General features: G+C 56.0%; 6 protein-coding genes across 19 annotated transcripts; 2 read left to right on the forward strand and 4 right to left on the reverse strand.

Annotated features, from left to right (window-relative positions):
• Positions 1-1,903: 1,903 nt before the first annotated feature.
• Positions 1,904-26,880, reverse strand: PTK7 (protein tyrosine kinase 7 (inactive)). Its single transcript, XM_052680245.1, has 20 exons — positions 26,792-26,880; positions 12,737-13,030; positions 11,973-12,075; positions 11,328-11,518; positions 11,055-11,202; positions 9,898-10,028; positions 9,423-9,689; positions 9,098-9,231; positions 8,667-8,802; positions 8,435-8,554; positions 8,030-8,179; positions 7,618-7,768; positions 7,202-7,329; positions 6,865-7,068; positions 4,033-4,188; positions 3,632-3,864; positions 3,270-3,350; positions 3,038-3,189; positions 2,779-2,957; positions 1,904-2,627 (listed from the first exon to the last, which is right to left on the reverse strand). The coding sequence occupies exons 1-20, from the start codon at positions 26,820-26,822 to the stop codon at positions 2,467-2,469; spliced, it is 3,150 nt and encodes a 1,049-aa protein (XP_052536205.1). The 5' UTR covers positions 26,823-26,880; the 3' UTR covers positions 1,904-2,466.
• Positions 26,881-27,193: 313 nt separating this feature from the next.
• Positions 27,194-30,853, reverse strand: LOC128089793 (heme-binding protein 1-like). The gene is made up of 5 exons (XM_052701542.1): positions 30,665-30,853; positions 30,478-30,563; positions 28,165-28,306; positions 27,882-28,065; positions 27,194-27,803 (listed from the first exon to the last, which is right to left on the reverse strand). The coding sequence occupies exons 1-5, from the start codon at positions 30,822-30,824 to the stop codon at positions 27,629-27,631; spliced, it is 747 nt and encodes a 248-aa protein (XP_052557502.1). The 5' UTR covers positions 30,825-30,853; the 3' UTR covers positions 27,194-27,628.
• A 100-nt stretch (positions 30,854-30,953) lies between these two features.
• KLC4 (kinesin light chain 4) lies at positions 30,954-53,253 on the reverse strand. Of its 8 annotated transcripts, none has more exons than XM_052701309.1 (15): positions 43,895-44,161; positions 43,489-43,719; positions 43,100-43,178; positions 42,788-43,013; positions 42,402-42,489; positions 41,952-42,053; positions 41,456-41,629; positions 41,202-41,301; positions 40,661-40,713; positions 38,829-38,896; positions 38,639-38,747; positions 37,827-37,949; positions 31,689-31,813; positions 31,544-31,601; positions 30,954-31,473 (listed from the first exon to the last, which is right to left on the reverse strand). In XM_052701309.1, exons 1-15 carry the CDS (start codon positions 44,141-44,143, stop codon positions 31,384-31,386), a joined length of 1,875 nt encoding a protein of 624 aa, XP_052557269.1. In that variant the 5' UTR covers positions 44,144-44,161; the 3' UTR covers positions 30,954-31,383. The 8 variants fall into 8 exon arrangements, with proteins under 8 accessions (XP_052557269.1, XP_052557260.1, XP_052557227.1 ...); XM_052701300.1 differs by having other exon boundaries at positions 37,800-37,949; XM_052701267.1 differs by lacking the exons at positions 30,954-31,473; positions 31,544-31,601; positions 31,689-31,813 and adding exons at positions 52,035-52,193; positions 53,132-53,253 and having other exon boundaries at positions 33,938-37,949.
• Positions 53,254-53,286: 33 nt separating this feature from the next.
• Positions 53,287-55,116, forward strand: MRPL2 (mitochondrial ribosomal protein L2). Its single transcript, XM_052701514.1, has 6 exons — positions 53,287-53,557; positions 53,634-53,757; positions 54,239-54,354; positions 54,432-54,542; positions 54,722-54,795; positions 54,873-55,116. Exons 1-6 carry the CDS (start codon positions 53,302-53,304, stop codon positions 55,080-55,082), a joined length of 891 nt encoding a protein of 296 aa, XP_052557474.1. The 5' UTR covers positions 53,287-53,301; the 3' UTR covers positions 55,083-55,116.
• Positions 55,117-56,745: 1,629 nt separating this feature from the next.
• Positions 56,746-66,213, forward strand: LOC128089569 (cullin-9-like). 6 transcript variants are annotated; one of them, XR_008210617.1, is made up of 29 exons: positions 56,746-57,366; positions 57,669-57,823; positions 58,062-58,550; positions 58,683-58,818; positions 59,125-59,315; positions 59,485-59,824; positions 59,965-60,145; positions 60,283-60,490; positions 60,571-60,749; positions 60,827-61,044; positions 61,124-61,358; positions 61,438-61,543; positions 61,620-61,847; positions 61,929-62,019; positions 62,099-62,270; positions 62,393-62,498; positions 62,621-62,716; positions 62,796-62,971; positions 63,217-63,350; positions 63,419-63,577; positions 63,658-63,767; positions 63,844-64,026; positions 64,211-64,359; positions 64,502-64,724; positions 64,807-64,972; positions 65,060-65,205; positions 65,325-65,442; positions 65,633-65,758; positions 65,840-65,951. XR_008210617.1 is itself a non-coding variant. In XM_052701124.1 (29 exons), exons 1-29 carry the CDS (start codon positions 56,778-56,780, stop codon positions 66,119-66,121), a joined length of 5,769 nt encoding a protein of 1,922 aa, XP_052557084.1. In that variant the 5' UTR covers positions 56,746-56,777; the 3' UTR covers positions 66,122-66,213. The 6 variants fall into 6 exon arrangements, 5 of the variants coding, with proteins under 5 accessions (XP_052557084.1, XP_052557082.1, XP_052557110.1 ...); XM_052701124.1 differs by having other exon boundaries at positions 65,556-65,758; positions 65,840-66,213; XM_052701122.1 differs by having other exon boundaries at positions 58,062-58,818; positions 65,556-65,758; positions 65,840-66,213.
• A 148-nt stretch (positions 66,214-66,361) lies between these two features.
• Positions 66,362-109,552, reverse strand: LOC128089588 (phosphofurin acidic cluster sorting protein 1-like). Of its 2 annotated transcripts, none has more exons than XM_052701187.1 (24): positions 109,362-109,552; positions 81,714-81,801; positions 78,459-78,548; positions 78,019-78,144; positions 77,663-77,825; positions 77,421-77,512; positions 76,092-76,172; positions 75,276-75,335; positions 74,506-74,657; positions 71,619-71,712; positions 71,232-71,303; positions 70,936-71,066; positions 70,675-70,807; positions 70,444-70,548; positions 69,780-69,886; positions 69,357-69,511; positions 69,155-69,265; positions 68,979-69,081; positions 68,280-68,322; positions 68,127-68,169; positions 67,901-68,042; positions 67,544-67,767; positions 67,261-67,374; positions 66,362-67,168 (listed from the first exon to the last, which is right to left on the reverse strand). In XM_052701187.1, exons 1-24 carry the CDS (start codon positions 109,550-109,552, stop codon positions 67,053-67,055), a joined length of 2,736 nt encoding a protein of 911 aa, XP_052557147.1. In that variant the 3' UTR covers positions 66,362-67,052. The 2 variants fall into 2 exon arrangements, with proteins under 2 accessions (XP_052557147.1, XP_052557156.1); XM_052701196.1 differs by having other exon boundaries at positions 70,675-70,771; positions 109,362-109,475.
• Between the last annotated feature and the right edge of the window lie 3,449 nt (positions 109,553-113,001).

Here is a 113,001-nt window from a genome sequence, read left to right on the forward strand (position 1 = left end):
TCTAAGGGATGTGCTCAGAGACATCTATGCTGAGGCTGGGTTGGGGTGGCAGTAACAGCCCCCTCCTAGGCCTCTCTAAATGGGAATGACAGGGAGACACAAATCAAGGCAAAGCCCTCAACAGCAGTCCCACAGTACCTGACAAGAGCAGGGTAAGCTAGGTGCTGGGCACAGTCCTCCTACAGCTGCTTGCATACCCACCAGGAGATAGGCTCAGAGCCAGGCTGGATAAGAGAGCTACAACACGTGCTAGCAGCCAGGCTAAATCAGCAGCACCTACACAGCAGACCAAAGGAAGCCTAGCAGCCTTGGTTTAAGCTTAAGTGCAGCTCCTGAGCCACTCCCCTGAGTGGGAGGTCCCAGGTGAGGCTGCTTTGAGCAATTTGGCCCCATTGGCTCCCCACAGGGCCTTAATGCACCCACCCAAGCACCACGGGGCAGTAGAAGAAAGCCGAGTGAGCGGTGGGGTGAGCCTGTGCCCCATGGCACTGCTCGTGGACCTCTGGGCGTGCAGGGGCTGAGGGCAGCTGGGGAACATTACAGCAACAACAGCTCTCAAGGGCATGTGGAGACGCAGGGCCCTGGAGATCCTTATGCTGCAGGCATTTGGCAGCTGGGACAAGGAGTGCCTGCTGCTTGCACTTCGTTCTGTGCCATACATGCTTGGGGTTGGGGTTGCTAGGTGGCCCCTTGCTGTAATGCAGCCAGCCATGCTTCTCTCCAGCCCTAGGTATAGCAGGCTGTCTTCCTTTCCCAAGGCTCTATGTTCCTTGCACTTGGGTTTGGGCAATGGGACCCCATCCCTGTCAGCTGTCCAAGTCCTCTCCTCCAGCAGGGGCTGGAGTGGGATGCTCCAACAGCCCGCTCCCCTGTGCTGCATTTAGCTAGGGCCCTATTTGTTCAGCCCGCTGTTTCCAATTAGTTTGGCCAACATCTGCCTTGTCCCCGAGGATACAGAGCTTTTTCATGACATCACTCCCAAAAATACACAGCCCCAGCCCCCAGTCTTTCTGCACCCTCTGGGTCTGGAGTTTGTCCTAGCTCTGGTGCCTTCCCATACGCACGTGGTGGGCAGGCACTGGAGCCCTCGCCATCTATCGGGGTGAGGCTGAGCACCCTATCCTGACACTGCTTCCCATAGCTCCAACTGCTCGTGTCTTAAACAAGGGCAGCAAGGCAGGATGCACACCAAAGGGGTGCTTACTGGATCTGACATACAGGCTCTGCTACGATCCACTGGAGAGGACTCCAAGGGGAAACTGAGGGCACATCCTGAGCCCTCCAGCCACAGCGGCTCCTGCTGTTGCGCTCAGTGCCAGCAGCTGCATTCAGGCCATTTGGAGGAGCTGTGGAGGCAAGGGGTCAGGATGCTGACTGCCAGATTCCCTCAGCTGGCTGCAGCCACATCTCAGCTCCCCATGGGCTTTGGTGTGCAGTGGGATGCGATAGGTCAGCTTGATGGTTGGACATGATGATTGTGAAGGTCTTTGACAACCTACACGACTCTAGCAAATTTCCAGAAGTGAACTCTTCTCATGCTCTGCATGAGCCTTCCCCCAGCCAACAGGGGATCCCACACACTGGACCATCGCTCCATTGATGGTCAAAGCATAGCCAACTTCAAGCAGGTTGCTCAGGGCCCATCCAGTCCAGGGCTGAGCATCTCTGGTGTTGGAGAGCTCACAGCTTCTCTGTGACTGTCCCAAACCCTCACTGCCACGGCACAGGGGACACATTTGTCATGCTGCAGGGACTGCCCCAGCACAGGGCTTCTCCTTGCCAAGAGATGCACAAGATGTAATGGCAGGAATCTCCTGCAGACCTGGGTTCCTGACCCCAGGAAGAAAAATCAAGCAGGCAGTGACAGCAGTGCCACCAAAGCCACCGAAAAAAGAGAGGAAGAAAAAAAAAAAAAAAAAAAAAAGCCTTCTTTATTGAGAGCAGCACATATAAACCCAACAAAACCCAACCATTCTTGGCTGCGGTACCCTCCGCTCAAGCAAACAAACTAACCCACTCTAGGCTGCGTTCCAGTAACAGAAATACTATGGTGGGGAGGAGGCAGCGTGCCGGGGAGGGGGGAGGAGGAGGAGAGCGCTGCCCCCAGGAGTCGTACAAAAAAAGGCACGGGGAAGGGATGTGGGGAAAGGTGGTGGAGCGTCTCCTTCATATGCCAGGCACTTCGGGTTCCTGATGGCGGGCCCATGCCCGCAGGCATGCCTAGCACAGACGGACGGACAGATATGCACGTGGCGAGCGGGGAGGGCGAGCCCGGTGCCAGCAGCCCACGGGCTTTTTGGACCCATGGAGGAGAGGGGTGTGTGAGGGGAGTACACTGGCTTGTGCTTTGAGTCCAGCAGCCGCTGGTGCCGTGTGTTGGGGTCAGGCTCAGCGAAGGCTGCGGGAGCGCTGAGGGCAGCCGCAGAGCCCCCGCCTGCCCCGCCGCATCCTTCCCCAGCAAGGTGCTCAGGCTTTGCTGTCAGCCGGGCTGTCCCCGAGGGCGGCTGCGAGCTCGCTGAAGGAGGGTCGGTCCTTGGGGCTGGGCGCCCAGCAGCGCTGCATCAGCTTGGCGAGGCGTGAAGGGCAGCCGTCGGGCTGCGGGAGCTTCGTCTTTCCTGACTGCAGACCTGGCAAAGAAGCAAAATCCAAGGGGATGTTTCCCCTCTACGGGGAGCGAGGAGCATCCACCACGCGGACCCTCAGCCCCGTGCCCATCACACGGCCTGGCTGGCCCCAAGAAAAGGACGGAGGCCAGAACACACGAGGCACACCGCATACCTGCTAGGACCTCATCATCCGCCAGCGGGGCGTACGGCATCTCCCCCTGCGTGAACACCTCCCACATGAGCACCCCGAAGGACCACACGTCTGACTTGGTGGAGAACTCGTCCTCCAGCACGGCTTCGGGCGGCATCCAGCGCAGCGGGATCCAGGCCTGGCGGAAGTGGTAGTACTCGCTGCCGGCAGGAGAGTCGCAGGTGGTGAGTGAGATGGGCACCACGCCGTACCCCCGCCCCCCGCCGGGATCCCGGCTGACCTGTTGTACACATCCTTGCTGAGACTCAGGGCTGAGACCTTGACCTGCCTCTGGGCGCTCACCAGGCAGTTCCTGGCCGCCAAGTCCCGGTGCACGAACCTGCCGTTGGAGAGGTGCTCCATCCCCAGGGCCACCTGCGTGCACAGAGACACCTGGCCCCAGCGAGACGTTGGCACAGGCAGCCCTCCCCAGCAGCCCCAGCGCTGTGGTGCTTTCAGAGCCACACGCTCACCTTGTGCTTGGTGCTGAGGGGCTGCGGCTTCAGGGACTCATCCTTGCTCTTGGAGATTCTCAGGAACTGCTTCAGGTCCCCCTAGGAGACAGACGGAAGCTCAGAGGCAATGCTCTACCAACGCTCATTGGTCCCCATAGTGTCTAGACATGGTGAGCTCACAGGGAGCCTTGTTTCATGGGCCATGGCCCTCCTGGTCCCTGTAGGGCAAGCTAGTATCTCCCTAAGGGCTAAGGTCATGGCAAGCAGGCCCGTGCTTCCAGAAGGTCATCCATGCTCCAAAGGGTCTTCTATCCCACCAGCCCTAGTCTCCCCTGACAACGATCCACATCAGGCTCAGGAGCTGCTGGCAGGACCCTTACCAAGTCCACATACTCCAGGACCATGTAGTGCGGCTCAGCCTCACGGCACAGCCCCAGCAGTCGCACCACGTTGGCATGGTTCAGCTTGCCAAACATCTCTGCCTCGCGCCTGAAGTCCAGCTGCAGCTGCTCATCCCTTGTCTGCAGGCTCTTCACCAGCACCAGCGTTTCGCCCTCGCCATCCTCTGCACCTTTTGCCTTGGCCAGGAAGACTTCACCAAATTCCCCCCTACCTGGAAGTGCAGAGCAGCACAGAGGGATACAGCATGCATTAGGACAGGTAGCCTGGCAGCAGCAGGACCTTCTGTGCCCCAGTGCACTGAGTTTCCTGGCTGGCACACACACTGGAGGTTAGATCAGGAGTTTCTTGTTGAGAAGCAGGACAGGGTGGCCCAGCATACCCAAGGTAGTGATTGTCTGCAGGTTGGAACGAGGGAAGTGCATCTTGTCAGCGGCACTGTGCCGCTTGCTGGCCCCAGAGCTGCTGCCCAGGTTGGTCAAGGCCACCTCCTCCTGGATCTCCGCTGTCGTCTGCCCATTCTGCAGCAAAGTACCACCTGCAAGGGATGTACACATGGCTTCAGCATCCTGCCAGGCTGGCAACATCACACTGGGCACCAGCCCCTTCTGGACACCTCAAGCACCCTAGCCTGCTGCCTAGCCCCACAGAGTGCCCTCCCAGCAGCTGCTCCCTGTGGACTCACGTCTGGTCCCACCTCTGCCAGTCCTGAAATCAGATGCTGAGCAATGGCTTTGGTCCCAGAGCCAACTAGCCCCATCTGGCCTTGTCTGTCCCACACCACGCTGACATCCCCCAGGGGTGGCTACATCACAACTGCCTGTGGATAGAAGTCTGCACAACCGGAGCACATCAGACATGAGGTGGAGTGGGCCCTGCCCACGCTAACATCCAAGAAACCCTTGGGTCCATCTGACCTGACCCTCTGCTCCTGTGATGCTTCCCTCCTTGTATCCTGCAACCCGCCACGCCAGGGCAGCTTGGACTTTCTTTTACCACCTGGATTAAAGCAGCACTAAAGAGTGCTGTCCTTACAATTAATACCAGCAGACTTTATGATTAGGAAGCCCACTAGAAACTTCCCTGGCACAAAGAGAAGCGAGTGAGCAGCAGAAATCTTTACTGCCATAAGAAAGCAGAGAGATCTGTGTTTGTAGCAAAGAGAATGTGGTGTAGAAAGCAAACAGTGCCTTTTTGTGCACGTACTGCTTGGATCAGACGAAGCACTAGGAAGCAAAACTTTTATGAGCTGAATGTAAAGTGCAGAGCACAGCACTGAGCTAAGGTGACACACGTGCAGCATCACTGTGCATTGCTGAGAGCACTCCATCTCAGCTTGCCTAGTGGCAAGCAACAAGAAAACAGCTGGTCGTACCTGGCTTTGCCATGGGCAGGCTGGTGCCATGAAGACTGAGATGTGCTAACTTCAGAGCTGTGGCTACTGACACACTGTCCTCGCCCACAGGCTGGAGCAGTGCTTGCAGAAGGCCACAGCAAAAAAACACCATCTGCCCAATAAATCAAAGCTCCGTACTACTTGCGCTCACCCTGCTTCTATGCTAATTGCCAGCAGCACAGCACTTACAGGCTGTTTGAGCCTCTGCTGTCTGCGGCAGTGACTGATGGTGTCTCAAGACTAGAAGCCCGAAGCCAAGAGGATGATACAAGACCACTGCAACCGTGCCAAGAAAATACCAAAGGCTGCAGAGCAAGGACTCTGCTGCTGAGAGACAGCGCCAGTGGGTGGCAGTGCTTTTGAGCAGACATCCCCATCTTTCACAGAGCTCTGACAAGACAGGTGATAACAAAGGGACCACGAGGGATGAAGTTTCATTTGGGCATCCAGAAGTATTAAAGGGGAAGCAAGCATAAAGCCCTGCTTTGCCCACCTGCCTGCACCATGTGAGCACCTCCTGGAGAAATCAGCGTGTGCCAATGTGGAAATTCAATACTCCCATCAGATTCCAGGGCGGTTAACCTCCCAGATACCCTCCATATTCACCCTAAAAAGCAGCACAGTCAGATGGAGGGACACTGAGGAGGAGCAGAGGATGCACATGCCACATCCATGAGGGATGTGACCTCAAAAGATGACCGACTTGTTAGGAATACATCGATTTACAGAAAATCCATGGAAAGCAAATCTGTGGCCACCTCAAATCCCCAGGAAGGTTCAATCTGTCTGGCACTGGCAAAGCCAGCTGGTATCCAGACAGGGAACTCCTATCAGCAGGTGCAGCTGAGATACTTCAGGTCACCTCGCTAACCGGGGACCACAGCACAAGTGATGTTGGGGGTCATTCCATCGGAAGGAAAACACAAACCACTTCTCCAAGGGAGGCTATGGAAGTGACAGAGAGGAGTGCAGACATCTGTGCAGCTGAGCAAGAGCTACAACTACTGAGGACACAACTCTCTGAGAGTTAACCTAGTTCCACATGAAGGGAATAAGAAAAGGCAAAGGCATAGAAAGAAAAATATAATAAAGACAGATTTAAAAAAAAAGAGAAAAAAACAAAACAAAATAGGAAACAAGAGAAAGGATTCAAACAAATCCTTTCCAAGGAAGAGGATGGTGGCCAGAGTCTGCTGGCACATGGGCTGTCTGCAAGTTGTCCATGTGAAGAGCTCACAGAGAGGACAGCACTAGAGCACAGAACTGCAGAGGAGCATCCTGGCTCTCAGAAGGTTCCACAGCCAGACTTCTCTTCTGGAGGTTTGGTTCCAACTTCAAAGAATCCATACCAGAGGGAAAACAGCTGACAAACGCCTCTGTGATATTTTGCCAGGACCTCACAGCAACTGCCAGAAATCAGGCCGAGGCGGCATGCTGGAGAACTGGTGCAGGAAGAGGTCCAGGGAACTACACAGGAAGCAAACTTGACCACTCCCCATCACTCAGAAGTCCTCCCTGGGATCACTGACATAAGAACAAACATGATGCCCAAGGAAGAACTAAAGCAGCTTTTGGAAGTGAAAATGATGCTGCAGAGGTATCTTGGGTTCAGGTTTACAAAGACCACCTTTTCCTGGCCTATTTCTCACCTGGCAGAAGCTTCCTGCCACCAGCCACAGCCAAAACCAACAGCCTGAGACCCTAAGGGTGAGCAGCAGCCCCTTGTGCCCCAGGAGCTCCCTGCTCACCCTCATCCGCTCCACCTCAGTGCTATGGGGCTGCCAGGGAAGCCCCCACCATCGAGAGTGATGGCCTCACCGTTCAGACACTCCATCTCGGGCTCCTCGCCCTCCGGGTGCTTCTTCAGCCTCTTGGCTTTCCTCCGCTTCTTGCAGTAGAACATCAGCCCCAGCACAATAATAATGTAGGCGACAGCTGCTCCCACCGACAGCCCGATGGTCTGGATCATTTTGTAGGGCGTGTGGCTGCCGAGTCCCTCATCTTCTTCTGCTGCCGGCTTGTCTGTGGGACAGAGAGCACCAAAGCCATCAGGGCACAAAGGCATTTCCCAAACCCTCCTGGAGAATGTGCTGAGGGAAGCAGTGGGGCCCAGGATGGCAGGAGGCCACGTCCCAGCACTGGGCACCTCCCTCACCTACAACATAGAGGAAGGCCTCGCGGTGCTTGATGTTGCAGCTGTTGCCGGCAATACAGGTGTATTTTCCAGAGTCCTCGGTGGTGACATCGTAAATGACCAGGGAGCCATTGGGCATGATCTGAATCCTGCCAACCACACAGAGCCCTTTGCACACATGAGAGGGCACAGGCAGGCTTGGGGCACCTGCAGCCTCGTATCCCTAGGACAGCACTGCCTCATATCCCTGCTGTAACAGTTCTGCATCCCGTGCCATGCAGTGCCCAAGAACAATCAACGAGCTGAAGCTAAGAGAGCCCAGGCCCCCGGATATGGAGACAACTGACTGTGTGCCCTTCTAGCTAGGGACAAGGGCTGAATCCTGTCCCAGTTGGGACAGCTGAATCCTTGGACAGGATGGAATGGAGGCTGTGTACCTGGGCAGAAGCTTGCTGGGATCCAAAATCTTGTCTTTCCCTTTCCACTGGATATGTGGCACGGGGTCCCCCTCTGCCTGGCACTGGAACATGGCTGTGTGCCCCTGGTACACAGTTGTAGGCTCTGGTTCCAGCTTGAAGGTGACATAAACTGGAGGCAGAGAGGCCGACATGGAGGCTGTCAGCTCCTGGGAGGGACACTGAGCACATGCAAGAGGGCAGGGCCAGCACAGCAGCATGGCACGTGCCCTCTAGGGTTGCACTCAACACATTGGCAAACCAGATACTCAAGCAGCATGGGGCAGAGCTTGGGGTCAGGCCAGACATCTCCTCCCTTGGAAGGACATGCCACCTACCCAAGTGCCACCCAGGAGCCCCAACAGAACAGGAACGCTTGCTGAAGAACCCTCACCTGCCACCACCAGCTGCACAGTGGCACGGATCTCACCCTGTGGGTTGTTGGAGGCAATGCACGTGTAGTTTCCTGAGTCGCTCCTGCTCACCTTGTGGAAGGACAAGATGCCAGCTCTGTGGCTGACATGGGATGGCAGGCTACTCCCATCTGCAGGACGGCAAGAAGAGGGATGTAGCAGCCACAGGTGATACACTGTGCCACACAGCAGCTTCCCCCCATCTGAAGTGGGCCAACACAAGTTCAGAAGCCATATGGACATGGTCCTGGGCGAGCAGTTCTAGGTGGCAGTGCTTGAGCAGTTGGAGCAAACAGCCTCCAGAGGTGCCTTCCCATCTCAACCATTCTGAGATGCTCTTGGTATCCATATAAAAGACAGACAGATCCCATCCAAGTCCCCTTCACCTGTTTTAGTCCACTGGATGGTGGGTTTTTCCCGGCCAGTGGCTGAGCAGGACACCGTAACCTCCTTGTTGAACTCCATGCACTGCAGCGGCTGGGGTGGAGGGGTGAACTTTAACTTCTCTGCAAGAGACAGAGGTGCCGTTAGGTGCCCTGGCCACGGGAGGCACCAAAGGCTCTCCTGCAGACAAGAGAGCTCCCTGCATGGAATGGACACCAAGTGCTTGCAGCATACCTAGCACGTGCACCCGTGCGTATCCCTCGATGCTGCCCGCCGGCGTGCTGCTCACACACTTGTACATAGTCCCATCATACACCTCCACGTTGTTGATGCGCAGCGTCCCGTTCTCTGAGATTTCAAAGCGTGAGTCCTGCCCAGAGATGGGGTAGGGAAGCAGAAACGACAGCCATCAGCGCTGGGCTCAGACCCTGTCTGTGGCACTCTGTCAATCCAGGGCTTGGCCACACCAAGTCCTAGACAGGGGCAGTCCTGCGCAGACCCATTTCTCCAACCACCATCCCTTGAGCACAAGGCTGGCTAGGGACAGCCCTCTGAGCCCCCAGCTGCCAGGGGGATGGAGGTAGAGTCCAGAGCAGCACTAGGCATTCTGGACCTGAGCACAGTGAAAAGAAAAGCAGCCATGGGGGCTTGCCCTGTCACCTCACCTCAGAGATGGAGACGCCATTGCGGTACCAGGTGACTGTAGGTTTCAGGGAAGCCTTGCTGAGGCAATGCAGGTATCCTGGTTTGCTCTCCTCCAGCTGGCTGTCCTTGGGCATCTCCACCCACTTGGGTACCGCTAAGCATGGAAGCGAGGGGTCACACAGGTCTACTCACCACCCCTCCATCCAGCCAGTACCAGCTTGGCCAGGATAAGCAGTTTGCAACCAGTCATGAAACATGCAGGAATGCCACATCCCACCCCAGCTCTCTCCGACCACCCCTTCAGCCCCTCCCAATGCTCCCAGCCCTCCTCAGAAAGCTGCCTACTAGCCACGGTGATGCTCAGCTCCTGTTTCTTCTCCCCAGCCTTGTTGGCAGCATGGCACGTATAGGTCCCTGCATCTGCCTCGGTGATGCTGGTGAACACGAGCTGCTCTGCCTCTTGGTACACCCTGCCAGCAGTGGGGACCCGCTCCTGGTTTCTCTCCCACCAGACCTGGGGCGTGGGTACACCCCGTGGGGCAGCACACGACACACGGTGCCCCTGGTTCGCCGTCAACACCTTCGGGGAGAAGGGTGCCATCTCTTCGATCTCTGAGAGGAACAACAGACAGCAGGGCTCAAACAGGGCAGTGTGGCCATCCTGCCAGCATCGCTGTCCCCACAGGAGCCACCAGCCAAGGGAAAATGTGCACAAGCTATATGTACCAGCTTACTGGCCTGTTACTATGTGATCCCACAGCTCAAGAGGGTCAGCGCAGCTATGAGAGACCCACTGCCCACCCTGTCACCAGGACCTCACCTGCCAGCCGCAGAGTCGCCTTCAGCACGAGAGCTTTGCCCTTCTGCCCATGGCCAATGCACTTGTAGACACCGGTGCTGCGGGCCTTCACCTGGGTGATCAGCAGGGAGCCATTGGCAAACACAGTTGTCCTGGGCATGAGGGGAGAAGCAGACCTCAGGAGGCGTTTCTGCAGGACGTGGGGCAGAGCCAAAGCCCCGTGATGTCCCACAGCAACCCACAGAACAAATGGGGAGGTCTTTGTGCCAAACCAAGGGCAGGGGAAGCAGAATGAAGGAGGAAGTGAGATGCATGCTTCATCAAGGAGATGTGCTAAGAGAAGTCTTTTCTTGGAGCAGAGCTGGCTTCCAGAAAGATGCACCCCAAAATGAGCCAGCTCCAAAAGATGGCTCAGCCAGGAAAGGGAAAAAGGGGCACAAGGTGGCGCCCAGGAGCTGCCAGGCCATGGGGCATGTGGCCCCAGGTGGCACCGCTTGCCTGGCACAGTCCCTCTGAGACATCTCTGGCCCAACATCCCCATTACAGGCAACCTGGCTGGGCTGGGAGATGCATGGGGATCACCATGCATGGGCAACCTCTGCAAGGACATCCTAGGCTGCAGGGATCACAGCACACATGGGTGTTTGGGGCCCACAAGCGTTTCTGGCTTTGGGAGTCACCACATGCAGGCAGCTGGAGCTGCAAGACAGCCATCAGCCCAGTGAACTGCCACGTGCATGCTGGAGGCTGGGAGGCATCCCTGAGCCTGGGGAACACCACTTGTGGGTATCTGGTACTGGAATGTGTCCCTGGCTCTGCGAACTGTCTTGAGTGGGTGTCTGGGGCGCTGGCTCCATGAATCACCACACACAAACATTTGTGGCTGGGAGACATCCCCAGTGCTGGGGATCGTCACACACAGGCATCTCAGACTCACAGCCTCACAGATTTCTTCAGGAACAAAGCATTTTGTAAGTCTTTCGCTGATGAAGGCTCCACATAAGGAACAAAGCTATGTCAAACCCAAGTCATCCAAGCTGAGAAACCAACTCTCCAGTGGCCAGCCTCATGTTGAACACTTGCCCTTGGGCATAGCCAGCATTTGGCCTCTCTCCTTTACTTCTGGTGCCCCCTCCCCACTCTTCCCAGCCCTGCCCACATCACTGGGTCCCTGTTACTTGGATCTGTTGGTGATGGGGCTGTCTTCAAAGAGCCACTCCTGCGTGGGAGGGGGCACGGCTGCAAACTGGCAATCAAACATGGCCTCCTCGTTCTTGGTCACGATGAGGTCCTGCGGGACGATCACCGCCTGGGGGAAGCTCTCATCTGCAGCAACAGAGACCACCAGAGGGTAAGAAAAGCAGAGCAGCCCACAACTTAACACTGTGCTTCAGGAAACCCAAAACAGAGCCCCCGGCCCAGGCAGTGGGGACACTGGGGACACGACTCACCGATGATATTCAGTGTGAAGTTGTCCTGGCTGCACACGGAGCCAACGGCGCTGCGGGCACAGCAGTAGTAGAGACCGTTGTCGTCGGGGCTGGCGCTGCGCAGGGTGAGGGTCCGCTCCTTGCTGCTGACAGAATAGGTGCCGCGGCCGTCGGGGAGCGGAGCGCCGTCCCGAAACCACTGCCATGTGGGGCTGCGAGACAGGGGCGAGAGGGTGAGTGGGCGCCGAGCGGCTGCTGGGCTCCCTGGCGAGTGGGTGTGCGGAGGGGACAGCCCAGAGATGGCCCTTTCCCTGGCTCTCCGCTCCCACCGCTGGCCCCGACACACACACGAAGCTATGAGACATGCAGCCAAGTGGACGGGACATGATCGGAAAGCGACGGAGAGTGACCGCAGCACACCAAGCAGCGCAGCGACCAGGCTGTGACAGCCCGTCCTTACTGTGCTCCTCGCTACGCGGCTCCGAGGAAGCCGTTTGCCTTCTCCCCCGGTGCTCGGCCGCAGGCTCAATCCTGCTTTTCGCCTTCCCTAGACTCTACTGCGTCCTCGCAGGAGAGAGGAGGAGAGAGAGACAGAGAGAGGGGAAGAGCGCGCGGCGAAGGCGCGGGGGGGACCTCCGGCCGGGCTCCTTGGGAGGCAACCCTTACCGCGGGTGGCCGTCGATGTGACACCGCAGCACCACCGTGGAGGAGGGCTGGATCTCAGCTGCGCTGGCCGGCTGCTTCAGCACCACGCCGCCCGTCTCGATCCCTGCGCGATCAAAGCAAGCCTCAAGCGGCTGGTTCTTGAGCCCAGCTGGGTGCCAACGCAGGAAAAACCAGGCAGCTTGGTGCAAAGGGACACCACCCCGCAAATGCCTCTCTCTGCCCTGTGTAGCTGTTCCTTAAGGGATGAGATGGGCTCTGAAAGGAACTGCAGCGCTCAGGACACGCTTGGTGCTGTAACATCCCCATTTCATCTATACAAATGGGGAAGGCAGCATCTCTGAGAGACTTGGCGACATCAGAAGATGTAAAGGCCTAGAAGGCACGACGGATGTGTGGGCTGGAGAGGGATCATTTAGGTTGGGAAAGACCCTTAAGATCATCAAGTCCAACCGCCAACCTAACAGTTCCAACGTATGTCTCTAAGTACTCCAGACACACACTTCTTAAACACCTCCAGGGATGGGGGCTCCACCACCTCCCTAGCAGGCTGTTCCAACACCCAGCCACCCTTTTCCTGAAGAAATTCTTCCTGATATCCAATCTAAACCTCCCCTGGTACAACTGAAGACCATTTTCTGGCACCCCAGTTACCTGGCCTATGCTGTGCTTCCTCAGTCCTTGTCCAACTATCACCCCACACACCAGCAGGCACTGCCAGTCCCACACCCTCCCAAGAGAGCACCGTGCCCTTGCCCCAAACTCACACTTGATGTTGAAGGACGCGTTGGCTGTGCGAGCCTCCTCCCCGGTCTGCACGTTCCTCGCCACGCACTGGAAGCTCCCAGCATCCCGATGCCGGTCGACAGCAGCAAACTGGAGGTTGCTGCCTTCCTTGAAGCGCTGCTCCGTGTCCTGGATGGGGAGCCCATTCTGCAGCCACTCAAATTCCACGTAGGCCGGCTCCTCCACCTCGCAGCGGAGGATGGCACTGCGGCCATGCAGGGCGTCCTGTGAGTACGGCTCCTTGGCAAAACGGATGGCTGCCTGAGCCCCCACCGCTGCAGGACAGAGAAAGGAGGGCACACTTAGAGCACGTGGATGCGCAGAGAGCAGTGGGGAAGCACTGCCACTCACACTGGTCTCTAGTTTCTAGCTGAAAGTGCAGCATGAGGAGAAACATCTTCCAAAGCACAATCCCTGTAGAGCTCATCAGTCGTGGCTACTCCCGCACCTACATTCAGAGAGGTTTGGTGCTCTAAGGCTCTCACCTCCCAGCAACTGTGGAGAGGGCTGCTTTGAGCCAAGCACAGGTCCATGGGGTGCCAGCTGTGGCTGCTGTACGTCCAGCCTGCACACGGAGGCATCTCACAGCATCCAGACTAGGGATTCTGCTGCCAAAAAGCTGGATAGCTTCTTTTGGCAGCTCAGGTATTTGTTTGCACCCCTCCTGATCTGCTTCTCTGGGACATGCCCTAAGCCTTAACCATGCAGCAAGATCATCCCAGAGCAGAACACATGAGCTATTTCCAGGCTTTCCTCAAACCCTCTCTCCTTGGGACCACGACTCTATCTCACATACTCAGATATTACCTAGCAAAAAACTGCTCTGGAACAAGGATCACCCCTGGGAATGAACACAGCTGCTGGAGCACAGCGCAGAGCATCTACACTTGCCAGCCGAAATCTAAACTAGAAATTGCAGTGGCTGACCACAGGGCCCGATAGCGGCCACGGGGTGGCTCTGGATGGTTGGAAGCATCTCTTTGCAGGGAGGAAGCAGGCCACTAGCCCCAAGCCCCACCCAGCTGTGAAGCCTGAGCTCATTGAGCAAAAGACACGAGCGAGCAAACCCATGCTGCAGCTTCCTGCGGCGCTGGAAAACCCAAGCATCCTCCCTCCAAACAACAAGCCTCAGTGCCTGGGGGACCTGCAGACAGCGCTCAGTGTGGCTGCTGGGGACAGCACCAGCGTTCCGCTGTCCGGCTGCCGCCTGGCCGCAGCCAGCCATGCAGGCGCTCTGCTCTGGTTACCAGCTGGCCGCAGAGAGGCGAGCAGACAAAGGGCAATTCAGCGCACGCCGATAGCTGCAGGGCTGTGCTCCCAGCACTGTGCTCTGTGAAGAAGGAAGCCAAGCCAGACAGATGTCGAACATCTTTGAAGTGCTCTCTCATGAAGGAGAGGAAGAAAGTGGCCGGAGCGATGCGCTCCCAGCTCTGCACGAGGACAGCTCTGCAGAGGGACAGGGAACGTGGACAAAGCTCGGTATGAGTCCCACAGGGGAAGCACAGATTTGATAAGATGTTAGGAGGCACTGGGATCCAGCTCCCTGGTGAAAAAGGAGGAAGCATTTGTGTCTTCCAACCTCAGAAACAGACGCAACCAGCTCAGGTCAGGTGAGATCCATGCCATGAACAACCTCATCGAGTGCGCCTGCCAAAGCAAGCTGGGATAAGTAAGCATCAAAGCGCAGTAAGAGCCAGAGACCTGTGCTGTGTTCTGACAGTGGCATCCGAAGTGCCATGGAAACACTGGCTGCATAAGCTGGACCCCAACGAGTGAGATTTGGGCTGTAAGGAAACATGGGATGTGGTTTAGCAGCCATCATGGTTATGGGCAACAGTTGGACTAGCTGACCGTGGACGCCTTTTCCAATCTTAATGATTGTATGGGTAGCAGCTGGATATGGAACAGCCATTTGGAAGTAGAAGACAGCAGAAACCCAGAATTGGACGCTCTCAATTCACAGAAGCAGAGCCCAGTGTTTGGAGCGGGGAAGCAGAGCCCTCAGCATCGCTGTGGCACAGCAATGGTCACACAGGCCTGAGCTGCTGGAGTCCTCCAGAGTGGCCCGAGTTGGCAGATGAGAGCTCCTGCAGCACCTGGGTGGGGGCAGAACTGGCTCTGCTCTGTCTGATCAGACGTCTCCACCACGGTGTGCGACTTCACAAGCTAATCCAGGCTGGGCAGCATCGCCACCTGAAAAAATACTCATGCAACACCACTTCTACTATGTGCACAGGAAGCCAGCTCAGTAAACCCAAGCCAGAGCAGAGCCCTTCCCTCGTAGTGTGGCTGGGCCCAGCCAAGCAGCTCTTCTAAATGCGCGTGCTGGCAAGCACCAGTGAGCTGCATGTGCACGTGACACAAACCATCCCCGGCTGGGGGAAGAAACCCTCAACACATGTTTCTGGCCTAAAATCATTTTAGCTGTGGCTGCACAGAGCTCTTCAGGAAAGCTTCAGCCCAGTTGGATAAATGTGGTTTTAAACTCAGCACGCTTGCAAACACCCAGCGCAGTTTCACCCAAGGTGTATTAAATGGAACCATGGAAGCTTCCAGGTGAGGCAGCTGACGGAGGTTGAGTGAATGGTTGCAGGAAAGCAGCACTGGTACCTGTGGGTCCCCTGGTGGCATTGCCAGACCCCAAAAAAGGGGAGGGACAGGCACCAGTGGGAAGAGGAGAGTAGGCTCCGCCACATGCCAGCTCCGAGTGCATCCTCACAGCAAGGATCCAGATCCAGGAACACAGCGCCCTTCATGCACTGAGATACTGCCCTGCTCAAAATTAGCTTCATCGCTTTAAGGTTGCAAATGGCAAATTCCCAGGAAAACACCCTCACACAAACACTTGCATTTCTGGCTTGAATTGCCACCAAGAGGATCTCAATGCACCTTTTGGGCTTGGGATGTCCCCAAGACTTGGCCCCTACACCTTCCTCCCAAACTCCTCCAAGCCCATCTGGCTGCTGCAGCTCTGCACGAACCCAGGCGGCCAGGCAGCACAATCCCTGCTCCGCCTGGCGGGCTGCATCTTGAAGCAATCCGAAAAGATCATTGTCTCCCTGACTAACGACATCGCTGGGGAATGCAGCCTCACCACAAAGCTCTCAGCTGCTGCACAGCCCTGATCCCTGCCGTGCCTGCAGCTCACCTACAGCCACGCTGGGAAGCAGAGCTGGGAGCGGGCAGCAGTGCTGCATGTCGCTTTGGGACATCCATGCCTCTCCCCACCAGGGGCCACCCATATCGTGGCATCAGTGAGCTGGGCAAGCTCTGGGCTGAGGACACAAGGCAATAAAGAAAGGACTCATATCATTCTTTTAGACCCCCAAAAGCCTAGGTTAGCTGGCTCTTGAGACACCACGGCTGACGTAAGGATGTGAGTAATCCCAAAGCTGCTGGCCACCAAACATGCTAAAGGCATGAGAATAGGAATTAGGAGAAGGTTTTAAGGTTTCCTGGTTTGGAAAGGTCTGTGGGGATTCTGCAGCTTGCAGCTAGGCCACAGCAGTGCTATCCTGCAGCCTTGCCTCCCAGAGCGATTCCGCAAAGTTCATCCTGCCTTTGCCCTGCCACATGTGCAAGCCAGCTCCTTGAACGCTGGGTATGTGGATGAGAGGAACTACGATGCATCTGCAGCACTCAGGGCAGCAAAACACAGAGCATACACACTGCACGCATCCTCCCCAGAAGGGAACTATCTTCTCCCATCAGCAGGAAGCTCCACATCTGCTCAGCTGAAGAGGACAAAAAAAGAAAACCAACACCAAAGGTACCAGGATGCAATGCAAAGAGCTGGGTGCAAAACCAGCCAGCTCCTCCAGGGAGTTGTGGCACAGGGCACGGCTGCCTGGCAGAGAGGACCTCAAACACTGCAGAAGGACCTGGGCACCCTGCAGTGACCACTTTTCTGCAGAGGGGAGGTACTTCTGGGCACGTCTTTTTTGTAGTGCGGCACTCAGACCGCTGGCAGTGCTGGCGGTGAGGCTGTGCAGCACACAGCAGAGGGGACCGCCACTCCCCTCACCTGCTGGCAGAGTGGGGCCTGGTGCCTCCAGCTGCCCCCTCTGGCTCCAGGGCACACAGGTGGCACAGCCATCAAGGCAGCACCCCCCAGAGGCAGCCTTCATAGGAAAAGAGCATCCAACCTCAGCAGAAAGCACCAAGCGGCTCGCTCTCGAGTCCCATGCCCCAGGGAGCTCAATGTGGGACGGGCATGGGCAGCCCCAATCTCAGGATCAAATCATCTCCATCGAGACATGGAAAACCACCCTTTTCTCTCTCTCCCCCCCATGGAGGTCCATCACTCCAAACAGCCAGCAGCCATTCTTTCCTGCCAGCAGCGCCTTGCCACCAGGCAAGAACGGCACGCCAGCATCTGCTCTTTGTCCTGGCAAGGCTCTCAGTGTGTGCAGGGCCCCGTACAGACCTCCCATTCACGGCTCGAGCAAGCCATGTGTTTCCTGGCACAGTTCATTACAAACACGCTCCTGTAAATGCAGATTTTTGGCACGGAACGACACACGGGTCAGCTTTTCATCCCCTCCTGGTCTCAACCACGGAGCCAGCACACTCACTTGCACGAGCAAGGCAAGAAAAAAGTCATTACAGCTGAGTAACACAAGCAACTCCACTGCCTGGTGGGTTGGTCCCTACAGCCACGTAAAGCAGCCGCTCAGAGCGCGCCTGCTCCGTGCACAGTCTATTCCACTGCTTAGCAGATACTGCAGAAACAGCAGCCAAGCCAAACACCCAGAGAGATTTGCATCTCCAAATGATTTCCAGCCAGCACGTTCCTCTCTGCAAGAGGCTCCAGTTGAGAAAGCCTCTCAAATGGGTCGAGTTGCAATAAACCCCTCTCCCCCGCCAGGCCAGATGGAAATGGTTTGATGCAGGCAAGGAGCTCCGAGCATGGCGAGTCTGGTCTGAGCAAGCTCGACATCTGGAATGCCTTTGGGCACCCATCATGTTAGCCTTTTAAAACCACAATGTGTCCCACTCTAGTTAAAGTAAAAAGAAAAACTTGCCTCGTGCCTGGGAAAAAGATTATCCCTATGTGAGTCACCAGCACAGCTGGACGGGTCCAACCCCATGTTTCCAAGAGATGCTGTGCTAGAGTGGCTCTGGCTTCCAGCACCAGGAGCTCCAAGGGCAGGCCAAGATAACGAGGGACGCAGGAAAACACTCTCTCTTTGTCCCTTTGGCCATGCCACACACCTGGGAACCAAAAGGGACCAGAAATTGTTTCCAAGAGTCCTGTCGCAAAGCACCCAAGATATGCAGCCTTCCAAGTGGGATTTACTGATCCAGAGATAAAGCAACCCAAGTTCAAAGTACACACAGAGGCATCCCAATCCTGTAACAGCTGGAAGCATCTGCTCATCTCACAGTACATCCCACAGTTTGGCTTGGGTCCCAGATGAAAACTGCAGAGCTGGATCACTCCTTCCTCACCTCCATCCCTGTGTGACAATGCAAGACTGCATTTGCACCAGACCCGGGCCACCACAGAACATCACGGCCCACAGCAGGAGCCCTGCAATGCACAGCAGATGCAGGCCCTTGTTTGGGAGCATCTTGGCTCCCTGCAGAACATCGAGCCTCAGCTGCTCTGTGGTGGGGACCACAGCACCTCTCCCCATCAACCTCCGCACACAGGGCAACCACCGAGAATTCCACTCAACCCTTCAAATCAAGCTTGAGAATTAAGAAAAAAAAGAAGCAGAAAAAAAACCTATAAACATGTAGTGCAATTCCCATTAGCCTCCCCAGCACTGTTCAGACAGACTGGGAGCTGCGGGGATTCTCTTCCCCATGGCTAGCAACTCTCCCTGCCTTTCCAGGGCCCGTCCTCAGGAATGGCACAGCCAAATTTCTGAGCAGTTATTGCACGAAAGCAGAACAAAGCCACCGGGGGGTCGAGGGCTGTAAATCAGTCATGGAGTGAACATGGAGGCAGTGCTCACAGCACTGTGCTGGGGGCAGCTGGCCGTGGGAAGGGGAACAGTCCACCCCACGCAGTTCAGAAGCAGGAACAGGAGCTGCTCAAACATCCACTGTGGGAGAACATCCCAGTACCAACCCAGAGAAAGGCTCTGCACGAGGACCAGCTTACCTGCGTGGCCTCCAGGCAGCAGGATAAAAGCAGAGCCACCCAAAACAACACGGCTGAGGACAGGGTGGTGGTGGGGAGCGAGGTCCAGAACAGCACCAGGATCACCGCTCTGAACCCATGGAGTGATGAGGCCTTTCTGGAAGGTTCCTCCTCACTCTCAGAAAGAGCAGGGCTGCTCCCAGTCTGGTCGGACAGCCCGCATGCTAGACATGTGGTCTCCAAGGCCATGGGATTCGTTAGCAGTCTTGGTTTGATGGCGGATGCCCAGCACCTTGCTCCTGCAGTGGGGATGCTAGACCGAGCCAGGGAATCCCAGCAGCTACGGCGGCTCCCACAGCTGGCTTGGGCTGCTGAACCAGCGCAGTTGGCCTCGGTCAGAACAACTCCCCAGCCGTCTGGAAGGCAGGCTGACACTGCTCTGCACCATGCCCTGCACGCAGGGCTGTGCCCATCCTCCTGGCAGCTGTCACAAGAGGATGCCTAGGCATCCCTGGTGGGAGCAGCTCCAGGGAAAGGATGCAGTGCACAGGGCTGTGTGGTGGCCCACAGCCACTCAAGCCAAGCTAGCCTCGCACCACGAGGCACAGATCTCCGAGCCCACTGCCCCTGCAGTGCAGAGGATCACCGCAGAGAAGTACATCAGGTGCTGCCCGACCTTCAAGCTGAAGCCAGAGCCAATACCACCAAGCCCTTGAGACAGAGCAGCAAGCAAGATGAGAAGGCCGCAAGCCTGGCGGTTGGAGCTGGAAATCCTGCTGGCTCAATTAAACCCTCCTTAACGGCCCATCAGCCAAAGGCTCCCGCGCAGACCTCGTGTCGGCTGGGCTGCCAAGCCCCAGTGAGGAGCACGCATGCTTTGAGGGTGACTCAGCACCAGCGCTGAGCTCACTGCACCCACTGGTGCTGCCAACTGACTCTCCCAGGCGCTCTCGGAGCCCTCCAGCAATTCCCTGGCCTCCTCAGGAACGCTGATTTATGGCTGACGCGTGCTACCAGCAGCACGCAGCAGGTTGGAGACACATCTGGTCTGGGTGGGTTGAACAGAAGCCAGCAGAATGCCCAGGTGGCCAAGAAGCCTGCATCAGAAATAGCATGGCTAATAAGACTAGAAGGTGAGCGTCCCTCTGCATTGGCTGCACCTCAAGTGCTGTGCTCAGTGCTGGGCCGTCACTGCAAGAAAGACATCGAGGGCTGCAGCGTGTCCAGAGAAGGGCAGCAGAGCTGTGAGGGGTCTGGAGCACAAGTGTGATGGGGAACGGCTGAGGGAACCGGGGATGGTCAGTCTGGAAAAGGACAACAGGAGTCACTGCTCTACAAATGCCTGAAAGGAGGCTGCAGCAAGGAGAATGTCAGACTCCTGCCCCAAGTGTTGAGAAGAAATGGTCTCAAATTGTGCCAGGGGAGGCTTAAGTTGGGCATCATTAAGAATTTCTTCATGGAAAGGGTGGTCAAGCACTGGAACAGGCTTCCCAGGGAAGCAGCAAGTCCCCCTCCCTAGAGTTGTTTAAGACATGTGCGGACGTGGCACTAAGGGACATGGTTAAGCAATGGGATGCAGTAGGTCTGATGGACAGCTGGACTTGGTCATCTTGAAGGTCTTACCCAAGCCAGATGATTCTGTGATTCCACGATCCTATGAAGGCAAGGCTTTCTGGCTGACACAGCAAGGCTGTTTTGTTTCTCTCCCATTAAAGGAAACACAGCAGACAGATGTCAAGTAAAGTCAGGATGAGCCATGTGCTCCCTGCACTGTGGCCTTGAAGTACAACAAAATGCTTCCCCAAAATTAAGTGAGGACCCTCGAGAATGCAAAAGTCATTACCATGCAAAACCCTTTTGGTTGTGCAGGAGAGCTCAGGTGACAATGAAGGGCCAGGAAAGTCCTGCCAGCACCAGAGATGGTTCAGGGCACAAGGAGAGACCCTGCAGCAACCAAATTGCATTGCGTCATCTTCATTTGCTCAGCACAGAGCAGAGGAGTGGAGGCCTGATGGCAGCTGCAGCTCCCCCAGGGAGCAGAGAGCAGCGCTGAGCTCTGCTGTCTGTACAGCGACAGGGCTGAGGGAACGGCATGGAGCTGCGTCAGGGCAGGGCAGGTGGGGGTGAGGGAAAAGCTGTGCCCCAGAGGGCGGTGGGCACGGCACAGGCTGCCCAGGGCAGTGGGCACGGCCACGATGCCGGAGCTCAGGGAGCGCTGGGACACCACTGACCCTGGGGCTGGGGTGCTGTGTGGGGCCGGGGGTTGGGCTCGGTGATCCTTGGGGGTCCCTTCCAGCTCGGGATGTTCTGTGATTTTATGAAAGCTCTTTGTCAGATCTCGGTATTTGCTGTTGATTGTCATGACTGCTGATTTATTCATTCACTGCTGGTGGCCTCTGCCTGAAGCTCTCCTGTTCCTGTTAAGTCACACACCTCATCTAATCTCTCATACGAAAGTTTGCAAAATGAGTTGGGTCCATTCCAACTCCAGATACTCCACAATTCTATGACCACTCAAGAACTTGTCTCATGATAATCAGGACCAGAACCATCTAGGCCTGAAAAGATCTTCAAGATTTCCAAGCCCAACCACGACACATGACCTGCCAGGTCACACTAGCATCATGGTAGCTCTCACTGCTGTATCTTCACACCCTCTCACTCTGGCTCCTGTATCCCAAATCCAGCCAAGAAGGACTTTACAACAGTGCTGTGTGTGGAGGGAGCCCCTGGCCAGGGCTTCATGCTTTCCTCCCTTCCTCATCTTTTCCAGCAGATGATGGGAAACACCAGACTAAGCTCTACAGAGCTGCCTGGTGCTCCCCTTCAGCAAACAGGAGCCCCAGCCAGCCCAGAGAACAGAAGCTCAAGCTGCAGAGATGAGAGAGGGATGTGGGGGGAGGAGGAGGAGGAGGCCAGGACAAGGGAAACATCACAAGGAGGGGAAGCGCACAGCCAGGAAGGCTGGCTATTCCATCACCATGCAGGCGCAGAACAGCAGCTGCTGCTGTTGGCCATGGTGCCAGGCTGGCAGCTCACTGTCCAAACCTACACCCTTGCCAATGAGACCTCCCAGGCCTGCCTGCTGGAGAACGACTACATTTGGCACCAAAGCTACTCGGGTGAGCTGCTGTACTTCAGTGCACGATGCCACCTATCACACCACAGGGAGGAAAACTGCCCAGACTTGCACTGGCCCTCGGATGCACTCTGTGAGGACGCCTTGCTGAACTTGCTTTCTGGAGCAGGACAGGCAGAGGGGTTCCTTACCTGGCAGACCCCAAGGTAGACATGGCTCAACTTAGGCTGCATAAGCACCCCAGGAGCAAAAGAGCAAGGGGACAGCAGCTGAGGGGCTCACCAGGAGGAGGTGCAGACAAGAACTTGCACTGATACCAGCACAAGGAAACACCTTGGCACCCCCCTCCATTCTGCCACCCCTGTAGGTGAACGGCATATACTGAGGCTCTGAGCCCACCCAGAGCCATCCCTCCAGCCTCAAAAGGAGAGTGTGGAGGGATGGAGTCAAAACCAGGCTGGAGCCCAGGCTGTACCATGGGTCCACCTTGAGGTGAGCCAGCCTCTGAAGCATCCTGCTTCTCCACTTGGTTTCATGCAGGTTTGACCTGTTTGCTCCTCTTCCCTTCAAAGGCGAGAAAAGCTCCTGGGAAAGGCACTCCCGACGACACACCAGCTCTTCCCAGCAGCCAAAACATGCCCCGTGCTCCCAGCAGCACAGGAGACAAACGGAGCTGCCAAAAGGCCACCGGGGAGAGACCTGAAAGGGGCTCGCTCCACCGGCTGCGGCGGTGCCTCTCCTGTTCCTACAGGCTCACAAGCACTGTAGGGACACTAATCAACACAGACTGCCACGCACTGCCTGCTCATTCCCATTCTTTGTCACTCTGCCTGCCTCCTGGGCATGAAGCATCACCCACACCTCCCCATACCTGCCTCTCACCACACCCCGCAGGACTGCAGGCTTCATCTCGCTCCTTCTCTTTCCCCATTGGCAGAGGGAACAGAAAGGAACAGATCCGTGTTTATTTTCATCAGGGCCAATTATGAACCTATATTAAAAGCCACAGAAATAGGTAAGTAGACAGAGAAGCTAGTATTTCCTGTGCTCATATAATATTAATTAAAAGGCAGTTTCTCTATGAAATACTGCTACATTACCTCTGCTAAAAATGGAGAAAAGTCACCGTGTGGGAAGAAGATGTAAGCAGAGCACTTTCTGGAGTGCTCACAAATCAATAACTATGCAGAATGTTTGCTGCAGATACACCCAATGCAAAGTGCCGAATTACAGAAAGGCCCAGAACTTCTATCCTAAAGGTCTCTGTGATTTCCAGCAATCACCTAGCAATCTCAACAGCCCAGCTCTGATATCTCATTCCCCACCAGTGGTGGCTTGGCTCCCAGAAAACACAAGAGATGCTATGAGTGGATGTGGACACCACGGCTCAGAGCCGGGCAACAGCAGAGCCCTCAGTAGTTAACCCAGTGGAGAGGTTACATCTGTCATCTCCACAGCTAGCCTTTCACTTGGAACTTGGCTAAACATCCGCTTGAACCTGGCCGGAGGACACAGAGCCCTCTAAATGCCTGGAAGACACCCAGCCAACGTGGGGCGTCAGGACAAGGCTCATCCTGGGCACTGGCATTTCTCGGAGCACTCACCACCTCAGGATGCTCCCAGGCTTTCAGTGCTCACGACAGGCAGCAAGGCGGGAGAAGAACCAAGGAAAACAATGCGCAACACGCAGGAAGCTCTGTTTTCTTTGGTCTGCAATGATCTGCACGAATCTTCAGCTGCTGGAGACGACTATCCACACTGGCCGCTCTCCAGGGCAGCTGCAGCCTCTCCTCAGCAGCACGAACTTCTCTCTGCTCCCAGGGATGGTGTGGGAGAGCTGCACGCGCAGCCCTGCACGGAGCCCTACCAGCCAGCTGGTTGTCCTTCTTGTTCCTGCTGGGAAAGGCAAGGAACACCACCTCTCCTCCCACTGACACGGGCACTGCTGGTGGCTGCCACAGAGCAGGCAACGGACCTCCCTGGGGCTGCAGGGACACACACCAAAGCACGCCGCACGGAGAGCAACAAAGGCACTTGCACGCCACAGCATGTCCTGCCTTTAACCATTTGGAAAGTCGCTGTATGTTTTGGAATCAAAGGCTTTCTTTGTGCTCTTGAAGAAGCCAACAAGCCATCCTAATGAGGAAAGTGTTTATCTGAGGTCTTAAGCAACACTGTGCCTATTTCGTGCCAGCACGGTGTTTGACAGAGAGGACAGCCCAGCCTGAGCTGCCCACTGGCACACTGGCCTTGCCCTCTGCAGCCAGGAGGAGGCTTGGGCTCTCCAAGGCGCCGATCACACCTTAGGTGCTGGGTACAGAGCTGGAGGGACTGCCGTGACACTGGCACCATACAGGCTGGCCTGAACTGCACCCAGCAGCATTCCTGGCCTCTAGGATGGAAGATGAAAGGAGGTCGCTTAAATCCCAACTGTACGACACTGTGGTGTCATAGAATCATTACAGTTGAAAAAGATCTCTAAGGTCATCTATTCTGATTGCCAACACATCACCACCGTGCCCACTAAACCACGTCCCTCGTCTTGAAGGAGCTCCCAGTCCCATCACCAGCCCCAGGAGTGCTGCTGCTTTTCCCAGCCCACACCATCTTGCTCACCAGAGCTGGAGGGTTCACACAGCCAAAAGCTGCTGTGCCACCTGGTCTCCCAGACAGGAGTCTGCCCATACCAGTTTCCCTGCAGGACACAAAGGCTGCCATAACCTGTCCTGGCCTCACGAAAGTCTCCACCACCTGACATCATGGGTTCAATGAAAGCACTCAGAGGCCCAGCAGAGCACACCCCAGCCCACAAGCACCCAAAACTCAGCAGAAGCCTGCTCTGTTCAACCAGGGCTTTGCTTGACACGAAGGGAGGCCAGTGGTAGTCCACCACCTCGGCTCTTGAAAGCTGCAAGCTGCTCTGAGTTCCCATTCCCTCTCTGCTGCTGGGACAGCACGCATCGGTCACCTCTCATAGGACAGGAGAGCTGTCTCTTCCACGTGTAGGCAAGGATTGTGTCTCCAAGAAATGGCAAGGCTTACACTGAGACTAGAAGCACTGCACGGCTCAGCCTTTTAAGCTCAGGAAAAACATTTTTGTATCAAATAATAAAATAAAAAATTAAAAAAATGCTGGCACTCGGAGTGAGGAACAGAGCCGGAGCAGAAGTGAATGAAAAGCACATGCGCTGCAGACCTGGCTGCCAACGCAAATTGATGCTTTGAAACAAAGAGCACTTGTGTTTGGCTTGTGGATCTTCCACGGCTCCTCGGCAGGGGATGCACAGATGGGAAGGAAGCACAGGTAGAGACACGGCGATGGCACTTGCTGCCGAACGCTTCCCCAAACAAAGGCACGGCCCAAAATGGAGTCCCTGCTGTGACCCGTGGGGCAGCAATGGCTCATCCCCATCCCGTGCTGAAGGGGAGCGTGGGACAAACCTCTGGACAGCACAATCCGAATCACAAAATCACTAAGGTTAGAAAAGACCACTAAGATCATCGCGTCCACCCACGGGCAGCGCCCCGACCCACACACACCGCACTGCTGCGGGCTCACCGGGGACACCTCCAGACGTCGACAGCAGCCCCACGGAGCGCCTGCCGCCCCGCAGCAGCCTCACCTGCCACCCACCGGCTCTCCCACGGAGCCCCGATCCTCGCAGCCCGGCTGCAGGACCGCTCCCCGGGCACGCCGGGGCACGAGGCGCGCCGCGCTGCAGCCCCACGGCACCAGATAACATCTGCTTCCTGAGCGGGAGCACGGAATTACCGAGCGGCAATCGGACGGCCCCCAAACATCCCGCGGGCACGGAACGGGACGTGGCAGCGGACCACCCCGGTGCCCCCAAACCAACTCACTGCCGACCGCTTTCGCAGCCCCCGATCGCAACTCCCCGCAGACGGGAGATGCTCCCCGTTCCCCGAGGTCCCGACCCGAGGAGGGGAGCGTTTCCCTGCGCTCACAAAGGGCACGTTTGTACCCGCGCCCGCTGCTAAATGCGCGGTTGTTCCGAGCCGCCGGACCTGGAGGGCTGTGGAAACACCCGCTGCTCCGCGGAATAGTTCGCATTCCAGCTCTGAGGGCTGCGCTTGGAAACGCTCAGAGAGGAAGGAGTGTTTATTCACCGAGAGAGGTGTGGGTCCGGCTATTGACTTAGGCCCACGTGTAATTGCCGGAGGACGGCTTTGATCTCCGCGGCTTGACCAGCAGATGAATGGCAAGGAAGGAAAGAAAAATACCAGTGTCAGGTTCCCCCGGCAGATACCCGCAGCCGGGCCTCACCGCCCTCGCGTCTTTGTGAAGCGCCCGGCCGCCCGCTGCCTCTCCCCTCTCCCTTCCTCCGCTCGGTGGCCGCGGGGGACCGAGATCCGGGCCGTGCGCCCAGCGCCAAGGGGACAGACGGGGACACGCGGGGACCGGCACAGCGCGGCAGCCGCAGCATCCCCACGGCGGCGGGAGCGCCGGGAGGCAGATGGCAGCCCGGGCTCAGCGAGCAGAGCCGCTCAAGCGCCTTAACGCCGGATCTCATCCGCTCGCTCCTCTTCTCGGAGGTTCTCTCCTTTAGGAGCTGGAGGCCCCGGCAGAAGGACATCTCCCGTTCGGGATTTTCTGCCTCTCCAGAAGCGTCGACTCAGCGAATAGCTGCTCCGACCGCAGAGCCGTGCGGAGCCGCGCACACCCTGCGGGCCGCGGTGCCACTCGCTGCGGGCAGAGCGCGGCCCGGCAACAAGCGAGGCGCCCCCGGACGCGGCGCTGCCCACCGCCCACCCCCCAGCGCGGGGCTCCCAGGGCGGGGCGCGCAGCCCCCGCAGCGCCGCGCGGAGCCGAATCCCGGGCTGTCGGAGCGCCGCGCCCGTACTCACCGAGCAGCAGCAGCGCCCGCACCGCCGCCATCCTCGCCCCGCGCCGCTCACAGCGCACCCCGCGCCCGGGCCATGCCGCCACCGCCGCCCCGCCCGCCGCCGCCGCCGGGAGGGGCTTCCGGGGGAGGGCCGGCAGGCGGAAACCGGGCGGGGCCGGGGAGGGTGGGGAGCGCCGCCCTCCGTTGGGTTTGCAGGAGCGGCTGCCCCCGGCCCGCGTGTGCCCCGTGCCCGCGAGACCGCCGAGTCCCGGCCGCCGCCGCGGAGAAACCGCCGCTTCCCGTTGCCCGAATCCGCTGCGGTTGCGGCCGGGGTCGGAGCAGCCGCAGGTGGAACTGGAAGCGGGTCCCGGCGAGACTCTCCCGCGGCTCCCCCGCTCCCCGCAGCAAGGGACCCACGGCCGCAGCGGTGCGAGCGGGTTTATTGAATTGGCACCACCGGCCTCCCCCGGGGAAGCGCGCTGCTCCAGGTGCCCTCGGCACCGTGGCACCCGTCCCTCCCGGCTGCCGGGCGACCGTGCCCGCAACCGGCCCTCTCCCCTCCGATCCCCGTCCCCGCGGCAGAACTCCGGCGGCTCCGTGCAGCAATCGCGGAGGCCCACGCGGAGCCCCACGCCTCGCGGGCGGCCATTTGGCACCCGGACACTACACGGCCGGCACGAGCCCGCAGCCCGCGCCCGGGGCCGGAGGAGCGCAGCCGGGCGAGCCCTCAGTCACCGCCTGGTGCGGCGTGCCGGCTGGGTGCCCCAGCTGGGTGTGTGGGTGAGCGGTGGGTGAGGGCGCGTGGCCGTCTCCTCCAGGTCAGAGCTCGCCAAGCGTAGCGCAGCACAGCAGCGGGGCCTCACTCTGCCCGGCGGATGAACCAGATCTCGTTGCGGCGCTGAGGGATGCTGGGGTTTTCATAGACGGCCACGATGTAGGTTTCCTGCAGCACAGCATCCGTGGAACCCAGGAGCTCCCAGAAGAGAGAGATCTCCCGCAGAATGGTCTCCTCGGTGGTCACCCCATAGAACACCCTGTGGCAAGGGGAGCAACGTCAGTGGCGGGGCGGCTCGCTGCCGGCACAGCCCCTGCCCACGGCGCCCCACGGTCACCTGGTTATCACCCGGAGCGGTGCCCTCTCGGTGATGTGGATTTCGGGGTCCATGGGGGCAGGAGGGTTTTGCTGGAACTCTCCAGGGATGTAGTAGGCAGTGAGCACCTCGCGCTCCAGCTCGGTCCCCTCCTTGGTCAGGTGGATTTCATTGAGCACCGGGACGGTCATGCCCAGATAGCAACCTGCCAGGAGGTGGTGGGCATGGTGAGGCAGCTGGGCTGGCAGCCCGGCCCCCCGCCCCGCTCCCCCCCACTGGCCCCTTCGGTCCTGCCTGCACACACCTACAGAGTTCTCCTTGCAGATGTAGCGCATGAGCTTCATGAAGCTCAGGGAGATGCTCTGCTCATACAGGGGCTCACCCTTGGTGACACAGGCCCACTTCCCAGCTGGGTACTGCCGCTCCTCGTAGGCCGCTTCCTCGCACTGAAACAGGCCACAGGACAAGGGCACATCAGCGGGAAGCGGGGAGACGGGCCCTGCTGGCACGGGAGGCCAGAGAATGCGAGGGGAGCTGGTGTCACACACACGTCTCAGGCAGCGACACGTAATGCCAGCGGGCAGAAGTCAGCAAAAGGGGCAGCACAGACATGGGACAGGGAGGGGGGAGGCTTGGAGGCTCCTGGCATGCACACGGAATGCAGCGCATCCTCAGCAGGGAGCGCAGGACTCTGCTCCACGCCGTCACTGTCCTGCCTATGCACAAGGATGTTCCTGATTCCAGGCACCCAAAGGCCTCCAGGAGGGCTGAGTGGATCCCGGGGCGCAGCACTGGAGCGCTGTGTGCGTGTGGGATGATAAGCAGCACGGGAGGAAGGAGGGGCTGAGATGGTTGGAACAAAGTCCCTCTTGGATCCTTCTCCCATACCAAGGAGAGACATGAAGACAAAGAGACATGAGCGCAGCTGGTGCAAAGGGAACAGACAGTGCTGCGGAATGGGTCACAAGCTCATGACAGATGCTCGCTTTTCTGGAGAAGCCCGACAAGAGACAAGGGAGACACCCTCCAGATGGAGCCATGCCTGCCAACATCCCACCAAGCAAAGCAGAGCAGCAGCATTTGCCAGATAGGGGAAGCCCATGAAATACTGTCTAATTCTCATTGTGACAACATCTGAGAATCCAGCAGGGCACAGTGCCGGGTCCTCCTGCAGTCTCTGGCCCTTACACTGACCCACCACCGCTCCAGAAGACGAGACCTGGGCAAGAGAAAGAGTGACGATGCCTCACTTGTACCTGGTGGCAACAGCTCCCTGCCATGTGGGGTGGGGATTCTGATGCTCAGTGCCGAGGTCAGCAAGGCTCTGCAGGTGGTGCAGTTATTTGAGTGCTTCCAAGAGGATGGCATGAAGCTCAAGAGGAGCCACCAAGCTCTACCACCCGCCCAAGCCTGGGGAACGTGTCCACAAGGGCCCATGGTGGAGTGCCCCTGCACTTGTGCCAGGAGGTGGCTCTCATCTCGCACAGCCCCAGAGCTGAACTCCAAGAATCCTCTTCAAACAGTGGAGGTGCCATTGGCAACAGAAGGTCTTCAGGCACCGTGGAGTGCTGGGCTGCAATCCTGCCCACAATGGGGGAGGTACAGAAGAGCCCAGATTAAGCCCTGAGACCCAGAAGAGCAGGAAAGAGGGAGCGTGGAGCAGCCCAGCTCAGAGCTGCACAACCCACATGCTGAGACGTGTTCCGCAGGCAGCACTGCTGGACCTCAGCCCAGAAGAAACTGGTTAAGCTCTCCTCATCTAGAGGACAACTGACAGATATCTTCTTGGTAGCGAGCCCAACCAAGCTTGAAGAGACACAAGAACCAGTCTGACGAGCGCTTCTTTGCAGTTATTTCTCAAAGCACCTTTTTGTGTAAAAGATTAGCGGAGGTGTGCAATTTAGCAAGAGCGGGAGATCTTCAGGCAGAAGCCACCAGGTTTGGAACAGCAGTTTTGACACACAGGACACGCTCAGTCTGACAAACAGAACTGTAGAATCAGGGAACATCCCGAGCTGGAAGGGACCCTCGAGGATCACTGAGCCCAACCCCCGGCCCCACACAGCACCCCAGCCCCAGGGTCAGTGGTGTCCCAGCGCTCCCTGAGCTCCGGCATCGCGGCCGTGCCCACTGCCCTGGGCAGCCTGTGCCGTGCCCACCGCCCTCTGGGGCACAGCCTTTCCCTCACCCCCACCTGCCCTGCCCTGACGCAGCTCCATGCCGTTCCCTCAGCCCTGTTGCTGTACAGACAGCAGAGCTCAGCGCTGCCCTCTGCTCCCTGGGAGAGCTGCAGCTGCCATCAGGCCTCCCCTCCGCTCCTCTGCTCTGAGCAAACCCAGGGCCCTCAGTGCCCCTCAAGCAGAGCCTTCCCCAGCCCTGCAGCCCTCCTGCGGACACTCTCGAGTAGTTTCACGTCTTTCTTACAGTGGCAACCAGAGCGCACGCAGCGCTGGAGCCGGAGCCGCAGGGCGCACTGCGGGCCCAGCCCTCCCTTCTCCCGCAGGCAGCGCAGCCTACACAGTGCAGGCCGGCCCCGGTGCGGCGGCCCGGCCCGGCAGCTCCATGGCCGGGAGCGGGACGGCGCGAGCTCAGCGGGAGCGGAGAAGCGGGGCCTCACCTTGCCGTGCTGCGACAGGGCGACGTGGGGCACGGCCTCCCGCGTCTGTCTGTGCCGGTTCATCTGGACGATGGGGCCCGCCATGTCTGCAAGGCAAAGCGCGGCGCGGGGGCGGCGGGCCGGGCGTGGAGGCGCGGAGGCACCCCCGGGCCGGGCCGCCCCCCAGCCGGGCTCCCCCGGCGCTCACCTCGGGGCAGGTTCACCCGGTGCGTGCTGGCCACGGCCTCCCAGTGCGCGAACAGCCGGCCCCGCTCCTCCTCGTCCTCCTCGTCCTCCCCCCCTTCCTCCTCGCCCTCCTCCTCCTCGTCGCCCAGCCTGTCCAGGTCTTCCAGCGTGATGCGCGCCATCGCCCTCCGCCCCGCTCCGGAAGGGAACGGCCCTCCGGGGCGTCACCGCGCTGTCATCGCCGCCGTCGTCATCGCTCCCCGCCCCCGAGCCCCGCGCGCGGCCCCCCCCGCCCCAAGGAGCGCCCGGCGTCACGGGGAGGGTCGTGGCTTTATTTCATAAAATAACATACAGCAGCCGAGGGGAGCCGGGATCGCGGCGGGGCTGTGCCCCCTCCCCGCCTCGCCGCGCCCCCGGGTGGGCGATGCCGGGCGGTGCTGCGGTCCGGGCGCCCCCGAGTGCGGCGGTCCGGGCGGCGGGGGTGCGCGGCGGTGCTCCGGGTGCGGCGCCGTGAGCCGGTGATGGCCCGCACCCCCCTACCCGCCCGGCCCCCGCTCGCTCGGGACAGGAGCACGCGTGCGGGCTGCGCTTCCCAAACTAGCTAGGGGCTCCCCCGGCCCGGGGTGGGGCGGCAAAGGGCGGCCCGAGAGCCCGCGGTGAGGAGAACGGAGCGGTGGAGGTGGGGAGGGGGCCGGGCGCTGCCCCACGCAGCGCAAAGCTGCGGCAAGCTGCCGCGGGCGCTCAGTTGGAAGCGAGCAGGGAGCTGTGCGAGGAGAGATCCATGCTGCTGGCGCTGAGGCCTCTGCTCTCTGCGCGGAGCCCTTGGGTACCCTGAAAAACACGGCGTGTGTCAGCACGGGCCCCCAGCGCCAGGCCCCCCAGCTCCTGCTCCGCCGCTCACCTCGAACGAAGCATCGCTAGACTTGTGCAGGTAGTTTAGCGAGGCGGCTCGCTTCATGCTACGAGAAAGCAGAGAAGAGGGGTCGTCTGACGCCCGATCCCGCAGCGGCACCGCGGCCCGGCAGGACCCGGGCCGTAGCCCCTACCTGGTGTTCCTGGGCTCCAGGGGCCCGTTGCCCTGCAGCTTCTTGACCAACATCTCGCTGCTCCGCCGGATCACATCCCGGATTTTCCCCAGGGAGCTGCTGCGCTGGAGGGTACCGCTGCCGTCCTGGAGACGGAGACACAAGCCGGGGGGCGAGGACTGAGCAGCACAAAGAAAGCTCGAGTGTGCTGTGAACCAGGCCGCACCAGGCAGCCCTGGCCCTGTTCCGTCTCCTACGGCTCAGCTGGCAGCTATGAGGAGGTCCGAGCAGGTGCTGGTGGGAATCCCCACGCTGAGGGATACTTTCGGTTGGGCCAGGATGTGCTGCTGGGTCGCTTGCCTCAAAGACTCTCTTCCTAGTATGGAGACCAGCCCAAATCCCCTCCTCGCTCCACCAGTGCCATTCTCTCTCTCTCCATGCAGTGTTCATCCTGCTCCAGCTTGCTGGTTTCACAGCTACACTCGTGTCAGGCAGCACCACTCTGCGCACCACACTCACTCAGCCCACCTTGAAAGCCCCCCCAAGACTCTCGCCATTGTCTCTGTAGTTGCTGAGCAGTGCAGGCAGCTCCACTCCACGGGGGATGCGCTCCTCTGTCTGCTGTTGGGGCCCCTTATGGGGCACTCAGCCCATGCCAGGCTCCAGCCCATCTAAATTTGCTCCACACATACAGAGCACATGCTGCCAGTGTGAGGCCACCTTGTACCACCATCACCAAGCTCTCCTGCATAGCCAGGAACCTCCTTAAGGAGGGTTGCAACATCACTGCTGATGAGGGACTGCTTTTGCTCTTATGATCTGCTAACAGCAGTCTTCCTGGGTGCCAGTCCTGTTGGCCTCAAGGGCTGCCTCTCCCCGACACAAGGAGGCAGTAAGAAAATGGAGGTAAAGCACCACCAAAGCCCTCTGCTCTTTATGAGCAAGCGTGCTACCCTTAGATAGTCTCCATGAGCAGAACGCCCCCCGGCCTCGGCCAGCAGCAGCCAGAGCCCCAGGATTGTTTGTGCAGCTCTGCAGGCTCTGCCTTAAGGCTCCTCCTGCTCTTTCCCAGGTTTCCAGGAACCACCCTGGCACCAGGGAAACACTTCCCTGCTCTGGTTACCCAATGCTGATCCAGACCTAGACCCCCCCTACCAGGTGAACAGGATGTTTCCTAACAGCAAACCTTTCTCCTGATTCTGGTCCCATCTGTTCCTGGATAAACCAAATAAGCCTCTTTGTGGTAATGAGCAAAGGGCTTCCAAACTAGGATCTGTGTGCTGTTGCAGCAAGGCACCCACGCACCAGGAATGCAGAAAGCACCATCAGCATTAGCGAGGCAAGCATTCAGCTCCTCCAGCAGGCATCCTAGGTGGGTTTTAGAAGAGCCGGTCATCAGCATGGCACTACCAAAGTAGGGGACGGGGAAGAAGCAAAAGAGCCCTGCCACCACTAGCCCCTGTGCTACCACCCTCCTGGCAGGGTACTGTCATGTCAAGCTCTGTTCTTTTTGCCAGGACACAGCAGCCAGAGGTAGAAAAGGGAGCACTGCTGGGGCACTGGAGCAGGACCATGGTACAGAGGCAGCAAGAAGCTGCCCAGGACCCAAGTAAGCTCTACAGTCAGGGGTGGTGAACAGAGCCACACTTGCCCAGCTACAGTGATGCAGGCTAACTGCAGCTCAATGCCAGAACCAAATTCTGCTGCATGCTGGATTAAAAATAGCCTTCTTTCTCTCCCCACTCCCTCTTCTGCAGGTTATTTTTAACCCAGAACATGGAAGGCACTTGGTTTACCGCAGAGCACCCACCTCACTGCACCCACGAGGACGAGAGCACTCAAAGCACAAGCAGCAGCTTCAGCACTGAATCACTCTCCCCTGCACACTCACGCAGTCTGCTTCACGGAGGCAAAGGACTCAGGCAGGATTTAAGAGCATGCAAAGCTCAGCACCAGAGGACACAGTGGGGTATTTTTCTGGCTAATGAAAACAGCAGTTGAGAAAGAACCAACCTCAGATGCTCCACGTCAGCCCTACAGTGTGACTGCAGAGCTATGGTTGGAAGCAACCCCAGTTTGAAGCAGGGAGCCGAGTCCTGCTCCGATGCTCAGCCCAGAAGAGATGCGCCCACACCATCCACGCAGCAGCACATGCCCCTGCATACACACAGACTGAGCACCCACACCTGATCCAGCAGCATTTTGCCCCCACCGCCCCAGGGCTGACCAATGCTGGCCTACAAAGCATGGAAAGAAGCACAGGGCAGCGGTTCAGGTCTGTCTCCCTTTAATCACAGGTACAGTTGTTACAGCACCAGGTCCATGGCAGGCAAAGCAGAGGCAGATGGTGCTGAGGCCTGAACTCTGGGGACTCACCACGCTCCAACACCATGGAGCAGCAGCAGGAGAGAGGGGCAGGGAAGGCACGGCCCTAGAGCCCTAAGCCCCTAGATCTCCTTTCAGCAAGCACCAGTTCCCAGGAGAGCAGTATGCAAGTGCCCCGAGGCCTCTGCATCACCACAGGAAAGCCAGGCCCAGACAGACACAAGCACATTTATTATTACAGCCTACCAGATGACTAGCATGAGAGAAACTACCTACTTAAATAAATAAGGGAGGGGAGGGAATCCTGCGCTGGCCTGTGGGCTCTGTCCTGCTGCCTGCAGCCTCCCCAGGCTCACCTCTTATAGGAGGTAGGATGAAGGTCTGCATCTGAGGCCATGAGGCTCAAGGCCTTAGGAAACATCCCCTTCTTCAGCAGCGACTGACAGCACTCTGGTGGAGTCCCATCACAGGCACTGAGCCACCCTCACGAAGCCCAGGCCAACACTGCCTCCCTGGGAGCAACAGAGTGACAATCCTGCCCTCTACATGAGGAAGGACAGCAAGTCACAACCCCAAGGGCCACACCTCGTAAGCCACGTCCTGTGTTCAACAACTCCTCCCTGAGCAATGTGGCCTGTTCTTCCCTGGAAAGCCTTACCTCCTGCACAAATCCCCCTTCAGCCAGCTCATCTCCCACTCGTGCTTGGAACACCCCAAGCCCCAGCTCTTCCTTTCCTCACACCCTTCTCTGCACCTCCTTTTTCTCTCACCTGCTCTACTTCAAACCAGCCTGTTCTCCATCTCAGCCACTTCTAACTGATCACAGAAGAGTTCTGCTCTCCTCCCACATTTCTTCCCTCTGCCTCCAAGAAACAGCATATAGCTTCACCCTCACCTCTTCTTCTCTCAGGGCACACAACCAACGACCCTGGAGCAACAGGCAGCCGATAACACCACCAAGCAAGAAACTCAGCTACAGTATCAGGTCAGGAGTTGGCAACAGTGCACACTTGCCCTTGCACGTCCCTGTCTGATGCACAGCCCTTGACTGTCACTCCCAATCCCAGCTCAGATGCACAAGTAGCTATGGGCCACCCTCCGTCCCCATGCCCTGCAGAGATCCACGTGCTGGCCCTAAGCTGCAGAGCTCAGCAGGAGGAGGAGAGCAAGAGGGAGGCTGCCCTGTGCTGCAGGTAGAGCCCAACTCATTGGTGGTCAGCGCAGGTTCACTACAGGGCACTAACATCAGCTATGCCTACAGGGAAGAAAATAACTGGGCACACAACAGTCCTGCCAAGGCTGGGCCTCTGTGTCCCTAAACAGCCCTCCCATCTTCACACCTCCATCCTGGCCTCTGCAGAGATGGAGGGAACAAGCTATGAGGGTTCAGGATGCCTAATGATGGTGGAGTCAATACACCTGAAGACAATCCCCTGCAGGCTTGGTCCCCAGAGCTGTGCAAGGGCAGGCTGGGAGGTGAGGGCACACAAGGGGATGATGGCCCACCACCCTGACCAGGGGGGAGCAGGCAGCTCCATGCAGATTCCTCCTGCTCTTGCTGGCCATGGGACTGGAACGAGGCCCCAGGCACTCCTCTGCAGGTGCTGTGGTGCCCTCACGCGCCGGGAGGGTTGGGGGACTGGCGTGGAGTCCTTGCCGAGGAAGGAGGGATGGTGTGGAGGATAAAGTTGGAAGATACAACACAAACATCCAGGTGATTGATTGCGGTGGAGGGGAAAGAGGGAGTCTCGGGAGGCATTTAAGCCTAGTGCACAGAAAGGAGAAAGACAAAGTTTACAAGCCCATGAGGTTGCAGGTAGTCCAGGGAGCTGGTGGGTCAGGTCCCAGGCTGCATGCAGTGACCATGGGCCACTTTTAGGTGGGGAGGGAGGGTGGTGAAGCTAAATTAGCAAGCTCATATTTTAACTGGGCCACAAATAGCTCGGTCAGGCCCTGGGGTGTTTCTAGAGCTACCCTGGGCAGCAGGGTACAGTCACTGGTGTTCCTGGGGCATCCAGAGCTATTTCTGCAGCAGCAGATAGCTAAAGGGATGGCAACAGAGGTGGGCCTGGGCACTACAACCCAAGATCTCCACAGCGGTGCAAGGAACAACTGACTGTGACAGAAGAGGGAGCTGCCCCAGCCTTCTCCAGGGGGGAGCTGCAGGGTGCTGGCTGGGCAGAGGGAGCTGGCTGTGTGTGCAGCCAGCTAGGAAGAGCACCAAGCACCACATGACAGCAGCCATATCCCCAGGGTGCTGAGTTAGCCCCCCCAAGCCCCTTCCATACAGCTGACTGTGGGCAGCCCTGACAAGCCCCTTGGGAAAGAACCGTAGGTGCAGGAGATATCCCCATCTGCTGGGTCAAGGCTGCAGGAGAGGGTGACACTGTCTGCTTGCCTTCGGCTGATAGCTCAGAGGCCAGCAGCAAGGCCTATGCTGCATTGCAGAAAGCAATCAGCCAATGCCAACCACAGCCAGGAGGTGCTGCAGTCACCAACCAGGTCAGGGACTGGGTGATCCTAATCCAATGATGCAGCCCTCCTCCCTCCACTCTCCCCCCTCCACTAACAGGGAACATGAGGGCCAGGACTAAGACCCTCTTCACCCTTGAAGATGAATAGCTGAGACAAAGAACAGCCTTGCATCTGGAGGAGCTGCTGGGCCCCTTCAAAGCTCAGCTCCCCAGGCCCTCTCCAGCCACCTTCGGGGTACAATCCACAATCAAGAGAGCCAGGCTTTAGGTTTGGATGTTGAGGGGCTGTCATGGCAACAGGGAAGAGGAAGGAAGAAGGGGAACAGCTCATGCGGGTGAGGATGGCCACGTGGGGAAGGGTTAGTGACAGCAGATGTGAGGGGGAGTAGAGGATTCATGCTCAGTGCATCGCTTATGCCAGGCTGCAGCCAGCCCTAGGCGCCAGCTACACTACACTCTCAGCCAGAGTCTGCAGGAAGAATGGTAAGCATTAACAGCTCCAGCAGCCCTCAAGCCAAGCATCCACCAGCACCATGCTCACTTGTTGCCTCTTCTCCATCCTCCTCCTTGAAGAAACCACCTGTCCCAGACCTGGACCGCTACCTTCCTCCAAACTCAGTACTAGTGACCACAGTGCCCTTCAGTCTCAGGGCAAGAACAGTAGGCTTGGGTCACCCTGAATGAGCCTCAGCTAACAGCAGCCTCTTTTGACACCGCTGGTCAGCCCAGCCAGGCATCCCAAGAAAACCTGCCTTTTCCAACCCCTGTTTGACCACAGCCCACAGGAGGGGCACAAGACCACAAGAGGACAGTAAAGGTGTTGGCTGTGGACTATTTCCTTACATTGCAGACACAGTCACAGCCCCACCAAACACACGCACACACACACACACACCTCCCCAGACCCAGCATCACTTGTGGTGCGCTGCAGGACAGAAAGGCAAGTTGCTCACAGAGGCTGTGTGGGCCTGAGATGGGGCTGACACTCAGCCACAGCCTCAAGAGGAGAGCAGCAGGGAGAGGTGTTAATAAGGTTGCCAAGGCTAAGATTAAGGGCAGGCCAGGACCAGCTCATGCTGTGCACTGCCAGGAACTGGAAGCCCCCTAGAAGTGAGAACTCTTCAGAGTGCCTGGCCTGTACACGACAAGCCAGGACCAGACGCGCACCTTTGTGGGCTGGCTCATGCCAAGAAAGAGGAGAAGGAAGTATGCAGGGAACAAATGGAGGTAGACAAGGATGCCACGACAGGCCACGCGGGGAGAGCCCTGAGCCAGGCTGTCCCTTCCCTCCAGCAGCCAGCTGAGGCCATTCTTGATGGTGTCTTGTACTTACCCCGCTCCATTCCACGCCCATACTCACTTCCTCGCTACCGTCTGTGGCATTCTCGTACTTGACGCTGCCACCCAGGCTCCGACGTCTCTCTGTGCCATCACCCTCCTTCAGGATCTCCACCACCTTCGTCTGGTTGATTGGGTCAATGCCCTGCAAATAGAAAGGAATAAGGAAGCACCAGACTTTGCTCTTCAATGCTGTTATCTGCCTGGTCCTTCTCCCTCTCTCTGTCATCGTCCCATCGCAGCCAGAATTCTCCCAAACAAGAAGGACGGAGCCAAACAGCATCCTGAATTCAGTAGCTCTTGTTCAGGGAATGCCTTATAAGCTATATGTCACCCTGAGTGACAAGAGCCTGCTGCCTCAAAAAGCTGACGGCCTTTTTTTTCCCCCCTTCATGTTCTGATATGTGAAGCTTTTTGCTGTCCCTCACTCTTCGTGCTGGGTACTTACACCACAGGTTTCCCAGTGCAGGAGCTGTAATTCCTGGACAAATTAGTAGGAAGAACACACCTCACCAAGTGCAGACTCCTCTCAGCTGACAAAGCTTCATAGCCCTAACACAGCTCTATTTCTACACACATACATACACCCCAACAGATGCTCCATCTATACATACATACACCAGTGCAACCCCACACATGCAAACACAAGCGCATCCCCTGCACAAATGGAACCTCAACCACCGAGCCGCTCCAGCGTTACGGGAATACAAGTCACAGACAGGAGGCTGCAAGGCATAGCACAACCCTCATCACTCGCAGGGCAACGCCACAGCCTGCTAGCCCCGAGTCCCACAGCATCCTCCCACCCACCAGGGAAGGTCCCCGTGGGCTTACCTGCCTCCGAGAGCGAACTGCACACTCCTCCAAGGTCTCCGCCGCCTCAAGCTTGCCCTGGCGCCGGTACAGCGCACCCAGGTTCCTCAGAGTGGTGTTCACAGTCGGGCTATGGGAACAAGCAGCAGGTGAGTGGGAGCCCTGGGGACGCCTCACCCACTGCCTAGAGCTGCTCACAAACCTCTCTTACCTGCTAACCTTGCAGGCCTTGTACCAGCCACCATACTCGGCGTAGGGAGCACTGTCTCTGTGCTTGCTCTGTTGGGTGAAAAGACCGCTGTTAGCCACCCCCTGGCCTGTGCTCTCACACTGGCACCAGGGTCAAGTCCAAGGCTGTACCCTCACACCAGCCCAGCCTCTGAAAACACAACACACGAGTGTTGCAATGAAGTCCCAGCAGGTTCCTGGAGAGAAAGGTCAAAACCTTTTTGCTGCAAATTATTTGAGACAAGACAACGTGGTGCCCTACCTCCAGCAAAGAGCGTGTTCCCATCTCCTTGCCCCTTCTGTGGCACCAAAGGTAGCAAGGACAACAAAGCTCAAAAGCAGTGGCTGGAAGTACATGGCACTCCCAACACTGGCATGCAAAATGTTAAAATGCTTTACCAAAACCTACAAATTCCATAGCTTCTGCACCATAAAACTGGTCCTGCCTCTGCCAGGAACAGCAGCTCCACAGCTGTGCATTCCCTCTGACAATCGTCCCAGCCTGGAAGAAACTGCCCTTGCAGGGATCACTTTCCTTACAAAGCCCCACTGCACTTCCTGGATCATAATCCCACACACAGGTGCTTTCCCAAGCCAGAGTCACACTTGGGTTTCTTTGCATCAGAGCCTGGGTGAGTGCAGGGTTAGAAGCACTCAGGACTCAAAACCAAGGTGACCAAAACAAAAGGGAAGGCTGCTGAGTGCCTCAGTGGAAAAGGAGCCTAGACTCAAGGGCTGCAGTCACCAACACCCAGCTAGAAAGACTACATCAGATATGTTATGCCACTGAACCTGGGCAGCTGCCTACAGACAGCCATCTCAAGGGCAGGAAAAGCTGCTCAATTCTTGCCCAGGCTGCAAAATTAACTAAATTTCCAGCTGTAGATCTGTCCTACAGGGCTGGACTTCCAGGCCTGCTCTACAGGCCTGGGAGAGAAAGGGACAGTACAGTTTCAATGGGCCTGGTTTGGACAGCAAATTTAGACAAAGATTATTTCCCAAAGGCATTCTGTTCTCTCACCCCTGCTGCAAAGCTTATGTTAACTGGAGCATAGCTCCACACTGCAACAGTCTGCTCATGATGTTGCACTTCTCTAAAGACACCATCAGAAAGAAGTGTCTCAACTCCAGAGTAAGAAGGTGAGCCTGGGCCCCACTCCACCCAATTTCTCTTGCAATGTGGTGCTACAGCCAGTACATTTTTTTGTAGTAGCAGCCATTCACTCTGCTGTTTTGTCCTCCTGGCAAAAAAGCAAACTGAACTCTGCTGCATTTATCAGCTGCAACAGAAAGCCTCTCTGCCAAATCCAAGGCCCTTATTCAGAGGCCAGTTAAGACATCGAACAGCTAGAAACCTGTTTGGAGTTCTTTTCCATAAGGTTCAGACCTGCCTGCTAAGCAAGGTGACAACAGTAGTGTCTTCTTAACCCACTTCCAGGCAGCCTCAAGATGTGCTCTGGGTACTGGCAGCACCAAAACCCTGCAGCACACTGCCATCAACCATCTTCCATCATCTGCTTGCCTTAGAGGTTTCACTAAAACAGAGAGCATGCAGCCATTGTGGAGGTGCTGAATAACTCCCCCCTCCAAGTAAAATATCAGGTCCTCTGATGAGCCTTCATTCCTCAGTGCCCCAAGGAACGACCATACCTCCCCCATTCCACACACCACTCCTTTATCAGTGGCCACAACAGCTCTTCAGACTGCAGAAAGGAAAGTCTGGTTGTGATACGAGGGCATCAAAACCCCAGGATCTCCTTCCCCTATCAGGGCTCTTGCTGCTGTCAACAGGCTGCACCGCGAGCGCAGACTCACCTTGCTCATCTCCTCTCTCTCCTCTGCATGCATCCAGATTGGCTTGTGTTCTTCTGTGTGGGGAAAAAATGAAAGACAGCTCCACTCACCAATTTATCTGTTACTCTGCCACTTCCACTACTGCTCTGCTCTCTGCACAGCCCAGCACCATCTCCAAAGCCAGCAGCTCATCACAGAGCTTCCAGGCACTGGCTACAGCCGCAAGAAAGGCAACTGACACTGCAAGCGCAAAGCATAGGAAAGAGGGAACAAATTCTTCCCCTGCCTGTGTCAGAACTACAGGAGAAACTTCAACTCATGCCTGAGAAGCCCTATGCTCTTCTTCCCTGTTAAGCCACAACTGCTTGCCAACCTAGCAGACTGAAAGCTAGAGCTCACTAAGACTCCTTCTGAAAGAAGTGAAGCAGCATGACAAACTAGAATGGCGGTGTCTTGAGGCCTGCCCAAAAAACAAGGGCCCTGCAAGGTATCCCATCTCTCTACCACACGGGTGGGGAAAGAGCAAACTATTCACTCTTGCCCCAGTACAGTGTGTACAAACCATCCACAGAGCCGAACTCCTTCACGTGAGCACGGGTAAGGATCTCCTTGTACAGCACCTCTGCATTACTGTATTTGCCTTGCTTCAAGTAACAGGAGGCCTGCAACCAAGAAAACAGCTCCAATCCCACTGGGCAACACAAATTAACCCTCCCCACTCCTCCCAGCTATCTCCCTGTTTCCTCCAGACACCAAGCAGTGTGTCTACTACAACACCACCACCCATTCCCAGATGGCCTCTTCCCAGGGTCTCACCAGGTTGTTCTTGGTCTTGGCTACATTGGGATCATCAGGACCCAGGCAGCTCTCATAGATCTCCAGGGCCCTGCAGTAATAGTACTCCACCTCCTCATATTTGCCTTGGTTCTGGCACAGCAGGGCCAGATTGTTCAGTTGCTTGGCCACATCAGGATGGTCTTTGCCTAGGACCTGGATACACAGAAGTCACAAGACGACAATACTTAAATTGTAATGAACATTTGGGGGACATTTAAGCAGCTCCAGCCCAACCCAGAGGGCAGCCACTCGTCAGCCAAGAGCAAAGGACTACAGAGGTTAAGTGGAAAAATTCTAGCTCCCACCTCCCATCAGGCCTTTCTAAACACTGCAAACACTGGAGGGACAAGAAAAGCGGTGGCACAATCAGCAGCTGAAGAGACTAGGTGGGTTTTGGATCTTTCAGGTGCAGTAAGGCAGGGAGAGAAAACCAGAAGGTTGAGCTGGAAGGAAGGAGAGCATATGAGACCAGTACCTTCTCACGGATCTCCAGGGCTCGCTTACAAAGTGGCTCTGCTTCTTTGTACTTCCCTCTCTTGCCATAGAGAACAGCCAGATTGTTCAAAGTTGCAGCCACCTGCATAGATATAAGTTTCTCTGTGAAACAAAGCCAAATTCAGTGGGACCAACCTGGGGAGCAAGCAGCAGTAACTGCCCCATTCTTTCACCCCTGCCAGTACAGATGCTTCTGGAAATAGAGGTCCAGAGGCAGAAAGTTATCTTGCCTACACAGCACAGTCCAGAAGATGCCATCTCCTGATTGGCCATACTGAACAAGACAGCAGGAAGATACGACACAATGCCCCCAGCCCAGCACCAAAGGGCCAGGTTGCAGACAAGTCTCAAGGGAAAGGAGCACTGCATTAGCCCCAGTGGCATGCAGAGTGGTCAAAAGAAGTGACTAAAAGAGAAGGCAGGTACTCACTGCAGGGTGGTCTTTACCCAGGGTCTTCTCACGGATGGAGAGAGCATCATTCAAGAGATGTGCTGCCTCCTTGTATTTATTCTGATCCCTGCAGTGCAAAGCCAGTTAGTTACCTGTGGTTTGGACACCACAGCCTGTGGCAAGCAGAACCATGAGCAACACTCCTCCCTCCACAAAGATCAGCCTCCAGCAGCCCTCTCCTTTCCCCCTTCCTCAGTTTACTTATCGGGGAGCTTGGTGGTCCAAATACTTCATCTGTGCCAAAACCTTTTTTTGAAAGGCAGAGCACTGGAAGCTGGGAGAAATCCTTATCACCAGAACGTGTTAACCTGGTAAACTGCAGAGGAAGAGCCCTCCTGGCTCAGTCCTGCCCTCCCCACCCTCACCTGTACACCAGCGCCAGGATGTTGAGCATGGTGGCCACATCAGGGTGATCATGGCCTGATGTCTTCTCCAGGTCCTCCAGTGCCTGCTTGCAGAGTGGCACCGCCACCTCATAGCGTCCTTGTGAAGCATACTGGATGACAAGGTTGTGGAGGGTGCGCAAGCGTGCAGGAATCTCATAGCCTCCTTGCTGGGCAGCTGCTACTGCACTGCTATGCTGGTGGGGCACTGCAGGCACAGAATACACCAGGGCACATTTGGCACAGCAGGTTTGAACAGATACAGGCAATAACTAAGCATGAGCAAGCACTCACATCCAGGACCATGTTCCTCTTCCTCGTTTGGAAACAGATCATCCAGGGAGTCCTTGGTAGAGTCACCTTCTTTCTCCTCCTGAGAGAACAGGAATCGGAGAACAGCAGTTTGGGCTGACTCAGCTGCCACCAATACCCTTAACTTCTTGGTCATCCCTACTGCCTTTCTTCCACCCAACAAAACCAAGTTTCCCCCCATCATATCATAGCACTCTCTTCCACGTTTTACCAAAGACCCTGCCCCAGGCAGGCTTCCTCTAATTACAAGCACTGCTGTGCACTGCAGCTGGGAAGGGGTAACATCCAGAACAAGGCTGTTGCATTCATGCAATCCTACCGGCCCAACCCCCCAACAGAAAAGGCTGCTGCTTGACAGGGCAAGGGCATACCGAAGGAGAGACATCCTCATCATACTTCTTCAGCTGGTTCATGAACTCCAGGTGTTTCTTCTCCTCCTCCAGCTGAGCCACGGTTTGTTCACTGCGCTGCAGCTTCTGCTGGGTGTTGGCAAGCTCGTCACGCAGCCACTGGTTCTCCTGGCACAGCCTCCGTACCTGAGCACGCAACTTCTGCTTCTCTGACTCCACCGCATTCAGATGGTTGGACAGTGCCATCATCACCTTGTCAAGAGTCCCAGCCACAGTCAGTATTGACGATAACCTTTTATCTCCCTCACACACGACTGGAGACCACCCTCAGCCCAGTGCTACCCCTGCAGCTCATTGGTAACAGCCACACGCTTGCCTCCCCCTGTCAGCCCCAGGTACCACATGGGATGGCGCCTGCCATTCTCACCTGAGCTTCTCCAAGCCCCAGTTCAATCATCTCCACCGACTTGCGGAGCAGGTTGGATTTCTCATGCACAAGGTTGGCTTCTTCATCCTTCTTCAGACACTTGATGGTCTCCAGCAAGCTGTGCAGGATGGAGTTGTGTTCATTCTTGAGAGCCTCCAGCCCCTGCATCACCAGCTTGGTGTTAGAAATTATCTCCTCTTGGCTCAGTTTGTCCAGTTTCTCCTCCCTTGGGTACACCATGGTGGACATAGTCCTGGTCCTGCAGCCCTACAGAGAGAGAGAGAGCACCCAAACTTGACTTCACTGTTGTTTCAAAGAGCTATAACCAGACACAAGCATCACAGCCTCCTTCAGGAGGCAACTGGCTGCCCACATTAAGCCTTTTCACTTTGCCCTCCCTTCTTTCTCCCTTCAGCAGCACACAGGGTATGCATCTCCCTTTCTGTGACACTGAGCGCTGACAGCCAGCGCAGGTGACACATGCGGACAGGAGACAAAAAGGCTCAATTCAGAGCTGATCTCCAACACCTCCACACTCCCAACAGAAAGGAAAACTGATCTGGTTTCCATTTAGGAGCAGAGATTTGTAGTTGGCAGCTGGGATTGTGCACCTCCTACCACAAACCACTGATGCAAGGAGGCTGTCAGAGCTCAACACCTCTTCTGATTGTGGAAGAAAGGGAATAGAAAGCAGAGGGATGCCAGCTCAAGGCATTCTGCCTCCTCAAAGGCCAATCTCCCAGAAGATCATCTCTCAAGCAGGGAGGCACCGGTAGCTTTACCAAGCCAACAAAAATTCCCTGACAAAAAGCATACGCCCTGAAAATCTCAGGTCAGGCACAGAATGACCCCAGCAGCAGTAAGGGATGTAACACCACCAGCATTAACTGGATCCCATCTTTGTGGGAAAGCTTACATGCAGGAATTGCTAGATTTCCACTACTGTCATCCTTGTGTGGGTGTCAGCTCCAAACAGTAATGGCTCTTCCAGCCTTCTTTGCCCTGCTGCCAGCTCAAGGACAACTCAGGTTGGTACAACTGTCTACTCCTTCCCTTTTTCCTATTCTTCCCAGATGCACAGCAGAAAAACATCAAGCTACTTGCACAAGGGCATCAAGTGATTCTGTCTTCCTGCACTATTTAAGCTCTAGGGTGCCTAGGATTACGGAGCGTGCAGAAATGCCTCCCCAGGCAGAGCAAGAGGAAGAGCAGCACTTTCCTTGGCAGGGCTTCTCCCCGGCTCCACGCTCTGCCCAGGAGGATCCCCCAGCTCAGCTACCAGTGTCTTTGTGCTGAGCAACAGCGGGGTCGAGTCTTCTCCTCATCACTCCTCCAGGAGTTCCTCAAGTTGTATTACAAACTGAACTCTCCTCTCCGGCTCCTATTCCAGTCATGCACATCCCTGCAGAAGTGCAAACTCTCAACACCCAGCAGAGACCTTAGCAAACCTCAGCAGGGCAGAAACACTGCTGTTCTTGAAGACCATTCTTACCTTAAGTAAGAACTGAGTTCCTCCCCACCAAGTCCCATAGTCACAACACTGACTTGACTTTTGCTTCAACATCCAGCACCAACCCTGCACTGTATCTCACTGCATCCTTCCCCTCTGAGCCCCTGCCACGCTCCACATGTGGTTACCCTGTGCATTCTCCATCTTACACTGAGCAGTCTCACCTGGAACACAACATTTAGTCTTCTCAAAAGCAGACTGGGAAATGGTAAGAATGGCATGAAGTATCTCTCTAAGATACTGGGGAACAGACTGTTGCCAATAAGTCTGTTGCGAGCTGACCACCACCTAAATCCTGATTTCCAAATTGCTCAGCCGCCCATTCCTGGATAATCCCATCTGGCCCAAAGTTCAACTAGCAATGTCCTTTCCCACTTTTTCATAAGACATCTGGTGGATTGATTGAGTGATTCATCTGTCCCTGTTTACTGGATTAGCCATGAAATGCTGACAGTTTCCAGGAAGCACTGCTGCATCCTTTTAGGGAGGGTCAGAGCTCTTGCAGCCATCTTTGTGGAGTACAATACCTCAAGCACTGGGAAGAGGTACATGTTATGGACCAGGACAGAAAGCCACCAGAGCTTGCAAGCTCTGAGACAAGACCCAGATCCATGGGAAATCAGCCTCATTAATCCCACTGTGTGCACAACTACTAATCAGGTGAGAAACTGCTGACCTGTGTGTTAAAACACCAGTCTCTATTCCAGCAACATCCTGTTTGTTCAGCTCTTCCAGAAGAAAAAGACTAGAGCATTCCAAAGTCCCCAGGACCAACAGAATCCTACCGCAGAACTGCAGATCCTCAAGGCATACCACTGTCACTTCCTCTTCAGTCACTGACTGTGAACACCTCTGCAGTCCCTGACTTTCTCCTTGAAGCTGATGTTCCAGAAGCACAGCCCTGCTAGGTACAACACACTTAGCACCCAGCTCCAGCCTCCTGTTGCAGGTTGGAGAGCAGGCTGTCTGGGAGGTGCAAGACCTGACAACTGCACAGGGGTTGCATGCTACCAAACACCAACAAGGGACAGCTGCAAGGAAACCCCTTAAATACTTTTTGTGGAGCGAAGAAAACCCACAAACACTGCTGGAAGATGACTTCTTATCCCTCTGAAGCGTGCATTCTTCCCTACAGAGCCTTATTTCTCACTCTCCAGAGGGCTGGCGGGTCCACAGTGTATGCACAGCCCTCGGAGAGGAAACACACTCTATGGCAACCAACGCCAAGGTCAGGCAGGCTGAGGCTGCTGCATAAGCACTCTTCCTACTCCCACACATTCAGTGAAGAGCATGCAGTGTCCTTTCTGCGGGATGAAAACGCACTCAGAGGCTCCTGCAGAGAGGAGCGGATACACCAGCATTTGCCTTTGGAAGGAGGAGCTGCAGACTAGGAGAAAGCAAGCTTTTCCAGCAAGATCCTGGGGAGCCACGGCACCCAGCTCCTGGTTCCTCCTGCTGCCTTCCCCACAGCTCGGGGTGCAGCAGCTCAGGCCTCCACCAGCACGTTTCCGCTCTACTTGGCACGTCTTCCCTACTTAAGGAGAGCTGCTAGGACTGGCCTCCCCTCCCTGCCACTGCTCTCATTTGGAGGGGTGCCGCAGGAAGGCAGGGAAGGAACATGCGTGCACTGAGCTTTGTGGCAGCCGCAGCAACCAGCTGGGAATCCACCAGCTGTCACATCCTCCTAGGCACAAACCTTCTTCCTGCGTGCAAGTGCAACACCGGGGAAGCACTAAGCATCAGCAGTTTCACCAGCCCACTGCCTCCAAAAAGCACTCCCACACGCAAGAGCTTCAAGAGGAAAGAGCTGAAAACTTCCCTGCCTGTATCTCAAACCCACAACTGCTGCCACAGAGACAAGGATGCCAGACTAAACGGGTCCAAGTGAATCTGAAAGATTACATCACGATGCCTAATGCTCGGAGGCTACAGAGAGCAACGAAATTGGGACCAGAGAAATCAGGGCTCAAGTACAACAGAAACAGACTTCAGGTGGGCATTACCTCTGTGCACGCCTCAACAAATTCCTTTCACCTCGCTGACTCTCTGCATGTTCCTAGACCAAGAATACGTAAGAGGCAGGGTACTGTCACAGCTTGCACAAGCGATGCTGTCAGGACAATAATTGCAGCTTCCTTCAAGCTGCAGATGGCCTGCCAGGGCTTTCTGGAGAGAAGTGAGCGCAGATTTTAGCAGCAAACTCTTCTGAAAGAGACAGTGATCTACAAATATGGTAATTGCAGGAAAATGACTGGGTTCTGCAAAACAGCTTCCTGTGGAAAAGAATAAGACTGATTCATGGCAGAAGCGAACAAGTTTGGGAGATAAATATCCATGGTAGCATTTTAGAAATTGAAACAGATGACTGAAAGCTTATTTTCACAATACTTATCCCGGTCTTGCGCTGTGGGATGTGCTTTTGCTACCTAGCACAGCAGGTAGGGCTGATCTGCTTGACAGGTGGCCCAAAAGGTTCTGTTGTTTTCTTTTTTTTCTTTCCTGCTTTTGGTGCCCTGCCAGCTCATTGCTGTTCAACAACAAAGAGCTTTTAGGACAGGGGGATGCCCACGAAGCGACAACAGATTCTCCACTCCTAAGGGATACCACATGAAAACGTGGAGCTAATACCCTGCACACCAAAAAACTAAAATACAAGCAGTAAAAAGCAAGCAGAGCAACAAGGCTTAACTATCACAGAGGTGGTGGTGTCACAAGCTTGTTCCATATTTTGATACCATAGCGTCAGAAAACAAACAGACCATAAGAGATGGCGACCAGCTGCACAGAGCCACCGAGGCTTCCCTGCACAACAGGGCATGCTGACACTGCCAGGAAACTCGCACCCTTCCACAGCACTGCAGAGCCACTGTGCTCAGGGTCACCACCCCAGGGCCCCCACAGCAGAGCCTGCAGAAGGGACAAGCTGCTGCCAGGCTGCACGTACAGCAATCAGCGCTTCCAGGCTGCTCTGCTGCACAGCACATAAGAGGCACAGCATCCGAGGACTTCACAGCTACAAGCAGCTGCACACACACGTGTTAAGGCTTTAGGAACAAAGACAAGGGGAGGATGTTTTGCAAGCGGAGAGACAGATGGGTGTGCAATCAGCTTCAGGGTAGCATTAAGAGCTCCTACAAGCTGTGAATAACAGCCAGAAATTAGAGGACAAATAGCCAGAAACTAGGCAGCAAAAGTCTCATGCCTGCTGAAGTTCACGTGAGGCAGAACAGGAACAGTGCCCTGTGATGCTTGCCACCAGTGCCAGGCACATCTCTCACTCCCTTAGAGCCACTAAGAACACACTAACATGAGTAAGGGGTCAGCACCCTGGGAGCAACAACCCGGGGTATATCTGAGCTGCGACCCCAGAGCCGAGAGATGCTACCTCAGCTCTGATAGGCATGAGGCTCCGCCACCACTTACCTCTGGCTGACAAGTTTCTCCACCCCAAGACCTAAAAAGGAGCACCTAAGAGCCCCACCTTCTGTCCCAAGTTGTCCCCCAACCCCAGTGTGGACACTTCCTGCACTGCAGACAGCCTCAGAAGTTAAAATGACACACAGATGATCTCACGTACACTGAACAGAATGCTGTGTTGCAATTTCCTCCCTAATTAAAGAGCCTGTGATGGGTGTTTCAAAGGGATGTTTTGATATCACTGATCCATCCCCCCCACTCTGATCAGGAACCTGATGGATGTGTACAGTCAAGAATTGTTTATCTCCCAAGATGGAGATCCTACACTCTCTTCAGACTCCTGACATACAGCTTGACTATCCAGGGAAGAACAAAAAGATGACAATTCTAATCTGAAATTCTATCTGATAAACTCCTCATTGCATTTCCCTTGGCTAAGCTCCACTCCAGGACAAAGGGACCAGGCACCCTGGCACTAGACACTGACCGGGTGCCCAAGGAAAGGGAATGTAGCACACGTACCCTTTCACCAGGTCATAAGAGGACAGGGCTTCTCTGTAACACAGAAAGAGAAGCAATGCAATCCCCATCCAACAGCAGAGCTGGGAACTGAGAAAGAGCTCTCACCTATATTCTCCCGCAGCCCAAACATGGGACTCTCCTCAGCATCCACACACCTTCCTGCAGGGTTTTAAAGCCAGTCTTCGAGCACAGAAATGCTTCATCCAACCAGTTTCCCCAGGCTTTACAGTCATTTGTAACTCAGCACAAGTTGACTGTGCTGCTGGAAAGGACCCAGCCCTTCCTACGCCCTGGACAGGGACCAGGGCCAGAACTGCTTCTTTCAGCAGCAGCTGACACATGCCAGCTCCAGCAGGGTGTGAAGCACCAGGAGCTCTTCTAGATGCCAGAAGGCCTCCGTTGGGAAAGCCTGTACTAACCAGCAGGCTGCAAGAGTCCCATGGGCATTAACTAGGACTCAGGAAGCAGGCTTGCAGCTCATGTGGAAGGGCTCTCCCACAAAAATAGAACGGAGTCTCCCTTCATGCTCTTCCCCTCAGCATAAAGCATTCCTCTCTGCCCCAGAAGCTTTAGCTCCTCACCACCCTCTGATCTCTAACAGAAAATTCAATTAGCATAACCCTTCTGAAACCTGTGGCAAGGTGGTGGTAAGCTGGCTTTCTGGGCACTTGGCCACAGTGATCCAAGCTCAGAAAGGACCTGGAAGCTTCTCTTCCCCTCCTGTTTTCCTGTGCACACCTAAAAACAGTACATCAAAAGCTACCGAGGTTTGTTGTGGTTGGCAGCAGATGACCAGGGTAAGCAATTCTGTGTTACTAAAGCAAGTATTCCAAAACCATATCTGCTCTGAGGGAGATGGAGAAGCTGATCTGGTTGGCTTTGTTTCAGAGCATTCCTTTCAAGATCAGAAGGGCTTACTACTTCTGCTCTTCAGCAATCACAGAATACAGACATTGGAGACAACAAAGGTACAATAAAAAGAAATAAATAGACCGGTACACTAGCAGAAAGCCAGTCTGTGCCTTCCAGCAGCTCATGCTGGGCTATTCTCCCAGCTGTCCAGGAAAACACACCTTTCACTGGGCCACTAGAACCAGAGGAATTGCAGTCTTTAACACATCTACCAGCAAAATTGTGCCAGCATCTCCAGACCAGCTGCTAAGACTTTGTTTTTAAACTCTTGCTCATGTCTGCAGTGGCTCACCAAATCCACTCTGCATCTGCTGTGCAAGAGACTACAGTGGAACACCATTAAAACCTGTTTCCGGGCTAGAGGAGACGAGAGCTAAGCAGCTGGAACAAAGCCAGGACACGCATCTCTCCCTAGCTTCAAAATCTGATTGGGAGTCTTGCTGTACAGAATACAGAGCGAGAGCCATTACCTTGCCCTGACAGCATGAAGTGGTATTAAAGCAGGCAGAATAATTCCCAGGAGTCGATGCCTCCACAGGCATCTGTCTAATCGGAGAGCCACGCGCTGGATGTGCCTCAGGAGCACAGGGACAGCCCAGCAGGGCTGCTGTGGACCCTGACAGGCACCACAGCACCCACACCCTCTCCACTGCATACCTGGGACAGCTGCAGAGACCAGCTGACTATAGGCTATTCCCAGAAACAAATGGGTCTCAAACCGTAACAAGGCTGCCAAATCCACAGAACCAAAGTGTTACCTGCATAATAAACAAAGGATCCTGCTTACCTCTGGCTCCCCGGACCAGTTGGAGCTACGTGGCTCTTTCCTAGCAAATCAAGCCTTTATCCAACAATTCTGCCAACATCTTGAAACATGTCCCTCGTGCCCCCAAGATCCATTTAAGTCTCTGGTGTTAATGCTGTTGTTCCTACCTGGGCATTCCTCTGAAACAGCTGAGGAGAACACACGCTTCCTTCTCCTTCTGCCAACTGCAGCAAAGCTCAGCCATGTTTATTTACTCTGCATCTGGGCGGGCTGGATCTTTGACCCACACGCACTGAACACCACCCTTCTTTTCGCAGAGTGGTTTTTTCCACCTCTCCACGCCGGACAAGGAGGCACCGGGAACAGAGCCCAAGGGCACCAGAGGAGACCCTAGCACGGAGCAGCTCAGGCAAAGCCGCAGGAGAGCACCAGCTGCCAGCCAGGCAGGGCTCAGGGAAGCCTCCGCTGCTGCTGCCTCTCATCATTGTGCAAATTTCTCCCGGCTGCCTGACCAGAGCACTCTGCCGCAACACCATCCCCCAGCCCTCTCCGGTCACCTCCTAGCTGCATCTTTTCCCTCCCAGATATTTACCAGGAACTGCCCCCCTGCCCAAGATGCAGTTCTGTTTGGGAACAGCTTTGTACGCCCTTTATTTGCGGGAGGGAGGCTCGTGTGGGAACAAGGCTCTGAAAGTTTGCGAGCCGTTGCTGTATGCTAGGGAGCTGCCTCCGTCATCATTCCTCCGGCTTTGTCTGGCAGCAGGAGGCACGCCCGCTGCATATCCTTGGGACAAGCAAACCAGGGAAATCCCTTCATCCCTCTCAAGCGCTACCACAGAGCAATTCTGCGCCTACCTGCCTAACCATAAGCTTCCCAGGAGAAAAGTTTCCGTCAGCTCTCCTCGAAATCGCAGCTCAAAGCGGTCCTTTGTTACAGGACGGCTGGGCACCCTGCCCTTCACAGTCACCAGATGGGAATCTTCCGCCCACCCCGCACCGCAGAGCAGCAGTACCTGGATGCCTGCAGCGGCTTGTCCAGTGCCGGCACTCCCGGATGCCCCGGAGCCGCGGAGAAGCACGGGCGGCGGCGATGCGCAGCTCCAGCGATGAGTGCCGCGCTGCCCCCCGTTCTAGCAGAAACGCGGGCACCAGGCGCTCAGCAGCCAACCACACTGCGGCAGGGGGAGGGGAGGAGATGCAGTCAGGCTCCAGAGGCATTACGTTGGGCGCTCTGCTGGGAGCGCAGAAACAGCCACACACACCGAGCCCCGCGCTCCCACCTCTAGGGATCCACGGGAGCCAGCCGCCAAACTGCTCCCGAGTGCCGACCGAGTTACAAGAGGCCGAATTTCGCACGCGCACCCCCAGGGCTTCCAGCTACACCTTCTACTTCCAGCTGGAGCTCCCGCATCCCTGCCTGGCATCAGCCTCACCTGTCTCACTACCGCTGCTCCCGTCCCAGCTTCTAAAGCCAAGCCGGCGGAGCCGCAGGGAACTCCCCGACCGCGCTACTGCCGTGCCCGCAGAACAGGGCGGACACGGGACGGGACCGCCGGGAGCCCGGGGTGTCAGCACCGCGCCGCGCGGGCAGGAGCTGCCGGGAAGCGCTCGTTCTCCGGCTTCTTCACAGGGACGACGAACGGCACAGCACGGAGCGCGGCCGCGGAGCGCACAGCCTGCACGCGCCCCGGAGCCCCGTCGTTGTCCGCTCCCCGGCTCCCGAGGGCGAGCCGCGCACTCACACTAACGAGGCAGCGGGGCCGCAGCCGCGCTATTATTTAACCTCCGCCGAAAGCCATTCCCGGCGCTGAGGACGCGGCCTAATTATAGAGCGGCCGGCCGGCCGCAGGCCTCCCGCAGGCCCGCCCGGCCGAGGGCGCAGCTTGGCGACGAAGTCCGCTCTCGCGGTGCCGGCCTCACCCCGTCGCGGCCAGCGGCCACCGCCCGCCGGGCCCGGCCCGCGGCTCCCGCACCGCCGCCCTCGGCTCGTCCCGGCCCTCCCGGCCCGGCCGCCGGCACCCGCCCGGCCCGCCCCACGCCGAGCCCACCCCGGGCCGCGTCCCAACCCGCGGCAGAGCACCGAGCCCCGCGCCGCGGCCCCGCGACCTACCTGCTCGACGCGGGGCGCTGCGGGTGCGGGGCGGGGAGGTGGAGCCCGACAGCAGGGCCGCCCAGCCGCTCTCCGCCCCCCGCCGGGCGCAGCCCCTTTAAGCACGACATGGCCGCCACCGGCCGGCCCGCTCCCGCCCTCTGCCGCATGCGCGGTGCGGGGCGCGCAAGATGGCGGCGGCGGCGGCGGCGGCGGCGGCGCTGTGCCGGGCCTTCGGGGCGCTCGCGGTGTCGGCACCTCGCGCGGCCGTCGCCCGGGCCCTTCTGCCGCCGCCGCCGTTTCCTCCCGGCGGGGCTCTGGCGGCCGCCCGGCGCGGGCTGTGCGGCTCCACGCCGCTCTGCACCACGGACCCCATGTGGAAGTGCCGCGTCAAGTACACGGTGCGGCCCGTGGGCATGAAGAAGACGGGCGGCCGCGATCACACAGGTGGGAGGGCTAGGCCAGGGGACGGCGGGAGGGACGGCCGAGGGGGCGCGGCTGGAACCGCTCTCCCGGCCCGCAGGGCGCATCCGAGTGCGGGGCATCGGCGGGGGACACAAACGGCGGTACCGCATGATCGACTTCCAGCGGTTGCGGTACGACGAGGGCACTGAGAAGGTCATCGCCGTCCGATACGACCCTTGCAGGCGAGTGCTGGGTCGGGCGTGCTTCGTCTGCAGCACACGGACTGCGGGGAGCTGAGGGAACAGGGGCTGTTCGGTCTGGAGAAGAGGAGGCTCAGGGCAGACCTCGTGGCTCTCTGCAGCGACCCGAAAGGAGGCTGTGTGAGGCGGGATCGGCCTCTGCTGGCAGGGAACGGCCATAGGACGAGAGGGGATGGCCTCACGTTGTGCCAGGGGAGGTTCGGGTTGGCTGCTAGGAACAATTCCTTCTCCAGAAGTGATTCTGCACTGACACAGCTGCCCAGGGAGCGCTGGGGTCACCGGGAGGAGTCCCAGAGCCGTGGGATGTGGCACTGAGGGACGTGGGCAGTGGCACGGTGGGGTTGAACTGGGTGACCTTAGTGGGCTTTTCTGGAACTAATGATTCTGTGGTTATGGGCTGACAGATAGACTTTGTGTCCTCTGTTTTTTTCCAACCTTAATGAGCCTGTGATTCCACGTGCAGGTCAGCTGACATTGCCCTGGTAGCTGGTGGCAATCAGAAGCGCTGGATCATCGCCACAGAGAACATGCAGCCCGGGGACCTGATCAAGAACTCCTCCCACATTGGAAGGATGGCAGGTGTGTCCCCAAGCCCAAGCCAGCCCTGTCTGCAGCCTGTGAGTTGCCTCGCTCCAGCTCACAGCTTTGCCTTGCAGTGTTGGCCAAGGAAGGGGATGCCTACCCGCTGGGAGCCCTGCCTGTGGGCACGCTCATCTGCAACTTGGAGAGCCACCCTGGGAAGGGAGCGCAGTACATCCGGGCTGCCGGTGCGTCACACAGGGGGTTGCTGTCTTCTCCCTGCATTTGGGTGCAACACAGCCCTCTAAAGGGGTGGAACAGTGCTTCCTGATGATGCCCCCGAGGCTTCTTCCTCAGAAAGAGGTGGCAGTGGCTTTAGGGCTTTGTCCCACTGCTCAGCACAGCTGCCTCCTCTCACCTGCTGCAGGGACCTGCGGAGTGTTGCTGAGGAAGGTAAACGGGACGGCCATCGTGCAGCTGCCCTCCAAGAGACACATGCAGGTGGGGGAGCCGTGCCGTCCCCATCCTGACAACCCGGGTGCCAGCAAGGAGGCTCACAGCTCTTTTCCATCCTCCAGGTGCTGGAGACCTGCGTGGCCACAGTGGGCCGCGTGTCCAACGTCGACCACAACAAGCGGGTGATCGGAAAGGCCGGCCGCAACCGCTGGCTGGGCAAGCGCCCGCACACAGGCTTATGGCATCGCAAGGGCGGCTGGGCTGGCCGTAAGATCAAGCCGCTGCCACCCATGAAGAGCTACGTCAACTTGCCCCGCATCACAACACAGTAGTGAGGCCAGGGCCAATAAAACGTCCTGCACACCAGCGCTGTTGTGTTACCGCTGCCCTTCCTGAGTGGGAGAGATGGGTGCTGGGCCACAGACTGCTGTAGCTGTCTGGAGCCTTGGTGGGCTTGGGGCCCCACAAAATCAGGTAGTCAGATGCTCTCCTGCCTGGACACTTACAATCATAGAATCTTATGAGTTGAAAGGGACACTTAAAGGCCATCTATTCCAACTCCCCTGCAATCTACAGCTCAACCAGGTGCTCAGAGCCCCATCCAATCCAACCTTGAGTATTTCCAAGACTGGAACTTCCACCACAGCTCTGGGCAACCTGGGCCATTCACCACCCCTATAAAAAAATCTTTTTTCCTTGCATCCAGTCTAAACCTCTTTTTTTAGTTTGAAACCATATTTCCTTTGTCCTATCACATTGTCCTAAAGCTAAAGAGTCTTTCCCCTCCTTTCTTACACCCCCTAGTCAGGTATTGAAAAGCTGCTTTCAGGTCTTACAGAGCCTTCCCTTTTCCAGGCTGCACAGCCCAGCTCTCAGCCTGTCCTCACAGGGAGGTGTTCCATCCCTGGATCATTTTTGCAGCTCTGCTCTGCACACTCTCCAGCAGCTCCATGTCTCTCCTGTACTGAGCACTCCCCATCTGGTCGCAGTGCTCCAGGTGAGGTCTCACAGCACAGAGCAGAGGGGCAGATCCCCTCCCTCACCCTGCTGGCCACACTTCTTTTGATGCAGCCCAGGATGTGGTTGGCTCTCTGGGCTGTGAAGGCACAGTGCTGGCTCATGTCCAGCTGCCATCCACCAATACACCCAGGTCCTTTTTGGTAGGGCTATGCTCCATTCTTATATCCTCATTTTGTACTGATAGTCAGGGTTGCCACAGCCCAAGAACAAGACCTTGCACTTGGCTTTGTTGAACCTCGTGGCGTTCTCCTGGGCCCCACTGCTCAGCCTGTCTAGGTCCCTGTGATGGCATCCCATCCCTTGGGTGTGTTCACCACACCACACAGCTCAGTGTCACCTGCAAACTGCCGAGGGCACTCTTGATCCCACTGACTCCATGTCACTGATGTTAAAAGTCACAGATATTGACCCCCGAGGGACCCTGATTGGCACTGATCTTCATCTGGACACTGAGCCGCTGACGACCAGTTCCTCATCCATTGAATGGTTATCTTTCCAACTTGGAGAGAAGGATGTTATGGAGGACAGCATCAGTGGCCTTACTGACATGCAGCTGGATGACATCAGTGGCTCTCCTAATGCAGGCCTCTGATGCAGAAGACGTCTAGGTCGGCAAGGTAGGACCTGCCCTAGGCGAATCCTTCCCGTAGGACAGATTGGTTGGAAGGTGCTCCAAGGCACCTCCTCGGTCCTACCGCCAGGCACGGTCCGGCAGCCCCGCCTCCAGCCAGCCGTCACAGAACAGGACCGATGCGGCAGCCGAGCCAACGAGGCGCTTCCGAGGACTCTCGGCCCCGCTCGGCTCCCGTCGGCACCGCCCGCCGCGCACGCCCCAGCCCCCCCCGCCCATCCGGAAGCGGCGCCTAGCCGGACTGGGACGGCGGCCGCGGACCATCCGGTGGCGGCGGGGCGATCGCGCCGCAGGGCGCCCCCTGGCGGGCGGGCGGGCGGACACGCCGCGCCGCTCCCCGCGTCCCTCGGCGCTCCCCGCAGCGCCGTCCGGCAGCATGGTGAACGAGAGGCGCGAGGGCGGGCTGCTGGTGCAGCTGGGCCCCCAGCTGCAGGCCTACCCGCAGGAGCTGCTGCGGCAGCGGCGCGGCCCCGACGGCGCCCCGGAGTACCTGGTGCGGTGGCGCGTGGTCGGCGCGGAGGAGCGGGCGGCGGGCGGCGGCGGCGGCTCCTCTGCGGGGCTCCGCTCGGAGAGCGTGGCCATGTGGCTGTCGGCGGAGGAGGTCCGCGCCGGCTGCCCGGCGCTGCTGGGCGAGGGGCAGCGGGCGGGGCCGCGGGCGGAGGAGGAGAGGGCGCCCGGCCCGCCGCCCGCGGCGCCGGACGAGGCGTCGCTGCTGGAGATGAAGGCCGACGTCGGGAGCCTGGTGCGGCGAGCCGGCCGGCAGCTGGCCGGCGGCGGGGCCCCCGCGTCCTCCGTCCTCCACACCGTCCGCGTGCTGAGCGCGTACGCCGGCATCGGCGCGCTGGCGGGCGCCTTCGAGGAGACGGGAGCCCTCGAGCTGCTGACGGAGATGCTGTGCCACGAGGAGAAGGCGATCTGCCGCGGCGCCGGCGAGATGCTGAGGGCGCTGGCTTCGCACGACGCAGGTGGGGCTGCCGCCGAGGGCGCCGCTCCTTCGGTAGGGCGGGGGCTCGGGGAGCGGGGCCTGGCGGGGCCGTTGGCTCTGCCATCGTCGGCGTGGAGCCTCTCCTGGGGCCCCACTGAGCGGAGGCTGATCCTGCCCGAGGCTCTCGTCAGAGAGGAGCTGCTGTGGTTTGGAGGTGCCCGATGTGTTGGGTTATCCTGAGCAACAAAGCCGATCCTTGCCTGCTGCAGTCAGGCTGATTGGTGCAGCGCGGTGTGAGGGTTCTCAGTTAGGGAGCCTAAATGTTTTCTGCTGTTGTTGCAGGGAGCTGGGCTCATGTACTTCTGTCTCTGAGCCAGCAGGATGGCATCGAGCAGCACATGGATTTTGACAGCCGTTACACCTTGCTGGAGCTGTTTGCTGAGACAACATCCTCTGAAGAGCACTGCGTGTCCTTTGAGGGCATTCATCTTCCTCAGGTAGTGACAGTGGGCAGCAGGCCAGGACTTGGCATTGTAAGGGCTGGCGCAGGGTCTGGGCCTGGCTCGAGGACGAGGTGCAGTGAGGAAGCAGGAGGAGAGCCTGTCTGTGGGCAGGGTGGGCTGAGGGGAGCTGTGTTGCTGCCCGCTGGTGCGCAGGCATTGCAGAGCTGTGAATGAGCTGGTGAGGGAGTGAGGAGCTTGGCCAGCTGCGGTCTGACAGCCCTGCCTGTTGCAGATCCCCGGGAAGCAGCTGTTCGCCCTGGTGAAGCGCTACCTGTGCGTCACTTCTCTCCTGGACAAGCTCAACAGCGGCGAGGAGCAGAGCGAGGAGCGGCAGAAGAGCAGCCGTGTGAAGCAGGAGTTTGAGTTCAGCATGGCTATGGCAAACCTCATCTTGGAGCTGGTGCACGTGATGGGCTGGGACCACAGCCACAAGCCGGAGCCACCATCCCAGCAGGAGACGAAGCCTCGCGCCTCCCGCTCCATCTTCCAGCACCAGCCCACATCCTCCAGTGCTGCTCTAGCAGCCCCTGCTCCTGCACCAAATGAGCCCAGCACCTTCAAGACACGCTCGGCCTTCCCAAGCCGCAGCAGCTATGTGGAGTATGTGCAGGCAAACCTGACGCACGGCATGCGGGTGCGCATGCTGGAGGACTACGAACAGGTCAGCGCAGGTGATGAGGGTGAATTTCGTCAGAGTAATGATGGCACGCCGCCTGTGCAGGTATCTGCTGCTGGGAGGATGGGGCTGTTGGGGGACATTGTGTGGTGTGGAAAATACCTTAGCCTTGTGTGGGAGCAGCGGGGCTTGCCATGCATTTCCTCAGTCGTGTGTGGTTTTGGCTCTCCTCTGCAGGTGTACTGGTATGCCTCGGGCTGCACGTACTGGGTTCACTGGCACATGGTGGAGATCATTGGCTCTTCTGGGCAGGAGGAGCATGAGGGCCGAGAGAAGGTGTCCACTCTGAGATACAGCCACAAGCTGGTAGCAGGTAAGCATCAGGCCAGGTGGACATGCAGCTTATTCTCAGATCCAGGTCTAGAGGGAATAATTTGGCACAACAGGTGCCTAGTTGTGGCCCCAAGAGGCTTCAGAGAAGACTGCAGTCCCCACCTGCCCCACTCCAGGGCTCTGCTTCCAGCTCTGCTCCCTGCCTCTTGCTGCCCTCTTATCACCTCCCTGTCCCTCACTGGGACGGATCGGGGAGGTCCTCACTGTGGGAGTGAGGGCTGTGCAGCAAAGGATGGCTCTGCGGAGGGAAGCTGACGCTGCCTTTCCTCTCCCTGCTGTCCTGCAGCTGCACAGCCGCTTTTCTCCAAGCCCCCGGGGGGGCTGTACTCGCTGCCTTACCTGGGGGAGCGGCCGAGCAGAGCCGCAGCGACCCTGAGCCGCGCTGAGTGGTGGGAGCTGCTCTTCTTTGTGAAGAAGCTGGAAGCGCAGGAGCAGGAGGAGATCGTCCGACTCATCCAGCGGGAGCGCGCTGAGCAGGTGTGGGCCGGAGCGGCACGGGGAAGCCCGAGGGAGCGGGCGTGAGGTTATGGGAGGGGTCTGGGGCTCTGTGTCGGTGCAGCGCCTCTGTCTGGTTGGACCCGGGCCGTCCCAGGGGCGCGGGGTCCGTCGTGTGTCCGTGCGGGTTGACGTATCTCCGTCCACGCAGCCGTCGGAGCCGGGCGAGGACGCCCTGCTGCAGCTGCCGGTCCCTGCGGAGCTGGCCCAGAAGGTGCTGCAGGACCTGGAGAAGCGGCTTCGGGGCAGCGCTCAGAGCGAGCTGCGCGGCTCCCGTGTGTACGCCGAGCACGTGGGGAGTGCGGCCGAGCAGCGCGGCGGGGGCGGTGCCACGGCGTGCTCAGAAGGCGATGAGCCCGGAGCTGTGCCGGCCGAGGCGGCGAAGGAAGAGCTTTCCGCAGCCGCGGCCCTCAGGTCGGATTCCCAGCTGTTCCGTGAGCTCCTGGAGAGGGAAGGGCTGCGCTTCTCGCGGGCGGCGGAGCGGAGCGAAGGTGAGGGCCCGACCGAGGGAGGCTGCGGGCGCGGGAGGCGGCCCGGGGGAGGAGGCCGGCGGGTGCCGGGGCTGCGGGCCCATCTCTGGGGGCTGCCGCGGGTGCTGCTGGCGATGTCGCGGCCTCCCTCCGTCCTGCAGCGTGGGGCGGCTGCGAGGGCGGCTGCCTGGCCGAGGTGCGGCGCGTGGCGAACGCGATCCTGCGTGGTGACTGCGAGGCGGAGCTGCGCGCGGCCGGGCTGCGGCACGTGGTGAAGGTGCTGGAGGAGGAGCGGGAGCAGGAGCGGCACTGCAGCGAGGCCCAGGGCGGGCCGGGGACCAGGTGCGGGGCGGAGAGGGGCGGCTCTCGCGTCTCTGTGCCCCAGGTGGGCTCGCGTGGGGCGATCCGAGCGAGTGGGGCGGCGTGGGCAGGAGAAGGCGGCTCTGGGGGTCCCTGCTGAGGTGCCCTCGGCCGCGCAGGGAGCAGCTGGTGAAGGCGGTGGTGGAGCTGCTGGGCGCTGAGGAGGCCGAGTCGTGCGCGGCGGCGCTGGTGCTGCGGCTGGTGGCGCTGCTGATGGAGAGGTGTGAGTGGTGCGTGCCCTTCGCCACAGAGGGAGGTGTGCGGGCGGTGCTGGCCTGCATGCGGCAGCACGCGGCCTCGGCCCTGGTGCAGCAGGCCGGCCTGGCGGTGAGTGCGTGCGGGAGCTCAGGGGTTGGCGGGGCCCGCTTTGGTGCCCGCCGCCTGCTGAGCCGCTGCGGGCCATGCAGGCCCTGAAGGTGCTGGTGGGAGCCGGAGGTGCCGGCGGGAAGCCGTCGATGCTGAGCCATGCCGACGCGCAGATGATGCGGGAGATCTTTGCCAGCATCGGCTCTGCCTGCGGCGAGGGCTCACCCGGCCTGCTGGCTGCCATCCCCGCTGCCATCCGTGCCATGCAGGGCGTGCCAGGGTAGGGACGGGGCTGGGCGAGTCCTGGGGAGCTCCGCAGCTGGGGAGGAAGGCGCCCACACGGCCGCATCCCCGCAGGGGCTCCTCGGGCGTGCGGAACGGGCTGCTGGTGGTGAGGATGCTGGTGGACGGGCACCGAGGCCTGGCGGAACAGCTGGTGGGCTGTGACCTCCCCGTGGTGCTGCAGAGCTGCTGGCGGGCCGGGCGGGACGCCGGCTGCCCCATCGCCATGCTGGCCCTGGGCGTCATCAACCGCCTGGCGGAGCACCGGCTGCCCCGCAGCCCCGAGATGCCAGGTACTGCGCGGGCGGCCCTCCGTGCCACGGCCCCGCAGGCGGGGGCTGAGGATCCCATCCTGTGCTGCCTGTCCCACAGGCACCGAGGCCCTGCTGCTGGAGGCGAGGGAGGCACGGGTGCCCGCAGGCGGCCTGTGGGACGGCGCGCTGCCCGAGGACGTGGTGGTGGCCCTGGAACGGCAGCTCTGCGGCGTGGCCGCCATGCCTGCGGGTGAGGCATCCCGGCAGCTGCAGGAGCGCCGGTGCTTCCGTCCGCTGCTGCGCAGCCTCGAGCTGCCGGGGGTGGAGAAGGCCGTGGGGCTGCGGATCCTCAGGTGGGGCTCGGTCAGAGTGTGGGAGCCCAGGGCAGGGCCGCCTCGTGCCCCAGCCTGAGCGTCGCCGTGTGTCGTGCAGAATCCTGAGCGTGTTCCTGGACGGTTACCGGGAGGACGTGCTGCCCTGGCATGAGTGCGTGGAGCCGTGCCTGTCCTTCCTGAGCGCCCACAGCGGCGACCGTGAGGTGAGAGGGCCGCGGTGCTCCCGGGGGCAGGGAGGGCTGTGCTGTGTGCCGCCGGCTCAGGGCCGTGTCCCCGCAGGTGGTGCAGGAGGCGGTGGGCTTCCTGCACCGCCTGGCTACCGCCAGCAAAGACTGCGCCGTGGGGATGTGCCGTGCGGGCGCCCGTGAGGCTGTGGCCAAAGCCCTGGACAAGCACGGCCCAGCCCTGCCGCTGGCACCGGCCCTGCTAGAGCTGGTGAGCGACTGCGAGAGGCACGCCGCGCTCTACAAGAAGCTGACGGGCAGCATCTTGGCCGGCTGCATCCAGGTGGGCTGGGTGTCCAAGCTACCCGGCTTGGGGTGAAGGATGCGGCCCCCACTGACGGCATGGCCCCGTCCCCATCCGCAGGTGGTGCTGGGGCAGATTGAGGAGCACCGCCGCATCCAGCAGCCCATCAGCGTCCCCTTCTTTGACATCTTTCTGCGCAACCTGTGCCGAGGTGAGCGCGAGTGGGAGCCGGGCCCCGTGCCGGTGTGCGTCCCAGCAACAGCTGGAGGCTGCGTGTGCTCTCCCTGCAGGCTCCAGCGTGGAGGTGAAGGAGGACAAGTGCTGGGAGAAGGTGCAGGTCTCCTCCAACCCGCACCGAGCCAGCAAGCTGACGGACAGGAACCCCAAGACCTACTGGGAGTCGAACGGCAGCACCGGCTCCCACTACATCACCATCCACATGCAGTGCGGGGTGGTGGTCAGGTAGGGCTGTGCGGGGAGGAGATGGCTGCGGGGCTCCACGCGTGCTGTCCCTGAGGCCCCCCGCTCGGGCTGCTGGACGTGGGTGGGGGCTGCGGGGCAGCTCTGTGTTTGCCTCACCGCAGGGAGATGAGCATGCTGGTGGCCAGCGAGGACTCGAGCTACATGCCGGCCCGCGTGGTGGTGCTGGGAGGGGACAGCCCCGCCGACGTCCGTACGGAGCTGAACGCAGTGAGTTGCACCGGTGCTGCTGGGCCGTGAGGTGATCCCGGCCGTGGCTGCACAAGGGCTGACCGGGAGTGCGAGGCTGGCTGCTCTCACTGCCCGCGCTGAGAGCTGCCGTGTGCCCGCAGGTGACCGTCCTGCCCTCGGCCAGCAGGGTGGTGCTGCTGGAGAACATGACGCGTTTCTGGCCCGTCATCCAGATCCGGGTGAAGCGGTGCCAGCAGGTGGGAGCTGCGGCCAGCCTGGGGCATGGCAGTGGGTGTCAGGGGTGCACCGGGAGCTCAGGGTTGTGCTCGTCCGTAGGGCGGCATCGACACGCGCGTGCGTGGCATCGAGGTGCTGGGGCCCAAGCCCACCCTGTGGCCCATCTTCAAGGAGCAGCTGTGCCGGCGCACGTTCCTCTTCTGCAGTGCTCGGGCGCACGCCTGGTGCCAGGAGATCCACCAGGATCGGGGACAGCTGCTGCAGCTCTTTGGCAAGTGAGTGGTGCGTGGGCTGTGCTGTCTGTCCCTGGGGTCCCGAGGCGGCAGGGGTGGTGCAGGCAGCCCGCGGGGGCACCGTGGGGCTGAGTCCTGCCCTGGGAGGAGTGGGGCTGCGGCAGTCTCCCGCCTGCTGAGGGGCGGGGCTGGGCGCGATCCCCGTCGCCCCCTGGCCTGGCGAGGCGGTTCCGTGTGCGGTCGGTGGGCGTTCGGTGCCGTCCCGTGCTGCCCCCTGTCCGTTTCAGGCTGAACCGGGCATTACAGCACGAGCAAGACTTCGCCGACCGCTTCCTTCCCGATAACGAGGCGGCCCGAGCCCTGGGCAGGGCGTGCTGGGAGGCCCTGGTGACCCCCGTGGTGCAGAGCATCACCAGCCCAGGTACCGCCGTCCTCCCGGGCCCTCCCCGCGGTGCCCGAGGCTCCCCCTGAGTCTCTGCGTCCCGGCAGACCCGAGCGGCGTCAGCCCCCTGGCCTGGCTGCTGGGCGAGTACCTGGGGAGCGCAGAGCAGTCCCGCGGTGGCGCCTTCGGTTCCTGTGTGCGGCGCCTGACCCAGCTCCTGGTGCACGTGGACCTGGGCGCGGAGCCGGCGGAGGCGGCAGCGGCCGGTGAGCGCAGGGCCGCCTTCGTGCGGGGCCGGGCAAGGGGCAGCGGCGTGCGGGGCTGAGCCTCGGCCGTGCCTCGGCAGGCGGGAAGGAGGGCAGGAACAAGGAGGCGCCAGCCCGGGTGGCGGTGGCAGAGAAGTCTGGCTGCCTGCGGGACGCGGTGCGGTGCTGGCATGGCGTGGTGCAGCGGCAGGTAGGGCGCGGGGCGGTGGGTGCCGGCTGGGCCCGTGTCGGTCCCGCTGCAGCTCACCCCTCGGCCGTGCCCGCAGGTGCAGCGGTTCCTGGAGATGTCGGGGCAGGCACCGGACGTCGTGGAGCGGTACTGCGCGCTGTACCGGCGCCTGCGCGGTGCCACGGAGGAGCTCTTCGGGCAGCGGGCCGCCTTCGTGGCAGCCCTGGGCCAGGGCTTCGCCGGGGCTCTGCAGCGGCTCTCCTTCCTGACCGCCCTGCACGTGAGTCCAGGGCCCAGCGTGGCCCTTGCCAGCCTGTGCCCAGCTGCAGGCACGCAGCCCGGGTGTGCTCGCTGCCTGGGCCGGGTCACCGTGTCCCCTTCCGAGTGCCCCGGGGCTCCCTGTGGTCCCTGGGTCCCCGCTGCAGCCGCCCCGTGCCCACGTGTCCATTCCCGTTCCTGCACAGGTGAGCGAGCGGTTCGCCCGCTACCTGGACAGGAAGGTGCAGGAGCTGCACGGGGCCGCGGGCAGCACGGGGCAGCTGCAGCAGATCCTGGAGCCCTTTGTCATCTTTGGCGGCCTGGAGTTTGCCCACACCTTCGAGCACTTCTACCAGTGAGTGCACTGCCCCTGCTGTGCCTTGGGGAGGGGAGGGCAGTGGGGCCCCAGGGCTCCGTGGCCCTGCAGGGGCCTGTCCCGGCTGTGGTGGGGCCAGCAGCCGCATGGCTGAGGCGGCCTTTACCCATGGCTGTGGCAGGCTGTACCTGGGGGACCGGCTGCTGGCGCAGGGGCCCTCCTGGCTGGAAGGGGCCATGGTGGAGCAGATGGGGCCGTGCTTCCCCCGCCGCTTCCCCCAGGAGATGCTGAGCAACCTGGCAGAGTCGGAGGAGCTGCGGCGGCTCTTCCGCCTCTTCCGGCTGCAGGAGCGAGACCGGCGGCTGCTGGAGTGCGGTCTGGGTGCTGAGAGCCCCGAGGCTGAGGTGAGGGGCAGAGGGCTGGGGCCGGGGGCTGCCCCATTCTGGTGGGGTCCCGGGCCCATCCTGAGCCGCCCTCCGTCCCCAGGCTCCAGAGGAGGCCTCTGCAGTAGATACACCAGAGGTGGAGGTGTTGGTGCTGTCCCCACGCTGCTGGCCCGTGTCCCCGCCGTGCTACATGGAGGAGCCCCGGAGGTTCTTCCCGGCGGCGCTGAGCTCCCCGCTGGATGAGTTCACGGCCTTCTGGCAGCACAGTGAGTGCGGTGGATGTGGGGTCGGGGCTCTCAGCCAGCAGTGCGGGGGCACCGGGAGCGCCTGCGAGGCTGACGCTGCCCTGGCAGGCCAGAGCCGGCTGGGCTGGGGGTGTGCGAGGCCCCGGTGGCTGCAGTGGACGTGGCTGGGCCACGCTGAGCTGCGCTTCGGAGACTGCGTCCTCCACGTGTCCACGCTGCAGATGTACATCCTGCTGCGCTTCAACAGCACTGAGGTAGGAGCCGGGGCCGTGGGGCCGGAGGGACGTGGCTGGTGCTGCCTTCTGGGGGGGCTTCCAGCAGTGTTTGTGGCAGGGATGTTCCTGCCTGGCCATTGCTCTCCGTTCCTCTGCAGGAGGTGGCGGTGGAGGCTCTGCTGCAGGCGACGGGGCTCCCTGCCGAGCTGGTGCACCAGGCCCTGGCCCCGCTGACCCACGGTGATGGCATCCTGGTGCAGAGCTGCACGCAGGGGGGTGAGTGTGGGGCTGGGTATCCCTGGGGCAGTGCTGGCCTGGCCCCACTGGTTGCCTCCCGGGGCTCCTTCAGGGACCAGCTCGGGGCCTGGCTGACCGTGGGCCGGGTGCAGCTCCAGGTGCCCTGCGGCTGAACCGGGCGGCCCTGGCCCATGCCTCTGGCCGCCAGCTGAGGCTGCTGCCCCGGCAGAGGTACCTGCGGGCAGAGAGGGCTGAGAGCAGTGCCTTGGAGAGGAAAAGGAATGTCCTCTGCTGCCTCATCACCCGCATCCTCAAGGCGGAAAAGCAGCTGCACATCGATAACCTGGTGTTTAAGGTACAGAGGCTGAAGGTGTGGGGGGCAGAGAGGGGCTGCCGGGTGATGAGTGAAGAGTGATGCGTTCTTGTGCTGCTGCAGGTGATCGATGCCTGTGAGAAGGGTGAGCTGGGGCCAGGCCTGCAATTCCTGAGCTTCTGCTGTCACAGTGTGGACGTGCTGTCCTGTGTCCTGCACCTGCTGAACCAGGGCCACCTCCGGCGCCAGGACGAGAGGCCTCATGTCCTGGAGTACGTCTCTGCTGAGCCCCCACCAGCCCTATCCCAGGCCCAGGCCCAGGTTGCCTTCCAGACTGTAGAGATCAAGACAGCAGCAAACCCAGCCTCTGCTGAAAGGAGACAGACATTCTCCACCTTTCGGTAGAGAAGGACTGAGCTGGCAGGGCATGAGCTGAGCCCAGTCCATCACTTCTGGTGGACTTGGGGCTTTAGTGGGAATAAACAAGCTTGGCTGCACATCTGCTAACGTGTCGAGAGCTGCAGCTGACCCTGGGCTTGCGAGGAGAGATGTTACCCTCAGCCCTACCTACTGGAGGAGCAGTAGGAGCCAACCTGTCTTTGCGTTGTTGCCCTCGGGCACAGAGGGAACTACACAGCCCTGCCATAATGGTACCAGCATTAATTTATTAAAATTAATCCTGAAAAGTAACCGTACAATAAATTTAAAAAAAATAGAATCTTGTAAAAAAAAAAGAAAAAAAGAAAAGAAAAAAAAAAAAAACAACAAAAATCCAGGTGCCCCCATGCTCTACCTCCAGCTGGCAGCACTGTGGGGCAGGGCTGACCAGGACATGGACGTGACAGTGGCAGCAGCACTGGGGCTGCACAGGGACAGGGGAACTGCTGAGGCTCAGCCCCATGGGGCGGGCCCGGCAGCCTGGTCTGGTGAAGGGCAGGTGTGGGGGCCCTGCTCAGCACTGGCCCCCACCCTGCACAGCTCCGCTCTGGCTCCAGCGCTGGGATACTGCCTAGGCCCAGCCCAGCTGGGGCCCTGGCAGCTGCAGAGCTGGGGGAGAGGGGACCCAAAGCTCAGTCAGGCTCGTGACCGGTGCCAGCCCTTGTCCCAGGCTGCTGTGGGGGGCAGGGGAGGCAGATGGCGTGGTGCCCTGGCTGGTAGCGGAGGATGCACGGACCCAGTCTCAGCGGCCTCACCTTCATGGATCTTGGCTCACAGGGAGTGGTGTGGGTGTGGTGTTCCCTCTTCAGGGCCATGGAACAGGGGCATGGGAGCACCTCTGTCTCTGTGCCTCCTCCCATAAACCCTCCACAGCTCTGCTTCAGAACTGCACCGCATCTCACACGCTCTTTGAGTAGCCGAAGATGCCCACGGGGAGGTACTTGACGTGTGTTGGCCACTGTGCTGCCAGCTGGAAAAACTTCACATCGTTCCATTCCACCCCATCTATGGAGACTGACAGGAAATAGCACAGTAAGGCACAGCCCTACCCTGGGCAGCCAGGGCTGCCTGGCTGGGTGTCCTTAGAGGCTAATGTCTGTCCTCACCTCGCAGCATGGTGTTCTGGTGCTTGGCTGTGCAGATGAGGCGTGTGATCCCTTCGATGACTTGGCTTTTGGGTTCTAGGTCCTTCTCTTTTGGTTTCTTGCTCAGGAACATCACTGAGGGCCAGAGACACAACGCCAGTGTTAGCAGGTACCCACTGGGCAGTGGGTGGCAGCCCTCACCCCAGGGAAGGCTGCCTTCTCTCAGCCTGCCCTCCCACTGCCTTTGGTGCAACTGGCTGTGGCCCCGCACAGCAGAGCACCCCAGGATGGGTTTGGGAGTTACCTTTCTTGTTCTTCTCCTTGGTAACCACAGTCATGGCCATAGTGCTGGGCGGCACCAGCTCCCCGACGCCGGGGATGCGGCTGACCTGGAGCGAGCGGAAGTTGCTCTTGAGTGTGTTCTTGATGCCCGTCTCCCGCTTCTCGCCCTCCTTCTTCCTATCCAGCCCTTGTGTTGTCCAGTAGTCCACCTGCAGGCCCATCACCTCCACGCCAGGGCTCAGAGACCTGGAAAAGATGGGCAGCACCCCATGGCCCAGCTGCAGCCTGCCCTGGGAGCACGCTGGCCCCATAACCCAAGGATGCAGCAGCCTGGCCAGAGAGCACCTCCAAGTCTCCTGCGCCAGCCCCAGCTCCTTACCCAGCACCTGAGAGGCCGCTGCTGACAGATGGGGAGGGTGGTGGGGTGCTCACAGTCTCCTTGCCATAGGGGGATGCACTGCCAGCAGCTGGCACTGAGCTCAGCAGCGAAGGGGTGCAGGCTGTGGCATCATCTGAGTCCACTGCAGAGGAAACGAGGGGTTCAGGGGGACACTGACGGGACCTCACCATGGTGAGGCACAAACGGGGGGCTCACAGGAACTCACCAGAGGCACTGAAGGACTGCTCCACCAGGCCCACCTTCACAACCTACAAGGAGAGACAAGTCAGATGGTCCCCAGTGCTGGTACCAGCAGGGCTGCACGCTGCCCCTTCTCCCCCTGGAGCCCAGCTGCCTGCTGGCTCCTCAACACACTTACCCCTACAAAGGGTATGAACTTCTGGCAGGAATCCTCATCAGGGCTGCACAAGGAAGAGAGGCTGGTGAGGGGCTGGGCACGCCTGCCATGCTGGCCAACCTAGTAGTCCTGGGACCCCCACGCCGGCAGGGGCCAATGCTGGCTCCTGGCCACCAGGACCCTCTTTCTCTGCCCTCCCTCCCATGGGACTCCCTGTCCCCGACATGGCAGCACAGGGCACACTACACAAGGAGGCAAGGAGTTGGCTCCTCCGGTGCTGGGAGAGGCTGGCATGCGGGAGGGCAGCCCTGCCCCGTTTTGGGGCCATGGCTCCTCTGCACAGCACAGGGGGTGGACGCACATAGGAGGGGGGAGGGAGGGCCAGGCAGCGGCACAGCAAGCACAAGCCAATACCTGATATAAAAATCAAAATAGAGACTTCTCTTCCTTGGGTGCCAGAAACCAAGAGAAGGGAGAGGTGAGAGTGCAGCCGGAACACGAGCGTCAACCCCCGGGCAGCACAGCGCTGGCTGGCGGCCCTCAGCCCAGCCCAGCCCAGGTGGTCAGACCCCATTGCTGGAGTTGCCACAGCCCCCAGTTGCTACAGAGGGGTTAGGGGGCAGCAGGTGGCCTTGCTCAGCTCATCCCCCATCTCCCTCAGCCCTGTCCCAGGCACAACCCACACTGGGGCTGCACAAGGCACCCCCAGGCCACGCTCACCTCTTCTGCTTGTAGGTCAGCATGGCCTCGGAGATGGGCAGCTGGTGAGACAGGCTGGCTCCAGCAATGAACTGGGCAACGCGGCCCGCAATGTCCACAGTGTCTGCAGGCAGAGGGAGCAGTGAGGGCCCTGGGGACAGCTGGGCACCGCCAGCCCCAGCAGCCCCACTCCTTACCTGCAGTGGGGGGCTCAGCCCTGCTGAACAGCTCCCGCCACGCTGTGTCCAGGAACAGAGTGCTGTACTTGTTATCCACCGAAGCCAGGTACTTGGCGAGAGGGTGAGAGCCTGTGTGGGGAGAAGAGCATTGTTGGCTCTGGGCAGGGGAGCACAGCATGGTGGAGGGCATCCCGGTGGCCAGTCGAGTGGCAGCTCTCACCCAGTGGCACCAGCAGGAAACGAAGGTAGTTGAGCCAGTCAGGCGTCTTGCTGGCCAGCTGTTCCACGAAGAACCGAAGGACAACACTCAGGTAGCTCTGGTCCCCTGCCACAACTACCTTCACTGGGGGGGGCATGTGGGAGTTACAGTTACAGCTGCCGAAGGGAGAAGAAAAGAGACTGTGACGGACTCCCGTTAGAATCAGCATGCAGCAGCATGAGGGCAGGGAACGTGCCTTGCACCAGAACCCTGCTGCTGCCTATTCCCAGCTCACGTGGGCTGGAATCTCCTGCTCTCTCCCAGGCCTACACCGGCTCCTATAGCTGCACCCACAGCTCCAGTATCCCACTGAGCCCCAAGGGAATCCAGCGCCCTTCCTGGCAGCCAGAGGGAGCTGCCAGACCAAGCCCAAGCTATACTCACTATCGCTGGATACGGGAGACGGTGGTGTTGAAGGCCGCCTGGATGTCTGCCACTGAGCAGGTGGAAACGACCAGCTGCTTGTGCGCCTGGAGCTGCTCGCTCACATACTGCCAAGGGAGAGGACTTTGGATAAGCACCTGCCCGGGCCCCACTCCCCTTTAGGATGGAGCACAGCACATCCTGGGCTGAGCACTCAAGCATCCCCACATCAGGACAAGAGGCAGAGCGTGGACATGCAGCATGCCTGACCCAAGGAGTTTTTCTTCTGCCACAAAGACTGCCTTGGAAACCGTGCTGCTTCCTCTCCCCAGAGCCCAGTGCCAGCAGGGGGAGTGCAGCACCTCACCTGGGGTATCCAACAAAGCCCTGAGCACTGCGGTATGAGCACAAACCAACTGCACAAGGCACGCAGTCTGTCCCTTCTGGGACTTCTCTGGGTGTCATGCTTTGAGGATCCAGCAACATCAGCATATAGCAGATGATGGAGGAAATGGACAGACTTAAGTATGTAGCTCAGTGCTGCAAATGCACTGTGTTCCCCAGGGATGGGCCACGCTCTGGGGAGAGGAGGGCACACCTGGCCAAGGTCCCTGGACACCCTGCCACAGCTGAGACAAGCCTGTGGGACCCACACACATCCAGCTCTCCCTCTGCCTCTACTCACCTGCCCCTGCCATTCAGCGACATTCACCAGCACAATGCTCTCTGGAAGCTGCTCATCTGAGACCAGGATCTGGTTCAGCTGATCATAAACAGATTTTCGGGGCACCTAGGACAACATCCCCACCAAGGTTAAGCCCAGCAGGGTGTCCCAGCTGTGGGCAGCTGTGACAAAAGGCCCATCGGGGTTCTCAGCAGTCAGGTCACCATCAGGTGAGATGGCACCGGGCCTCACCTGGGTGCTGTGCCACGAGTCCGGGGAGCTCTCGCTGTCCAGGCTGCTGGTGCGGCCACTCTGTCCCTTGGAGCTCTGCCGGTCCTTCACTGAGGTGCTGCGGGGACGCCACAACTGCTTGCTCTCTGCCTTGCTGTGAGCAAGAAGCAGAAGACATGACACCGGGAAGGGGAGATGTCCCATCTCCACCACTGCCCTGCTCACTGTGGGGAGTCGGTGTGAGCTTTCTCAGCAATGGCCCCGGGCCCAGAGCCACCTTACCTGGGTGACACAGCACTGGGGAGCTCAGATTTGGTTCCAGGGCCGAGCTGGGCCAGCCTGTCCACGCTGCTCTCCCTGGTGGCAGCCTCAGGGGGGGCCAGCCGGGGACACGGCTCCTCTGCAGCCAGCTCCTGAGGGCCACACATGGTCATGTTGCACACACCATGCTCCACATGCCCACAGGGACCCCAATCCAGGATAGATCCCACATGAGAGCAAAGGCTGCAGGGCCTCAGGGCTGCATCTCCTGCAGCCCTATCTCCCGCTCTCGCTCCAGCCCCACATGCTGAACTCACCACCACAGGGACCTCAGCTCCTGGCTCTTCCTGTGCTCGTGGCGCTCCTGGCTTCCGTTTTTCTGCTTCGCCCTGGGGGACAGGGAGCAGGATCAGAGCGGGATGGAGCGCCCTGTGTGGGGAATGACTCATGCCTGCTGTGGGACCTCGCGGAACACATGCCCCCATGCTCTGAGACAGCCCCAGAGGACGTCCCCCTGCCTTGCCTGGAAGGCCATCACTACCTGTCTGCCTGCACTGGGAGAAAGAAGAGGAAAGAAGGGAAGGAGCAGCCCCAGGCAGGCGCTGCTGGGAGGAGCGGTCTCAGAGGGAGCTGCAGGTACTGCGGGGATGCTGGGCTGGCCGGGGAGGGAAGGGGCAGGTGGTGGTGGTGGTGGTGTAACTCACAGGGCTGCCCGACTCTTGGTCCTGCCCTTTCTGGCTGTGCAGACTGCCGATCTCAGTCTGGGAACCAGAATGAGAGACTCCCTCAAAGAAACGCCTGCAGAGAAACAGACAGACGGACGGACGGACAGACAGATGGGAGAGAAAAAGGCAGGAATAAGAGAGGAACAAAGTCACCGCGATCCCAGCACGCCCCCGCCAGCCTATCCCAAGCACAGAGCACTGCAAAGGGGTCCCTAGTGGGACACAGGGCAGACACCCATGTGCTCAGCAGCCTGACCAAACGATGCTCGCTTCCAGTTTCCTGGAGGCTCTGCTGGCTGCAACATTGTGGGCACAGCTGTCAGGACTTGGCCAGAGTTGCCATTGCTATCTGTTGTTCTCAACTGGATGTACCTGCAACTTTCTGCGGGTTACATGCAGAATGCTCAGGCTTCTGAACATCTTGGCTGCTTCCCTTCAACACATCTCCTTATTTGTGCAGCATGCCATGCTTCCAGGAACAACAGTGTTTGCTGGGTTCTTTGCTTTCACTGCTCCTACAGTGGCATTTCAATGCAGTAAGCAATGGTCCCCACAACAGAGCAGCTCCTCAGCAGCAGTGTCTGTACACTGTCCTGGAGAAGTCCTGGCTGATTTCCCCTCACTAGCTCCATGACCAGCTCCTTCACAATGCAGTCATTTACAAGAGCAACAGATTTAGAGTCAGCTTTGTGCCCTGATGACCTCTTCTCCCCAGCTCACACAAAGATAACTGATGCCTCCTATTATTAGCACGTTTCTGCTCTCTCCACCCCTCCAATGTCCACTACAGGATCTCAGGCACTGTTGCCACACTGTGCAGCCATTACTTTACCCTTGCCTTTTCTCAGCCAATGATTTGATCCATACTGACTGCATTAAAAACACAAGCCACAAGAATTACAGGGAGTTTTCTCTCACACTCCTTTGTACTGTTCCAGTAATCCTACCAGGACACGGCACATCCTGATGTCACTGCCACCTCAACAAACAGGTGTTTTCATGCCTTGCTTTTTGTTAGGTTGGATGCCTCTGCATTGCACTGCACTGCATACTTTTGGTCTAGCTTTCAGCACCCCCTTAAAAAGGGGCTGTTTCCCCCTTGCCCCAATCAAGCTGTGCCCGTCTGTCCTTCCTCTGGCTTGCAATCCAGCAGCTTTCATCACTACAGGATGTATCACACTCAGCACGGAGCTCTCCTGCAATCCTCAGCTTTCCTTGCTCTGCAATGTAGAGGCTCTCCTGCTGGTATGATCGAGACAGATCCTCAGCAGGTTCAGCTTTATGTAAGCTTTCTGCACGGCCTTTCTGTTCCCAAGGAACTACCTCCTCACCCCATCCACATTCTCAGAACCCAAGGAGACATTTGCTCCTTTGCTTTTGGTCTTCAGACAAAGGTGGGAATGCTCTGCGGGGCATCAGAAACACACAGCCTATACATGGCTCTCATTTCTACTCAAAAAAAGTACAGAGCCTTTAACAGGAATTCAAAGAGATCCACACTCAGCACTACCAGAAACTGAGACAACAGAAAGCAAACCAAGCTAGGGACACTGAATGGGCTGAAAAGCAGCCCATGGCATAGCAGGGCTCCCTACCAGAAAGAGCAAACGCCCAAGGAAGGCCGTAAGGTGCAAGCACAAACCAGCACTTGTCCCGGATGCTTTCCTAGAAAGCAGATGTCTGCAAGTAGGGATTTGCAGGGTCAGAGCCAGGTCTTACATTTAAACACTCTTAACAGACTTTCCTCACAGTTTACATAGTTTAAATAGTTACGTGTGCTAAGTGCTATCTGACCAAAAGGAGAGCTTCCTTTTTCTTTCACAGCACCTTTGTTTCTTTAAAGCTTTGGGAGAGAGCCCACATGAAATTCCTTTTAGAGATCCAAGCAGACCGCCTATGCAGGTCCCTCCTGCCCACACATCTGCCATCTTCTTACAACAGCTTGTAGATTTGAGAGATATGACCACTGTTCCTCTTCCTTCCCCAGAGCCTCGAAGTGCTTCCTGAATCCAGCAGTTTTCTCTTCACACATCTTGCCTACGCAGACCAAGCCTGCTACCCTGCTGAGTACCTTCAGCAGGGATTCAAACTACTCCAAACAAGATTTAAACACTTAACTATAGAAACAACAAGGACAAGTAATCTTGGCTTGGCTAGAAGAGACCTGGGGCACTGTGAAGCAGCCAAGCAGAAGGAAGGCAACTTTGTCACTAAAGGACAGCACAGAAACAGAACAGCCAGGAGCAGAGAGGCCAGGTGAATGCAGAACACGTGGGAGAAAAGCCTGGTTCCATTGCATGGTCCACTGGAGACCTCGGTGCCAAAGTCAGCAGTGTTTGGGAGGGCAAGGCCAGCCACAAGGTACACAAGGAGACCAAGTCGGATGAGGAACATCACTGATGGTTGCTAGCCACACACCTCTGGCTGGAACACTGCATGCAGACCCCACAGAGACACAGGAACCAGCCCTAGCAGTCATGAGACAATGCACTCAAAAGACAGGCATGCTTTGGTATGAGAAATTGAGACGGTCAGGACTGTTAGCAGAAAGATATCAGAGCTGGGAACAGCAGGGGCTTAGATCAAGGAGAAACTCTTCCAGCAGATCAGGAACAGTGTCAGGTGCTGGACTGGGAGGAAATTAAATGAAACTAAATATGAACGAACACAATTTCAATAGGCAGTTTTCAGGTGGTTTTTAAACAGGATATGAAAGGGATGAGCTCAGATGTGTCAAGAGAAGGTGGCAGTGGGAACAGAGAGGGGACAATGCCTGCATTAGTCCAAGCAACAGAAAAGCATCAGAAAGCATTCCTCCAGGCTCCATGGACTGTGTTGTTGGCCTGTGGCTTTCTGTGATCCTTACCTCAAGGTGGGCTTGGGTGTACTGTGCACACTCTCGTTGTCCTCAATTTCTGGGCCACTGTCACTGTTGTTGCACTCTTCCAGGCTGTCATAGAGCAAGCCCAGGTCTTCCTCCACCTCCTGGGTCTGGTCTACAGGGTCAGAATCCAGGACCTGTGGGACCAAGCCCAGAGGGCAATGAAGAGATACAGATTTACCTCCATTCCAGACAAGGCATGTGCAGGCTCCCTCCTAGAGCAGAGCGCTGCAGCTCTGACCTCAGGGAGCCAAATCTAGCCTGCAGAAGGAGCAAGTGACATTGTCACTGGCCACAGGAGATTGCCACCAGCATGACATCTGAAGGAATCTCAGGCAGCCACAGCCCCTGGAGTTCAGACACCTTGGCAGAGCTCCACTAGCAGTGCCATGAGCTCACAGCAGGCTCACAGCCTAGGCCAGCTACCCAAATGCTGATACTAGGCTGCTCTTAGTGATGAGCAGGTTGAACGCAGTCCCTGCAATGCCATTTCCTGGTACACAGCCAGTGTATGACAGCACCCTTCCAAGCATGGCTACTCTCCCCAGCAAGCACTTTTGGAAGGTGTCTTGGATTTGATCAGGCTCAGAGCTGCCTTCTTGCAGAAGAAAGCTTTGTCCAAGCCCCAGTCTGTGCCATATCTCACAACACCTTTGGGAATACTCCAGAGTGGCTGCAGCTCATGCCTCACACTTCCAATATCTACACATCTGCAAAGAGATGCTGCCAGGTGGGTCAGCCTTTCTGCTTCTTACCTCCTCTGTCACTTTAAACCTCTTCAGCAAAGCCACAAACTTCTGCTTGAAGTTTGGTTGCTAAAACAAAACAAAGGAGAGAAATAAAGATCAGCAAAACTATCAAAACAAGTTTCACGATGTTTAATGCACAGCCCCCAGTCTTTAATAGGCCACTGGTACTTTTCTAGGTCTATAGGCCCATGCTCAGCTGCAATCTCCCTTCTTAAGCTTGCTGTTGGATTTGGACTAACTCTGGACTGCACAGGAAGTTGCTGTATATGAGCACAACGGAGGGTGCTCGTACAGATTCTGACTTTCTTTGCTACAGGCTGAAATAGCACTTCCTCTCCATTTAAATCCCCTTCTCCCAGGACACCTCTTTGAGGAATGCTGCTTTCAGTCAAGAGAATAAGGGGAACAAACTCAGTGAGAAGGCACCCAGGGATCTGCAGGGCTTATGCAGACAGGGACAAGGAAATGCCTGGAAATCATGGGGCTGCCAGGGCAGCAGAAGGGCTGCTAATGGCCTTCCTCATAGCAGTCTTCCTTCTCCTCAATTAGTGAGAGAAGAGATCATGTCACAGAAGCCACAGAATACTATCTACATAAAGCCAAGCTAAGCATAGTACAGGCCACAAGCTGTGGTATGGCTATGAGCAACAAGCTACCTCAGCAATAGCAGGATGGTTTCCTGTTCTGCTCAGAACCAAGGGCTCTGCCACCTGCTCTGTACCAGTACCTCCTGCTCCCCTAAACCCAATCCCGTTCCCTTCAGGGAGGGGAGAAATTCAGTCTTTTCCATTGCTTTGAACACATTGGAAACATGGATGTTACTCTGGTCATTGATGTGGTTCGGATCATTTTCCTCCTAGCCTTCTTGGTTTTCCTCAAGTCATCCTCTTCATCAAACAGATCCTGCAGGCAAGAGACCACAGAACATCAGAGCAACCTAGATGCTCCATGGAGCAGCATCTCCTGGAATCTTCCTGCCCACACTTACCTCCTAATTTGAAAAGCTTTGGTCCACTCTGCTCCCAGAGCCTTGCTTCTCACTTTTCCTGCCCTTCTCCACACACCTTACTTCTCCTCCTTTAGCTTTCTCCCCAAACAGACCTTCTTCCCTATAGCCTCTCCTTCTCCAGGAAGGAAATGCGGCAGCAAGGTCCAGAGGAGGGACAGCAGCCTTCTGCAACAGCCACGGCTGCAATCCAAAACTCTTCTCTCTGCACTCACCAACCTCTCCATGGCCCATGTGTGCCTCTCTTGGCCTCCCCTCTCCAGGGTTAGCTCAGAGAGTACAACACCCTCCCCGTGCACCTGGGAGAAGGGCTACAAGCCCTGCTTATAGTGACTTGCCCTCAGCCTCTGTGGCAGAGCAGGAGGGAGAGCAGGGAGAAACAGCTTGTACATAAAGCATGCTGACCCTAGTGCTCTTCTTTGCCCAGTAACAGCAGAGATTAGACCTTTGGGGTTAGAAAAGAAACCAAGTACATAAGCCAGGGATTCCTGCAGCCAATGAGAAACCTGGATCATACAGAAATGTTCTTCCAGGAATGAGCCTCGAGGACACACACAGCTTCCAAGAGCACGGAGCTGTGATTTATTAGTCTGGTATGGTGGGACAGGTAATGTGATCAAAGCTGAATGGATCTGGGATTGCCCCTGCTCCTGATGAGCACGGTACTACCAGCTTTTTTGTCCTTGGGGGTATGCCCCACAACAGGAGAACAGCAACCAGCGGTGGCACAACTCACTACAGGGCTGGGATGGCTCTGCCACCTGACTATTTTCAGACCCACACTTCTACTTCTGAAAACCTCTTATCATCTCTCAGAGAGAGGGCAGCTCAGGGCAGTTTTTGGTCTTTTAACACAGGCAGATGGCAGAGAATCCGTGGTGCAAGGTGGAGAGTGTTCAGCAGGGGGATTTCTGCTGCAGACTAGACAGCTCCAAGGACACGTGGGTGAGACCTGTGGCTCACCCAAATACACTGCAGCTCTCCAAAGTTCCCTGCCCCATTTTGGGCTTGGCTGCAGCCCACAGTCCTTCCTGCTGCCAGGTATTGTGGCTCTCTACCCTCTGAAACCATGACAAATGTTTGCTAGGGAGATGTGAGACCTTGCCCGAGAGATGGGATCAAAATGTAAACCAGACCTCCCCTACCTGGCCCTGCACAGCATCATCGCTGGCCTCCTGCTCTGAGGAGAAGCTGTCATCCTCTTCTTCAGAGTAGTTATCAATGTCTGGCGAGCGATCTGAAAGCAGATACTGCAGATGCCTCAGCTGAACACGACAATGTCAAGGCCAAATGACCAATATTGCTGGCAGGTGCTTGGGGATGCAGACCATCATCCATACCCTACCCAAAATGTTTGCATTTTGGTCTGTGATGAGCACTAACACACCTGAAGCTTTGATTTTAGGACCAGAGGGGACACTCCCATCCTCATGGTCAATGGGTTGACTGGACAAAGAGTAGATGCTGATTTCAGCCACTCGGATGTTCACATCCTTCATGTTGCTGTGGAGGCTCAGGAGTTGCCCTCCATCCGTTGGGTGCTGCATCACCTAGGCAGACAGACAGACAGACAAGCCCCCTGGCAGGTGATACAGGTGACGGCAGCCCGCTCCTCTGCATCATGGGGAGCCAAAAAAAGCCAGAGCACTCAGCACTGAATGCCTGCCAGCTAGCGGAGCTCCCTTTCCTGCATTGGTACAGGGAGGTCATGCCAAGCTCCCCCCTGATCCCAGCACCCCATACCTCAGCCATGTTAATGATGCCCACAGCAAGGGTCTTGTAGCCCAGGATTGTGCGGTTCTTGTACCTCTTCCTCCTCTGCAGCATGATCTGCAGTTTATTGCCATCTCTCTTGAGAAAGTGTGGGTACTGGGGAAGGGAAGCATAGGGAGACGGCAGCATGATAGCAGGGCTCAGCACAGCACACAGGTAGGTAGAGAACTCTTCCCCAGTGTTGATATACAGCAGGATCTGGCCTGCTCAAAGACCATTACATTACCCTCCAAATCCCCACTGCCCAGCAAAACAATCCCCAAAGCACTGGAGCAGCTGGCCAGCAGCATCAACCTGTACTGTTATGATCCAAGCCCTCTTCAGAGGCTGCCCCCTTCACAGCCAGCCCCTAAAGCTGAACTTGCAAAGGAACGCTGTGTGAGGGAAGCACCAGGAGAGTGACAAGGTACCTGCAATGAGAAGGTCAGCTCCAGCTCGGTCTCCATCAGGCCTCCAGGTGGGAGAACATATTCATTCGATCTCAGGACTCGCTTTGAACCCTATGAGAAGACCAATAAGTACACACAGCTAAGGTGGAGCATGTAGGCCACTGCACCACGTACATAGGCTCTGCTCTGTCCCCATCTCTCAGAGCCACCTTGCAAACCCTGCATTCCTCCTGAGCTGCCAAAGGCCTCAAAGATGCCATGGCCAGCAGAAGTCTAAGTCAGCCATGACCAGAGACCCTTCAGCAATGGAGCCAAATCCTAGAGAAACACAAGGCTAGAGCCTCCTGCCCTCCTTGTGTCTGCTGCAAATGGGTCAGCAGTCCCAAAAGCCAAGTAGCAAGCAGGTAGCCCAGTAACAGAAACCAAAGTTACATCCCTTCTGCAATCAAAGGAGGTGGTGATGGGCAGAGAGTACCAAGGGTGCTTCACTGATGGGAACTGCAGCAGCATCAGGCCAGCCTGAGCGGCACTGGTTGAAGGTTTTTCCTGCACTGCCACTGCTGATATTATCCAGGCTAAAAAAGGAAGAAAAAAAAACCCAAAAACTAAAGAGAGGAAGCGAGAAAGGCCTCCACACCTTGCAGTAATGCAGTGTCACAGTTCTCACCGGCTCCACAGCAAAGACAAGCTCTACAGAAACAGTCCTTGGTTTCCAAGAGCTTTCTGCAACACAGCTCCCAGCAACTATGCCAGGAGTAAGGCTTTCCCTGTGAAAAGGCTTCCTGAGACGGAAGAGAGGAGGTGGAGCTAATCCCCTTCACCATCTGTGAGCTTTCCTGGCCAAGAACGCACCGACTCTTCCTTCCTGCATTGCTCTTTATTGAGATGGTAGGTGGTCACCGCTACAAGCATTTACTTTGACACATTCACTGTTTGCTGTTTGTTATGGAGAGACTTTCCACCAAAGATTTGGTCTTTCATCAGGCTACATGGCCCAGTGCAGTTATTCTTCAGGAAGATGTTACTTCTGAGGACAGAGCTACGGCAAAGGAAAGCCCTGTACTACCCAACAGGTGACAGGCTTTGACCTTTTCTTGTCCACTGAGGCAAAAACCTGGCTCCCGGTCATTGCCACATCTTGAAAGCAGGCCGAAACAGACAGAAAAGCACCACCCAAAATTTGAGGTGAAGAAGCTTTTGGGGAAAGAATAACTTTTTAAATATCATCAGGAAATTTGGTTCCTTAAGGAGTAATTGGAATTGCTTAGGAGTAGAAAATCTCCAAACAAATAGTTGTAATAAGACCAGAAGGAACCCTGTGAAGTGAAGTGTGGACAGAAAACCCTACAAGTACCTTCTACTCATGACAAGAGGCAGAAAACCCAACAAAGGCTGAACCAGAGCCACCAGCTGCATCCAGTGAGCAGCTGCATTCCTCCCACAGCACCTGCTCTGGGAGCACGGGGACTTCTTTTCCTTTTTCTTCGACAGCTTCCCCTACTCACAGCTCAAAATGGGGAGTTCCCAAACGATGATGTCTCTCTGCCAAGAAGCAGAATTGCATTTCCCTTCACACCATAATCACAGTTATGGAGCCAAGACTAGATAATGGCACCTTTGTGGTGCTAAGCCAGGCATACCTGGCAGCACCAGGCAGGGTCAGAGCCTTGTGTCCACATAAGGTGCCTTTCGGAGCAGCTGCTTCCTGACAGCCTTACCCCAATCCAGCAGAGCTACCACTGAAATGGGAGAGAACATAGCTACCCTTTCCACCAGTCCCCAGTTGCCTACTTAGGAAGCTGCAGGTCCTCCACAAACTGCATGCATCATCTGCTTCCATCCAAGAGATGGCAACACTTGCTGGGCAGCCTTCAAACAGCTATTTGCAAGTGTGACTCATCTGTTACCTAGGAGAGGAGCGGGAGGAATGGATCCATCTGAGATCGTTCTGTAGGCAGGTTGCATTGAAGCTGCCTACAGCTTCCATCTGCCTTCCAGGAAGCCTTGGCAGTCACAGTCCTGGCAAGGCAGCTGCTCAGGCCTGCGGAGGCAGCCCAGGTAGGAGCACAGCCCTCCCAAACATGTGGGTCTCTATGCAGCCAGCCCACTTCCAGCCCCAGCCCTGCGCTGCTGGCATCCCCAGCCCAGCCTTGGTTGTTCCCTCCTTCCTGTGGCCAGGCAGCTCTCTCCTGCCCAGCTCGCTCCCTCACGAGTGCCCACATCGAGGGGGCACAGCCAGCGCCTTCAGCTTTCCTGCATGGCACCATACATGCAGCCAGCCAAGCAAGATGCTGACAAACTATGCATGGACTGCAGCACCTTCCTGATTTCCTCCCTCCAGGCCCCTTGTTTCAGACATTTAGCTTTCAGATCCTTCTGGGCAACGAACCAGGCCTGCCATGAAGGCAAATCCCAGCTCTCGGAGCTCCAGTAACGCAGTAGCTTCCAGCACTAATCCAGGATTTAGGTCCTAATGTGTGCAGCACAAAGAGCTCTGTGGGAGCGCAAAGCTGCTGAGCTCCCACCTCACGGTGCGTTCAATGGGATCAGCGGCTTCCCAGCCTGCTGACAAGAACGAAGGAAGGACACCGGCACCCCAGCTGGGTTAGGGGAGCTGCGGAGAGGGCAGCCCGCTTAGGAGGCTCCTCCAGTGATGTTCCTTGGCAAAGCATACGGCTGCACCCCCAAGGACTTCTCTCCACCAGCAGCTGCAGAGAGGGCTGGACAGCACGTATGAGATGGCGGCAAACTCCCTCTGCCTTTCCTTCTCCCTGGTTCAGAGTAGAGGCATGGTGAAAAGGAGAGGGCAGCCGAGGCAGCAGTAAGACTGTTTTGGGTGTGCATGGCAGCAGAAGGCATGAACAGAGCTGCCCCATCCATCACACAGCCCTCCTGCCCCACTCAGGATGGGAATCCAGACAGAGAGTGCTGTCAGAAAGCAACCACTCCTAAGGTTAGCTTAAGGGGTTGGAAATAATGGGGTAGGGATGCTGACCTTCCAACAGCAGCCTGAGAGCATAACTTTGGCTGAGGCAGGATGCTCTCAGTCCCAGTGCCTACCTACATTCATCCCTGATGCCCACCCAGCACCAGGCAGCTTGCACCTACTCCTGCAACATCATTGCTACCTACCTGCGAGCCCAAATCTCCCCAAGGCTGCTAAATGACACAGGAATGAGGGGTCAGCACAGAGGGAGGGACGCACAGACCAGCACTTCACGGAGGGCACAAGGACGGGCTCGCCGCCATCAGGCAGCAGCAGGGAGAGGAGCCTACCTGAATCTTCACGGCGATAAGCACAGAGCTCAGCTCTTTGTCCAGCTCTTTCAGCACTGTGAGTTTCTTCAGGCGCAGACTGCAGAGCCTGTAAGACAGAGAGAATGGGACGCATTCAGGTACCACCATCCCTGGGGCTGTGCCACATGGTACCCGGTGCTCGGAAGGCAGCCTGGATGCTCAGCCCAGCCGCACGCACGGGCTTGGCCAAGGGACGCTGGCATTCACGAGCCCCTGAGCCCAGCCCATTGGGGAAAAAAGGAAAGAAGGAAAATTAACGGAGCTAAAGCAGGCTTAACGGATTAGCATGCGACAGGAAGTCCGACAGCAGGCCATGTGGTGATGAGATCCCTTCCCTAGCAGGACCGTTGCCAGCTCTGCTTAAACCTACCTTGGCCACGAGTGCTGTTTATTTATAAACCAAAGTACTTAAATCCACTCTTATCCTGGACTTAGTTATGGCGAATGTTCCCGTGCAGACATCACAACTCAGCTGTTCCTTGCACAGTGTCACCAGAGCTAAACGTGGAAACACGGCCTGGTGAAAAACCCACCGAGGAAACTGAGCTCAGCAATCAAAGGATCAGCTGGTGTCCATGAGACGGCCAGCATGGGAACAGCAGCTAGCAGCTGAACCAGGGAGAAGCTCGCAGTGGGGCTAAGCACAGCTAGCACCGCTCCCCAGCCAGCACTGACTGGCTTTCCAGGGACTCTAAAGGAGCCTTTGAGGATATTGGAAGACTACAGCTCTACCTGGCAGCTGTGCTCCTTATCCAAAGCTGTCTCCTCATTAGCTCCCTGTACTCCGCCCAGAGGAATTTGGGAATCCCATCAGTACCTGGTGTTTCTCCTCAAGGAAGAGTACATGCATACTTACAATCTCTGACTATTTCCTCAACCTGAAACAACGGGGCTCTTGCATCCTTGATCTCACTTGCTCAGGCACAGCTGGGACCCTGCAACCCCAAACCCTGTCCAAAACCCTGCATTCTGCAGCACCATCTCCCTTCCCAGACAGATTAGCATGCATGTTCTGGAGTCTACACGTATTTATTTACAGCAATTGAGTACAACTTTTCTAAAACAGTGCTCCTCAGCAGCTTGGCTACCCCTAATGACCCTCTTTTTATCTGTTACTTAATCAGTCTGTGCATCGCCCAGATCTGTGTCACTGCTTCGGGTTTAATACCATTTCTGGCCAGCAGTGGGTCCCCCACTAATCCCTGCAGATCCCTACAGGACGGGACTGATCCACAATGATCACAACAGGTGAAATTTTTCAGAATACACAAACAACACAGGCACCAAACTCATACTTTGAGCCACTCCCATCCCAAATAGGTATACTTGTTCCCTTCCCAGATCCAGGCTGCTGCTAGCGAGCCGTTTCCTTCCTCCCCAGTAAAATGAGTTGGAATTTGTGTTCTGAAGTCCGATGGAACTTTTTTTTATCACTGTGACCAACTTGCCTTGTGAGCATACCTTGAAAAGCAAATTTCCTGCAACACATACATTTAGTGAAATTCAGTTCCAGCATCAGAGCCCTGGCTCTGGTCTGAAGAACCTCCCAGCCCATTTCCCCTGCAGGCAATGGCAGTTCCTAGATGACACACACCATGGATGGTTTTACTGTCGCATTGCACAGCCAATGCTTCAGCAAATCCCTAAAGCCCTTGATGCCAGGGCAACACAACCCAGAAACCAGAGGTACCATTCTTCTGGCTGCTGGAGGGGCAAGGAAAAAGGGAAGAAAACACAAGGTGTGCACGGTACAGGAAGAACAGGCTAGAGCTTTGCCCAGTAGCCTGTGGTACACAGCAAGAGCAATTAGTGGGGAGAGGAAGACAATTCTGACCTACCTCTTGTCTCAGTACAAAGATCTGGCTACACCAGAGGAAGGGGGAGCAGCAGCTTTACAAGCACTATGCAAAATGGGAGCCGCACAGCTGCCCAAAACTTACCCGTGGGCTGGAAAAGGTTCCTGGCAGAGGCAGGTCTGAGCTCAGGGTGAACAGGGTGTGCTGGCGTCCTGCACTGCTCCGTGCTTGGCTCACTGACCACTGGTGAGTTACAGCTCTGGGCAGTAAGTATTATTTTCCTGAATATTGTGACTGACTTCAAGTGGCAGCAGCCAGGCTGCTTGGGTTTTTCCTGAAGCTCCTATGCCATCTACAAATGCTGGAGCACACCCACCCTTCTCAGCAGCGCTCCTTCACGCATCCTTGTCAATACTAATGCTATGAGATGCACAGCTGCAGGCTAAGCCTTCAACAGCAGCTGTTTAGCAGCTCTTTGATGTTTTTCCTGACTCTGACAGCTCCAGTTTGTTTTCCAAGGTGATACCCACCTCTGAGACAGGGCTCCTGGAGGGATGCCAGCTGTTCAGCAAGGCTCACAAAGGACCCGGCTGTGTATTCCTGCTCCTTTCTCTGTTTGCTTCCTGCAAACCCTACCCCTGGAGCGCAGGAGGCAGTGAGCCAAGATCAGGCACTTCAAGCACTAGAGATGCCCTGAAGCTCTCCCTGCAGCACCCAGGCCCAGATGCTTGTAGAAACAGTTTGATTTGCTTTGCCCAGAGGCCTGCCTAGCTCACCTTTGATGGAAAAGAGCACAGAAATGTGCTGTGCCCAGCACAATGCTGCCCAGGACACTCTCCCAGCCTTGTGAAGTCAAGGTACTGCACTTCGTCGCAATGAGATGCTGCTGGTGCACACATAGGAGAAACCTAGTCCAGTTTCATAACCCTACATAGGGGAAGAGAGCAAAGGCACACCAGGAGCAGGTGAGAGTGTCGGTGTCAGAAGGGTGCATGCCACCAAAGCACAAGGCAACATCCTCTGTTAGGACAAATGGGAAAGCAAAGGGAAGAAAACAGTGTCTTGTACAGCGGCTACATCCATCTTGTCTCCTTGACCTTTGTGGAGCAGATTTCTCCGTCCTCACAGGAGAGGAAGTCCACCCCAGCAGCCCCAGGTGCTCTCACCTGCCTGGGCAGTCCATCTGTAATGGCATTAAATGTCACTGTCTCACAGCATACAGACGTTTTTCAGGCATGCCCTGCCTCAATCAGCCCTTGGAAGTGTGCCTAACTCTTTAATCTCTCATCAGCTCTGGGTTGGTCAGTGGTTTGCCCTTGAGCACACTGCATCCAGCTGCTCCACTCAATGCATTCCAAAGCTGCACGGGCTGCCACCCAGAGGCTCAGAGCTGTGTGCTACCTGTGTGTGGGGCAGCCAGGTGTGAAGGAGGATGCAGCACAGCCGAGTGATGCATCTGCTGGTGTTGCCCGGAAGGCACAAGATTCTCAATACCTAACATGATATGCAAAATCATTCTCTTCCTCAGGGCTAAGTGTGAAGACAAAAGCACTAATGGGTACTGCATGTTTCCCAACAAAGTTCTTTTCCTGCTAACATTCAATCTGATTCAAGTCAGACACAAAGCTGGCAGCTCACAATGCCATTTTACAGTCTGGTCATGCTGCTCTGTGCTAGGAAAAGTCAGCAGCAGAGAAATGCCCTAACAAATCATCACAGGCTAGTACTACTGTCCCTGCAAGTACTGTCCAGCACCAGCTGGAGTGCTGCTATTGTAACAAAGCTGCTGTGCTGCCTTCCCAGATGTACTCAGCCTTTGTTTAAGGTTTCTCCCACTGGTTCTGCTTCAAACCTTTTCTTTTTGGCCAGTTTGAAGTCTGGCACCCACCTGTACCTTCATAAGACAGTACCAGCCAAGTGAAGTAGAAGGGACAAAAACGTGACTTGTTTTGGTTCACTGATCAAACTGTGAATGGGAACGTATAAAAGAAATAAAAGCTAGTTCAAGGCCAAATACTGGAGAGTTTTGAAAACAGAAGAGGCAGCTCTGGAGCTGCCTATCCAGCATGGAGGAAAGTGGCAAAGAAGGGCTGGCAATAATTAAGACTGCACGTGACTGTAAAGTAGCTGGTGACAGTGTTGAAGAGAAGGACAGAATTTCAAGGACGTCATCAACATCAAGGGAGCCGACCTCACCAAAGGCCCAGGATCTGGGCATCTCAGGAAGGTACCTCTCAAACAAAAAAAAACTCATTCAGAAATATCTGGCAGTTCCTCACAAAGAAATGCTGCAAAAGGTTCAGACAAATGGCCCCATGCCTGGAAGGAGGGGTAGCACAGCAGCCTGGTGAGACCACGCTATCTTCAGACCCCAGGGCCAAGAGGCAAGCATCTAAAAGGTGAAACTCAGCCAAATTATCAATGGCATGCATAGCAACAAAGCACAAGACCAGAGAAGCCAAGGTCCCAAGTCATTCATAGCTAGTTAGGAGCACCCTATGTTCGCCTTTTCTATCTGAAGATGTCCTTTCAAGAAGCACACAGGGCTCCTTCTGCTTCCTGGCAAAAAGCTGGTCACAGAAACACATCCTTTAGGGATTCCCAAGTACAAGCTGCTTTGCCCAAACCCCACAGACACCCTTGGAGTACCTGGCCTTAGAAGGTGAACCTCATCCCTGGCAGTGGCAGGGCCAGGGGCAACTAGCTGGGCAGGAGATGCTCAGAACAGTCCTTTAGGCCAATCTGTCACAGAAGCAACAGTTCCACCATCACTGCAGGCACAGGATGCTTCCCCTGATTCCTGCACAGCACCAGCAGCCCAGTGTGTCCAAGGTTCCCATATTCAGTCCAATGTACTGCAATAGTCCCCATCAGCTCCCCATTAGGGAGCACCCACAGTCAGTGCAGTGTGCTCCAAAGCCATGCTGCCCAGCTTTAGCAAAGCTCTCACTGCAGCTCTGGCCTCGCTGCCTGGAAGAACCATCTCAGTGTCATGGAGCTGCCTTCAGTGGAGGGAATGGGAGCAATCTGGTCCTGCTCGTAGAAGCAAATACCACCAATGTCCTCCGGTGTCACCTACACTTTCAAACAGTTTGATATGCATTGAAATTGCCCTGGTAAATTTAAGTAAGGCTTTACAAGAATAATCCCTGCTTAAAATCAAGAGGTAATTAGAGAGGCACGTGTAGGCCATTTAATTGGACCCCACTGGAGTTACCTCTGCCCTCACCACGACCATACACAACCCTGCCATCCTCACATTGCAACAGCCAAAGTACATCAATCCTGTATGGAAAACAAACAAACACACACAAAACACTAATCTAACTCTCCAGCACTGCCACAAAGCACAACGTGCCTGATTGTGCCCTAGTCAAAACTGAATACTCTGCAAATAGCCTTTCTGGCTACAGGGATTTTGGGAGTCTTATCTAAAACTTCTGTCTCCTCTGCACACAATCTTACCGCTTTGCCCCACGTAACCCAAGCATCCAGGTTCAGTGCCAAAAGAGCTTCTAGACAGCATCCAACTCTGTAATCAGAAGAGATGAAGGATGCCAGCAAGGACAGGATGAGGACACACAACACAATCAAAGGAAGGAAGAAGGTCACATCAGAAGAAGCAAGAGCATCCTGCGAGAGCAGCACCATCACGGGCAAGAGCTCCTGCTTCCAGGAAAGCCAAGGAGGAACAGAAGTCAGGCAGCAAGTCCTGGAAGGACAGCACCTGAGCCTGACACAGGGCACACTGCTCCAGGTCAGGGTTTTACAACGGGGCCAGGTTAAGAACACATACAGCCCTTCTCAGACCACAGGGTCCTTGGTCATGGATGCATTGTGCTTTCCAGGTGGATGCACTTTCTGAGGCCTGTGCAATGCTGACCATTCATCATCTGGGCCAAGAGCCTCCTGCTTCAGCAGTCCTGAGCTGCCCTGCAGGTTCTGTCATGCTGAGCATCCTCAGCACAAGAATGTTTGCAGGAATCCCTGCCATTCAATCACCTCTGCAGCTGCTTTCCTCCAGACCAGATGTGTGCAGACAAGAGCCAACACAGCGCTCCTCAGAGTGGACACAAAAGTGGAGATATTGTATTCAAGTCTTTGGAAAAAGAGAAACACACTTAAATAAAACAGACACAGATTTTAACAGTCGTCCTACTATGCAGCTAATGGTAATAATAATTTAAAAGAAATGGCAGTAAAATGCTTCTTAGCTTCAAAGAACTGAAAGCAGCAAGTTGAGGGAACTCACAAGGCAGACATCTGGAAGCAGGGTTAGCTGAGAGCCCAACCAGCCACCTCCTGCCCTGGATAAATGGAGAATACCACAAGCAAACTGAAATGAAACACTTGGTTTTAATTGCAAGTTGCAAAGCAGAAGAAACCAACTCAGAGCTTGAAGGAGCAGAAAGCTGGTTTTCCCCTTTGAACTGCCAAGTAAGTAAGAGGGTATATAAGATAAGATCTGCTGGCTTCAGGCTCCTGGAAAATACTGACCAGAATCCATTGGTTTGACTACTCATGAATAATGATCCTCCATCCAATTAATTGGGTTTTCCATGAAAAACGTGTTTGGTTGAATGTTCTTATAACCCACTATACCTAAAATAGCCTCAGTGAGCCAATTGAAAGGGCTGACTTTGGAGATTTAAACTCAATTCTCATTTTCATACAAAAGCAGATTAATTGCGTGCGACTTATCCATCTAGTAAACACAAGAGAAGTCACTCTTCACTCCTAAAAAAGTAAGGTAGAAGTGAATACACTGTGTGACCCTATGATTACATAGGATCCCTGGAGGAAAGGCCACTAGGAGTTCACAGCTGAGTGGGTGCACTTCACCTTGTTGATCACTCTGAGCCCATGCTGCTGAACAGCAGGTGGTAGAGGGATGCCCAGAAACGGACTACTGACTTCAGCCTGCCTCTGTGAGAAGGTACACAAAGCTTCTTCCACGTAGCTGAGTTGCCCCAGAACGCAAGAAGGGCAGACACAAGCTTGCAGCAGAGCCTCAGAGTCTGTTGACAGCAGCAGAATGAGCAGCATGACTGTTAGCAGCTGATATTCCATCTCTGGCCCATCCTGGAGGAAGGAAGCTTATGGTGCCTAACAGCCTCACATGGTTCTCTTTCCATCACCAAAAGGGACAAAGGATCCAACTCTCATCCAAGACTCCAAGGACTCCTAAAATAAGCATTCACCAAAAAAATCATATCAAAGAATCATAGAGTGGCTTGGGTTGGGAGAGACCTCAAAGATCCAACTCCCCAGCCGTGAGCAGGGTTCCTGACCACTAACTGTATCAGGCATGTTGCCCAGGGTCCCATCCAGCCTGGCCTTGAACATCTTGACCTCCCTCAAAAAGGCCTGAGGCCCCCCATCTGCACTGGCCAAAGTCACGGGTGAGTGCATGCTGCCAAAAGTATTGACACGAAGATGTATTCATGTGTTGCATCTCGAGATTTATTTTTTTTTGCACAAGTCCTGGTGAGTTTTCTGAAGCAAGCCTCCTCCCCCGGGCCTTGCCTTTATGACAGGAGCTGTTGAAGCAGTACCATCTTGAAATGCTTTCTGCTGAGCACAGCGCTTGAAGGTGCTTCTTGATTTAGATTTTGGTCATCAGCAGAGCAGGAGACTGAAGCTGCACGTATTACTCCTATAACTAAAGACTAGTAACAGAGCCTCTTTGGAAAGAGGAAGAGAAGGGTTGTTGCTACCTCAATGCTGATAGCCCTGAGAGATGCAAGGACAGCTCAACTGCTACAGCAGAAGAGGCTGCTGCTGTTTCTGAGGTTTCTTCTCCAACCACCCTCCCGTACATGCACAGTTATTTGTAAAACAAACAAACAAAACCCCAAAGCATTTTGTTGGCAAATAAGAGCCCTGCCTGAAGAGCTCTCAGCTAAGAGGAAACAGAGACGTTTGGATTAGGATCAAAAGCACTCCTGACGGGAGAACGCGGGGTGCAAGCAAGAGCTATGCAAACCAGCCAGGTGGCCAGAAGTTGGACAGCAATGCTCAACTCCCACTAAGCCTCATCTGAACCAATGCTACCACTCTGGTGAACCAAATCTCTCTTCCACCGCTGTGCTGGAAAGCAAGTGAGAGAAATCCTTCCATCACCACCATCCCCTCTAGCTAAAAAGCAACCAGCCAAAATGCAGCTGTTTGCACTCATCTCTTTTCGTTGCTACTGCAAGAGATGAAGAGGATTCGCCTCATCCTGCCACCACACTGCACAGCTTAGCAAAGCTGCTGCTGGTTCAGCACGGACCCCCAGTGCTCCCTGCCTTGCTGCGTGTCTCAAGGGTGCAGAGGGGGAGAGAGCAGTGCCCAAGGGCATGGAGGAGCCAGATCCAAGGGTCCCCACTTAGGACTCAAGCTCAGGTGCCACTTTAACAAGAACTGGCTTTTTACATATAATCATAGCATCTTTAAGGTTGGAAGAGATCTCTAAGATCCCCTCGTCCAACCACCAACCCACCTAACCCTACTAACCACGTCCCTCATGGGACATGGACATCCCCATGGCTCCGGAGCACCCCAGGGATGGTGACCCCACCACCTCCCCAGGCAGCCTGTGCCAGTGCTTTGCTGCTCTGAGAATCATTTTTTCTAATATCATATCTATAGATGCCTTTCTGATTTACATTAAAGCCACAAACCTCTTCAATAGAAACAGATGGAATTGAACTGTGCTAGGCTGCTATCACCTTCATCAAATCCCCTTTTCTCCCTCCAGACATTCCTGATGGGCAGATTTCCCTGACCTACTTTTCCTGAGAAGTTTCAGCTACTTCCCCTGAATGGCAATGAGCTCCCACGTGCCAGCAAGCAGCTCCTAGAGAGCAGGCAGTACTTCCCTGGAGCAGCATTACATGGGGAGAGCCAGGAGTCCCTGAGCCCTGCCACCAGCACAAGCCCACCTCGGGGTCTGGGTAGAATCAAATGCTAGTTACTGCATAATGGCATGAATGCAAAGAAAACACAGAGCTCATCAAAACTTGTGGCTGGGTCAGACTGACATGGTCAGCTTGGCCTCAGCTGCCAGGGTACCTTGCACAGCACCAGTCTGATGGAAACGTGCTCCTTAAGACATGCATGATGCTCTCCCTCAGGACTCTGTACGGATGTTCCAGTTTCTAAGGAAAGGGAAGAAGCCTCATATCATCCCTCACTTCAGAAACTGCCCGAAGGAACACTCCTACTTTAAATGTGTGTGCTGATCTCTGGAAAGTTTCAAGGGCTTCAAAACCATTATTTCACCAGACAGAGACAGGGTTAGATTCTTAACACTGTCAAGGCAGAAAGAAAAAGGAGGGCTGAGCCCGAACAGCTCAACTTGCATCCCTGCAATGCAAATCTAAGCCACATCTGAGCCTTCAGCATAGTGTCACAAATGCTCTCTAAATAAACTCAGGCAGGTACAGCTCTGCAGAGAGAGAGAGTATGTATGCATGAGTGTGTGTGGAGATGGGCCCCTGACAGACACCACGGGGTCAGAGCTCTGCACTGCTATACCAGTCTTCTCCAAGGAGGATTTCTATGTAGGATTACATCAAACAGGCACCTGAGTACACATACCCTTCCAGATCTTTGCTGCTGACATGACAACTGACATGACAACTTCACCATGACAACTGATTATACAGTCCTGTCATTTATTTAAACCATTATTTACCCACGTGAGGACTTTCCCCTTTGTTCTGCAGCAGCATAGCTTTCTAAGAAGCTCCCGAGAAACCTGGTTGAAGGCATTTTGGAAATCCAAACAGCCTATTAACTACATCTCACAGACCTACAGCCATCCCCTAGTTTTTAGGCCCACCCTAGCTCAAGCAGTGACTGTGTAGATATCGAGGCGGTGTCACAGAGCTGGGACCTCATTTGGGCTTTGTTTTTCCCCTTCATTTTGTTAAAGTCTCCCCAGTCTCAAGTGCCAATAAAATAAAGTTCATTGGTTTGAAATGTCAAGGCTAAAAATGCAACAGAATTACTTTCATCCTAACCTTCTTTGATGCTCTTGCACAAATCCCAAACTATGTTTATCAAATAATCTTCTGTTCTTGGAACAGTGTTTCTCAGTATCATATGCTCATAGAATTGTTAGCAAAGATCACCAAGTCCAATCCCAGCCCACTGCCCACATCCCTCAGTGCCACATCCCATGGCTCTGGGACTCCTCCAGGTGACCCCAGCGCTCCCTGGGCAGCTGTGTCAGTGCAGAATCACTTCTGGAGAAGGAATTGTTCCTAGCAGCCAACCCGAACCTCCCCTGGCACAACGTGAGGCCATCCCCTCTCGTCCTATGGCCGTTCCCTGCCAGCAGAGGCCGACCCCGCCTCACACAGCCTCCTTTCAGGTGGTTGCAGAGCCATAGGTCTGCCCTGAGCCTCCTCTTCTCCACACCGAACAGCCCCAGTTCCTCAGCCGCTCCCCATCACACTGGTGCTGCAGACCCCTCACAGCTCTGCTGCCCCTCTGAGAGGCACCCCAGCTCTGCTGACAGACCCTGCCCTTGCCAGGTACAACCTGTCTGCGTGAGGCTCTCATCCCCACTAGTCCACCAAAGCAAAGACGGCAAAGCTGTTGCACCTTTCCACCTAGGGATGAGAAGGCAAACCAGTCCAGACTTGCAGTGATTCTCAAGGTTATCCATTCTCAAGGTTGAAATCCTTCTATAAGCTACTGCATCACGTTGGAAGGAAGGGAGAACCACACACAGTCGTTGATGTTAAATTAACTGAAGTTACTCTGTCTCAAGCATCCCATTTCTCAAGCCTTGAGAGAGCAAACGGAGCTTGGCAGCCTCTAAAACGTGTCAGACACGCTACTGAACCCATACAGCTCCCAGAGGCGTGGGAGGAAGTAGCGTGAACACACAGAGAGCTTCCCCAGAACACACAGCCACACCAGACACCCTCGCCTGCCTGCCTGCCTTCCAGGAGGCTCCCAGAGCTCCTGCAGGCACACTTGACTGCTGCCGTGCACAGGGGCGCGCACTGCACAGCACCTCTCCCACACAGCACCAGACGGTCACGGGGCCACAGGAGGACAAAGCCACAGTGTTGGTGCTGCAGCATTTGGTGCCTTCTGTCACATCCTGTTACCCAGAAGATGCCCCTCTGAGAACTTCCTCCAGAAGGCTGCTCAGCTCTTGGGGCCATGGCTTCCCTCAAGCTCCCAGCCTGTGGCAAGGCTGCTCAACCACCACGGCACTGGTACGAGGTGACAGCCTGACAGCCAGGCCCTAGGAAGGCTAGCCCCAGGCCACCTGAATTAAACACAGCAGTCAACATGCACAATTAAAGTACATCTCTTCATGTTGATGACTGCGATCCTTGTGGTCAATAAAAAAAAACCCAACTCATTACTGTGAGATATTGCCCAACCACCTCTTTACTGTGTGAGCATTTACAGCTCCTACCACAGACTGGCTGCTCGTCACCAGCGCAGCCTGTCACAGACCCTGTGGACATGCCCCACGTGCACAGCCAGTGAACGGGATCTTGCAGAAAAGGCAGGAAACAAACAAATCACTCTCAAAAACAGAAAGCACTGCTCTTAAACTGAGATACTTGCTTAAACTGGGAGACAACACCCACAGCAGAAGCGTGTTCCATAGGCCCAGCCTAGGTACTGTCAACAGGATGCCTGGAGCCCATCAGAGCAGTTATTTTTCAGGCTCAGATCTTTAACTTAAGCTTTTCATTAGGCAGCATGGATACCCCGGGCAGAGTTCAGCCTCTCGCTGGATACCATGACCAGCACAGAAACAGCTCAGTCACTTTGGTGCTGACACTTCTGACCCCACCTCTACACGTGCAGCCAACCAAGACATCAGAAGCAGGTTTCTTGCAGACGGTTTTGACCAAGCACAGCTGGCAATGGAATTTCTTTTAATCCTTACCAGGTGAGCAAAGAAGCCAAAAGTATTTCCCTTTTTGGGAGCTGAACCAAGGGCAGACGTGGTACACTTCCCAAGCCCACCACTCCCAAGGAGACAGCCCCTCCTTCTGTACACTGCCTGACAATACCGAATTCATATGGGGGCAGAGAAGGGAGTCTTGGTGAGGGGTGTTGGACTGCAGAAAGCCAATGCCTTAAGCACCTCCTGGACTCCTCTCCAGCCCCAGCATTCAGTGTGGAGAGGAGCGGTCAGCCCATCCACATGTGCCTGGCAGGCTCACTTCCAGTGGCAGGACCCGAGGTTAGCAGTCAGCAATGGAGAACAAGCTGCTAGCAGTCACCCCATGCGTGGTGTCAGTTCATACAAGCCTATTTCAGAAGGAGTTGAGAAAGTTATTACCATTATTTCTACCTTTGCCTGCTCGATCTTGTTGTCCTAGTTACCAGAGCCCTGGTGTCTACGGCAACCAGCCCTGGCAAGCCAGCAGGAAAACGCAATGAGATGTTACACAAATATTTGAGAGCACTTTCTGAAATAGCAGAAGTAGGAACAAGTTACAGCAATTTCGTACCCAGCACCACTCCAACCCTTACTTCAGTCAGACTCCCAGTCACCCCCATGGAAGGCAAGGAATGGACACGATGCGCTGCAAACCCAAATCTGAAACCCAAGAGCTCACACAGTTACCTACATGGCACACACACTCACGTGCCCAGACTGAAGCTCACAACCTGTGCTAGCCTTCAGCAAACTGCTCTTCTCTACCCGTGCACAACCCCTGCAGCACCCAGGCTCCAGGCATACTGGAACACTTCACACAGGCATTACAAGGCACCTCCACTCCTGTGCCTCGTGAGATCACTAAGAGCTCTGCAAGAATTCAAGCCCTGACTGCATATTTGCTTCTCTGTTGTTTTCTTATCATCCACACACAATACTTGAGATGCCTGCAGGGTCCAGCCAGCGAACAGCAGTAAGCCAAAAGTCCCTGTCAGCAAACTGTGAGGCTTGGATGGTGTCAAAAGGACAACTGGTGCAGTCACCATGCACCATGAAGCCATCGGGCACACACTTCTACCTGGCAGCTCTCGAGGCCTGGAAAAACAGGTATGCTGTAAGGAAGCACCTCCCAGCACACCTTCAAACAGAGCTGAGCTGAACTGACACAAATAAGGTTGTTGAGGGTACAGATGCTGAGGCTGGCTTTCCTCCCAGCCAGAAAGACTCATGGCTGTGACCATGATTAGCTCCATCACAGTTACTTGTTCAGGTACTCAGGAGGAATAACTCTGCATGTCCAACAGTAACCAGGGACTCCTGACGCAGAACTTGCTGGACTGAAAAATAAAGATTTTAATAGCTTTTGAAGAACACTGTATGCTCAGCTTGCCCTGAATATTTAGTGCATAGTGCTAGGCACCTCACAAGAAAAACAAGGATCAAAATCCTGAATGGAAAGCAAGAAAATTTCAGTCCAGATGTGTACGTAATACCTCACAATGCGTAACAATATGGACGTGTTTAAAATTCAGTCTAAAAGAAACAAAAAGATACCGCTACCTCTCTTCAATCCTTAATGCCCCTGTTTTACAGCATGCTTGGCATTTAATTTACCAGCTGGTTATCAGTCAGGAGACATCCACATCAAATGGGAAGTTCCATTTTCTCCCATGATGACTCCCTTTGTAACACTCAGAGAGAGACACACTCTAAAAGCATCCTCATGAGTAGGCACTGGGGCTTCAGGAGCTAAGTGGGGAGCACGCGGAGCCAGGACGGGGGGAACAGGACAGACATGCACTGGCTGCACATCCCAGGGAGTGCCTCTGTTGGAAAGCACCAGGTCCTAAATTACCTCTAAATATTCTGCCTACGAGGGCTCAGCTCAAGGCCCTGTTTGAAGTATTCAACTCAAACAAACTTCAGAGGAACCAGCTGCCTTGCAGTGAGTGCTGCGTTAAAAGAGCTGTGCTTCTGCTCAAGTTACCAATGTTTTTGGTTTTGTTTTCCACCTAAATGAAAACGGCAAATTACTTCCAAAAAGCTTGATTTAAACTGTGGCTTAGCTCACTCTGACCTAAATGCACTGAACCTTTTGCTGTGGCAGGGGGGAGCAGGCAGGAGCAGCAGGGAGGCAGCTGGGGGAAGGCCCTGCAGCCCCTGGGGAAGACAGGCTTCCTGCCCTTCAGGGGCTGCTCCATCTCACACAGCAGGATGAATAGCCAGGCTAATTGGGAAGCTGGGAACCGGGCTGGGGCTTGGGGGAACCGATGTGGGTTGCCACAGCAACTCTGCAAACCCACGCCACCAGAGACCACCACGCTCAGAAAATTCAGAAAGAGCCCTTCCGGCAGCTGGATGGCAGCCAGTTACCCTGCTTATGGGATTGCAGGCATAGAAAAGCCCAACCAAGCTCAACTGTATGCATGGGGGCTCTCCAAGGGACACCAGAGCAGCTGGGACGTCAGCACCCAGCAAAGCCAGGCTGCGAAGGCACCATGGGGCAGACCCCACACAGCCATCAGGATGGATTCTTCCCACAGGTTTTCCCATCTGAGGACTGCACACGCCTCTTCCAGAGCAGCACACACACACTGCGTGCAATGCAGCCAGCTTGTTCTCTGCCCAGCCTTCCCAAGCACAACAGACAATAAAAACGTAACACGAGACTCAGTGGAGTGAGTAATGCTCAGAACCACTTTATGAGGGCTGACAGCAATTCAGGGCACAGCAATCTTCCAGCATTTTCCAAAATCCCTGATAGAAAACCGGGTATTTTCCCTTCCTTTTTGTTTACATGAGCTCTCAGAGCCTGAACTTGAGCACCTGATGTTAAACACCTGGCTTAAGCCTCAGCCATACAACACCCCAATCCCCTTGGCTTACGGCATTAGCAGGAGTTAGCAGGCTTACTGCAATGGCTCCTGTCAGTCCCTCGGATCGCTCCTAATTGCCACGTAGAAAGTACAAATGATTCCAGCAATTCCAGAGACAGGCTGAAACGTGAGACTCAGCCACCATTTGCACTTCTGTCAGCACTGCTTTGGCCTCCCTCTGCAACGGCACAGCTCGACACCGCGATTTCAGGGGTATTTGCACATCTCAGGAGTTATTTGTTAGCTCTTTCTGGCAGTTATTCTTGGTTTTGCATGGCTTTTGATTAAGCTGGTGTCTGAGCACAACTGCTGACCTGCCCAGCACTCACCTCTGGCTGGGAGCCACACTCTTGACTGATGTTTAATCCCTTGTAACGCGTGGTCGCTCTCCTGCTGAATGCAGCCCCAGGTATGTCATGGGCCTAAAACACTCCGTGCCCAGGAAATTCTGTAACAGCCTCTCACACAATCAGGAAGGATGAGTTCTTACACAGGCCCTCGTAAGAGATGTTCACAGGAATCAAACACCGCCCCAGCTCTTCAGTGACACAGAGGCATGGCTTTTTCAGAGGGCACAGCCTGGGAAAGCAGTGAACCTGGCCATCATCATCCTCCTCCACCAGAAGCCTGCGCCTTGTTCCCAGCTCCCCGCAGCTCCCCGTCACCACCATGTGTTTGAACACATGATGAACTGACTCAAGCTGCCAATCCAGCAAAGAACAAACCTCACAAAACAGCTATTTGTCTCTTTTCAGACCAGCATCGAGATGGCTCGGCACGGCTTCCAGCCAAAGTGAGGCTACTGCAATTAGCCACTCTGGGGATACTCTAATCTTTTTCTCCTTCATCACACCGTAGTGTGAACGCAGCCCCATCACAATAGCACTGCTGGCTTGATTTGAGTACTTGCATTCTGTTTTGTCCTGTGCCGAGTCCTGCAATCTGCTATCACGATGTCAGCTGACAGCACTGGCTGTGCTGCCATGAGCACTCACACAACAGCTTTGGGTTGGGTGGCCCAGCTGCTTGTCTTGCATGAGATGAAAGATACCATGGCCTCGCCTACAACAGGACAATAAAGCATTGTGTATCAGAAGCAGCAAGGTCATTCCCAGAAAGCACGGATACTTAGTTACTGCTGCAAAGCAGTTTCTCACAAACGTGACTCTTGTAGCCATGTGCAGAAGCTAGAGGCAGTTTACCTGCATACCCAAGCTAAAACGAGCCCCCATGAGCAGACACTGGAGTCCTGCTGCATACCAGCACCTGCAGAAGCTGCCTGCAGCCATCTCCCACTACAGGAGCTTGCTGCTTGGTCCCCTGGTTGGCTCTTCCCTTCCCTATCTTCTCTTCCATGTCTCCATCTCTCAATTACCTGAACCTACAGACCTGATACTGTAGTACCTGCCCAAAGGACTGCCAGCTCCCATTGCCACTGTAAGCGCGAGCTCTGTTTCAAAGCAGATTTTCATCCATCTTCTGCCTGCTGGCAGAGCTGCTGCTGGCTTTGGAGTCCCACCTACAACAACAGGGAGGCTTTTCAGCCATGCTGCTCTTCTCTCCTTTGGGCTGGAGAGCAAACAACTCCTACCAGCCTGCTGAGGATCCTGCTGGGGATGTCAGCTGCTGAGAGCGCTGGGTTTTCACACCACCTCATCCTAATAAGTCACCCCAAACACCACTTTCAGGCTTTCCCATCTGTGTTCCCTGGGCACAACAGTGTATTTGACACGCTGCCTTCACACCACCTTATGCTTTCCGTAATTCTCATGTGTTACTAAACTACTCACACTACAGGTGATTCAGCAAGGCAGCAAGACTGGAAGCCTGCCAACAGCCATTGAGAAACAGCTTGAAATACATCCCAAAGGACAGGAGAGAGAAAAAAAACCTTGCTGCACAACTCAAAGCTCAGCTTTCTCAGACTTGCTTTAAAGTAGGTGTCCGAGGAACGAGCCAACACTCGTCAAGTTTGTTATGCTCTGGAGCAGTGACCGCAGGCTGCCTGCCATCAGGAGCAGGAGCTTACATGGCATTGTCTTCACAGCATGGAGACTGGATTTGGAGAGCCACGTTTTCGAGCACCTCATCCCTTTCACCTACAGGCTGCAGTCCCTGGGAAACACACAGCTTGTCCTGATGGAAAATTCCTGATTGTTCTAGACACCTTCCTTCAGAGCAAAAGCTGCACATGCCTTCAAATCATCATGACTCTCAAGGACAGGAACGCTACCAGGCTTGACATTCAGAGGATGACATTCCCCCAAAGCATTCCTCAGCAGGCAAAGCAAAAAGAAGCCAAAGTCTGCCTTAAGAATCACAAAGCTTTAAAGGAAACCTCCCACTGGCAACACAACGGAAAGCACACATCGACTTCTGAGAAGATGGGAAAGAAAGGTGGGTGGGAAAGAAAGCTGCCCCACGAGCCCCCAGCAACTCTAAATGCTCCTGCTTTCAGGTGTGCCCACGTGGAAGAGCAAGATGTTTTTCTCGGCCCTGATGGCTCTCCACTAGAGAAGAAAAAAGCAGCCATGCTTGAGCAGATATATTTAGAGGGCACTCACTGTGGGCTTGCATTTTTATTGCAAGAGGGCTCACGAGCTTCACTCACCAAGGCACAGCAGGGAAGGAAGCATCCAGCTTAGGTGAATTTTCTGTGTGTCTGCCTTCCACACGAGCAACTCGTTATTAATGGGGTGAAAACCCAGCAAACCTTTGTGTCTCTGGCTGTAGATGTTCAGACAGCACATTAAAACCATCATCAGGAGATCTATGATTGGCAGTGGCTGTACACACAGCTTTAAGTGCAACAGAAGGCTTCCTGAAAAGCTCTTTTAGCCAATCACAGCCAACCTCTTACACACTCCCAGGCCTGAAAAACTCCCCACAACTTTATTTCTCACTTACCTGCTCACTTTATTACCACCTTCCTACCAGCTGCTCCATGATGCCATCCACAGACCCACTCAGTGAGCAGTTTGCTCAGTAGCTTCTCCCAGACACCACAGCCTGTCCATGCACAAGAACATTACTAGGCATAAAACAGACTCCCTCCCTCTTTACCCGTTTATCTAATCCCAAACAGCAAGGCTGAAGTATAGGAAATCTCCAGGTAGTGCAAAACCTGCAAATATAGAGGGAAGAGAAACGGTGAGTGCAAATGGCTGGCTCCCACTCAGCATCTCCTGCCCATTACACAACCTGCATGTTTAGGAAAAGGAGAAAAGCTTGAGAACTCTGGGTATGAGACAGATCCTAGGAAAACCCCATGGGCTTGTGTCCCTGTTGCACTTTGTACAGTTACAAAATGGCTTTGGACTTAGTCAGAAAAAACGACTTCATTCAAACCTGAAACTCAAAGGTCTTTTGCAATGCAAGCACTTCCAATGTGTTCCTGCCACAGGGGATTATTTGTTTTTGTGTATATGTGTGAGCACACCTATTTCGGTTACATCTCTGAAGAGCAACAGATGCTCTGCAGAACACGCATCACACATCTTGCAGGAAGAATTACTACTGCAAAACAAGGAAAGAAACGGCTTGAAAGTCTCCTTTCAGGCAGTGTGAGATGAGCTCTCAACACCAGAAAGGAACTATTTCTCTTCCAGTGCCTTCACTTTATACAGTTAGCCAAGAACCAAAAGCTGGGGCACTCAAAGGTAGTCCTAAAAACCCTCACGTGATCACCAGAAGATTCTTTTTTTTTTTTTCCCCAAGCATTTTATTTATTTTAGATTCCTTTTCTCACTACCAGCTGAGAGACTCCATCTCAGTTTCACCCTATTGCTTGGCCAGATCAGACATCAATTAATCTGCATTACTGGCAATTCGGGCTCCTCCCAGAGCTCTGTCAGCAGTACTCGCTCTGCATTGGACTGAATTGATTTCTGCACTGGAAGGGAATTTAATTCTCAAACCTCACATGCATCACATACATCTGTACCATCATATACCTACTGCTGGCAGAACACCACATTAACGCCACATCTCCCTTTACGACCTCTCACAGTGCTGCCAGTTGTTGTGAGGAAGATGCTCTGTAGACATGGCTCCATCTGGACAGCTGAGCCTGTATCCACCCCAGGAGTGGACACCACCGAGTGCTTCTCAACTCAACACAGTCTGTTTGGCTTGAAATCACAACTGCTGCACTCACAAAATCATAGGGGTTGGAAGGGATCTCTGAAAATCATCAAGTCCAACCTCCAGCAAAGGCAGGTTCCATACAGGAGGTTACATAGAAAGATGTTCAGGCTGGCCACTCACGGAGCTTCTCTCAACGTTTACTAGAACAGATGGCTTGATCAAAGCTATCCTGGATTTTAAACCTTGATCTACTTAGGGTTGCCTTCTTCCAAAGAGTTCCAACCCCCTGCACATCCCACAGCCAGCTCTCCTTGAAAAGTCATTCACATTCACAGTATTAGGAAAAAAAGTAGGTTGTAATTAAGCAGAGTTATTAATCTTTTGTCACTGGGGACCCCAAGTCTATTCATATTCATGTCAACAGGAGTGCTGGCACCACCATGAGGATGAGCCACAAGTGCCTCGTCATGTTTCAGAAGAGGAAACAAGATCTTCTGAGGGGCAGCACCTAACTGCTCAGTCTTCTGCGCGTAGATGCTGCCTGCTTCTGTCATCCCATTCCCAACAACTTTTGCTTTCCTGCATCTCACCCATTAAGCGCTGCTCCCCTGCCATAGCTACATGCTACCAGAGTCTACAGCTCTGCCTTTTCCAGGTTTCACAGCTCTGTTGACTACAGAGAGGAGAAATACAGCCACAGTGGCACAAGTGCTCTTCGGAACACGTTTTTCAAGATTCTTCTTCTCAAGATGATAAAATGATCAGGATCTACTTAAAAAAATCCCAACGTCTCCCAAATGCCAGTTAGATCTGTGAAGAACTGCTCAGGTCTCAACAAGAGAGGCCAGCAGCTCTCACACTCCTCAGTCAAACTGCGGGCACAGGGTGCAAAGCCCCACACCTCCCAGTTCCTCCAGGCACAGAGTGCTTTGGAGGATTCCTTCAGACACCACATCCATGCCTGCAGGGGTACAAAACCGAGACTTCTAATTGGGGTCCAATGGTGCCAGGATTAAAGGATGATGGTAATTGGATTGCTTACTGTATTCACAATCAATAATAAGGTTAAGAGATTTCCTTTCCCTCCTCTCGGCCGGGCTCTGAACAGGCAGAAATGATGAGGCAGTCGAGGGAGGTGTTAAAGCCCTCCCCCCGGCTGCCTAAGAGCAGTGCTTAGGGCTGCTTGCTCTGCCTGCACAGAGCTGACACTTCTCACCCCGCTGGCTTGCAGGCACCTCTACCTCTGCGTGCAGAGCGAGCACGCTTTGCTGCACAAAGGATGAATGAAACCGGGTGCCTTGGAACCATTCTCCCATCACTCTGCATCCTTTCACATTAAATACCCACACAGATGCATCACTGAGGAAAAAAAGATATCCACTCAAATTGTGCTTAAACTACTGCTAGGCATGAAACAGCTTAGCCTGAAAATACAACGCTCCCTCCCACCCCCTTTCCTGCAGTTGTATCAACTCTTTGCAGGCTGCCTTCTCCCTTTCTTCAGTTCCAGATAAGTTCTGGGTGCCCCATCCCTGCAGGTGCTCCAGGCCAGCAGTCGTAGCTTTCAGTAGTTTCCTACGTGAGGCTAAGACTCGTTTGCCATTACTGACAACACCCAAACATTTGGGGACTGGAAAGAAAAAAATAAAAAGGAGAATTAATTGAGGGCAAAGCAGCCCGAACCCTGCCGCCCTGCCACGTGCACAGCAGAGCTGCAGTGACATAACTGCGTCCCCCAGGCTCTGCTACCGCCAGGCTGCACCGCTTTTACAGAAGGAAGTAATTTAGAGTTAAGATCTTGTTCGGGCAGAGAAGGGAAATTTAATCCCTGTTCTCCACTACTTCTTAGCTGTTGGATGAATCACTTCACCTCTGCTTCCCCTTTGCTGTTCCTAACCAGAGCCTAGAGCCAACCCCTACGGAGCAGGCAGCGCTTCATTACAGTGCATCAGGCAGCATCCAGCACACCGGGCCATGCAGCCTCCCGGCGCCTGCTGTCACACATGCTGATTTCCAGATAATAAGCACATTGTCAAGAGGCATCTCCTGAGGAAGGCCTACGATGTGCCCAGACAGCCTATCCCGGAGCACACGGCATGCAGCACACTGCCATTAGCCTCTCTCACGCTCCACTGCACGCTGCGCAGATATTAATTGCCCCTACCACGAGCAACGTCTTTCCCCAGCACAAATGGAGCTTAAAATCTCAGCAGGCAGTCCACACAGGGCTCCCAAACCTTCCTGCAGATCCGTATCCAAGCCTGACTTCAGCGTCCAACTGCAAGGTCATCTTCCTGCTCCATTTCAAATAAGTAACTTGGTTAACAAAAAGCACATGACAAAACTCATTGCTGCTGCATGAAGCATTAGGAAGAGCTCACTGAACAATCAGGCAGTGGTGTGGCTGCGTGTTGCAGCGACTTTTCCATTGTTTTCTTATGGGCAACAAAAAGGGACATGACTTCCAACTTCCAGCTGTTTGGAAGTTGTTACCCAAACGCAAATGCAGGACAAATAGAAAAAACAAAGTGGAAGTCTGGTGCAGCACATTCAGCACAGCTACAATAAGTGATAAAAGGATTTGTAAAAGCATTTGTATGGCTAAAAATCACTCCTTTTTTTCCCCCCAAAAGTAACAGGTTTTAAAGCTTTCTGTCTGCAAACAGAGCAGAACTGCAGTCCTCAAACCCAAGACCTTCAGGAAAAGATGCTGCACTGCCAGCTGAGCTGAGAGCACGGTGCGAATGCAGCTAGAGCACCAGCAGCCCAGCACTGTGCCTGCTGCTGAACAGTTTGCTTGCAGTGTCTCCAGGCCAAAATAAAATGTGTCAATGAATTAAGCACCACCAAGAAGTGATTACAAAAAAAAAACCAAACACTTGCAGCCTTGTCTACAGGAGGAAAAAACATGCATGTGCCTAAGATGCAGCAACAAGTACTTTGTAACATAGGTGCAAGTCTAACAGGGAAGAGCCTGAAACTCACTCCCAGAGAAAGAAAACCTGAAGGCTACTAAAAACCATCCTATGAATACCAGAAAAGAATGAAAAATAAAAGGCAAACAATAATAAGGTGTGGCCACAAGTAGTAGCCCCTAAATTGACAACACCAGCCAACTACTTGGAAAATAGAACATAACTAGGGACTACTCAATCACAGAAGCAACAACAGTGCCATGATTATCAGCAGGAGCATTCAGGGCCCTTGAGGGAAAGGAGCAATGAGATGAACGTAGTTGTATAAATAAAGTGGGGTAAAAACACAGCAGACTACTAGAAGATAGCTAAAGGAATGCAGGAAAAATGCAGAACAAGTGAAAGGGAGCTATTATAGAAATGTATCAATAATGTACACCTAAAAATGCTGATGTAAATAATATGGATTCAGAGACACTACTTGAAGCTCTACTGAAAATCAGGCACCAGGATGAATAGGGAGGCATTTTGGATGAATGTGACTGGTGCTGGAGAAGAGCCCCAAGCTGTGATTGCATGACCACTGCACTAGTGAAAGTGCCAACCTCATCTGTGCCCCAGACATCCACTTCTGCAGCTGGGATGCACGGCTCCAGGTGAAGGTAGGCACTGGGGGGGCCTTGGTTGGCTACATATCTCCTTGGACATCCCTGGTGGCCCTTAAGATGTCCCTGCAAACACTCAGATGTCCCAGACCTCCTCATGCTTGCCCACGGCTCCTCTAACGTCCTCATGTCTGCTTGGATGTCCCACTGTCCCCATATCTTCTGGGGCATCCCTGAAGCTGCTCAGATATCCAAGTCCTGGGACATTCAGTGGCCTTTGGGACAGCCTCCTGTCTCCTTGGATGTCCCCAGTGTGGCACTGAAGGACATGGCTTAGTGCGCATGGCTGTGATGGGGTGATGGTTGGACCTGATGACCCTGGAGGAATTTTCCAACCTTTATGATTCCATAATCCTGATTCTTCCCTAGTAAAGAAAAGTGTTAAAGGACAATAAAATGAGTAGCAGATTTTTCTTCAGTTATGCAAAATGGAACCTAAGCAGGGAGTTCAGCCATTATCCCAAACTGCCCGTAATGAAGAGAATGCAGTTATCAAGACACAGAAAATCAGTTTAAATACACAGATGAGCATGTAACCTGGGTGTTTTTTGTACAAGCAACTATCCCATGTACACTGGCTTTGGATCCCTCACGTCACTTGAGACACTCTGGAACAAGAAACAGGGTAAGAAGGACACGCAGTGAAAGTGTAAAAAAAAAATCAGCACAAAGAAGGCAATAAAGAGGACTCAGGAAAACCAGAACACAACAGTTTTCATTTACTGAGCAGAATCCCACGTTAGGTTAGACGGTGAGATGGGAGGAATAGCAAACTCCTGAGAGATGACAATGGGCAGCAAATCATAACAGTGATTGCATCGCAACAGGCCTGCAAGAAAACACCATGTAATTTTGGGCTGTGTGCACAGAGGATGAATCACACTGCAGAGCAGGGAGCGGTCTCCAGAACCACGGCTGTGATGTGCTGAGGTACCTGAAAGGCTGCATCTCCCCTTAATCTCATCCACTGCCAGCGAGCAGAAGAAAAGAAAAAATGCACAGAGAAAGCAGCTTTGATGCAGTTCAAAAAGCTCCCCTACCACCTGGGGTGCTGAAAGAGAAGAACTTGAGGTGCTCAGACCATGGACTGATGTGCTCAGCTGGGACAACATCAAACAAGGGATGGTTTTCACCTCCGGCTCTTTTTGGGAAGTGACTTGTCAAGTTGACAGCAGACACGTGTTCCATCTCATCTAGGACCATCCCACACTGCACAGGAACACACCAAAGCACCCCACAGCTCCCAGGGAGAAAGGTGATCTCCACCTCGGAGGAGGGTGCGTATTGTGCAGCCTCTGGGGATCACAAATACCTGCATAAACGAGCGCTCGGTGCCTACCAGCACAATAGGAACACAGCACAACGTATCTGATGAGCAGCCAGATAACAGAGCTAACGCAGCCTGGTCAATGAAACCCCGGTGAGCAAAGCCGGGAGGCAGCACAGCAGGTACTTCAAATAACACGAAGCCGTCAGGAAAGGCGAGATTATTATTCTGAAAGGAGCACACACATTTCCCCCCCCCCTCCTCTCCAACCCCAATCAATCATCCTGGCAGGGGATGCTCGTCCCGGGTTCCACTAATGAGCAGAAAGATGGAGTAGCAGGCAGCAGCCCAATTAGCATACACACAGACGGAAGCACAGCACAGAGCAGAAACCCCAAGAGAGCTCAGTGACGGACAAGGCACAGGCAGTGACAGACAGTGGACAGCATTTCAGACATATTTGCAGGCTCACAGCCAAACCCACGGTATTAAGAATAATAAGCAATCAGACGGCCGTTTGGAACATTTTGTTTTCTATATAGGACTAAGAGGAAATCGTAATTCAAACATGGCAAACAGCACCAGTTACAAGAGACTCCTTCCTTGCACAGATCCGTGGCCTCTCCCAAGCTCTCCCTGCCCAGAGCTGTGCCGTGCTGCCCTGGCATCCTGCTGCCTTTGTAAGGAGTGATCCGGAACCACTTAACACTCCCAGGGGTGTAGCTTACCCAGACAGCAGCTTTCCCTGGGGTTGGAAGTTCACCATGAAAATCCTCAATTTACCCAGCAAAACTGCCCAAGAACATCACAGGCAAATGCTTGTTATTCCAGCTGGAGCGAGATCGTTCCAGGAACGATCTAAAGGAACACCGGGGCTGGCAGCAAGGCTTTTGTGCTTTGGGCAATGAGAAGTCAGTGGCCAGCAGCACACAGGAAACACACCCATCTTCCATGGCAAGGTGTCCAACAGGACCTCAGAGCCATGCAAGTGAGGGGGATGTGTGACTCTCAGCACTTGGAAAGATCACTGCAGCCTGTGCCTATCTCCAGTTGCACTCGCAAAGATCCCTGTCCTTCCAACGCCATAACTTTCCAAAACATGCACTTGCAAGTTTTAATGAAAGAGAATTCAGAGCATCTTCTGAAATACGTCTGACAGAATCAATCCAAGCCACTGCTTCTCCTAATCTCCTAATCAGCTTCTCCAGGTCCAGGCTCTTCTCACTATCTGAGCACACTGTGAAGGTGGCAGCAAGGCTGGCTGGGTTGAACTAACGTTGTACCAGGAGGCATTCCAGACTAAAAGCAACATACCTGTGCCCTCCTAGCACCATTCACAGCACAGTCAGCACAGGTAGAATCTGCCTTTGCAATCTGAGCTCGGCAACACTAATGCATTAGTCAAAACAAGACTTGTAGCTCTTACCCCCGATTAGAAACGCGATGACTTATCACTGAAACAACATCCACATAACACTGAACACAGCAGCTGTGTCATGGAAAAGGAGCAAGAACAAACACCAACAGGCAGTCTTATCTTGTTTCCTAATTCCCTAGGAACGTGCACTTCTGGGCTCTCAGATACTAAAGGGGGTAAAAGGAAGAGCAGTCCTATTAACCACTATTTAGAAAGAACAAGACTCAAAGCATCTTTGCACAAAGTCCTTTCACACATTTTTTTTCCAAATGTACTAGCTGATCAGTACATGAAACAATGAAAGCACAGTAAGACACTGTTTTGATGCAGACAGACATTTCACTTTGGCAAAGTCCTGGTTCATCTCTTGCATTTTATGTACAGCAAAGACTGGCTACAGCCCTTCAGTGGTACAAGAAAGGCCAAAATACCCCTGCTTGGAGAGCAAGGCAACTCACCAAGGAAACCCCAAACTAAATGGTAACTTTGTTCACTGGCACATAAGAGATGCAGCAGAAAAGACTTCCATTACATCCTACGATTCACCTTACGGAACCAAGATCCTCCTAAAACACACTGCAAGTTCTGCAGTCAGAGCACTGAGCAATTTCGGTAGGTCCAGGCTTACACCTCGTGGTGCCAACCCCTACCAGTTCGGATTGCCTCTCTGAAATCCTCAAGGCTCAGATGCAACCCTTTGACAGTCCTGCATTAACAGTCAAACAGCACAGCCCCACAAAGGCTGATCCAGTGGCAACTGTGGAAATGAAATACTTAGGATGGAGCGCAGCAACAGCAACAACTTATATCCAGTCCAGAAAAACAGCAAAGCATATCGTGCAGCACAAAAATCAGCTCAAAGCTCTCCTTTGCTTAGATACACACAGGGCTGTGAAAATCAAGGCTACTCATGCATAACAGACAGAAAAGCCCAAGGGAGAAGGATTATTACCCTTGAATGGATATTGTTTTGCCACCACTACCACTCCCAAAGAACAGTACAGACCAGAGACTGCCTGTGCTGGGCAATGGGACAACACAGTGAAGTTTCTGCCTGGAAGAACATCACATCAAAACTAATGAATTACACAAGCAGACCAGAGTGAAAACATGGGTGAGCCATCAGCGAGCATGGCACGCAAGGTCACCATTAACCCAGCTCAAATGTGGGGCTGGGTCTTCCTTTTGTTTCACAGCCACCCACCCACATAGAAGGAGCTTCCCTACAATCTGCTCATTCAGGAAAGCTCAGGCCACAGACCATGAGGGAACACAGCAGCAGCAGCCCCACACTGCTCACAGGGCCCGAAAGGACTTCTCCAAACCCTGCTGGTTCCACAGGTGCTGCTGCATGCCATGCTGGAGCTTAGGCCTCTGAAGGGAGCCAGCTTCCACCAATTACTTCCCACAGAATAACAGTAACAGGGAACCTCCAAAGCTGGAAGGGACCCCCAAGGATCACCGAGCCCAACCCCCGGCCCCACACAGCACCCCCAGGGTCAGAGCGGTGTCCCAGCGCTCCCTGAGCTCCGGCATCGCGGCCGTGCCCACTGCCCTGGGCAGCCTGTGCCGTGCCCACCGCCCTCTGGGGCACAGCCTTTCCCTCACCCCCACCTGCCCTCCCCTGACACAGCTCCATGCCGTTCCCTCAGCCCTGTCGCTGTACAGAAAGCAGAGCTCAGCGCTGCTCTCCACCCCCTGGAGTGCTGCAGCTGCCATCAGGCCTCCCCTCCGCTCCTCTGCTCTGAGCAAACCCAGGGCCCTCAGTGCTTTTCACACACCTCGTTCTCCAGACCCTTCCTCACCCTCTTAGTCCTCCTCTGAACCCACGCCAACCAGTGCTGCATTTGGAGATGTTCCAGAAACGTCACTCCGGCATAACTTTACAGAAGTTTCCTCCAAACCGGAGCTGATAGCTGCTCCTCACAGCAACCGAGACACCGTCGGGAGCAATCCTTGTGAAGGGGTGCACTCCTCGATCCCCCCAAGAGCAGCTCCTTCCAACTTCCACACCGGGGACACACCCCTTCTACTCAGCCACCAGCATCCCACCGCCCACAGCAAAATGCAGCCGCGCTATTCCCGCACGTTCCACTTGTCCTCACAGTTCCTCCTCTCTCCAACACCGCCGAACACCGCGCGTCCACGTGCTTCGACTCACCGCTCCGTACCGCAGCTCCACTCTGCGGGAAGCCGACCTGCCGCTCACCGCCCGCCCTCGGTTGCACCCAGCCCACAGGCAGACGATGCCCGGCAGCGTCCCGCTCCACGCAGCGGCACGGCGGCCCTGCGCTCCGCCGACACGTGTGGCGGTCCAGGCGGCGGCACGGCACCGGCGGGAGCAACTCCATGGCACGGCCGCTCCTCACGACGAATCCTGCCGGAGCCCTTCTTCCTCCCCTCCAGGACCGCCGCTCTCACACCCCGCGGCAACCATGACTTCTTCCCTCTTTGTGCGGCGCCGGAATACGCCCCTTGCAGACACCGCGCCCGGATGGATCCCAAGTCCTTCTCCCCCCGCCCCTCGGCGCGAGGCTCCGTGACGGAGCGGCCCATGGTGTCGCCTCGGAGCCCCTCGGCCTCCCATCGCGGCCTGCGACGGCTGCCCGGTTCCGGGCCCCCGGGGTGCCGCCTCCGGAGCCCAAGCCCCGCTCCGCGCCCCCCGCCCTCCGGCGGCGGACTCCGCCCGGCTCACCTGGGCACGCAGCTGGGCGCCGAGCGGTCGATCTCCCACGTCGCGAAGAGGTTCATAGGCACCGGCACCGGACCGGGGCCGGCCGCCGCCATCGCCGCGGCCGCCGCCGTAGCCGTCGCCCCACCACCCGCCGCCGGGGGCCCCGCGGCGGGGCCCGAGCCCAACGCGCCGACCGCCGCTGCCGCCGCCATCCCGCTGCCGCCGGTGGCGCTGGGGCCGACCCCTCAGCGCCGGCCTCCGCCTCAGCGCGCGCCCGCGGAGCGGGGCGGGACGCGGCGACCCCGCAGCGCCAACCAGAGGGCGGCAGGGCGGCGGCGGGCGGACCCGCGGCCAATCGGAGCGCGGCCGGAGGGGCGCGGCCTTGCGGCGGGAGGACGGCCAATGGGAGAAGGGGAAAGGGAGAGGCCCGGGGAGGGAGCTTCGGGCGGCGCCTGCCAATCGGAACGGCGAAGGGGTAGGCCGCGGAGAGCGGTAGCCAATCGAAAGCAGAAAGGACTCGGCGCCCGGGGAGGGCTCGGCCAATGGGAACGGCGCTGCCAGAAGGGGGGGCGTGGACGCGAGCCCTTTAACGCGCAGCAGCCCCTCTTCCCGAGTCTGCCTGCGCGAGCCCGCCAAGGGGCGCGGCCGGGCGCGCGGCCGGTTGGCGGGGTTGCCGTGGCAACGGGGCCTGCGGGCCTGGGCGGGGGGTGCGCGGGGCTGCGGGAAGGGGCTCTGGCCCTCGGCCAGGTCTGTGTGCCGCTGTGGGTCTCGAGCGCAGCGCCGACGTTCTCTGTTATCCATAAGGATTTCGGGGTCGCTTTCCTGATTGCCAACGTCCTCCCGGATCTTTTCTTTTCACTTGCGTTTGTAAATTTGGCGTTTAATCCGCAGTTAAGCCTCGGGCCTCTTAGTAATACGCAGATACTCACGTCAGCTTTCGGTTTGACCAGCAAATCAATCTGTGCCTTAACACAACTTTTCTACCTCCCTTCCCCAGTCCATCTCTGTGCCCGACCGACAGCCCAGGGCACAGCGCTCCGCACACCTGCCGTCCTGCTGTCAGAGCAGCTGCTTCACAGCCTGCCTTCCCTCCGAGCAGCCCATGACAGCCCTCCCCTTCATCCAAGACAGCCCTGGCTCTGTGAGAGCATTTGCTAAGGGGTCTCAACAGGGGCTTCTGAGGAAATGCAGTTGGAGGAGGGATGCTGCTCTGTGGGTGAATGTGGAAAGTCAGGTCTGAGGCAGGAGCCGTGGTGGCTGTGCTGGCCTGGCCTTAACTCAGCATCTCCACCCACTGTGTTTTGATCTCAGCTGGGTATCGCCGCTACCTCTCCCCACAAGCAGCTGACTGCTCCCAAGGACCTCAAACCCTCTTGCAGGGGCTCCCCAGCAGCTGACTTTTATCCTCTGCTTTTCAGTCTCGGTTAATATCCCCACCTATCCATGTGGTGCTTCAATGGCACTCCAGGCTTTTGGGGATGCTCTGTGTCCTCCAGGAGGCATGTGGCACTTCTCTGCTCAGACCACAGCAGCCTGCTGCAGTGACAACCTCCAAACATTCAGACAGCCCCCAAGTGCCAGCAAGGCCTGCAGCTCTGCTGGGCCACCTGTCACCTCCGCCATCTCTCTGCTCTGAGGCCGTGCCACCCTGTGATGATTTCTCAGAGCTGTCAGAGTGCTCTGTGCGGTCCCCAGCCCACAGCTAGCCTTCCTCTCTTGCAGCCACCACGTGTAGTTTCTTGCTGACAGACTTCGCCCTTTTCCTGCAGCTCCCCCTGAGGATGTTCAGTGCGATGGAGGTGGGTTTCTCTGGCTCTCTTCTTACATCCTATTCCCTTTGAGCGCTTCCATCCGTACTGCAGCTCACGTGGTTTCTTCAGCCTGCTGGCTCTTCTAGAGATGAATTTATGCATTTGTTCGCAGTCTGTTTCAATGTGCCTTGTTTATTCAGCTATGCAGACTGCTCTTCATTTTCTCCTTTCATGTTACATTGACTTCATGCCTACAAGTTGAGCTGTCCAGAACTATGTCCTCCCATGCGCACTGGCTTTCCCCTGTCTTTGGGGTCACATTTTTCCTATGTTTTTTGTCATAAGTGCCAGAACCTGGTTGTGTTATGGTTTAAACACAACCTGGTAGGCATCTAATTTAGCAGCTTCTCCTCTTGAGACCTTGCTGTGTACTGAAATTCACTTCATCCTGAAGCAAAAGCAGCCAAGAAGCCCTCTTCTTTGACATCCCAGCACCCAGTTAGAAACATGCCTCTGAAAAGAAGAAAAAATATCACACTTTCTCCTTTTTCACACCTCACTTCTATGGGACTATGCCCACCAATTCCTCCCCAGCACTTCAGTACTATTGAGAGACCTTGTAGCAGTCCAGCGTTGTCCCTGGCAGACAAGGCAGGAGGCACCACTCAGTGCTGCTGTGATGGCCAGTCCTGCACAGGGTATTGACTCCTTTGGGCCAGCAAAGCGCAAAGCCCAAGCAAAGCCATTCCTGGACATCCCCTAGAGCCATGTACCTTTGACCCCTGGATGCGATTCAGGTGCAGCAAGACACCATAGGAGCTCAAGATAACAGCACTTCTCTTCTACAACTCCCTCTCAAACCACCCTGCCTTTAGCTGGAGGAGCACCCTTCAGCCCGCATCGTGCAGTGGTCTGGGGAGGGACAGACAGACATCTGGGCCCTGGGCTTGAGTGAGACAGGCCGACCACTCCCCGGCTCCTCATCACAGGCATCCAGGGGTGGCTTTGTGCTGAGCAGGCCGCGTGGGTCTGCACTGACACCCAGTGGCTGTGGCACAAGCGGCCTTCCTCCTTGCACCCACATCAGCCTCCGGGCCGGGGATAGTGCCACAGCAGTAGGGCTTGGCCTGTGTGTCTCTGTTCTGCCACCACGTCATTCACCTTGTGGAGAGCTGAGTTGGGCCCTGCCCTCTGTCCTCCCCGGCCTCCGGGATCAGCAGGATGCGTGTGCTGAAGCCTCAAGCTTCCATTTGCAAAATTCTTTTTTAGCTGAGGTCACTGGAACTGCATGTGCTACAGCTACATAGCTAGACTCATGCACACACTGCGGTGTTCCAGCAGCTGCTACAGCTTCACACCTTGTGCCTGCCTTCGCTCTGTTTTCCATAATTTCCCCTGAGCCGCTGCCAGCAGGATTAGCAGCACACACTCTCTGGCCCATCAGGGCTGCATGGCTGTGTTTTAAACTAATGCTTTACAATGGGCACCATTTTCTCAGAGGCTGAGCTCACACCCAGAGGGCCTTTTCACCATTGCTTTCATACTCTATTATCCTCCTTTCAGCTGTTAGCAGGGTGGATGTTTTGGTAATTTGCCTTCCTAGAGTATGTTCATCACTTCCAGCTTCTGCCCTGTGGCCAGGCTGTGGGGGCCATGAGGGTTTTGGAGCAGCTGAAGCTCTCAGTGCAGCCTCTACCAGCTCCTTGCTGGCAAGCTTTCCCCTTTTGCTCTGCTTCTTCAAGGATGCTCAGCGTGACAGGTGGATTTCTCTGGCTCTCCTCTCATTGCCTTCACATTGTGGTCTCTGTTCCAGAGGGATGCTCTGGTGCTAGCACTGGGGCAGCACAGGGCTGAGCCAAGGATGCTTTCCACCTGGAGCCAGCAGGCAACCAGGGGAGAGCCATCTGCTC

The sequence above is a fragment of the Tympanuchus pallidicinctus genome, unplaced genomic scaffold (assembly GCF_026119805.1).
Source record: "Tympanuchus pallidicinctus isolate F22 unplaced genomic scaffold, pur_lepc_1.0 scaffold1, whole genome shotgun sequence".
NCBI lineage: Eukaryota > Metazoa > Chordata > Aves > Galliformes > Phasianidae > Tympanuchus > Tympanuchus pallidicinctus.

Bases quoted from the DNA above. Each gene is read 5' to 3' on its own strand.
- PTK7 (XM_052680245.1), bottom strand. From the start codon at position 26,822: ATGGCGGCGGTGCGGGCGCTGCTGCTGCTCG. The intron at 8,555-8,666 runs GTATGCTGCAAG...TGTCTCTTGCAG, and splicing joins CGCACGGGTGCACGTGCTAG to AGAAGTTAAAGTTCACCCCT. The intron at 4,189-6,864 runs GTGAGGCCATCA...CATCCCTTGCAG, and splicing joins CGAGATGGAGTGTCTGAACG to GTGGTACTTTGCTGCAGAAT.
- LOC128089793 (XM_052701542.1), bottom strand. From the start codon at position 30,824: ATGGCGCGCATCACGCTGGAAGACCTGGACAGGCTGGGCGACGAGGAG. The intron at 30,564-30,664 runs GTGAGCGCCGGG...TTTGCCTTGCAG, and splicing joins CCGGGTGAACCTGCCCCGAG to ACATGGCGGGCCCCATCGTC. The intron at 28,307-30,477 runs GTGAGGCCCCGC...GGCCTGTTTCAG, and splicing joins CCCTGTCGCAGCACGGCAAG to TGCGAGGAAGCGGCCTACGA.
- KLC4 (XM_052701267.1), bottom strand. From the start codon at position 44,143: ATGTCCACCATGGTGTACCCAAGGGAGGAGAAACTGGACAAACTGAGC. The intron at 41,630-41,951 runs GTACTGGTCTCA...CTGTGTATCCAG, and splicing joins CCCTGGAGATCCGTGAGAAG to GTCCTAGGCAAAGACCATCC. The intron at 38,748-38,828 runs GTAAGAGAGGTT...TTGTTCCCATAG, and splicing joins AAGGCCTGCAAGGTTAGCAG to CCCGACTGTGAACACCACTC.
- MRPL2 (XM_052701514.1), top strand. From the start codon at position 53,302: ATGGCGGCGGCGGCGGCGGCGGCGGCGGCGCTGTGCCGGGCCTTCGGG. The intron at 53,758-54,238 runs GCGAGTGCTGGG...TTCCACGTGCAG, and splicing joins GTCCGATACGACCCTTGCAG to GTCAGCTGACATTGCCCTGG. The intron at 54,543-54,721 runs GTGCGTCACACA...CACCTGCTGCAG, and splicing joins GCAGTACATCCGGGCTGCCG to GGACCTGCGGAGTGTTGCTG.
- LOC128089569 (XM_052701122.1), top strand. From the start codon at position 56,778: ATGGTGAACGAGAGGCGCGAGGGCGGGCTGCTGGTGCAGCTGGGCCCC. The intron at 60,750-60,826 runs GTAGGGACGGGG...GCATCCCCGCAG, and splicing joins GCCATGCAGGGCGTGCCAGG to GGGCTCCTCGGGCGTGCGGA. The intron at 63,578-63,657 runs GTGAGCGCAGGG...GTGCCTCGGCAG, and splicing joins GGCGGAGGCGGCAGCGGCCG to GCGGGAAGGAGGGCAGGAAC.
- LOC128089588 (XM_052701187.1), bottom strand. From the start codon at position 109,552: ATGGCGGCGGCAGCGGCGGTCGGCGCGTTGGGCTCGGGCCCCGCCGCG. The intron at 81,802-109,361 runs GTGAGCCGGGCG...TCTGTCTTACAG, and splicing joins GCGCCCAGCTGCGTGCCCAG to GCTCTGCAGTCTGCGCCTGA. The intron at 68,323-68,978 runs GTGAGCGTGGCC...TTCCTTGTGCAG, and splicing joins CTGACCTACAAGCAGAAGAG to CCCTGATGAGGATTCCTGCC.